At 36.9% G+C, this 144,179-nt stretch overlaps 4 protein-coding genes, 2 long non-coding RNA genes and 1 pseudogene across 6 annotated transcripts in view; 4 read left to right on the forward strand and 3 right to left on the reverse strand.

Annotated features, from left to right (window-relative positions):
- The window catches only part of LOC138306980 (uncharacterized), a 10,197-nt gene extending 3,975 nt beyond the window's left edge, over positions 1-6,222 (reverse strand). The window contains 2 exon segments of the mRNA XM_069247588.1: positions 782-886; positions 5,396-6,222. Of these exon segments, the coding sequence (XP_069103689.1) occupies positions 782-886; positions 5,396-5,828 (538 nt within the window). The 5' untranslated portion in view covers positions 5,829-6,222.
- Positions 6,223-9,574: 3,352 nt separating this feature from the next.
- LOC138308061 (uncharacterized) lies at positions 9,575-10,459 on the forward strand. The gene has a single exon (XM_069249012.1). It carries the CDS (start codon positions 9,575-9,577, stop codon positions 10,457-10,459), a length of 885 nt encoding a protein of 294 aa, XP_069105113.1.
- Positions 10,460-41,488: 31,029 nt separating this feature from the next.
- On the reverse strand, positions 41,489-50,696 carry LOC138307881 (piggyBac transposable element-derived protein 4-like). Its single transcript, XM_069248799.1, has 3 exons — positions 50,508-50,696; positions 42,584-43,479; positions 41,489-42,315 (listed from the first exon to the last, which is right to left on the reverse strand). The coding sequence occupies exons 1-3, from the start codon at positions 50,681-50,683 to the stop codon at positions 42,128-42,130; spliced, it is 1,260 nt and encodes a 419-aa protein (XP_069104900.1). The 5' UTR covers positions 50,684-50,696; the 3' UTR covers positions 41,489-42,127.
- Positions 45,931-50,112, forward strand: LOC138307880 (uncharacterized). Its single transcript, XM_069248798.1, has 2 exons — positions 45,931-47,922; positions 48,208-50,112. Exons 1-2 carry the CDS (start codon positions 46,055-46,057, stop codon positions 48,827-48,829), a joined length of 2,490 nt encoding a protein of 829 aa, XP_069104899.1. The 5' UTR covers positions 45,931-46,054; the 3' UTR covers positions 48,830-50,112.
- A 139-nt stretch (positions 50,697-50,835) lies between the features above and the next one.
- On the forward strand, positions 50,836-87,334 carry LOC138307831 (uncharacterized). Its single transcript, XR_011206046.1, has 7 exons — positions 50,836-51,261; positions 78,195-78,421; positions 79,205-79,346; positions 81,575-81,816; positions 85,089-85,230; positions 86,104-86,345; positions 86,916-87,334. It is a non-coding gene; the product is annotated as an uncharacterized lncRNA (long non-coding RNA).
- Positions 87,335-90,158: 2,824 nt separating this feature from the next.
- LOC138308062 (run domain Beclin-1-interacting and cysteine-rich domain-containing protein-like) lies at positions 90,159-115,252 on the forward strand (annotated as a pseudogene).
- Positions 115,253-134,280: 19,028 nt separating this feature from the next.
- LOC138307588 (uncharacterized) lies at positions 134,281-134,989 on the reverse strand. The gene is made up of 2 exons (XR_011206009.1): positions 134,757-134,989; positions 134,281-134,446 (listed from the first exon to the last, which is right to left on the reverse strand). It is a non-coding gene; the product is annotated as an uncharacterized lncRNA (long non-coding RNA).
- Between the last annotated feature and the right edge of the window lie 9,190 nt (positions 134,990-144,179).

The following is a 144,179-nucleotide window of genomic DNA, read 5'->3' on the forward strand; positions in this document are numbered from 1 at the left end:
ATGCATTAAAACAGCGAGCATGTCCTCGCCGTTTTTTGCGTACCTGTCTGACACTCTCTCCATGTTTCAGTTTGTTGTCGTCTGCCCCCAGTGAAGCGGAATGGATGATAAGGTAAAGGTTGTTATCGCCTCGGAAATATACGTAGTCGCTGAAGAAAAGCCGAAATGTGTTCCGAACGTCTCTGCGTGCATTCGATTAGCGCGTTATCCATATTGGCTCAGTTTTCTCGTATTGGCTCAGTTTTTCAATATTGGCTCACTTTTGCCGATATTGGCTCAGTTTTGCAGTGATATTGATCGGACCGTTTTTTCATATTTTTACCAATACGCAAGTAGTTAATTAATAATACTTAGCACAAAGCACACATATAACATAATTTTCATATCTAATATAAAATTAAGGACCTTTCATTCAGTCAATATGGTGTTATATGGCTACGCCTGGATTGCGATTTAATTTTACCAGGGCATTGTAACACCATATGGACCTCAGGTCCATGATTGATGTATATGATACATATATTGTTAGTAAATAAGTAATCAGTAAGGGGAAACTATTTCAGTTACATGTTATTGTAACTGATTACAGTGAAAATTTAATGATTTTGTAATAATTGTTATGATATTCTGAATATTGTTTAACTAAAATCTGTGCCAATGTGTGGTTAAATATATGTACACATCTTGAATACAGATCCAGTTCTAAGTTATATTAAATTTTGCATTTTTGGACACAGTTTTGAAAATTGATGGACATATAGTATGCCTTGTTTTTTCTTACCTGAAACCTGGGTAGATAGATTTCTTTGCTGTTCATTTCCAAATAACGACCGGGTGGACGCAGGCTTTGTTGTATTGTTGCAATTGGTACTTTTTGTAAAAGAACCTAAGAAATAAAAGTCAATAATGATTATTTACCGAATAGATCTTAATTGATAATCTTTTGATATCTGTTCTATATATAAGATTTATTAGTTTAATATCCTATTAAATGCCAGGATCATATAAGGACATGCCAGATTTTTAGGTGGTGGAAAGCCGGAGTGCCCAGAGAAAAAACACCGACCGCAACTGCCCCACATATGATTCCAACCTGCATCCAAGAGGTGGAGGGGTGGTGGTAATGTGTTGGGACATCTTAACCACTCGGCCACCACGGCCCCCTATCATATATAAGTTTATACAAGTTCTGTTCCCCTTCCTCCAAGGATGTTTGTGGCCAAATTTGGTTACAATCCATGCAAAACTCTATGACTAGTAGCGATTTAAAGGATTTACCTCTATTTCCCCTATTGGGCCCCGCCCCTCCTGCCCCCGCGTGACCAGAGCCAAAATTTATACAAGTTCTGTCCCCCTTCCTACAAGGATGTATCTGGCCAAATTTGGTTACATTCCATTCAGAACTCTATGACTAGTAGCGATTTAAAGATTTACCTCTATTTCCCTATTGGCCCCCCTCCTGCCCCGGGGACAGAGCCAAAATTTATACAAGTTCTGTCCCTCCCCTAGGATGTATCTGGCCAAATTTGGTTACATTCCATTCAGAACTCTATGACTAGTAGCGATTTAAATGATTTACCTCTATTTCCCCTATTGGGCCCCGCCCCTCCTGCCCACGGGAGACCAGAGCCAAAATTTATACAAGTTCTGTTCCCCCTCCCCCTAGGATATTTGTGGCCAAATTTGGTTACAATCCATGCAGAACTCTATGACAAGTAGCGATTTAAAGGATTTACCTCTATTTCCCCTATTGGGCCCCGCCCCTCCTGCCCCCGGGAGACCAGAGCCAAAATTTATACAAGTTCTGTTCCCCCTCCCCCAAGGATGTTTGTGGCCAAATTTGGTTACAATCCATGCAGAACTCTATGACTAGTAGCGATTTAAAGGATTTACCTCTATTTCCCCTATTGGGCCCCGCCCCTCCTGCCCCCGGAGGACCAGAGCTAAAATTTATACAAGTTCTGTTCCCCTTCCCCCAAGGATGTTTGTGGCCAAATTTGGTTACAATCCATGCAGAAACTCTAGGACAAGTAGCGATTTAAAGGATTTACCTCTATTTCCCCTATTAGGGCCCCGCCCCTCCTGCCCACGGGAGACAAGAGCCAAAATTTATACAAGTTCTGTTCCCCTTCCCCCAAGGATGTTTGTGGCCAAATTTGGTTACAATCCATGCAGAACTCTATGACTAGTAGCGATTTAAAGGATTTACCTCTATTTCCCCTATTGGGCCCCGCCCCTCCTGCCCCCGGGAGACCAGAGCCAAAATTTATACAAGTTCTGTTCCCCCTCCCCCAATTAAGGATGTTTGTAGCCAAATTTGGTTACAATCCATGCAGAACTCTATGACTAGTAGCGATTTAAAGGATTTACCTCTATTTCCCCTATTGGGCCCCGCCCCTCCTGCCCCCGGAGGACCAGAGCTAAAATTTATACAAGTTCTGTTCCCCTTCCCCCAAGGATGTTTGTGGCCAAATTTGGTTACAATCCATGCAAAACTCTAGGACAAGTAGCGATTTAAAGGATTTACCTCTATTTCCCCTATTGGGCCCCGCCCCTCCTGCCCCCGGAGGGACCAGAGCCAAAATTTATACAAGTTCTGTTCCCCTTCCCCCAAGGATGTTTGTGGCCAAATTTGGTTACAATCCATGCAGAACTCTATGACTAGTAGCGATTTAAAGGATTTACCTCTATTTCCCCTATTGGGCCCCGCCCCTCCTGCCCCCGCGTGACCAGAGCCAAAATTTATACAAGTTCTGTCCCCCTTCCTAAAAGGATGTATCTGGCCAAATTTGGTTACATTCCATTCAGAACTCTATGACTAGTAGCGATTTAAATGATTTACCTCTATTTCCCCTATTGGGCCCCGCCCCTCCTGCCCACGGGAGACCAGAGCCAAAATTTATACAAGTTCTGTTCCCCCTCCCCCTAGGATATTTGTGGCCAAATTTGGTTACAATCCATGCAGAACTCTATGACAAGTAGCGATTTAAAGGATTTACCTCTATTTCCCCTATTGGGCCCCGCCCCTCCTGCCCCCGGGAGACCAGAGCCAAAATTTATACAAGTTCTGTTCCCCCTCCCCCAAGGATGTTTGTGGCCAAATTTGGTTACAATCCATGCAGAACTCTATGACTAGTAGCGATTTAAAGGATTTACCTCTATTTCCCCTATTGGGCCCCGCCCCTCCTGCCCCCGGAGGACCAGAGCTAAAATTTATACAAGTTCTGTTCCCCTTCCCCCAAGGATGTTTGTGGCCAAATTTGGTTACAATCCATGCAAAACTCTAGGACAAGTAGCGATTTAAAGGATTTACCTCTATTTCCCCTATTAGGGCCCCGCCCCTCCTGCCCACGGGAGACCAGAGCCAAAATTTATACAAGTTCTGTTCCCCCTCCCCCAAGGATGTTTGTGGCCAAATTTGGTTACAATCCATGCAGAACTCTATGACTAGTAGCGATTTAAAGGATTTACCTCTATTTCCCCTATTGGGCCCCGCCCCTCCTGCCCCCGGGAGACCAGAGCCAAAATTTATACAAGTTCTGTTCCCCCTCCCCCAAGGATGTTTGTAGCCAAATTTGGTTACAATCCATGCAGAACTCTATGACTAGTAGCGATTTAAAGGATTTACCTCTATTTCCCCTATTGGGCCCCGCCCCTCCTGCCCCCGGAGGACCAGAGCTAAAATTTATACAAGTTCTGTTCCTCTTCCCCCAAGGATGTTTGTGGCCTAATTTGGTTACAATCCATGCAAAACTCTAGGACAAGTAGCGATTTAAAGGATTTACCTCTATTTCCCCTATTAGGGCCCCGCCCCTCCTGCCCACGGGAGACCAGAGCCAAAATTTATACAAGTTCTGTTCCCCCTCCCCCAAGGATGTTTGTGGCCAAATTTGGTTACAATCCATGCAGAACTCTATGACTAGTAGCGATTTAAAGGATTTACCTCTATTTCCCCTATTGGGCCCCGCCCCTCCTGCCCCCGGGAGACCAGAGCCAAAATTTATACAAGTTCTGTTCCCCTTCCCCCAAGGATGTTTGTGGCCAAATTTGGTTACAATCCATGCAGAACTCTATGACTAGTAGCGATTTAAAGGATTTACCTCTATTTCCCCTATTGGGCCCCGCCCCTCCTGCCCCCGGAGGACCAGAGCTAAAATTTATACAAGTTCTGTTCCCCTTCCCCCAAGGATGTTTGTGGCCTAATTTGGTTACAATCCATGCAAAACTCTAGGACAAGTAGCGATTTAAAGGATTTACCTCTATTTCCCCTATTGGGCCCCGCCCCTCCTGCCCCCGGGGGGTCAGAGCCAAAATTTATACAAGTTCTGTTCCCCCTCCCCCAAGGATGTTTGTGGCCTAATTTGGTTACAATCCATGCAGAACTCTATGACTAGTAGCGATTTAAAGGATTTACCTCTATTTCCCCTATTGGGCCCCGCCCCTCCTGCCCCCGGGGGACCAGAGCTAAAATTTATACAAGTTCTGTTCCCCTTCCCCCAAGGATGTTTGTGGCCTAATTTGGTTACAATCCATGCAAAACTCTAGGACAAGTAGCGATTTAAAGGATTTACCTCTATTTCCCCTATTGGGCCCCGCCCCTCCTGCCCCCGGGGGGTCAGAGCCAAAATTTATACAAGTTCTGTTACTCTAGTTTCCCCCTTCCCCCAAGGATGTTTGTGGCCAAATTTGGTTACAATCCATGCAGAACTCTATGACTAGTAGCGATTTAAAGGATTTACCTCTATTTCCCCTATTGGGCCCCGCCCCTCCTGCCCCCGGGGGACCAGAGCTAAAATTTATACAAGTTCTGTTCCCCTTCCCCCAAGGATGTTTGTGGCCTAATTTGGTTACAATCCATGCAAAACTCTAGGACAAGTAGCGATTTATAGGATTTACCTCTATTTCCCCTATTGGGCCCCGCCCCTCCTGCCCCCGGGGGGTCAGAGCCAAAATTTATACAAGTTCTGTTCCCCCTCCCCCAAGGATGTTTGTGGCCAAATTTGGTTACAATCCATGCAGAACTCTATGACTAGTAGCGATTTAAAGGAAATGTTGACGGACAGACGGACGGATGGACGGACGACGGACGCCGCGCCATGACATAAGCTCACCGGCCCTTCGGGCCAGGTGAGCTAAAAATTATGAGCATTTAGTACATATTTTGTTTTATGTAAAACATTTGACAAATACTGTCTTAAACAATGTTTAAACTGATTTTCTTAATTAAGATTTAATATATGAAACAATATTTCATGGCTAACTGTGATCTAGCTATATGTAGCTATAGGTGGTGGTAATAAACAAGTGTTATATTGCACGGGCAAAATATTATATTACCAACTCTAAATGCATGATATTTGTCACATTATCGTTTCAAAATAAGTCATTACCGTACCTTCAATAGTATCTATTGATCGCTCTTCAGTGGATATTGTCATATCTGGATGCCTGTGGTGTGGAGTAGATCGAGAGTCAGAAAGCTTGGATACTCTAGGAGTCCTAGGTGTTTGCGAACCGCGTTTTTTCACAGAAATCACTTTAAATTGTTGGGATGACATCATAACTTTGTTATATAGTTCCGCACGTCGAATGTCCATGTCCTTAATTCGATTTAACAGTTTGAAACAATGTGAGCACACATAGGTACCAACGTTTTCTTGTATTGAAAGACTTTTCTGAAAACAGTAGCTGATAACATCAAAAGCAGGCCCTTTGTTCATATCTGTTCTGATAATATAATATCTCTGTTTATTTGTCAACGAACACGAAACACATAAATCAGTCTCTGGAAACCAAATCCTTTCGTGTTTTTTGATAGGAGTAGCCATGCTGTTGGTAAATCCCTCCGTTCCTGTACTATTAATGAAGGAGCAGTACTTGTTTACGTGTGCACCGACCAGGTGTACTGGCGAGCTCGAGTGTAAGCTAAGAATGCGTTCATCAAGTTTATATCACAATAACATGTACAGTATACGTATGTATCCATTGTGGTATGGAATTACAACCACACTTGTCAGTATAACAACTAATCACAGAATAAACATAGTAAAACCACTGACAGCTGGCTGACAGCTGTATGAGCGAAACAGCTGTTCGGTGATAATATGCAATCTGCAGCTGATCCATGCCTATATGTGCATTTCACATGGTAATTTAAATAAACAATGGCATATCCAGAACTTACTACAGAAATCAGGTAGAATATATGACTCTTTCATATGTACATATGTAGGATAGAACTATTCCACCCGAGGGTACAGAATTTTGGGTCAGAACCGAGGCTTGCCGAGGTTTCTGACCCAAAATTCTGTACCCGAGGGTGGAATAGTTCTATCCTACATAATTTACATATGAAAGAGTTATTTTCTCACATTGCTTGTCGAATTACTTGCACGAAAGGTGAGGCAGCCATTTTGTGATAAAATCTTAACTTCTTAAATAATCGATCGATTTCAAAAATAAGAACGCCATTCGAAAGAGCTCATCAAAGTTTGGTTTATATTGAAAATATAAACAAGAAATCTTAGGTAAAACGATTTGAAATGCAAATTAAACAAATGAAATGGTAAATAAATCCGACAAATCAATCGAAATAGAAGAAAAATGACGTCAACTTTGGCTGACATGACGTCATCTCATTGTTTTTTCAATTGTGACGTCACAGCTATGTAAGATAGATTTATCTTACATAGCTGTCTTTCATGGGACAACTCTATCTTACATGGCTAGCTATGTGAGAAAATATCGTCATTGGTTAATTCCCATACATGTCCCAGAAATCCTGCGACAGGAAATAGCTGATTGTTCGCCCATGTTTGTTTACGTTTCAGAGCGCCCTCTAGCGGTTGCAATATTCAAATTCGAACCGGACCAGACTCTCGACGGACCAGACTCCGGTTCTTGTTTCAATTTTGTGATTTGAAATCGAGGCTTACCGAAAAATCGGTAAAGCTTTTGATTGGCTGATTTAAACACACCCACAAATATGGCGGAAATATTTGGGAAAGCATTGTCGGCTGCTCTCCAACAGAGGAATATACCTTTCAAGTTAAAAAACTTTCAGGAAAAGATTCTTGAGGATATTGTTGTGAAAAAGGAAGATGTGTTAGCTGTGTTACCAACAGGATACGGCAAGACGTTGATATACTCACTGATACCAACTTTGAATGATTTATATGAGAATCAAGCTGACAGCATCGCTATTGTTATTTCTCGTTCGGCTGGTCTCGTTCAGCGGCGAGAGTCTGGGGAATGCGAGACGGTGGGGGCTAAACCATGTAGCCCGCCCCGAGCCCGAGCTTTTGAACCCGAGCCCGAGCTTTGGTTATATTCGTTTTTCTCCTCCAAAATAGCACGTATTAAAACAATTTTTGACACAAAGAATCTTTGAGTTATTTGTTATCGATACATATAATTCACATTTCATGAAATTAATGTGAATTTCATAAATCGACATTTATCAATTTTCTGGGGGCTAAACCATGTAGCCCGCAATGGAGCGTGACATTTTACGATTTTTCCAAATTATTAAAATAATATGCTTTTTTGACAAGAATTGTTTTAATCCAAACAACAAGTAAACCTAGCTGATCATAAAGATATAACTTTCAACATAAATATCCAATTATTTCATAACGAATTCTGCTTTTTTGTAACCTCGTTGACAAGTACCTGTCTCGCCGATCTCTCTGTTTACCCGAGCCGAGCCCGAGCTAAGGGCAGACAACTCCCCGATCCCGAGCTTAATAACTGTACATGTAAAATGCACACGTTATTATTACAATAGTGATTAATGTAATTAATATAATAGAAGTTAATATGTTATATTAATATTTGAATTTTTAGGTCATCTGACCCGTCGTCGTGCGCCGTGCGCCGTCCGCCGTGCGCCGTGCGCCGTCCGCCGTGCGCCGTCCGCCGTGCGCCGTGCGCCGTGCGCCGTGCGTAAACTTTTTATTCAAACGACTTCTTCTCAAGAACCAGAAGGCCCAGGGTACTCATATTTGGCGTGTAGGTTTGCTGGGATGGAGGGCTACCAAGTTTGTTCAAATGAATGACCTTGACCTTCATTCAAGGTCACAGGGGTCAAAAAGGCTAAAATTTTTAAACAACTTCTTCTCAAGAACCAGAAGGCCCAGGGTACTGATATTTGCCCTGTAGGATGCTAGGATGAAGGGCTACCAAGTTTGTTCGAATAAATGACCTTGACCCTTCATTCAAGGTCACGAGGGTCGACTTCTTGTGAATAACTAAGAGGCCTAGGGTGATATTAAATAGTTTGCTAAAATGACCTTCCTAAAATCTTTAAACAACTTCTTCTTGTAATGAAGGGCTACCAAGTTTGTTCAAATAAATGACCTTGACCTTCATTCAAGGTCACAGGGGTCAAATAGGCTAAAATCCTTTAAATAACTTCTTGTGAATAACTAAGAGGCCTAGAGACCTGATATTAGGCCTGTGGCATGCTGGGATGAGGGGATGAATAGGGGCCTGTGACATGCTTGGATGAAGGCTACCAAGTTTGTTCAAATAGGGCTACCAAATGACCTTGACCTTCATTCAAGGTCACGACTGGTCAAATAGGCTAAAATCTTTAAACAACTTCTTCTCAATAACCAGAAGGCCCTAGAGTACTGATATTTGCCCTGTAGGCATGCTGGGATGAAGGGCTACCAAGTTTGTTCAAATAAATGACCTTGACCTTCATTCAAGGTCACAACACTGGTATAGGTACATTAAAAAAACTTTTTCCAAGAAAAGAAAGGCCCAGAGATGCTCCACCGCCGTACATGCATGAATGATATTTATTATTTGTTCAAACAATAAATTGACCTTCATTCAAGGTCACGAGGGTTTAATCGTGATATATATGTGTCTAATTAACACAAAAAAATAATATAAATATATTTAATTTCGCCCTTTGGGGACTGTGACATGCTTTGGATGAAAGGCAAGTTGTTCAACATGAATGGATCCCTTAACCTTCATTCAAGGTCACGGGGTACAAAAATAAGGCCAAAAAATCATTAAACGGGACTTCTTCTCAAGAACCAGAAGGCCCAGGTACTGATATTTGGCCTATAGGGATGCTGGGATGAAGGCTACCAAGTTAGGATAAATTTTTTCAAGGGTCACAGGGGGATGCAATTTAACCAAATTCTTGTGAATTTTGAGGCCGAGACCTGATATTAGGCCTTTTGAAGGGTACAAGTTTGTCCAAATGAATGACCTTGAGTCACTTCAAGGTCACCATTGTCAACATAGGCTAAAATCTTTAAAGCTTCATAAAGAACCAGAAACTGATTGGGCATTCAATGCTGGGTGGGTAACTGAAGAAAAATACTCAATCGTCTGCTCCTGTTTTTGATAGTGACAAAAATACCATTTGATCAGCGGTGGAGCATCTTTAACGAAATACAAATGAAAATTAATTAGATAATTAATCCGGAAGATTGCAGACACTCACCCCCGGCTTAGCTACATACCCCACCCATCATTCGCCAGACATCAGGACCAGGATATTCTCCTCAGTCGAGACGGGCTCCACCTGAGTTTTAAGGGGACAGATAGGGTGATGAACGACATTCTCACAACTGTATCCTCTCTACGTTCGACTACGCCACCACCACCACCGACCACCACACCAGCCCCACCACCGACCACCACGCCAGCCCCACTACAGACCACCACGCCAGCCCCACTACCGACCACCACGCCAGCCCCACTACCGACCACCACGCCAGCCCCACTACCGACTACCACGACAGCCCCACCACAGACCACCACACCAGCACCACTGACTTACGTTGAGGTACTTATCTCAACCCCGGAGACCGATTTACCACCTACTACTAGTGTAACATCGTTCCTTCCTACCGACGATCCCGACTCATGGCCAGAGTTACCGACTACCACGCCACCACCGAAGACCACAACGCCAGCACCACCAACTACCACGGCCCCACCACCGCAGACCACAACGCCAGCACCACCAACTACCTCTACGAGACCACCAACTACCACGGCCCCACCACCGAAGACCACAACGCCAGCACCACCAACTACCACGGCCCCACCACCGCAGACCACAACGCCAGCACCACCAACTACCTCTACGAGACCACCAACTACCACGGCCCCACCACCGCAGACCACAACGCCAGCACCACCAACTACCTCTACGAGACCACCAACTACCACGGCCCCACCACCGCAGACCACAACGCCAGCACCACCAACTACCTCTACGAGACCACCAACTACCACGGCCCCACCACCGAAGACCACAACGCCAGCACCACCAACTACCACGGCCCCACCACCGCAGACCACAACGCCAGCACCACCAACTACCTCTACGAGACCACCAACTACCACGGCCCCACCACCGAAGACCACAACGCCAGCACCACCAACTACCTCTACGAGACCACCAACTACCACGGCCCCACCCAAATAGAAAGAGACTATCGCTACCCAAAAGACACAAACTAAAGGTAAGTGATATTTTAGATGATCTCTCATATGATAGGCCGTCAAATTGTAAACCAGCGGAAACAAAACGTATTTGGATGGATAATGGTAAAAGTACAATTAGTTTTAAGGAAAAGAATGATATTTAATGGATAAGAAACTTTGTGGAAATACAATGTGTTATGTTCAGGACATTTTAAAGAAGCAATTTCCTAATATTAATGGTATGCAGGATACAGGTTATGCTCCAGTTTTAAAAAAAATGGTAAGTGGGATTATGCCTTAAGGATGAAACCGACTTCAGCAGCAGCAGCACAGATCCATCATACAGGTGAGGACCATTGGGTAGTGTCAGTTCAAGAGGAGGATGGTAATAAGGTATATATACTTGATAGCTTGATAGGTATAACTAGGCAGAAAGATCATTTGTCAGCATCGTTAGAAATACAGTTATCATCTACTTATGGGAAAAATAGGAAAATGTTACAGGCAATTTTACCAAGTGTACAACAACAGACAAACGGGGTCGACTGTGGGGTTTTTGCAATAGCTAATTTAGTAGAATTTTGTTTCAATGGTTTTAAAGGTAATGAAGAGTTAAAATTCGACATAGATTGTATGAGACAGCATCTAGTTTCTTGCATTTCGAATGGGGTTTTTACTAAATTTCCTAAGATGAAGTTGACTAGGCATAGGAAAAAGAAAGTTGTTAAGGCCCTTACATATGATATCTTTATCGATTGTGAGTCAGATCAGTGTCACATTTCTAATGTTTTTGATGATATGGTAACCTGCGACGCTGGCTGTAACCGATGGTTTCATAATAGATGTGTTTGTGATAAGTCCAATTTCAATTTTTCAGGGGATAGTTTCATTTGGAATTGTGATAAGTGTTCATAAGTTTTAGCATTAACCAAAAACAAACCAAAATAAAATAAATAAATAAATAAATAAATAAATAAATAAATAAATAAATAAATAAATAAATAAATAAATAAATAAATAAACAAATAAAATACATGTTAGCCAAATAAAATACCTTATTTATTTATTTAATAATAAATTAATATTTGGGTCAGTAAAATGGGAAATTAATATTTATAATATCATCAATTAGAATTATAATATTAATTAATAGTTAAAAAATAATTGCATATAGTTACATATATATTAATTCATAAATAAATAAGTCTAAAATAATGTCTTAAATAAACACCAAAAACACTTTAATATATGGGCTCTTTGTAGAACTGCGTCCCCGTCGCAGAGCCCGGAAACATTCTTATTTGAAGAATGGCTAAATGTTCTACATGTACTAGAAAAAGCTCGGGAACGGAGAGTTGTCTGCCCTTAGCTCGGGCTCGGCTCGGGTAAACAATGAGATCGGCGAGACAGGTACTTGTCAACGAGGTTACAAAAAAAGCAGAATTCGTTATGAAATAATTGGATATTGATGTTGAAATTTATACTTATCACACCATCTATATTTACCTGTTGTTTGGATGAAAACAATTCTTGTCAAAAAAGCATGTTATTTTAATAATTTGGAAAAATCGTAAAATGTCACGCTCCATTGCGGGCTACATGGTTTAGCCCCCAGAAAATTGATAAATGTCGATTTATGAAATTCACATTAATTTTATGAAATGTGAATTATATGTATCGATAACAAATAACTCAAAGATTCTTTGTGTCAAAAATTGTTTTAATACGTGCTATTTTAGAGGAGAAAAACGAATATAACCAAAGCTCGGGCTCGGGTTTAAAAGCTCGGGCTCGGGGCGGGCTACATGGTTTAGCCACCACCATGCGAGACTCCCGCAATAGCAGCCCGCAATAAGGTTATCGTTTAGTTTAGCCTTTCTAAACCTTACCGGAAGTTAATGTCACCGCGAAGATTTGAGGTTTTAGTACTTTGACAGTCCTCTTTATAGTTGTTTAAAGAACTCGGATAATTCGAATTCGGTTCGTTGAAGCCGCCTTGCTGTTCAAAACAAAACAGGCAATATAAGGTAAGTTTATATGCATTTTACATTTTATAGACATTGATACCACTATCGTTGGTTATTAGTATTATTCTGAGTGTAATGTTTGATGTTAGAGGTTGTTGTCTGATTTGATTGTTTTTGTAAGCCTCCTGTCAGTGCTGAGTCTGACTGTTTATGATCGCGACTGACTGATCATGACATCAGAATCAAGCGTTCTAAACTAGTAGTGGCTTAAAAACTAAGAGTTGTACTGTATCTGAGATAGATGCCGTTTGTATATATACGTTACTGTTAATATCTTGCTTGATTGTATAATGAAATTGCTACATAAGCCATAGGTTATCGTCTGTTTAGATTGTTTTGTTGACTGCAGCTAAAAATAGCACCGAGCTTCACATTTTGTGTAGTCCACGCGATAGAGCTAAATATCATGACGAGTCGGGTTAGTGATGAGATTTATAATTTGAAGACTGCAATTATTAATCTAATAGAATTAAAACGTATGGATTGAATTTGAATGGATTTCATTGACAATATCAAGACATTTTGATTTCCTTGACAATTTTTTTGTAAATATTGACAAAAAATAATTATGTTACTGGAGAAGTATCTAGCCTATGTGGGAAACAACAGACATGCCTACATGGCTTTGACAATTTGGCCTTAACGTAGGTATGTGAGATGGGGCTTCAAACATGTCTTTTGCCCCCGCCCCTCCCATTTTATACAACTGAAATGTTCTACATGTAAAAAGAAGACCCGCAAAACACCAAAATCTCGCGCCTTCGGCACTCGCACACCTATTTTGCGAATTTGCTTATACATTAATTTCCTGTCAGTGACGCCACTGTGTACAGATGTCTACAAGGATTATAATGATGTAGTAAAAAATCAGTGAAAAAAAGTATATAAAGTTTATTTGGTTGTGTTGAATTAATCTCCTGTGTAAGGACACTTAATGATATGTATTATTTAGAATTTTTGAATGAAAAAAAAAATATTTGAACCTAAAAAAAAACCTAGTTTACAAATCAAATATGTCAAGATTGAAGAGGGGGGGGGGGGGAGGGTTGTAGAAAATCTTGAGGACCTGCACCGGTCCCCATTACATTTCATCTTCCTACACCACTGTATTCTAAACGCTAGTTTAATCCGACAAATTTGATATCAATGGTTCAATATTGGTTAATGAAGCCAGAATGTTTCCGATGAGGCATCATAAATTAAATGACATAATTATTATAATAAAGTGTTTTTGTTACATAATATATTACTGTTTTTATAATACACAATATGACCTACCAGGTATATTTTTGCATTAACCTATGTTTTTTTTTCGATACTGCAACATATACAAATGTAGCAATGATGTTGTACAGCTGTAAATGTATTGCGTTTAAAAAAAGAGGGCTGTGGTTGCCGAATGGTTGCGATGTCCAGACATACAAGTATTACCACAAGCCTCATGATTTCAGGGTCAGATAGCGAGTTTGAATACAAGATCTTAAAATGGGAACAGTTACTGATTTCGGTGGTGACTTTCCCCTGGTGCTCCAGCTTTTCTCCGCCTTCTAACCCTGGCACATACAAAATGTATGCGTCATGATTTTTAAAATGACAAACATACATGTACGGTACTGGAGAGATAGATGTTCATTTACTTGACTTTTTTTTAAAACTTTGAATAAAACATCAACAAAGATAAGTTAAGATATTTTTGTAGATCGTCATTTTAATGCATGGCAAACAGTTACTAAGTTAAACAAAAGCTTTCAAGCTTCAAGCTAAGAGTGAAGTATACAGACCCCCTCCCTCCCCCCACCCATGAAAGAAAAACAAACACTAAACACAAAGTCCATTGATTTATGATCAATTAACACAATTAACTACTGAAGGAAGTTTGCAATTGATTTTTCTTTGAGAGTATTTCATTGACTGCCTTGTATTTAGCTGTACTATAGCTTCATATCATTTATTACAAATGTAATACTTGAACCACATGTCATTGAAAAGTTTTCACTTGGAATTGGTAAAGGGAGGTAATCTGCTGTTTTGTTAGTTACAAAATTACTTAACAGGATAATGATAAAATAATTAAGAGATATTAGCTATGGAAACAGCTTATTTTTGATAAAATGGGGTTAAGGGAATGAGCAAATCTATGTGTACACCTCCAGGGCTCCAGTGTATATAATGTGTGTATTGTGCACCATATTGTATATATGTATACTGGCACGCATGTACAATACTACATACATCATGTAGGTACAATGTACATAAATGTACACCCTATCATGTATGTGTTAGGGGGGGGGGAGGAGGGGGGTCTTATTTTTCAAAATTGAAATCAACATGTCTCTTTTTATACCATGTTTATAATGCCCCACTAAAAGGTATGCTTCATCAGAAGACCAATGGTCTGGACATACCTGGTACTCAGTACTCACTACATCCATCCTTTTCTGTTCATTGTGTTTTTTGAATTTCTAGTTTAAGGAAACAGTAAATCTTATTTAATGCACAACAACTTACATACCAAAATACTTAACACCAAGTTTGTATTGCTAAGTTTATGTGATGGCTGACCAGTGCTCAAAATTTCCTGCAATATGGAGTTATCTCCCCTTACTGACAAATTCCATAGAAAATACAAACAAGATACATATATTCCTTCATAGACTGAACATTTTTTAAGGATTCTTTGAAATGTATTATGTACAATTTTCTGCAATTTTGGATCAATGGAGAAATCCTATCTGAATATCATAATGCAATTGCATATGTTGTGCAGATTAATTATATATACTTTTCTACAGGTATGTGTCACAGTTGAATGAATAGATTTATATTTCTAAGTCGTGGCCTTTAATATTTTTATAAATTATTGAAATCTTGTCAAAACGAAGATTTTAACCTGGGATACCATGGGTAAGGGGAGGTAATTGGCTTATTTGCTCATTTTCATGGTGCAATTGTATATGTAATCAAGCTAATGGTAATTGATTCGGTTTTCTTTATGTTTTTTTTTGAAAACTAACACAATATATGACAACTTATTGAGTGTCATACAATCCATATCCATGGAAACTATTGTGTTATTTTGTTCTGTAAAAACACTATTTTTAACTTTTCATGTTCTCTAAAATGTATGTATTTGTAAGAGATTGAGTGTTTGGCCTGAGGCCGATATTGTTGACTATTACCATTATTTCTTACTTATATAAATATGAGGAAAAACAGTTTCATTTTAATAAAATCGGGTAAGCAGAGACTTTTACATAATTATTCATGGAAATGCAAAACTTTTCCAAATAATATTTCAAAATCTTTCATATCATGTGATTTTTTCATATCAGATTGAGAATAATTAGGTCACCTGAGACGAAGTCTCAAGTGACCTATTCTAATCGCCTTTTGTCCGTCATCATGCGGTGTGCGTCGTGCGTCGTGTGTCGTGTGTTCGTAAACAATTTACATTTTCGACTTCTTCTCAAAAACCGCTGAAGCAATTTCAATGATATTTTGCACAAACCTTCTAAGGCATAAGGCCAATCAAAATTGTGAATTATATGACCCCCACCCCCCAGGGGGCTGTGGGAGGGGCCAAAAGGGGTAAAATTGACTAAAATTTCAAAAATCTTCTCCTCCACTCACAGATGTGGTAGAATCAAATACTCTTCATAGATAGAAAGGTCTCAAGGCCCTCTACAAAAATTGTGAATTATATAACCCTGGGGTCTCAGGTTTCCCCCTGGGGAGGGGGTTAAGTTTACTATAGTTTATATAGTGAGAACACATTTTGGAGTATTACTTGGTCATTTATAATAGAAAATTAGTCAAATGTTGTCAGAATTATCCCTATGAAATGGCCATTGAATTCTATTAACATGACTGACTCCCAGGCGCCTTAGGGGTGTGACCAAAAGGGGTCAAATAGGCTAAAACTTCAAAATATTTTTTCTGAAATTCTGGAACTGGTAGAATCAAATACTCTTCTTAGATGGAAAGGTCTTAAGGTCCTTTACAAAAATTGTGAATTATATGACCCTGGGGTCTCATGTTTCCCCCTGGGGAGGGGGGTGAAGTTAACTATAGTTTCTAGAGGAAAAACACATAAATGAATGTTTTTTGCTTATTTTTCATAGGAAATTAGTCAAACTGGGTTAGAATGTTTAGCCTGAGATAGCATTTTATCGTCATAACCATATTGGTCCTGGCTGACCTCCAGGGGCCTTAGGGGCGGGGCCAAAAAAGGGTCAAATAGGCTAAAACTTCAAAAATCTTCTTTGATTGTGTTTTAATGTACATGTAGGGACGCCATAAAAATGTCATGAGCATGCGCACGACAACCACTAACTACTAACACTTAGGCCGTCTGATGGGACTGAAAGGCGGTGTCCCATGTGAGGATGCCCAGCCTTGCACGATAAAAACCCCTCTGCGGTCTTTCGATGAAGAGTAGGTGTGATAACGCCGGCCCAGAGGATAGGTACAGGTCATAGTTTAGATATTTTTACATAGATAAATTAGAAGGGCTTCAAAATCATAGAATCTATATACCAAATTGATAGGCTAGGTTACTTCCTTTCCCTCTGCTCTTGATGGGTAGGGCTAGTTACTGTAGGACATTTTAGGATCTAAGAGTCGTCTTCCAAATTAATAGATATATAGGTATAGCAGACGACTCCTCACGCTATGCTTTCTCTATATACTTTGCTCTTCCTACTCCATTTCCTATCTTTTCTCGTGCCCTGAAACGTTATATATAGCATCACGGTACGTAAAACTCTTCATTCGTTCAAAAATCTTCTTTTGAATTCACAAATTTGATGGAACCTGATACTCTTAATAGATTGGAAGGTCTTAAGGCCCTTTACAAAAATTGTGAATTTCATCACCCTGGGATCTCAGATTTTCCCCTGGGTAGGGCGTTGAATTTACTATAGTTTATATAGGAAAAACACATTTATGAACATTATTTGCTTTGTTTTCATATGAAATTAGTCAAACTGGGTTAGAATCATTAGCCTGAAATAGAATTTAACATCATATCCATATTTGTCCAGGCCTGGCCGACCCTCAGGGGCCAGAGGGGCGGAGCCAAAAGGGGTCAAATAGGCTAAAACTTCAAAAATCTTATTCTGAATTCACAGATTTGATGGAACCAAATAATCTTCATAGATTAAAAAGTGAAATATATGAAATCACTGACAGTGACTGACTTCTTGTTTGGTTTTGTTGTTTAATGTTGGCAAAGCCAATTGGAATTTTAAGCATAAGGTTTGGCAACATAATACACTATCAAAATGAAAAACAAAAAATCAAAATTCTATAAGGTTCAACTTTAAAGTTTATTCTAATTCGTAAATACTTTTTACAGTTTTGAACCAACTTTGCAATGCTTTTCTGTAGCAGCACACAGGTGACCGCCAAGGCCTCTTGGGCCTCTTGTTTTATCTATTGCAGCTAGAACAACAGTGTCAGTAGGATATGTGCTGATATTGGTGATTTCATTGAGTATTTATGGTTTTGGTTTTATTAGTTTAACGTGTTATTAACCGCTAGGGTCATGTAAGGATGTGCCAGATTTGTTGGTGGAGTACCCGGAGAAAAACCACCGATAGCCTAATAGAATACTTTGTTTTTTTTTTAATTACCTCCCCTTGTTGGGTCATCTGATCTGAAGGGTCAGGATGACCCGCATACTTGCCAACTTTCCCGATTCTGTCGGGAAATTCCCGATTTCAGACTCCCTATCCCGTTTCCCGATCGTATTGTTCAAAAAGACAGTAATCTCCCGATTTTGAAAGCCCATCTATCAAAACCCCGTATGGAGCCCCTTTCACCCTGGCAGAGCCAGAGATAACACTTGTCCGGTAAGCACATGTACAGATAGGTGCCCGCTAATGACCTGTTCACTGGACCCTAACGATACCTGACACTTCATTGACTGTAGGTATGACACTACCCCGGCTAATAAACACATTAATTTTAATCCAACCGATAGTTATCACATTCCATCTATCGCCGTGCACCGTCTGCCGTGCATAGCTTTTCATTCAAACGACTGATATTTGTAGCATGCTGGGAAAAATGGCTACCAAATTGTTAAAATAAAAGACCTTGACCTTCATTCAAGGTCACAAGTGTTAAATAGGCTAAAAGAGGTTTTAAAGTGTACATGGAATAATTTGGTATATAAGGCTTGATAAATGTGTCAATGTATAAAATTTAGAATGGAGAAAGTACGAGTTTCATAGCGAATACGGTATTAGAGATAATGCGACTTTTCTCTAGAACACACCTGAAGCCCCAAGCCATTGACCCCGATTCGGGACCCCTGACCTGTGATGTCACGAGGACAACAGGACCTACTCTACTTGCATAAGATAGAGTGGCAATTTTCTGTGTCTGCCATCTAATATAAACTATCTGTTTGTAAATATCGATTTTTACAGACACAAGTACCTGTGTACATGTCCGATACCTATTTAATATTATCCTCAATCACAGATATATAAACTATCTGTTTGTAAATATCGATTTTTACAGACACAAGTACCTGTGTACATGTCCGATACCTATTTAATATTATCCTCAATCACAGATATATAAACTATCTGTTTGTAAATATCGATTTTTACAGACACAAGTACCTGTGTACATGTCCGATACCTATTTATATATTATCCTCAATCACAGATACAAGTTTGGAATACGCTTGAAAATAGTGATTTATACCATGCATATATTGATGTACCTGTCGTAGATAAATGAACATTTCTGCGCAATTTCTGCACAATTATACCAAGGACGTATATGAGACACATATAAATCCTTGATTATACACAATATAATGTGTATAATAATCCACGTACGTTGCAAATCTACGGTATTTGGAACCACATAAACATGAATATTATGTAAAGGATTCTTGACTATGTTATCCAAAACCCGACTCGATCGGGTCGTTGTACTGGTCAAACCCGCTTTACAAATTTCTGACTTTTTCATATAACCTACCCATACGAATTAAGTTATGATTCTAAACAGAATTTTTTGCATATATGTAAATGCATCTACTTATTGCGTTTTATCTGAAATCGATCAATTTTTTTGACGAAATACATTCAGCTTTCAGATACAATACATCCGACGACTTGTTGATATTTTGCTCAAGTTCATTTATTAGTGTCTTTAATTGAAAAAATAAATCATGCATGAGTCAGACGAAAAAAGACTAAAGATGTCTAAGTCTAATTCAAGGTGCAGATATCAAGTACAGAACAAAATCAGAACTTCCGAATAGCCATGCAATGTCGTGCTGCGTTTATCTCTTTACCTGTATACTGCAGTAACTAAAACGCGTGGTCAACCGAGACTAATGAGGGGGCTAATAACCAGATTACGTAAGAAAAGTGTTTAGTGACCTGTCACGCTTCATTGATTAGCTCACGTCAGGTGTCAAAAGTAAGATCAAAGGTAAGTTAGTGATGGACCATCATTTAATTGTTGTATTATGTCATATTTGTTTACACTTATAAATCCTTGGTTTACAGTAAAATATACTGTTCGAACATAACATTTAACAAGTGTGTAAACAGTGTTTTTCCTGCCTATATATTTGGGGCCGAAATAAGGCCCCATTCCCAATTGTATTTCTTGTTATTTTTTCCAAAATCTATGTCTAAATTTCCCAAATCAGTGAGTTGATGCCTATTTTGTGTGACGAAACATAAAATTCCGGAAATCCCAAGTCTGAACGCCGTATTTTAGTATACATTCTTACACTTGATTTTTAGAGAAGGATAATTGTTTATTTCTACCTTTTCCAAAATTTCCATAAACACCGTTAAAATTTTTCATTTCATACTTTTATCGCACAAAATTTCCCAATTTTCAACAGGTGGCAATTTCCCAAAATGCCCAGGAAAAACACTGGTAAATCACTAGATGCATACATAATTGTATATTTCAGAATGACCAATGTATATATTTGTCTCTTATATATATTTCTAGTTATATGTAAATGTATTTTTATAACAGAAACTACAAAATTATTTACAAATGGCATGTCGAGAAAGAACAATGCAAATATGATGCACAATGTCAGAATTTTGATATTTCTGGTAGTTGCTAGATTTTGGATATCCAATTCTTTGTGAATTTCGGTCAATATCGATCATTATATAATACTAATAATGATAATCTATATGACCAATAAATGTACTGTTGAATATTGTTAAAATAACACATGTTCTCATACATGTACATCATGTACATGTAGCTATAAAAGGAAGATAGACTCGTTACAGCTATAAATGAATTATGTGTTTTAAATTCAATTTCTCAAGTGGTTTATTTTTTTTTATTTACTTTATTTACTTATTTACTTATTTAAAACCTAAAAATAGCAAGATACGTCCGAGCCTCAATCATCATCGCGAGTGACTGTCTGGCAACAGATCTAGAACCATGCATGCCTTCTAAATCGTGGCTTAACAGCACGTAAACTGACATTTGTACTGCCTTTAAGGCAGATGCCGTTTGAATATATGTATCTCTTAATATATTGTTTAATCATATGATTAAATTGCTAGTACTTAAACCATAAAGTAATGCACATGTCGTTTCGTTAGTGCGTAGGCTCACATGTAACGTAGCTTCGTTACATGTCATTTCGGTACATGCGGAAGTCTTTTCGGCTTAAGTTACTGTACAGACTGGATGGGTGAGGTCAATAATGTTAACAATGAAAATTCATTTCACAATTTTGCTGTGTTGTGTATAGTGATACAGATAGTCAACTACTGCGTAATAATTATGATGCCGACAGGAATCTTCAGATTGACCCGCTTTGTGAAAATTAGCGTACCCCGGTACATGTATAATATCACACTGACCCATTTAGCAATGTTATATACGGTCATGTCATAAATTTTGTAAGAAGAGCACTATTGTGGCGTCGTAGATATTAATGACGTCTGTGATGTTGTATGACTATCTCGGTTGAATTCAAGCCTGATTCTGCCACTCTTACATAAAACGGAATTGAAAGTAATCCAAATTTTGACCCAGAGCTTAAGCCCAGCTGGCTATTCTCTCAAGGATTCAATAGTCTAGGTCTAGAATTTTAAATCAACAATGTTCAAGAAAATTTGTAAGATTCAACAAGATGTGGCCGCCAGGCAGCCATCTTGGATTTTGATACTTAAAGTTTGTTATCGCTATTTCTCAGAAAGTACTGAAGGGATCTGTCTCAAATTTCATATGTAGGTTCCCCTAGGGCCCTAGTTGTGCATATTGCATTTTGGGACCAATCGGTCAACAAGATGGCCGCCAGGCAGCCATCTTGGATTTTGATAGTTAAAGTTTGTTATCGCTATTTCTCAGAAAGTACTGACGGGATCTGTCTCAAATTTCATATATAGGTTCCCCTAGGGTCCTAGTTGTGCATGTTGTGTTTTGGGACCGATCGGTCAACAAGATGGCCGCCAGGCAGCCATCTTGGATTTGATAGTTAAAATTTGTTGTCGCTATTTCTCAGAAAGTACTGAAGGGATCTGTCTCAAATTTTATATATAGGTTCCCCTAGGGTCCTAGTTGTGCATGTTGCGTTTTGGGACCGATCGGTCAACAAGATGGCCGCCAGGCAGCCATCTTGGATTTTGATAGTTAAAGATTGTTATCGCTATATCTCACAAAGTACTGAAGGGATCTTTCTCAAATTTCATATGTAGGTGCCCCTAGGGCTCTATTTGTACATAATGCGTTTTTGGATCGATCGGTCAACAAAATGGCCGCCAGGCTGCCATCTTGGATTTTGATAGTTAAGATTGTTATCGCTATTTCTCAGAAAGTATTGAATGAATCTGTCTCAAATTTCATATATAGGTTCCCCTAGGGCCCTAGTTGTGCATATTTTGATTTGGGACCGATCAATCAACAAGATGGCCGCCAAGGAGCCATCTTGGATTTTGATAGTTGAAGTTTGTTACTGCTGTTTCTCAGGAAGTACTGAAGCGATCTGTGACCTGTCTCAAATTTTATATATAGTATGTTTGCAAAAGTTTGAAAAGCAGAGAAAAGATCCCTCTTTCCATTGTCAGACATAGATCATTCTTTGGTGGGCGCCAAGATCCCTCTGGGATCTCTTGTTCCTTGTTGTAAAGGAAGTTGTTGATATCTTCTTGGTGCCCCTGTACTCTGATCTGGTGGTCATTTAATACATTTATTGAGGTCAAGGTGCGCTTTAAACTAAGCACCATGGATGCCTTTTTCTCCTCTCAGAATTACTTAAGTTTTGACTGTGTTTTGATTAATACTAGTTATGTGATAAAAAGAATCTTACACTCATGGCTACATCATTTGAAATTTAAACTTAAATTGATAAAATTTGATATACCACGAGCCTTTAAGGATATTTTGACATTTTATTTCCAAGATAACAACAGTTTTTCCGGGTTTTTTTTTAATATCATACAGTATCGAGGTAAGAGGAGACCTAGTTATAAAACTCACTATACAGTAGTGAATGTCAAACTTGTAACAGCCTCATCAGTTTTAAGCATTTTAGAAACCAGATAAATTTTGAATTTGAGAAATGTTTTCAAATTTTTTCTAAATCAAAAAAAAAATTTAAAAAAAATTGATAAATTGAAAGCTATTTCGGTTAAGGTATAGACTTTTAAATACTAAATTAACTGGATTCACGTTTCCCCCTGGGGAGGGGGTTAAGTTTACTATAATTTATAGGTAAAACACATTTTTGAGCATTATTTGGTCATTTGTAATAGAAAATGAGTCAAATGTTGTCAGAATTATCAGTATGAGATGGCGATTGAATCCTATTAACAGATTTTCCATGACTGACCCACAGGGGCTGAGGAGTGGGTCCAAAAGTGGTTTCTTTTAATTCATAAATGCTATTTAAAGACTTGAATCAACTTTGCAATGTTCTGTATCAGCACTCAGGTGACAGTCAAGGCCTCTTAGGCCTCTTGATTTCTTTTGAACTGCCTCCAATTTTAATATGAGATATTAGTCCATGGGTGGATATTACGTCAGTGATAGTAACCCCTGGAGTATTTAGGATGCAGCCAAAAATTCCTCGCTTTTTGTCCGTGGTCCGTCGTCTGTCCGTCCATCCGTCATTCCGTCCGTTCGTCCTTCCGTCCATTAACAATTCTTGTTACCGCTATTTTTCAGAAAGTACTGAAGGGATGTTTCTCAAATTTCATATGTAGGTTTCCCTAGGGCCCTAATTGTATATATATATATACGCATATTGTATTTTGGGACCAATCGGTCTACAAAATGGCCGCCAGGCAGCCATCTTGGATTTTGATAGTTAAAGTTTGTTACCGCTATTTCTCAGAATGTACTGAAGGATCATCTTTCTCGAATTTCACAAGTAAGTTTCCCTAGGGGCCTAGTTATGCATATTGCATTTTGCGACCAATCGGTTAACAAGATGGCCGACAGGCCGCCATCTTGGATTTTGACAATTGAAATTTGTTACCGCTATTTCTCAGAAAGTACTCGAGGGATCTGTCTCAAATTGCATGTACAGGTTCCCCTAGGGGCCTAGTTGTGCATATTGCATTTTGGGACCCATCGATGAACAAGATGGCCGACAGGCCGTCATCTTGGATTTTGACAATTGAAGTTTAGTACAGCTATTTCTCAGAAAAGTACTCAAGGGATCTGTCTCAAATTGCATGTGCAGGTTCCCCTAGGGGCCTAGTTGTGCAAATTGCATTTTGGGACCGATCGATGAACAAGATGGCAGACAAGCCGTCATCTTGGATTTTGACAATTGAAGTTTATTGCAGCTATTTCTCAGAAAGTACTCAAGGGATCTGTCTCAAATTGCATGTGCAGGTTCCCCTAGGGGCCTAGTTGTGCATATTGCATTTTGGGACCGATCGATGAACAAGATGGCCGACAGGCCGCCATCTTGGATTTTGATAGTTAAAGCTTGTTACAACTATTTCTCAGAAAGTACAGAAGGGATCTGTCTCAAATTGCATGTGCAGGTTCCACTAGGGGCCTAGTTGTGCAATTATTGCATTTTTTGGACGATTGATGAACAAAATGGCCGACAGGACGCCATCTTGGATTTTGACAATTGAAGTTTTTTTCCGCTATGTCTAAGAATGTACTGAAGGGATCTGTCTCAAATTGTATGTGCAGGTTCTTCTAGGGGTCTAGTTGTGCATATTGCATTTTAGGACCGATCAGTGAACAAGATGACAGGTAGCCATCTAGGATTTTGATAATTGAAGTTTGTTACTCTTATATACATGTATCTCAGAAAGCAGTCAAAGGATCTTTCTGAAATTTCATGTGTAGTAATACGTAGTAAAAGCTTGAAAAGCAGAGAAAAGATCCCTCTTTCCTTTGTCAGACAAAGATCGTTCTTAGGTGGGCGCCAAGATCCCTCTGGGATCTCTTGTTTTCTTCTGAAGTGGTTCCAATTTTACTATGAGATAGTTAAGGGGTGGATATTACGTCAGTGATAGTAACCCCTGGAGTATTTAGGATGCAGCCAAAAATGATTTCTGCAAGCCTGTGATTGGTCAGTTTTTTCTTCTGAAGTGGTTCCAATTTTACTACAGTACCTGAACCGTTTAACGTTCCCAAATTTGCGTTTCGTTTGCGTTTGCGTTATTTCCGTTAGCAATCGTTTGCGTTAGCAATCGTTTGCGTTAGCAATCGTTAATCGTTAGTTGCGTTTACAATCGTTTGCGTTAGAAATCGTTTGCGTTAATCGTTAGCAGGACCGACTTCCGCTAACGTTAACCACTAAAAATAGAACCAAATGCCGGTGATATGCTTTGACGATCCGGATATAATGTTCATTTTTATCTACTAAGATATTACGTTTACCGCTTCGTGTATCCACGACGACTGATAGATTACACAAGAAAATAACTAAAACAGATAATAAAAATATAAAAATGTTATTACATACACGCTGCATAATATTGTTCTTGTTATGAAAATGGAATAAAATAATGTAAATGTTTGCAATCGTACAACTACATGTAGAACACATGTAGATTATTCGAACTGTGCATGGGTACGTTACATTTTAAGCTTTCACACATACTGTACGCGTGTCAAATCAGCTCATATCAATACAAACTGGACGGTCACGGGCACCTTCTCACACTTGTTCGTTGTTATTTGTAACTGGAATCTATTCAATTCCCAGCGTGACGCGCACAGGTATTTTACCTGTACAGGTATATTGGTCACGACTGGTGTTACCTTGTGTCGACCCCCTGTAGCTGGCCACGGGCGGAGTTCACCTGTAATTAATACCTTCTTGGGAGGGAGATTAACTTTATACCCAACTTACCTGTGCCCCGTACACTGTGACAGTACATTTTACGCCCATATATGTACTGTCGTATTTCAAAGTTGTGATGTGTGCAATATGCTTTCCTATAGTATAGATTACGTTGGAAAGAATTAACTTACACTTATACATTGTATGAATAATTAATTTGTTTAAACTGTAAATTGAAGAGTTGCTTGATGTGATCAAATAACTCACATAAATCATATAATTCAAATGTTCAATCTTTATTACAGTAGCTGTGGCGTATGTACGTGCATTTGTAAATGTACATGTACGACCCTAAAATCGATGCCTAGTCAATTGTAAGCAACGAGCTTTTATGAATGCACACCCTAATAATATACAGAGTGTAATCCGTTATGAAACAAATATTCCGAGAATACAATTTTCCATGGTAAGCGGAAGAGCCTTTCGACAATCTACAAAAACCCTGAAACTTGTGATTGATGCGGGAAACACTATAAGATGTTAATTATTACAATTGTTGAGTTATGAAACATTGATAATAGATATCAAACATATAGATGGAAATTTGATTTACTGCATTTTAAATGTGTTTGTGTGAAAATGTTTTATTCGTCATTTCAATACCATGATACTATTTAAAGTACCAGCATGTGACGGTAATATTATCAATAAAATGTTGTTGTAACAATTTGTTTATTATTTCTTAAAATGTCGGACAAATATGACACTTAGAATAATACAATTCTCTCTTAATACATACGGCTGTACACGTAATTTGTAAACGTACGTGTACGTGTGAAGTGGAAACTTCGTATCGAGTACAGTCGTGTTTGACTTCATTGTGTTATTATCAGTAAAGAGATGTTGTAATAATTTGTTATTTCTTAAAATATCGGGTAAAATGACACTTTAGAATAATACCATTCTTTCTCCATACACACAGTTGCACATGTAATTCATTTTGTAAACGTACATTTTGTACATGTAAAGTGGAAACTTTGCATTGAGTACTGTCGTCTTTGACTTCATCGTGTCCATATAGTTTTCATAGGCAAATGTTTATATGATATACAGAAACTTTAATCCCGAACATACTCCAGTTTTTCTTGTACTTTCGTTGGTATTTCAGAACGTCAAGATCCGTAATTTATTTACCGTCAAGCCGTGTCCGTGATTATAACAATGGTATTTCCGGTTTATCATAGCCGATCGTTTTGCGTTTTGCGTTAATCGTTAATCATAAGCCGGTATTGCGTTAATCGTTTATCGTTAATCGTTAATCGTTAGCGTTAGCAATCGTTAGCATTAGCTAACGGACAATTTTTTCTGATGATGGTGGGCTATTCAAATCGCCTTTCGTCCGTGGTCCGTCGTCCGTCCGTCCGTCCTTCCGTCCGTCCGTCCGTCCGTCCTTCCGTCCGTCCGTCCGTTAACAATTCTTGTTACCGCTATTTCTCAGAAAGTGCTGAAGGGATCTTTTTTTTAATTTCACATGTAGGTTCCCCTAGGGCCCTAGTTGTGCATATTGCATTTTGGGATCAATCGGTCAACAAGATGGCCGACTGGCGGCCATCTTGGATGTTGATAGTCAAAGTTTGTTACTGCTATTTCTCAGAAAGTACTGAAGGGATCTTTCTCAAATTTCATATGCATGTTCCCCTAGGACCCTCGTTGTGCATATTGCATTTTGGGACCGATCGGTCAACAAGATGGCAGCCGGTCGGCCATCTTGGATTTTGATAGTCAAAGTTTGTTACCGCTATTTCTCAGAAAGTACTGAAGGGATCTTTCTCAAATTTCATATGTAGGTTCCCTTAGGACTCTTGTTGTGCATATCGCATATTGGGACCGATCGGTCAACAAGATGGCCGACTGGCAGCCATCTTGGATTTTGATAGTCAAAGTTTGTTACCGCTATTTCTCAGAAAGTACTGAAGGAATCTTTCTCAAATTTCATATGTAGGTTCCCCTAGGGCCCTAGTTGTGCATATTGCATTTTGGGACCGATCGGTCAACAAGATGGCCGACCGGCGGCCATCTTGGATTTTGATAGTTCAAGTTTGTTACCACTATTTCTCAGAAAGTACTGAAGGGATCTTTCTCAAATTTCATGTGCAGGTTTCCCAAGGGGTCTAGTGCATTTTCGGACTTAACGGTCAGCAAGATGATTGACAGGTAGCCATCTTGGATTTTGATAATTGAAGTTTGTTACTGCTACATATCTCAGAAAGTACTGAAAGGATCTTTCTCAAGTTTCATATATAGTATGTAGTAAAAGTTTGAAAAGCAGGGAAAAGATCCCTCTTTCTGTTGTCAGACATAGATCATTCTTTGGTGGGCGCCAAGATCCCTCTGGGATCTCTTGTTTGCGTTGCGTTTGCGTTAGGCTGGGAACGTTAAACGGTTCAGGTACTGTATGAGATAGTCAAGGGTGGATATTGCGTCAGTGATAGTAACCCATGGAGTATTGTGGGTGCTGTGATATACACATGTAACACTAAATAAAGTTTCATGAATCTTGTACAATTGATTTGATTCAATTCAATTTATTTTTCACTTACGCGTGCCTTCAAACATCAAAGTTAATTCTTCTTTATAATAGAGCAAAACGCGTACATGCCTGTGAAAGTTAATTCTACATCTTTATAATGTACATGGTATTTCTGTGAGAAACATAGATAAAGTAGACAGTTGGGGACACTCTTGTATATATTATATAGTCCTGTATTTGAGGGATAACTTTGTTCAAATTTTTGATTTCTGTGAAATGAAAATGGTTAAAGTCGTTTAAAACATCAATTTGTATATAACATATCGCAATCTCTAAGGAAACGAATTGTACAACCTTTTAAACGTGCTTTTGATCCAAACATCAAAAAATATCATCTTTATTTCTAATTCATCTTTATAAATGTACAAACTGACAATAAGATAGAGAAACATTTAGAGTTTTAGAAAGGTTTATTACATAATTAAACGTATATATATGGGGATAGTCCTTGTATTTGATACTGACCGGATAACTTTGTTACAAAAATGCATGATTCTGTGAAATGAAAATGGATAAAGTTTTTAAAAAATTGTATTTGTATATAGACATAATATCATAGCAAACCAAAAAACAAATGACTTTGTTTTTAAAATGTACGTACGTTTCTACTGTTAAGTCCCGTAATGTCAAATGTTAAGCCATGCATAGACATATTTACTCCCGTCCATCACATATGTAGCCACCATACTAGGTACTCCCGTCCATCACACACATATGTAGCCACCACCTTAGATACTCTGGTACTCCCGTCCATCCACATATGTATAGCCACCATAGACTCTGGTACTCCCGTCCATCCACATAATATGCCACCATAGACTCTGTACTCCCGTCCATCCACATATGTAGCCACCATAGACTCTGGTACTCCCGTGTATCCACATATGTAGCCACCATAGACTCTGGTACTCCCGTCCATCCACATATGTAGCCACCATAGACTCTGGTACTCCCGTCCATCCACATATGTAGCCACCATAGACTCTGGTACTCCCGTCCATCCACATATGTAGCCACCATAGACTCTGGTACTCCCGTCCATCCACATATTATATAGCCACCATAGACTCTGGTACTCCCGTCCATCCACATATGTAGCCACCATAGACTCTGGTACTCCCGTCCATCCACATATGTAGCCACCATAGACTCTGGTACTCCCGTCCATCCACATATGTAGCCACCATAGACTCTGGTACTCCCGTCCATCCACATATGTAGCCACCATAGACTCTGGTAATCTCGTCCATCCACATATGTATGTAGCCACCATAGACCTCTAGGTATCTCCCGTCCATCCACCATATGTAGCCACCATAGACTCTAGAGTACTCCTGTCCATCCTCATATGTATAGCCACCATAGACTCTGGTACTCCCGTCCATCCACTATATGTAGCCACCATAGACTTCTGGTACTCCCGTCCATCCACATATGTAGCCACCATAGACTCTGGTACTCTCCTTCGTCCATCCACATATGTAGCCACCATTGACTCTGGTACTCCCGTTCCATCTCCATCATATGTGTAGCCACCATAGACTCTGGTTACTCCCGTCCATCCCAGCCACCATAGACTCTGGTACTCCCGTATCATATGTAGCCACCATAGAATCTGGTACTCCGAACAATCCACATATGTAGATATGTCCCGTGAACATATGTAGCCACCATAGACTCTGGTACCACCGCGTCATAGCCACCATAACACTCTGGTACTGGGCGTACATATGTAGCCACCATAGACTCTGGTACTCCCGTCCACCACATATGTAGCCACCATAGACTCTGGTACCCCGTCCACCACACATTTACTATGTAGCCACCATACCGTACTAGTATCCAAATAATATGTAATAGACATGGTTTACCCAATATATTTTTATTTTACCCCATAGTACCACCCAGATCGTTTTTCCACATAAAAACTAATGAAAATGGTAGCAGCCACCATAGACTCTGGTACTCCCGTCCATCCACATATACTTAAAATATTAAACCATAATATTGATCATCTCTTGGGTTACTAACTATGTATGTTACTCCCTGTACAAAGCTATATGTAACACATATTATCGAGGATGGAGGGCATCCATATGTATATATTCATATGGTATTAAAGACGGATATAACTGTTACTCAAATTTACCATAATGTAGCCACCATAGACTCTGGTACTCCCGTCCATCCACATATGTAGCCACCATAGACTCTGGTACTCCCGTCCATCCACATATGTAGCCACCATAGACTCTGGTACTCCCGTCCATCCACATATGTAGCCACCATAGACTCTGGTACTCCCGTGTATCCACATATGTAGCCACCATAGACTCTGGTACTCCCGTCCATCCACATATGTAGCCACCATAGACTCTGGTACTCCCGTCCATCCACAAATGTAGCCACCATAGACTCTGGTACTCCCGTCCATCCACATATGTAGCCACCATAGACTCTGGTACTCCCGTCCATCCACAAATGTAGCCACCATAGACTCTGGTACTCCCGTCCATCCACATATGTAGCCACCATAGACTCTGGTACTCCCGTCCATCCACAAATGTAGCCACCATAGACTCTGGTACTCCCGTCCATCCACATATGTAGCCACCATAGACTCTGGTACTCCCGTCCATCCACAAATGTAGCCACCATAGACTCTGGTACTCCCGTCCATCCACAAATGTAGCCACCATAGACTCTAGTACTCCCGTCCATCCACATATGTAGCCACCATAGACTCTGGTACTCCCGTGTATCCACATATATAGCCACCATAGACTCTGGTACTCCCGTGTATCCACATATTATATAGCCACCATAGACTCTGGTACTCCCGTCCATCCACAAATGTAGCCACCATAGACTCTGGTACTCCCGTCCATCCACATATGTAGCCACCATAGACTCTGGTACTCCCGTCCATCCACATATGTAGCCACCATAGACTCTGGTACTCCCGTCCATCCACATATGTAGCCACCATAGACTCTGGTACTCCCGTCCATCCACATATGTAGCCACCATAGACTCTGGTACTCCCTTCCATCCACATATGTAGCCACCATAGACTCTGGTACTCCCGTCCATCCACATATGTAGCCACCATAGACTCTGGTACTCTCGTGTATCCACATCATTTTCATGCTCATTTTAGAATTAATACTGATTATGTAGCCACCAATATCGTAACTCCGTGTCATACAGCATATCTGTATATATATCCATATAACCCAGAATGAAGTATGTGTAACATTGTACATTTATGGATATCAAACGAGTGATCAATATGCCTAACGACTTGACTCTACCAACAAATTAAATGTACATAAATATGTAAAGAATAATATCTCCAAAACCACATACCTGTGTGCATAAACATCTGATCCCAGCCACCACTTTTTTTACCAAATGAAGCTACATGTAACAATCTATTATCGTATGTATACAGCGTAGCTCCTTTTGTTTGATTGGAATTTTTACTGAAGAAATTACACATTACAACGCACGACGAGCACGCGTTACTAAACTGTTTGGAGCGCGTGCGCGAGTCCGTGCATATAGCTATATGATATAGCACATGACCGAGACCACAGGGGCTTGTTACATCCAAAGTAGAAGCGGGAGTTAATGTATTGAAGACTATTTAAAAATCTCATGAATATTTAAATGTCTCAAGAAGGTTGACGCCTTTATGCAATAGTATAGACACGACACCACAATATTCTCAACATATATGTTAATGCCCGTGATATTAATGCTAAAAAGGGGAAGAAAACAATGGTTTTAAAAAGTTTCTGTCTAACATTATGATGCATCTATGAAAAGGCAAAAACTAGAAGCGATTCATTATTTTCGTTTTCATCCATATTAAAACAAATCTTTGAATCTACAGCAGCTGTACCACTAGGCTTAGAACATTAAGCCACACACACACACACACACACATTAACACACACACACACACACACACACACACACACACACACACACACACACACACACACACCACACACACACACACACACACACACACACCACACACACACACACACACACACACACACACACACACACACACACACACACACACACACACACACACACACACACACACACACACACACACACACACACACACACACCTTTTCGCCGAGTGAAATGTTTCTAAAAATGCACATTTGAGAGAAAAAAAGGTTCCTCCTGCCATTTTTGTACTCTTCATTTTAGAAAATTTTCCACTGCGCGGCGGGTTTCCTAAAACGTTCAAGCACGTATATGTTCAAACCTTTATTAATGAAAAGTCAATATTTATATTATTTTGAGTTACACAACAATGTGCCGATGGTGGGAATCCGGTATGTTCAGATCGAGCTGGGTTGCATAATGGTATGACGACACTCACAATTATCATTTCTAAATGCAGGTAACTTTAAATCGAAAAATTACCGTGTTAAGAACGCTTTAAAATAAACAAAATACACTGTAAAACTCATCTCAGTCATTCCAAAACGTTACATTTTTTCTCGGGGGGGGGGGGGGGGGGGAGACCCCCGGACCCCCCAAACAACAAAATCTCGCACCTTCGGCGCTCGCAAATTCACCAAAATACATCGTAAAACTCATCTCAGCCATTCTAAATTGTAGATTTTTTTCCCGAGGGAGAACCCAGAACCCACAAAACACCAAAATCTCGCGCCTTGGGCGCTCTCAACATCATCAAAATTCATCGTAAAACTCATCTCTGGCATTCTAAATCGTACAATTTTCCCCGGGCTCCTGTGAGTCAAATACGCTTTATAGATAGAGGGTCATTAGGCCCTTTAACAAATTGTGAATTTCCTAGCTCTGCAGTCTCAGATTTTCCTCTGGGGAGTAGGTCATATTTTTTTTAGCATAACTTGCTCAATTTCCATAGAAAATGATTCAAACTTGTTTGGAAACTATATACTGAGATTTTTTTTTATTATAACGGTAATGCCCGAATTGGTCCTGGCTGAGCCCATGGGGCCAGACGGGGTTAAAATGACTGAAATTTTGAAAACCTTCTTTTGCATTATTTCATAGATGTGAAAAAATGCTCACAAAAGTCCTAAACAACTTCAAGAGCCGGATGGATGCAAGGGGCCAATATAGTGTTACACTTTCTTATATTCTGTAACCGAACACAGGTGACCGTTAAGGCCCCTGGGACTCTTTTTAAAAATATTTTGAGAATGACAGGGTTCCTAGTTGATTCTAATTTGAAGTAGGAGAGCCTGCTAATGTTCCCTTTCAGTCATAAACATGAAATTAGATCTACTGATTTGATGTAAGGCAAACAACTATATCAACTAAATAATACTCCATACTCATTCTTGAATGATTAATTGCCCCTATTCACAACGTCCATCCCGTATTAACTAATTATGGGGTCAGCTTTTGTCTACACATGTTGCTATCTGCAATTGCTAGAAGTTCAGATAGTGTCCAGTTTTGCCGAATATTTGTATGTGCGTCATTTTATTTCTCCAAGTTATGCATGTGTTTTAAAAATTTTGGTTGTAATAGTTGCTTTTGATTGTTGGAGTTCTAAAATTATCCTATTTTTGATAACAATTTAATGTAGGGGTATTTGAATATCCAAATTAATATCATGCATTTTGAAAGGATATCGGTAATTGGCAAGGTAGAAGAGTGCTAACCTCTGATTAGCAAAGTCTTAAAAAATGGTTTGATACATATTGACATATAGGACATTTTTGGGTCTTATTGTTATTATGCCTTTATCTGTATCAATTAATCTAAGGATTCCAATAAGGTTCAAATTTAGATATCAGTTAAATTTGGCAATAGACTTCAGAGCTTTTGCTGCAATAAAAATGCATTTGAGGTTTTTTTTCGTTTTCTTTTTGTCAAAATCTAGGTTGTCAAAAAGATGATTGTTTGAACAGTACATAGCTCTTGTTGGTGATTCAGTCTCTTTTCAGTTTCTCTCTCAATAAAAAGTGAGAGTTTAGCCAAAATTAAATAGCATTATATTTTTCATTTTGTTTTCATTAATTTGTTATCTTCCTCTGAGAGTTATATAATAGATGTCAATAAGTTAGCCTTTGCAATAATTTTTCATGAATATTTAAAGGTATTTGTCTCAGAATTTGACAGAATCATGACAATATATCCCAGGTACATATATTGGAGCTTAATAATGGACTCGTGAACGGCACAAAATACTTTTTTGTTGGCAACATTCTGTAACATGTTTAGAGAAAACATCAAAATGTCGAGTTTGTAGTCATGTTACTGGTAAAGGGCCTGAACTGCTTTACAACAACTCACCTTTATCAGGCATTATTTACAGGCAAAGTGCTTCAAGAGTCCTGACATGGGCGCAGTATTGTATAATTGATCAAGATACATTTTATGATTGTGTTCAAGTTGACTCTACAGTAATATACAATTGTATGTGGTAGGACAGTTTTTCACAAGTTGGGAACAAGCTAGCTTCTGATGCCAAATGGTAGCTCCATCTGTATGCTACCCCAGTGAGTTGAGATAATTTGGTTGGGTGTTGATTCTGTCGAACCCCCACAAACAATCATACATAAACATTTGTAAATCAATTATTCACCGTTATATTTTATACAGAACCTTATTTTTCAAATTGCGTTTTACCGCATTGGACCATTGGTCCAGTTAAAGTTCAGAGCATATCACGTGTTGATGTCCTTATTTCTTGGAATGGATTTTCATTTGGGGTCTAAGAAAGACAATATGTATTTTATTTGGGTAAACAATTCTTATTCTTGTACATATTGGTCGTGTTTGAGATTAACTTTTCTTGTGCAATTTCTAGGTCTAGGTGCAAGTTTCTTCAGTGGTGTACTGTTCAGATCATGTTATTGTCCTTATAAGGCACTTTAAATACAAAACAAAGAATCATTGGATATGGTCAGAGAGGCGTATAATGAGTCTGTTTACAGTGCTCTTGTTTGCTTTTGCTGTCCCAACTCCAAAATATTGTCTTTCAGGTAGTTCTACCCAATGAAGACAATGGAGGAAAATAATACTGTTTCTTGTAGCCTTTTATCCAAAGAGGTGATTGTAATTTAAGAAACTCAAGTCAGTGAAATTAAGAGTTATTCACATGTTTTAACCTTTAGACTGCCGAATGTATCTCTCTATGACGTCGTCAATATTATGACGTCATAATGCATCGGATATCTTAAGACATATGCCAAATCAACGTTTCATGGAAGCTGTGAACTTTTGACTTAAAATGGAGTCTAGTGAATGCTGTTAGCTGTACATGTATTTATTATATTCTCAGTATATTGTGTCAGCAAAATCTTACCAGTCTTATCATCAGCTGTTCGGTGGCATGCAAACAAGTTCATCACATGAAATTCAAATCTATAATTTGTATGATTACGTGGATGTGGCGCAGTGGTAGAAGGCGCAGGTCTGTTTGGCTAGGCGATTGGGTGCCGTAGATCGTGAGTTCGAGGCCCGGATAGGGCACGAGTCAATAATTTGTCATGCTTTGTTAAATTGTGTTTCTTTGATATTTATTTTGTATGTTTTATATACAAATTTATCATTGTTTCAGTGCTTCTGCTTCAAATCATAAAGTACTTTCTACAACAGCTATAGATACATGTATAGTATATTAAAATGAAATATATAATAATTTTGCTTAGCAGCATTTCCTTATTTACAATATACGTGTATGTTGGAATAACTATTCATTTATCTAACTACTTTGTTATGTAAAATATACGCAACTTGTACTTCAAAAGAGTACTTTAACATAGAAAAATATATATCACAGTTAGTTTCAGAACACTAAACAAGTTCGATCTTAATATTATAATCGGGAGGGAGGGTAAAGAAGGCACGAAAGTATTATTTCTACCCTAGGGTTACAATGTATGAGCATAAAGTTCTGTTTTGGCAGTGACTCGACGGCGAGGATTGCCAGGTTTCTTCGTCCCTTCCAAGGCCTCGATCACCGTTCTAATGTACTCTACACGACTCTTCAATTTCTGTCTACTAGTGTTCTCTATGTACAGGATATGAGGTGCATTAACATTTTCTTCCAAACCTTCCTACACTTCCTCTGTTTTCCATAGGAGTGAAGTAACCCGTCATTCAAGTCTACTGCTCCCATGTTTCTGTTGTAAGAGGAAATGGCGCGGGGTTTTCCGGATGACAGATCCTGTGCCGGTAGGATGGTAGATAGCATCCTTATTGGTTTCGTGTCTTCCTCTCCAAAGTGAGACATGCACAGATAATCTCCATGTCGCGTGTAGACTGTCCCTTGGTGATCTGCATTTTTCACCGTGTTTGGCATAGGGCGATCCTTCCGCAGTGTACCTGACAGATAGTATTTTCCTCAATCAAAAATAGAAGGCGACAAATAAGTATTTTTCTTCAGTTACGAAAGTTACTTCATTAGAAAGTTTGAGCTTATTATTTAATTAATTGCGTTCCGAAAAAAGTTTTGAGTTTATTTATATTATTAGTTGTTTTTTTTTAGTTTTTTATTGTTTTTTTTTTTTACCTAATATATATTAGGCAAAAAAAAAAAAATTAAAAAAGCCTAATAATATAGGCAGGTTTAGCGGACTACTAGTAAACGTACCCGTCAAATATGTGGAGCGTTGAAGAAGTTTGTGTCCGAGATGAATGGAAGTGAAAAAACTGTCACAATAAACATGGTACCCTTTATCTAGAAGTTCTGTCTCTCCGGGGAGCCCCATGACTACATTTGTTCCTTTAACTACTCCATTCGGAGTGGGGTCGACTCGCGTCCTATGTATACGTGCATCTGGAGTACATATCCCGTTGATGATTCGAAAAGAATCCAGAATTCCACACCGTACTTTGCCACTTTCGAATGTATTGCCTAAGGACGCTGTGGCCTTTTGTTGGTACCAGCGACTCGTCAACGCATAGTCAGTAGTTCTCTTGTTGGGACTCTATGGCGCATGAACTGTCTGTTTACAAAGTTCAGTAAAGGTCGAAATCTTGCCGATGGATTTAAGGGTTCAGACGTTTTTTTCATTGAGTTTATATTTCGGTTTTTCATATGTTTTTTTATATAAATATATATATACAAGTACATCGTATTGTATATATTATAGAACATAAAGTTCACCATTGCAGTCTCGTACTTCGAGACATAAGAATAAATCAGTCGTTTTATCTCAACCTGTATATTGTACTACAATGGTAGTCAATGTTGTAAAATCTATGACATATGAAAAGCTAAACAGTACAACATTTTTATTCACAAATTGTCAGTCAAAAAACTCTATCTGCAACGTGTCTGAAATCTTTTATGTGTAAGAATTTCAGGACGCTCTGAAACCTATTCCTTCCCATTGTTTTTCCAAACCAGTCTGATCTTTGGCTTATCATGGATGTGCCCCAATAACCCTCTATGCATGGTTTTTTGATAATGCTCATGTTGAACATTATTGCAAGAAAGGCATTGAATTTTGGCAAAGTCAGCCTTTTCAATTCTCTCGTTCTCGATCTGGGTTGTAGGTTACGATCTGAGAGCTGATTCTTGGCATATCTACATGTACAAATGTATATAGATCTATTACATCTAATCGATTTAAGTATAGACTACATATTATTTGTTTTTAATTTGTGATGAAACCTGTCGGCAGTAATCGAAGGGAGGTATAGCTGTTTTGTATTTAGATAAATCGAAATGTTTTAGAGTTAAGGCAACCCGTTTAAAGTAGAGTGCATGTATGTATACTATATAATCTATATCTTTGCGTATTGATAATCATTGCATACTAATCGATTGCACAAGAAATCTACTGTACAGAAGTAAGAAAGTATACACATTCTTTATGTTAGATTAGGAGACATGAAATGCTCAACGAGCGCATTGATATCCAGTTGAGGTTAAACCAATCGTCTTAGCTGTTGATAGATTTTATAGGATGTGCATTATTAAAAAAAAATAGATCTAAAAGTTGAATTTCTAATATGAAAGTGGTCATTAAACGTAAAAAAAATGATTGCCATACCACAGTTATATGTGCCATTGTATGTGTTCCTTGAACTCTAAGGCATGATAGCATGTATTGTGAATATTTTTAATTGTTTTTGCCTAAAACGTATACAGATATTTTTAGTTTACTTAGACTTTTAATGCAATTTACATCTTTTTAAATTTCAAGAATCCAATTCAGGTGGTCTAGTGTAGGAAGATTATCTGGCATAGCGGTACTTTATGCTTTATATTCTTTATTCTAGGCGATATTCTTTATTTAACAAGTGGTTACTGCACTGTATCTGTAACTTCAAACAAACATTTTACGTATTTGTATGGCGAATTATTTCCCTTGAAAGACTGTCAGGGAAAAGTTCACTCGTTCTGCGTCCCTGGCAGGCATATGTCACATACACGGAACAGACAAAAACGGTTTTGTTTTCTCCGGTTTCTGTCATGATCATTTTATCCGTATATGACGTAAAATGACGTCATATGTATATAGGTTACGTCACGTTCTTCAGCTATTACGTAAGGTGACATAAAATATGTATACTAATAAAATATGTGTACTAAGTGATAACCACACTTAAAAACTGATTTATGTATTTTGTGTTTACTTCAAAGTAGTGCGTACACCATATCGGCCCCCAATCGGCCCCCCGGCAGTTAACGGGACACGTAAATCGGCCCCATCGGCCCCCCGGCAGTTAACGGGACACGTAAATCGGCCCCATCGGCCCCCCGGCAGTTAACGGGACGATAGATCGGCCCCCATCGGCCCCTCGGCAGTTAAAAGGTTAAAACAATGCCTGATCATTGAAAGCTTCAATAAAAAATAAGTAAAAATCCAATGTGTTTATGTTTGTTTTATTTTCTCTAACTGTCGTGATGAAAGGAAATACTTTGGTGTCCTTAGTATTTCTTTCTCTCTGTCCTTACCCTCAGCACTAAAACATGTGTGCAATAAAATCTTTATAAAGATTATTGTGAGGATAATGCACAAGGTTTTCAAAATGTGGATTTGTATGGACACAATTGGTAACTTGGAGAGCAAAACCAGGTGTTCCAGAAGAGTAAGTGTCTTCTGTTCTGTTGGTTACATCTGCCATGTAAATTTAGGTCTAATCCGGGAAATGCCAAAATATTTCCACAGAACATAAGCTGACTGCATATTAACGAGCATACAAGACAGACATACTATAACCTCGTGGGAATGTGGACATACACGATAGTCTCTCTAATATAAAACAATTTTGCGGGACATAGACTATATCATGTTGGTGGGGACATACAAAATATCAAATACACTGCCCTGCAGGTAGGGTGTTAGAATTGTACCTGCTGCCCCTATTGCATGATCGTAAAAGGCGACTAAATTTAGGATCTTATCTTTTCTCTTCTACATAACTGACTTTATCTTTCCTAATGCCTCCCTTGGCACTGCCTCACTTTTGGCCTTAAGTTGAGCGTTCGCCCCTGTGAGGAAGGCTCTGGGTTCTGTCCCCTGGCCGAGACACACCAAAGTCTATAAAAGTGGTAGTTTCTGCTCCTGCTTAGGGCTCAGAATACAGGGAGTGGGACGACTGGTTCGCCCGTTGTCAGTATAATGTGACCGGGTGGGGTGTGTTGACTTGTATGTGATATATAACAGTTAATTATACATTTAATATCAGAACACAGGCTTTTGTAATACTGGATTATCTGACACACATATTGAGGTGTCTGTATTACTACAGAACCAAAAGCCTGTGTACAATTACCTTAGAGAATGTTAGGGTCTTTGACAATTTGAACTCATTCTTTCTTCACTTGACATTTCAAATCAAACTAGTAAATGGGATTCATGCCCAAACAAATTATTGTTGGTGCTATACATGTATGGTATTTTTGTATTTTAAATTGCCTCACACATGGTATACATGTAGTTCACGCACTCTCTTGAACATATTTGACCTTGTGAGCATAATAACTTGCAAACGGCAAAATTTCAAAGGTGCCAACGTTGCGGAGATTATGACGTCGTTAATTGACGTCATGTAAAGATTGGGGTCGCGCTGGATTGTTTTGACGTTGTGAATACTGTACGCAACGTGACGTTTTACATTTTCATTTTTGTCAAGGTTTCGTCGACGTTCTAAGTCATATTTCATCATATACAACATGTATCTACAATATATATATTCTCACCAATTCGAATCAGTTTCGTAAACTCGTTCTGATACCATTAGTAACATTCCTTTCTGTTAGGTAGATATAAAACGAAATGTTTCCATTGCTTACGTCTTCTTAGTATATATATACTCATTTGAAGGAATATAATTTCTTCGTGAAAATCAGCAAAGGCAAGTCTGAAATATGTGTTCTTCATTTCATTTGAGTACATGTACATGTTCGTGGAGTGTAACGTAATCAGAAGCCTTGGCTAGCGAAAATGATGTGTAATAAAACCGCCAACTAAGGACATATACATGTGTGTGTAAATGTGTTATCTTGTATAATAATGATAGTGTTACACAACAAGTATGTATTATTAGCAAATTAACTAGAACACTGACACGTCAGAAAGGGCCCCGCTATGTGTCTGACGTGCTTAAGTGGAAAAGTAGTATTTTGACAACGAATTCTTCCGTGTTAGCTATATGTTGCTAATAAATAATTAATGTCAACATTAATTGGGAAACCGATGATGGTACATTATTATAATTCTTTGGAAAAAGTCTTCCAAGTATTTAACTTGAATCCTGATTCCAAGCTAACATTACATTAAGAGCATACAATTAACTCAAATACCCCTTTTAAACAAGGTAAACCTCATAGTTTGCTGCATCCTCGATACTCCAGGGCTTCCGATCACTTACGATCTCTACACCCCTGGATTATCTCATAGTAAAACTGGAGGCAACAGAATAGAACAGGTAACTTAGTTATTTGATATACATCAAAAGGCGTATAACGGTGCACTGTGGTTGACTCTGTGGCTTTGATGTTAGGCGTCGCTCTCTCTGTAGTCTTCAAATGAAATATTTGCTAGGCTGTGATTGGTCAAATGTTTTCCGCTGAGCTGCCTTCAATTTCATTATGAGATAGTCCAGGGGTGTAGAGATCGTAAGTGATCGGAAGCCCTGGAGTATCGAGGATGAGTTTGCTGAGAAAACACATAACAAATGTGAAAGGAAGGGAATAAAGGTCTTGCTCATGTAAAAGTTTTTTTTCCATAAGAGTTGTATCTGTTACTTTGGTGGGTTGACTTCTTGTTTAATTCTGAACAACTCTGCTTCATTATAAATGTTGTAGCAAAATGTTCATGAGAAAATAATTTTTTTAAATTTGACCTTGACCTTTGACTTAGTAACCTTGGCCCATGACCTTACCTTTGGACAGTCAACTCCTTGTTTAATTCTGAACAACTTTGCATCATAATGTTATAACAAAATGTTTATCAGTTAAGAGCAACAACATTGTGATTTTTTTAAATGTTAAAATCCAAGATGGCCGATTTTTTAATTTAATTTCAGCCTGAAAAATTACCAAGCAGATCTAGGATGGATGGGGAATCATCATGTAAAATATGAGGAAAATAGTCCACTCCCTTCCATCATTAATGTGCAAAAGAAAAAAAACGGACAGACGGACGGACGGACAGACAGACGGACAACCTGATTACTATAGGGCACCCGCATCTCGATGCGGGGCCCTAATAACAAATATAGATGTAGACGGGGGATTCTTTTACTCTATTTTGCAATTTTTTAACACTGGTTCTATAGAGTCAGTAATTAGAACATAACTTGAAACACATATGATGTTTTCCTAAGCTTGTCTGTATCCTCTATAATGGTACATACATGACGCGCAACACATAGTTTGTGAACACCTGCTTTGCATCGGGTACATCTTGTTTTACAACGGCGACGGACACTGTGTTGTCGATCTGAGCACACGGAACAGTCACGCTCCTTCCTCCCTTCAAAATATATGTAAATTTTAACAATTGATTTTTTACAGACACAACGAATTGATAGTGATTACTCAACGTGTACATATATATGTGCAAACATAATGCACATGTATATGGTTTTCAGAAATGCAGTATCTACCAAATAGATTTGTTTATATATGTATATCATTGCGGATTACATTGATTTGATCTTTATATAACTTAACACTTTTAAGATAAGATAATCCCCTATTCTTACTAGGTGGACAATTTCCGAGTGTTGATACATGCTTACCAGGTAGCTTCTCCAGTAGGATAGGCTGTCTATGTACTTCCTCCCGGGGCCTGGGTATCCCTGTCCGTCTTGCTGCAATATGATCGTTGGCTAGGCCTTCCACCACTTCCTGGCAGAACCTCAGACGTGATTTGACAGGTCTCTCAGTAGTAGAATTGTGGTACAGCACATATGAATTTAGCAATACCCGGCTGATGATGTGAATTACCATTTTTTTCCAAACTCTTACAGATTTTCTATTATTGCTATAAAAGCTCATTAGCATGTCCGCCTCATCCACCCCGCCCATGTTCTTATTATACGATTTTACAATATCGGGCATCCCATGTCTGCGATCGGCAGTAGCCAAAGTAGAGAGGAGACGGACTGCTTTCTTACCATTTCTTTGATTTTTATAGGCAGCAGTTAGAACATTGCCTTGCCGCATGTAAACAGTCTCACCGGGACCTACGGGAGCATCCTTTATAAGTACGGGCATTTTCCTATTAGAACGCAGTGTTCCTGTAAGATATGTCCCTTGTTCAAGCAATCTCTTTGCTAGATCCACACAGCAGAAAAAGCTATCACATACTACATGATACCCCTTTTCCAGTAAGTTGCTACGGTGTAGGAGATCTAATACAACTCTAGTTCCCTGATTCTCTCCAACAGGAGAAGGCTGGAAAACCTTTCCAAGATAACAACACATGTCAACCACATAGCCACTACAACTTTCGGCCAGAACCCAAAATTTCACTCCAAATTTGTGAGACTTTGTCGGTATATATTGCAACATAGCAGTTCTACCACGTGTCCCGACCAGTGTCTCGTCAACAGACACTTCCCTTTGAGGTACATAGTACTTTTTGAACATTCTATTAACGAAATCCAGCAGAGGTTTAAAGTGTCCGTCGGGTCTGAAAAAAAAATCCAAATCATGCATGTACATGTTAATGTATTCTGTTTACATATAAGAAACAATTTATCGAAAATACGCCAGGAAACGACATAGCGGACATACACCATTTAGATATATTACACCCTTGGTTGGTATAAAACTCCGAGTCAACATGTTTTAATTATCATACGTAAATAATCTCCTAATAATGTACATGTATGATAAATATTTCCATAAGATAATGTCTTTTATATAGTGTCATTTTTATCGTAATTGTATTCTACAATGTACAATCACTTCACCAATAATCTGTATCAAAAGTAGCGTCGAACCCAGTACCTCCGAACGCTAGCCGGATGCGCTGATTGAGCTATTAGAAGCTTATGATATATCTTAATGTGTGTTAAGCATATATATAGAGAATACATGGTTAGTATCTTACAATACAAGGTTTATTTTGGTGCGAGACTTAGGAAAGCCGAGATGACGAGGCTTTGCCGAGTCATCTCGGCTTTCCGTGTCGAGCACCAAAATAAAACTTGTATTGTAAGATACTAACCGTGTATTCTGTTTATCCTGCAACCATTATGGCATTCAAACCGAAAGCAAATTGACAGTTATTTACTTGGTTTTGCCCGAAGCGAGAAGCTTCCAGTAGATCTTTGATGCGGAGGTAAAGATTCATTCACTATGTACCGAATGAGAGTGTACTCCTGTTTACTGCCGTGGGAAATAAATAAGCGCATTCACAAATAGTATCCGTAATTTTATTCAGTATGATACATCGCTCAAACAAAATAAAAACACTCAAAAAACCCAATAAATACCTATTAAAGAATTATTTTGCAATACATACCTTTGCCATGAGCCAAGAAAAAGACGACACCGCCATACGAGATTTTCGATAGCGTAAAAATGACGTCATTCCGGTGAATGTGACGTCACGTTTTAGCGGGACTGAATGACGTTCCATTCACCGGAAGGTTCTAGTTCTGGGTCAAGTTAGAAAAAGTTCCGTCAGATATGGAACAAATTCACGTGATCGTATTGACGGATAAAGCATTCGTATTGACGGATAAAGCACAAGTTTATCCGGCAGTAGTTATCGGTCAGTATGTGGGACAGTTGCAGGATAAATATATATATGTCCTTGGTTAAACGTATTAGGTATCCATGTATCTCAAGTTATCCACTTATCCGAATATCTTTTAATGTATGATACACATACATTCGCATTCAACGTTTATATATCAATTATGGATATTTGTTGAGGTTCGCATGGTGTTATTTATAACTGCCCTTGTAATAATGACCTTGTAATAATGACCGCAGGTGGTATAACACCATATGAACCGAATCAAATGTCCTTGATTTTATGTAGTTTCTTACGGCTTTCCGGAAGTGCATGGACGTAACGCGCGATGTTGGTGATACCGTTCCAAAACACAAACCCCCCTTATTTAAAGCGTTGTGGGTTTCTTCTCTTTTTATGGTCTCACGTCACATTATATATCAATGGAATTGTTTTTTGATGTACATTAATTCTATGTGAAATATAGGAGGTACTGTAAAGCGAAATACAAATACGTTTTAATTGCGTTCAAAATCCCCAAAATACAACGAAAACGTATGTAACGCGTAACATTTACCGTCGTGGTTGTTTGTAAAACTGCTCCAAAAACGCGCCAAACATACGTACAAACAAATGAACATAATGCAAGGAATCGGATATGACGTGACAAATGACGTCAATGACGTATCGATGATTTCGGAAGGCGTACATTATGCTAATATCTTGATTATTAACCATTGTCAACATGTAACGGTGGATCCAGAAGAACGCACATACAGATTTCTAGCAATATTGAGAGAAAATGGTAAGCTATTTCAGGATTTTGAAATCATAAATGAAATGTGTCTTTATTGAATATATCATGACCGTAATATTGCCCATTTTAAAGAGCGTTTTCATTGCAAACGAAGAAAATGAAAAATTCCGTAATTTGTCCACCAAGTGATTTTAATCTACTTTTTGCAAATATAAAGATTTTGATAACATTTATCAGCATATCATGAAATATTGAATATAAATTTAAAACCATATTAGAAATGTGCCTGAACTGAACATTAAAAAACACTCTTTATTTCGAGTGTACGATCAATAATAAAGAAATAACACGCCATTTAAAAATTCCGTGAAATGTCCACTTTTAATACAACGTAAAAAAAACGTCGTTACGTTATACGTTCAAAGCGTAACGTTATCACGCAACGTTTTGAATCTGATGCTGATAAATATGCATTTAAATCGAGAACTATTCTATTTAACAAAATTACAGAGTCATGTCGATAAGCAATATGTGAAATATTATATTATCTTTTAATTGCAGGACATTGATTTAAACTCGCGCATTTTAACTGCAACGCAGCGTATCAACATATACAAACAGGAACGCCAAGAAGCACGGAAGAGGAAACGAAGAGAATATTATGAAAACGAGAAGAAATTTGTTCCAAAAACTCAAAAACCCGTATCAACTTCAGCATTACAAAAACGCAAGCAACGCGCTAATTGCAAAGAACAAATAGAAAAAATGAATAAACAAAGGTTAAAAACTAGAGAGCGGGTTAGAAAATACAGAGAAAAAAATAAAACAAAAGTTATGAATGGCGATCAAAACGCGACAGGTACTCTAGTAACACCATTTAAAAACAGAATGAGTAAATGTCGATCATTACTCAGACTAAAGGAGAATTTACCTAAAACGCCCGTAAAGAGAAGCGCCGTTATCTCTGCATATTTAGAGTCGAACTCACCGACGGCAAAATCTCTCCGAACAGAGAAATACACTTCCCCTGGGGACGTTGAAAACATCGAACTTGCTAACTGTATACTTGGTGACATGAAACAGGCAATTGAGAGCACAAAATCCAAACGTTCCGACGATGCCAGGTCATCTATTAATGTTTTATGTGCAGCTATTAACGGGCCCAATTCAGCAGAAAAGAAAATCCAAAAGAAAGTAGCTCGCAAACTTGGTTTGCCAGTGCGACGCATATCTAGCGGCAAACGTATACGTCATAAAATAATGACTTCGGAAAAATCGTCATGGACGCACACTTGCCGGAAAACACGTTCTGATAAAATAACGGACTCGGACAGAGAAAAGGCTTATAATTTCTGGACATCTTCGCAAAACTCTCGACCAACCGGAAATAAATGCGATATCAAACGAATTAGAGTAGGTCCAAAGTTGTACTCAAGTCACATGGTACACGTTTTAGAAAAAACACAAACTGAAGTTTTTCTTAGTTTCAGAGAAACACATCCTGAAATCAAAATGTGCCAAAGAACATTTGAAAGATGTAAGCCGTATTATGTTGTGCCGACGCGCCCAAAGGACCGGAATACTTGCTGTTGTAGATATCACGTCGAAACAAGAACTGTGTTCAAAGATTGCATGAGTTTTAGAAAAAAGATAATTGAAAATAAATCAGAAGCCCAACAGAGAGAATATCCTATATACAATCATCTAAACGAAATAATACCTACAACATTTTGCCAAGAAACGGACACGGACATTGATTGTATAAACAGAGAATGCAACAACTGCGGCGTACATTTACTTAAACTACTTCCGGAAGAATGCGATACATCTGAGACTGCTCTACAAGTGACTTGGTCAAAATATGAATATGTCAATGTCAATGTAAAGAAAAACAAAGAAATTAAAAAGCTTTGTTTGGTTAAAAAAACAACTGCGCCAGGAGAGATGTTTTCTTACTTAAAGCACCTTTTAGTTTCATTTCCGGCTCACCAGTTCCGTGCAAATTGGCAGACAAATCAAATGAAAACTTTAATTGAAAATTTGCCAATGAACGACTGTATTTGTATTCACGATTTTTCTGAAAATTTTTCGTGTATCGAAAAACATGAACTACAGTCAAGTTATTTTCAAAAGAATGAAGTTTCAATTCATGTTACTGTTATTCACCGCCATGCAATTCTTGAATATGATGGGGCTGAAAGTACTGAGGAATCACCAAACATCGTCACAGAACACTTCTTTGTTATCAGTCCGGACTTAACACATGACCAATATTTCACCCATGCTGTTCAAAACTTGGTATCGGAACACCTGAAATCGATTCGTTATCAAACCCGAACAATGCATGAATTTACGGACGGATGTCAAGCCCAGTATAAAAGTCGTCATTGTATGGGCTCTGTAGCTCATGCTTGTTACGACTTTGGTTACGAATGCTTCATAAGAAATTACTTTGAAACATCACATGGAAAAGGACCCCAAGACGCCGCTGGAGGGTGCTTTAAGCGACAGGCCGAAATGGCCATTATCAGAGGTACCGAAACGATCCAGTCAGCAGAGCACCTTTATAACTTTGGAAAAAACAAGTTTGAACAGCCAAGTGGGTCTGCTAATTGCAAGAGAAGGCATTTCAGGTATGACATTAGCTTGGTTTTATTTTTATGTCCATCATTTACAGAGTCCTTATCTTTAACTGATTATAAATATTTATCTGTGTAGCAGCAAGGATGAGCACAATCACATGCGCTTTCTAATTTCTTTAGTAGTTCATAGATGTATACAAAACAATACATGTACATGATAATATTGTCTATATATTCAATTGTATATATGTGTGCGCTTATATAAATGCACATTATACCATGACATGATCAATGATATTAAATAAGCCTTAACAAAAACTTTCATTTTCATTTCAGGTACATTGAACAGGTTACGCGTGAAACGCAAATGCGTTACAAACCAATCCCAAGAAATAGACAAATACATCAGATTATAGCAACTGGAAATCCGTCCCTCCTTTTTGTTAGGAATATCTCATGTTATACATGTGACCAGTGTATCACCGGAAATTATGGAGCGTGTACAAATCGTATCGGGAAGACAAGGACGGCTGAGATTAGCAGGGAAGGTGGTGACGATCAAGCCAGTGTAGACGATAATCTACAAGACAATTCACATGTAAATGATTTGCATGATCTATGTCAACCTACCAGTATACTCGCGGTCTTTACAGACGATCCAAGTGAGGATTTTTATCTATTTAAAGCGAAGAGTAAACCGGAAAAACTAAAAAGGAAACTGAAAGACAGTTGGGGTGCAACTTTTGAAAAGGGGTGTGAAGTTATTCGGGGGTTTTACTTTGAGACTGTGAATAACGTTTTCACCTACCGTCTTTTGAAAGACCGACTGGCTGTGGTGCCGGCATGTTCTGTGCGCCACGTTCTGGTAAACGCCAGTGAAAGTAACAACACGCTCACTATTAGTGAAGATGATCATGTGGAAATACTGGCATCCCTCGATTCACTGTTGTATGTGTAGTCTAAGAAGTTATTAATATAGAAAGCAATTCTGGACAATGTAGTAGTTACATATGTACAATACATTGACGAGTAACTTTGGAGACATTATATATATACATGTACATTTTTTTGTATATGTATTCATGGAACCGGTGTTACAATGTATGTAAAACATGCTGCGGTAATATCTTTACATTGATAAAATTTCCATTACTTGTGTATACACCTTTAATTAACTTATCATTCTTTACTCACTTGAATATGTGTATTGGATAACGTTGTAGTGACGCGTCGCGAAAGCGGTCTAAAAACGACGTCATTCTGTGTTACGTAAAGTGTCACCAACATCGCGCGTTACGTCATGTTAATTACAAAGAAGTCGTTAGTCACAGGACGCCACCTTGAAGAACTAACGTGTGGGCAATGAAGTTATAACAAAGTTATATACAGGTGCTTCTAAAAATGGAAACACCGTGTTGATATGCTACCATGTATTAGCCAATGTTAATATGTGAACTTAACCAATATCTAGTAAAGAGTTAGACTTTCGCAAAATCATGATATCGTAAAACGTCTCCCGCCTTTATATGTATAATGCCATGAAGAGGAATGAGTTCTCGTTTACGTTTTATGATAAGTGCAACATGTTGAAATGTGCAATACATGTATTTAGGACTGTTCCGTTTGGGAAGTTTCTCACTATTTGTGATACGGAAGCATTTCAATATCAACTGGAATCGGTTCCTCGGAAACATCTTTTGAAACCACTTGGTGGATTGACTGTCAAGTTTCTGATTCCAATATTCACTAATAGTGGATTTCCTTATCAAACCCATGTTAATCACGACTGCTAGGAAGCCCTTGAACTCGCTAATGGTCATCGGTTTCCATTTGTTAAGTCTTGCATGGAGTGATAATCCAGGTTGTCTCAGACATTTCCTTGCATATCTGAGAATACAGGAGAGCATATTATTTGTGCTCATTTTATAATGTTTTTAATCAGTTTTTATCCTATTGATTTTATAATTCAGGAAAACAAAAATTACATGCATGTTACACGTTACATGATTGAAAAGTAAGGTAGGTCGGGATTTAAAAAAGACAATATGGGGGAATTCAGTTGCTTTATTGCTTACTACATTACGAAGTAATTTGTCTTTCAGGCTTTAGGCTTGCTAGAAGTCTTTTATTTCTCATTGCTGTAATTTAACTTTATCTGAATGTATACTTAAAGCAAGTGTAAAAATCTAAGCTGAAAAATCCACCCACTACATTTTTGTTTTGAAAAAGTGTGATAAAATAGCTAGGGTCAGAGGTAAAAACTAGGGTAGGTAAGGGTACCTCAGACATACATTTTTTTGCCTTCAGATTCATTATCACGTGGTAAAAAAAATTGACATTAACTCTTATTCGGAAATATAAGGACAATTTCCCCAACAAGTTCCATTTCTCTACTGGAACAATCGTTCGGATAAAAGTGCCGGTTCTAAAATGGTAATGTACAATTAACATGTATAAAATAACGTTTGAGGACACCTGGCTACATTAGCAAGAAGAAGAGGTTTTAAAAGTGAGTGATACTTTAATAATAATAATAACGAATAAATACATGTCTCAGACATAGAATAAAAATATGTTTTGTAAGAATCAGGTAAAAACGGCAAAAATGGAACCTGCTCTATCTACTAAAGACTTACGTATTAGTCTGCCTTACTATCTCCCGGATCAAAGTCATATTGAAAATGAGACTGAAGTAGGCATACGGAGATGTTGTTTGAGCAGGAATGTTTCTTGGGCCAGCATTGTCATCGAAACCAAAAGGATGTTGCCTCTGCGGTTCTGGAGGGAACACACGAAACCACGGAATCGCCATGTTCGATATGACGTTCTATGTACAGTAGGTATATATAGTGACGTCGTTTTTGCTCGTGATGACGTCATTTGTTGGGGTATGACGTCAAAATTTGTTTCAATAGAAAGGCAGAATATCACACAGATAAGATATAAAAGACAAAGTCCCAAATTTGAATGTTTATTTTTGACGCACCTGCGTCGGTCCAAAATCGGCCCGCTGGCACTCAACGTAGTACTACAATCGGCCCAAAATCGGCCCTGTGGCACAGAACTCGTTAAGTTTCTGTTTAAGTCAACTCCAAAATTTCAATAAAAATGCTGACGAATAGAAACTATCATTAGAAAAAAACAGAGGTATTTCTGAATAAAATGGTTTCTTCAAATCTTTGATATGTGCCACAAAACCCCAATGCGATGGTCTCGAAGTTGGGTATATTTTTGACGTTGTCAGGGATTTCCACAGGAATGTTCTAGAATGTTCTAGAAGGTTCCAGAAGCGTCTATACATATGACGTCATTTCCGGAAATCCCAATATTGTGTATTGAGCCGGTTCGTTGAAGCCGCCTTGCTGTTCAAAATAAAACAGGCAATATAAGGTAAGTTTATATGCATTTTACGTTTTATAGACATTGATACCACTATCGTTGGTTATTAGTATTATTCTGAGTGTAATGTTTGATGTTAGAGGTTGTTGTTGTCTGATTTGATTGTTTTTGTAAGGCTCCTGTCAGTGCTGAGTCTGACTGTTTATCATCGCGACTGACTGATCATGACATCAGAATCAAGCGTTCTAAACTAGACTATGGCTTCAAGAGTCAAGAGTCAAGAAGTTTTATTTAGAGTCGCATACAAGGGGAACATAATAACATTAGCACTGTAGTGCTATTCTTGCGACAAACATATGTAAAAATATCACAGTACAAACAGGTAAAATATATATAGACAGGCAACAATTTAACTAGGCCTATAGCAAACATACAATAGATACATGATATTTAGTTGGAAACAGCTATCACAGTTTAGCAGAAATAAGAAAATTTAATTTAAAGGTAATAACTTAATAATTACACTTGTATATATGACACAAATGTTACACAAAATAGGTTAAGACACTGAAGTGTAATGTACATAAATGCTAATATAGCAAAGTGTAAAAATTTACAGGATATACACTACCATAGTGTGAATTAAAAATAGATATTGAAGTCATAGGTAGAAAACAAATAAGCTAAATAAGATTTATAAAAGTAATGATCTTTGAAAAGGTTTGAAATATCACAGGTTGTATGGTATAATTACAAGCAGGTAGATTCCAAAGGGGAACAACTCATCCTATATGGTGTGTACAGATGGTACAGGAGCAGATCTGTGTATCCCAGGTGTGAAGCAGTCTGCGAAACGAATTGTAGTTTTCAGCTAGCCGACATTCATTTGGCAGACTGTTCCACACCTGAGAAGCAGCGAAACGAAAAGATCTCTTACCATAAGTGGAGGTGTTTACTAGGGCTGTCACGGGTACTAAATTTTGTCCCTGGGTACCCGAATTTTAGTACCCGACCCGTACCCGGGTACTCGACACAGATCTACTGCTTTTGTAACAAATTGGGTTACGTTGTGTTTGTTGTTTGGAAAGATTGGTTGATCGACGGAGATTCGATGAAATCATATGTGAGTTCAGTAAAGATAGCTTCAGTCGGTAAGTGTCTACTTTATTTCTATTTGACATTCATAATTGCTAATGAGCTGCCGTAAAGTGTCAGTCTAGCCAGCGTGTCTGTAGCTATACCAGTCCCAGAGGAAATGTTTTTGCACATGCGCAACAGGAAGTACTACATTTGGACGGTCTCTTGTGTTATCGGATATGACTATAGTGTGACCTATTTAAGTGCACATGTCCGTCAAGTAGATTGTTCTCGCATCAAAAGACGGTCATGAGAATTAAAAAATGCATTGAAAAGATAAGGTTTCATCCTTGGTGAGTGAAAACAAAAAACAAATGAGTTGGATTTTGTAATACTTTTAATATAAGTTCTAGACTTGTTTACGTACATCCAGACGAATTGTCCTATTTTGACGGGTACCCGGGTACACATTTTTTGACCCGGTTACATCCCCAACCCGACCCGTAACCGGGTACTCGGGTACTCGTAACAGCCCTAGTGTTTACCCTTTGAATCTTTACCAGGTTGTCCTGTCTAAGATTATAAAAAAAAAAAAAAAACCTTCTTTCTTCTCAACAAGATTTTGTAAAATATGAGGAGAAATATCATTTAAAATTTTAAAAACCTCAGAGGCCATATCTTTCATACGCTTAACATGTAAAAAATCAAGTTTGTGCCTCCTTAAAATATCGAAGACTGGGGAAACATAGTCATTGTCAATAAAACGAAGTGCTCTCTCCTGGACTTTTTCCATTTTCCTAGTATTAGTCAATGTACAAAAGTGCCAGGCAAGTGGACAATACTAATGGTAGTTAAAATTTGAAAGTATAAAAGACTTAAAGATGGTAATTTTCTCCTTCTTTGTAAGATTATTTCCCAGTCTTTTTAAAACAGCAAGTTGTTTGGCAGCATTTCTACAGAGTCAAGATATATCATGAATGCATTCATAAATCTAATAGAATTAAAACGTATGCATTGAATTTGAATGAATTTCATTGACAGTATCAAGACATTTTGATTTCCTTGACAAAATTTTTGTACATATTGACAAAAAATAATTATGTTACTGGAGAAGTATGTGGGAAACAACAGACATGCCTACATGGCTTTGACAATTAGGCCTTAACGTACATGTAGGTATCTGAGATGGGGCTTCAAACATGTCTTTTTGCCCCCCCCCCCATTTTATACAACTGAAATGTTCTACATGTAAAAAGAAGACCTACAAAACACCAAAATCTCGCGCCTTCGGCACTCGCACACCTATTTTGCGAATTTGCTTATACATTAATTTCCTGTCAGTGACGCCACTGTGTACAGATGTCTACAAGGATTATAATGATGTAGTAAAAAATCAGTGAAAAAAAGTACAGTCGAAACTCGTTATCTCAAAATCGCTTGAGTCGAAATTCCGGTTGAGTCGAATTAATTTTCAAGTCCCGTTTTTTGTCCTTCTTTGTGTATGTATTTTAAGATCGGATGACTCGAATTTCGATGACTCGAAACTCCGGTTGTGTCAAAGTCAATTTCTGGTCCTTAGAACGGATATTCAGCGAAAAAATAGTCGCTATCTCGAATTTAATTTTAGTCAAAATTTTAAATAAAAAAAATCCCCACGTAAATATAACATGGATACAAACAATTGAAATTCACCTGTGGTTTGTCGTAACACGTCATTGGTTTACATGTACCTGCACATATCGCGATCGGTATATGCAGATTCAGGCCTATGGGAACATACTACAACAATGACTGCTAATTAATAATTGTTTAATAATCCTCTCAAGTCTGGCTTCCTAATTAGTGTCACTTTACAATTGTGACTTACCTGTACATAAACACAACGCGTGTTTACACAATCACACTCAGCATGGCTCGATCAGCATGGCTGATCATGACCGGAAGTGTGTTTGTTTAGGAATCATTAGAAACGAAAGTGTTTTCTAAGGTTTGTATGGAATGTTTATACTGCAAAATAATTTAACAAACCCACAATATTAAATGTTTAACTAGTCGTTGCAGATGTACTAGTATCTTAGTCATGCAATGTATTTCTGCGTTGGTATAGAAATCTACTTTCGTTTCATTTACCGTAAATTATATTAACCAGTAGAAACGGAGAGTGTAGTCTGCTCACGGTAGGTGAAAACTATTGTTTATTTTACTATTTTGAAATAACATTAAATTCTGAAATAAGAAAGATGCTTGTTTTTATTTGTTCAGGTTCTATATTCCGTATAAGTTTGATGTATGAACCATTGAAGTCAGTATACGTATACCACCGGGAAATCAGGGTGCATGCCTATTATCATGACGATCGTATCGTAATTCTATTTTTTTTTTACAAAATGTATTTAAAAAAATCCAAAAACATCTGAAAACATATAACTAAAAAGATTTAATACAAACCTTATAAGGGTTATATGTTGGAAAATCACGATAATATGCTGATCACGGTAATAGGCATGTATCCGGCTGTCATAAGATATAAGGACCGTTGAAAACCACGTTCTGATCAAACCTTATGGCATTACGTTTGAGTCGCATTCCGGATGAGTCGAATTATTTTCGTTGGTCCGTTGAATTTCGAGATAACGAGTTTCGACTGTATATAAAGTTTATTTGGTTGTGTTGAATTAATCTCCTGTGTAAGGACACTTAATGATATGTATTATTTAGAATTTCTGAATGAAAAAAAAAATATTTGAACCTAAAAAAAACCCTAGTTTACAAATCAAATATGTCAAGATTGAAGAGGGGGGGGAGGGTTGTAGAAAATCTTGAGGACCTGCACCGGTCCCCATTACGTTTCATCTTCCTACACCACTGTATTCTAAACGCTAGTTTAATCCGACAAATTTGATATCAATGGTTCAATATTGGTTAATGAAGCCAGAATGTTTCCGATGAGGCATCATAAATTAAATGACATAATTATTATAATAGAGTGTTTTTGTTACATAATGTATTACTGTTTTTATAATACACAATATGACCTACCAGGTATATTTTTGCATTATCTTATGTTTTTTTTTCTATACTGCAACATATACAAATGTAGCAATGATGTTGTACAGCTGTAAATGTATTGCGTTTAAAAAAAGAGGGCTGTGGTTGCCGAATGGTTGCGATGTGCAGACATACATGTATTACCACAAGCCTCATGATTTCAGGGTCAGATAGCGAGTTTGAATACAAGATCTTAAAATGGGAACAGTTACTGATTTTCGGTGGTGTTTCTCCTGGTACTCCAGCTTTTCTCCGCCTTCTAACCCTGGCACATACAAAATGTATGCGTCGTGATTTTTAAAATGACAAACATACATGTACGGTACTGGAGAGATAGATGTTCATTTACTTGACTTTTTTTTAAAACTTTGAATAAAACATCAACAAAGATAAGTTAAGATATTATTGTAGATCGTCATTTTAATGCATGGCAAACAGTTACTAAGTTAAACAAAAGCTTTCAAGCTAAGAGTGAAGTATACAGACCCCCTCCCTCCCCCCACCCATGAAAGAAAAACAAACACTAAACACAAAGTCCATTGATTTATGATCAATTAACACAATTAACTACTGAAGGAAGTTTGCAATTGATTTTTCTTTGAGAGTATTTCATTGACTGCCTTGTATTTAGCTGTACTATAGCTTCACATCATTTATTACAAATGTAATACTTGAACCACATGTCATTGAAAAGTTTTCACTTGGAATTGGTAAAGGGAAGTAATCTGCTGTTTTTTTAGTTTCAAAATTACTTAAGGTAGGTCCATACTTTTGAAAATCGCGCCAATTCATATGACGCTATATCGGAAGTTGCGGAGGTTGTTTTGAATTCCAGAATGGTTTCCGATACGCCATGACATCACACTTGGATATTTTTTCAATAGGTGAAAATTGTCTACATATAATATTGAATGTTTAAAATCATTACATAAATGAAATAAAAGCAGTGAAGTGAAAATTATATGCTATCTCTGAGGTTTTTGCGGTCCCTGTCGTAAATGGGAATGGATTTTAAACACCGGAAGTGCCGTTCGTCGCTATAAATCATAAGGGGGACCCGGCCTGTCCGAAATTCCGGAATTCTAAAAAAATCGCATACGGATTTCCTTTAAACACACAATTTGGGGAAAATCATAAAAACAAACAGACATAAACCAGATATAATATCACTAAAACGTATGAACTGATGTGGAATGTTTTTTTGCGGTATGATTTTCAAAAAATAGTCAAATTCTAAAATTTGTGAATATTTACTTGATTTCAACTACCGATTCAGTATTTTTATCATTTTCATTCGTTGTCATAAGATGCGTATTTTCTAAATTTGTATTTCCGGTTGTGAACTTCCTGTTTATGTACTTCCGGTTAAAACACTTAACACCAAGTTTGTATTGCTAAGTTTATGTGATGGCTGACCAGTGCTCAAAATTTCCTGCAATATGGAGTTATCTCCCCTTACTGACAAATTCCATAGAAAATACCAACAAGATACATATATTCCTTCATAGACTGAACATTTTTTAAGGATTCTTTGAAATGTATTATGTACAATTTTCTGCAATTTTGGGTCAATGGAGAAATCCTATCTGAATATCATAATGCAATTGCATATGTTGTGCAGATTAATTATATATACTTTTCTACAGGTATGTGTCACAGTTGAATGAATAGATTTATATTTCTAAGTCGTGGCCTTTAATATTTTTATAGATTGTTCAAATCTTGTCAAAACGAAGATTTTAACCTGGGATACCATGGGTAAGGGGAGGTAATTGGCTTATTTGCTCATTTTCATGGTATGTGTAATCAAGCTAATGTTAAATGATTCGGTTTTCTTTATTTTTTTTTTTGAAAAAATAACTCAATATATGATAACTTATTGAGTGGCATACAATCCATATCCATGGAAACTATTGTATTATTTTGTTCTGTAAAAACACTATTTTTAACTTTTCATGTTCTCTAAAATGTATGTATTTGTAAGAGATTGAGTGTTTGGCCTGAGGCCGATATTGTTGACTATTACCATTATTTCTTACTTATATAAATATGAGAAAAAACAGTTTCATTTTGATAATATCGGGTAAGCAGAGACTTTTACATAATTATTCATGGAAATACAAATATTTTCCAAATAATATTTCAAAATCTTTCATATCATGTGATTTTTTCATATCAGATTGAGAATAATTTTATCTATTGCAGCTAGAACAACAGTGTCAGTAGGATATGTGCTGATATTGGTGATTTCATTGAGTATTTATGGTTTTGGTTTTATTAGTTTAATGTGTTATTAACCGCTAGGGTCATGTAAGGATGTGCCAGATTTGTTGGTGGAGTACCCGGAGAAAAACCACCGATAGCCTAATAGAATACTTTGGTTTTTTTGAATTACCTCCCCTTGTTGGGTCATCTGATCTGAAGGGTCAGGATGACCGATAGTTATCACATTCCATCTATCGCCGTGCGCCGTCTGCCGTGCATAGCTTTTCATTCAAACGACTGATATTTGTAGCATGCTGGGAAAAATGGCTACCAAATTGTTAAAATAAAAGACCTTGACCTTCATTCAAGGTCACAAGTGTTAAATAGGCTAAAAGAGGTTTTAAAGTGTACACGGAATGGTTTGGTATATAAGACTTGATAAATGTGTCAATGTATAAAATTTAGAATGGAGAAAGTACGAGTTTCATAGCGAATACGGTATTAGAGATAATGCGACTTTTCTCTAGAACACACCTGAAGCCCCAAGCAATTGACCCCGATTCGGGACCCCTGACCTGTGATGTCACGAGGACAACGGGACCTAATCTACTCGCATAAGATAGAGTGGCGATTTACTGTGTCTGCCATCTAATATAAACTATCTGTTTGTAAATATCGATTTTTACAGACACAAGTACCTGTGTACATGTCCGATACCTATTTAATATTATCCTCAATCACATGTGCAGTTATGAGTTTGGAATACGCTTGAAAATAGTGATTTATACCATGCATATATTGATGTACCTGTCGTAGATAAATGAACATTTCTGCGCGATTTCTGCACAATTATACCAAGGACGTATATGAGACACTTATAAATCCTTGATTATACACAAAATAATGTGTATAATAATCCACGTACGTTGCAAATCTACGGTATTTGGAACCACATAAACATGAATATTATGTAAAGGATTCTTGACTATGTTATCCAAAACCCGACTCGGGTCGTTGTACTGGTCAAACCCGCTTTACAAATTTCTGACTTTTTCATATAACCTACCCATACGAATTTAGTTATGATTCTAAACAGAATTTTTTGCATATATGTAAATGCATCTACTTATTGCGTTTTATCTGAAATCGATCCATTTTTTTGACGAAATACATTCAGCTTTCATATAATACAATACATCCGACGACTTGTTGATATTTCGCTCAAGTTCATTTATTAGTGTCTTTAATTGAAAAAATAAATCATCCACGAGTCAGACGAAAAAAAGACTGAAGATGTCTAAGTCTAATTCAAGTTGCAGATATCAAGTACAGAACAAAATCAGAACTTCCGAATAGCCAATGTCGTGCTGCGTTTATCTCTTTACCTGTATACTGCAGTAACTAAAACGCGTGGTCAACCGAGACTAATGAGGGGGCTAATAACCAGATTACGTAAGAAAAGTGTTTAGTGACCTGTCACGCTTCATTGATTAGCTCACGTCAGGTGTCAAAAGTAAGATCACAGGTAAGTTAGTGATGGACCATCATTTAATTGTTGTATTATGTCATATTTGTTTACACTTATAAATCCTTGGTTTACAGTAAAATATACCGTTCGAACATAACATATAACAAGTGTATAAATCACTAGATGTATACATAATTGTATATTTCAGAATGACCAATGTATACATTTGTCTCGTATATATATTTCTAGTTATATGTAAATGTATTTTTATAACAGAAACTACAAAATTATTTACAAATGGCATGTCGAGAAAGAGCAATGCAAATATGATGCACAATGTCAGAATTTTGATATTTCTGATAGTTGCTAGATTTTGGATATCCAATTCTTTGTGAATTTCGGTCAATATTGATCATTATATAATACTAATAATGATAATCTATATGACCAATAAATGTACTGTTGAATATTGTTAAAATAACATATGTAATCATACATGCATGTACATGTACATGTAGCTATAAAAGGAAGATAGACTCGTTACAGCTATAAATGAATTATGTATTTTAAATTCAATTTCTCAAGTGGTTTATTTTTTTTTTATTTACTCCCCTACCAATTTATGTCTATGATATTTACGTGTATTGAACTATTGAACATTTAACACCTTTTCTTTTCGTTATGCTGATTCTTGAAATCCATAGGCCAAGTGAATTTTTATTTATACAGAAACATATTCAAATGGATAATTATATGACCATCATTTTTCGAATTCGTCTCTTTTTATATGACATTATGAAAATTGAATATTCCCCAGGTTTGATAATTTAGTAAGCTGTTAAAACAGAGATAAGATCTCTACTTAAAAGTTTTTACACAAGGTACACCTGGCTTATACCAGAAACATAAATAACTTATAATTTCCTCTAATCTACTTATGTATTTAGCATGATTTCAGTTGCAATATTTCCTATTTTATATATAATTAAATCGTCACCATAACTGTATACTGTATATATATCTGTAAAATTCTCGTAACCCCATTTTAGGAATACATATATGTCCACCTTTGTGCTATAACCCCACTACCAAACACCTCACTGCCGTTGTCCTCGTGACGTCACATCCGGTTATTCCCCAAATCAGCGTGAGTGGCCGATTCCCTGATTAGCAGTTGATATACAGGTAAAATTCGAGCACTTCGGAGGGCGGTATCTCGGTACTGAAGCGGCCAACTTTGATGCGGTTTTCAACATTCTTGTCAGGAGATCAAACAGAATAACATATCTAAATATCATTTTCCTTTCCGTGTACACTTTAAACAACTTCTTGTCAATAACTAAGAGGCCTAGAGATCTCATATTGGGCCTGCAGAATGCTCAGCTGGGATGACGGATTACCAAATTCATTAAAATGAATGAACATGATCGCTGCTCAAAGTCACAGTCAATTAAGCTAAAATCTTGGAAACAACTTCTTGTGAGTATAGAGCCTTGGAGACCTTACATTGGCCTGTAGAATGCTGGAATAAAGATTACCAAATTTGTCCAAATAAATGACCTTGACCACCTTCAAGGTCACAGGGGTCAAATTGGCAAAAACCTTTAAACGACATCTTGGGAATAACAAAAAAAGTCTTGAGATCTCATGTCTGGCCTCTAGAATGCTCGAATGAAGTGCTATCAAGTTTGTTCAAATCCATGGGCCTCTTGTTGTTTTTTATTCCCGGCGAAACACGTTTGCAGGGGATATTAAATTGGGCTTCGTCCGTGTGTACGTCCGAGACTCTTTTCTGGGCGAAAACTCAAAACCGTTCAACGTAGCTCCTTGAAACTTACTGAATATACATCAGACTAGTGCTGTAGTTGTGCCTTAAATTGCTATTGTGGACCTTCCATTTTGGGGATTTTTTCCGTTACCATGGGAACGTTAGTAAAAAATACCAAATTACTGTTTTCTTAGGTTCCGGACTATAACTCCAAAACTGTTAAACGCAGCTCCATGAAACTTTCTGTATACATCAAACAAGTGCCCTAGTTGTGCCATTTGTTATTGCGGGCTTTCCATGTTATGTGTTTTTTTCTGTTACCATGGAAACTTAATCAAAAGTACCAAATTACAGTTTCTTTTTGTTACCTGCTGTTTTTTTCAGTTTTACAATGCTCGCATACATTTAAAGTTATACTTGAATAATTGTTACTTTGACATTGATGTATTTGGGTTTTTATACCAACTGCGGGGCGCGGGGGATAATGCCACGCTTTGTGGCTCCTTGTTTTTTTTACAGAAAAAGCAATCAAAATTTATCTGTCAGGTAAATTTCCAGTAATAATGGGATAAATGACTACCAAGGCTGTTCAAAGGAAGGACCTTGACCTTCATTCAAGGTCTCAGAGGTTAAATAGATTAAACTCATTAATTTACTTCAAACTCAGGTATTACATATTATTTCCTAACCCAATGAAATTTGTCTGTGTTAGAGTTACCTCCCCTTCATAATTCTCTTCATTTCATCCGCGACATTCCTTCAGGTGTCGCCCACTAGTATAAACCAAGATTAATGAAACTTTGTATGAAATGAAGAGATAGAACGACAATTCTGTTACAACAGAGTTTTCGTTCTAGAACGAAATGTTAACACGGCTAAATAAACCTATCAACCCGCTTATTTTCGCGATTTGGGTAATAAGGAAACTAACCGATATATTTTACTGAAATTTTGAATGTAAGTTAATCTCAGAGTGATCTATTGATTGAATTAATCGTGTCAGCAACGAAAATTCATTAAAGGTGATTATTTTTAGGTCAAACAGGCAAAAATCGCATTTTGACCACAGGTTTCTGTTTAAGTCGTCCTAGTGAAATAATTAAAAAAACTTAACAATCTGAGACTCTACATATAAATAGTCCTTGTAATTCTTAACAAAACGGTATATCTGATTTTTGGAAATGTTACATACAACGACCCCAATACAGTCTTGAATAATGGTGGTGTTTCGCAGGTTCTCGGTAAATTTCCACAACAGACGAGATATTTCGGGGTCCCAGGCGCCTTCCTTCGGAGCTATTCTGAACGATTGGACCGGCAAATGTACCATTTAAAAATTAGTGATATTTATGAAATTTTCTGTAGAACTAACTTAAAATCATAAAATGCGTAACTAAGTTATGCACTAATCATCACATTTATGTTACAAAATGCAACCCAAAAGTGCTACAGTGAAATGGAGCTGTTTGCACTGTCTCGAATTCACAAAATCATGGCGCAGACTATCGCGCCCCCGGTGAGGAATGTGTATTGTTTGTATCCGGTTGAGTAAAAACGTTGAAGCCGCCTTGATGTTCAAGTTAAATCCGGCATTATCAGGTAAGTAATTGTTAATTTTACTTGTTATAAACATCAATATCGTTATCGGTGGATATTAGTATTATCAGATATATTTGATTGTTTTTGTAGGCCTGCAAATATAACGTTAGGTAGCCTACTGTTTACAATCTGTTTATGATCATCAATCATCATCGCGAGTGACTGTCTGGCAACAAATCTAGAACCATGCATGCATTCTAAATCGTGGCTTAACAGCACGTAAACTGACATTTGTACTGCCTTTGAGGCAGATGCCGTTTGAATATATGTATCTCTAAATATATTGTTTAATCATATGATTAAATTGCTAGTACTTAAACCATAAAGTAATGCACATGTCGTTTCGTTAGTGCGTAGGCTCACATGTAACGTAGCTTCGTTACATGTCATTTCGGTACATGCGGAAGTCTTTTCGGTATCATATAAAGTGAACATGGCGAAATGACTTTGAGAAGGTACTGAAACGACTTTAAGTAATCTGAATATTAGACAACTAAAGAAAACAAACCAGAAAAAAATGGTAACAATGTAGTTTGACAATGGATATGATCAACATTATTGCATGTAGATACATGTACATTTGTATGCACTGCAGTTTTACATGACACATAATAATTGCTTAGGCTTAAGTTACTGTACAGACTGGGTGGGTGAGGTCAATAATGTTAACAATGAAAATTCATTTCACAATTTTGCTGTGTTTTGTATAGTGATAGACAACTACTGCGTAATAATTAGGATGCCGACAGGAATCTTCAGATTGACCCGCGTTGTGAAAATTAGCATACCCCGGTATATGTATAATATCACACTGACCCATTTAGCAATGTTATATACGGTCATGTCATAAATTTTGTAAGACGAGCACTATTGTGGCGTCGTAGATATTAATGACGTCTGTGATGTTGTATGACTATCTCGGTTGAATTCAAGCCTGATTCCGTCACTCTTACATAAAACGGAATTGAAAGTAATCCAAATTTTGACCCAGAGCTTAAGCCCAGCTGGCTATTCTCTCAAGGATTCAATAGGTCTAGAATTAAATCAACAATGTTCAAGAAAATTTGTAAGATTTTTCCTTGTAAAGGAAGTTGTTGATATCTTCTTGGTGCCCCTGTACTCTGATCTGGTGGTCATTTAATACATTTATTGAGGTCAAGGTGCGCTTTAAACTAAGCACCATGGATGCCTTTTTCTCCTGTCAGAATTACTGAAGTTTTGACTATGTTTTGATTAATACTAGTTATGTGATAAAAAGAATCTTACACTCATGGCTACATCATTTGAAATTTAAACTTAAATTGATAAAATTTGATATACCACGAGCCTTTAAGGATATTTTGACATTTTATTTCCAAGATAACAACAGTTTTTCTGGGTTTTTTTTTAATATCATACAGTATCTAGGTAAAAGGAGACCTAGTTATAAAACTCACTATACAGTAGTGAATGTCAAACTTGTAACAGCCTCATCAGTTTTAAGCATTTAGAAACCAGATAAATTTTGAATTTGAGAAATGTTTTCAAATTTTTTCTAAATCAAAAACAAAATTTAAAATTTTTTTGATAAATTGAAAGCTATTTCGGTTAAGGTATAGACTTTTAAATACATGTATATGATTTGCTTGCTCTTGACATTTTTTTTCATCTGTAATGAATAACACTTGGAAACAGTTACTATTTTCAATACTAGTACCTACATGTATATACAAATGTGTACATAAAAAGAAAACACAACTATAAAACAGTTTTTTCCTCCCTAGCGCTTTCTCGGCTCATGCCTTCATGTCTTCGGTCTTCAGGGGTTTGAAAATATACAAATGTGTATATATATATATAAGTAATCTTCCTCAATATAAAAAATAAATATGCTGTGTTATCTATTCATGTAAATGATTAATAAAACAAAAGAGAAGCATGAAAGGTATAGGAGATTTCAGAAAAGATGGCGATGACGTCACACAAAGGTACATCCGGGCGCTCAAAGGTACAACTCCGTATATCTGTACACATAAACATGGTGGGAACACAGCCGCTTGGGATGTTTGTTTTCATTTTATTGTAATAAATAGTACGGCATTCCGAGAACTATTGCGTTATTTTGATTTTTAAAAGTGTAAATAATAATACTTAACAATAATATATAGATAAAAACATCTGGTATTCATATATTTTACTCTGTTTATACTCCATTTTTGACCGCCACGAGAAAAAAACAAGGTCGCCATTAGACCTACGTATAAACATTTACAGAATATTAAAAATATCAGCTTGAAATTATAAATTTAATTCCAAGTTTCCTGAAATACCATACTGACATTTTAATAAGCGATTACTGTTTTCTAAGTCTTACTTGGTAAACACCTTACAATGTGTGATTATGACCAAACTAAAATTTACCCCAAGCGCACGGCAGCCATTACGTACAGTACTGGCGAGATCCCGAATTTCGTCATTTTTCAGAGTCACAAAATTACGTATTTTGGATAACTTTTTCGTCAGAAATTTTGGGATTTAGTTAATGACATACAAATGAGTCAGTTTATAGTTACTTTTTATCATATTTTAAAACAAAACTTTAATTAAAGTAATTTAGGGTTCTCGAAGCCGTGCGCAATGTGTCCTGGTCGGCATTTACAGTACTACGATCTAGCTATACTGTAGTCTATCTAACATGTATTCAAATTATTTAAAAGTAACATCAATTCAATGTAGGACTTTACATAGAAGCCCATGGAATAAAAGTGACTAAAAATTAAAAAAAAAAAAAAAAACAGAAAAAAACAACACTCTACAGCATTTAATTGAACAATTTCACCATTTTATTTTTTCGAGATATTGGCAGCCATACTGTACGTGCACGTATATAGATCTGCATTTACGTGTAACACAGTGGCTTATACCATTCCTTTAAAACAAGATATACATGGAAAATAACGAAATATATATATTTTACAAGTACTTATTGAGGTATGTGTTGGTAATTACGTATTAATATTATTAATTTCCCAACTATGGACTGTGGCCTGTGGTGATCTACCAGCGAAGCCATGCACGAGCGGCCGTGGTCTGGCCAGGTGGTTCACATTCGTTATATTTATATTAAATAGTATTGTGAACAGCTTTTTCATGTATAACAGAAACAAAATACATTGAAATCAGTTATCTATTCATAACTTTTTTCACTACATGGATTTCTACGTGTGAACAAAAAAACGGGTACTTGTGACGGCCCGGCACCGCTTCACAAGCTGGCTTCAACACTAAATCTACAGATATATTTAGCAATAAACAATTGTAAATATAAAAATATAAATGTCTGTAACCTCTGAAACAATAAGAAAACTATTTTAAATCAGAATTTGCAAGTATGAAAGTGTATACTTTTGTCAACGTATCGATTGTGTAGCAGGGATGTACGTATCTGTTATTGTTTTTATTAGTCGCCATACTGTGTTTGTACCTTTGAGGACCCGGATGTAAACTTTCTGTGACGTCACGCCATCTTTTCTGAAATCTCCTATACCAGGTAATTCATTTCTGCGTATGTATAAAAGCTACAAATAGATCCTTAATGTGATGATTTATTTAACTGATTTTCATATCCTTCAACAGTATCAAGGATTTAAAATAATTTAATTACCTGGTACCAATATGTGTTCCAATTCGGATGTAGAACAGAGTTATCTTTTTTTATTAGTTTAACGTCCTATTAACAGCCAGGGTCATTTAAGGATGTGCCAGGTTTGATGGTGGAGGAAATCCGGAGAACGCGGAGAAAAAACCAACGACCAGCTGTCAGTACCTGGCAAATTCTCCACATCAGATGCGAACTTGCGACCCAGAGGTGGACGGCTTGTGGTAATATGTCAGGACATCTTTACCACTCGGCCACCGTGGCCCCACGAATACCATCAAGGTTTGAAAATGACAACTGATTTAAAAGGGTACGTGGGTTTTTAATTAAAAACTTTATATTCTTTAAATATTCACATGAACAGTTTTCATTGGGATTGGATAAAGGGAGGTAATTGGCTTATTTGCTTATTTCTTGAGGTATATTTTCTAGCAAAATGCTCAATATCACTAAAAGAATTTGCGAAAACAGAGAAATGTATGTTTTGTTATGGATTGAGTATTCGGTCAGACCAATATTGTATATACATGTATTATGACAATTTTTTTTATCTACATGAGGAAAAACAGTTTCTTATTGATAAAATGGAGGTAGCAGAGACTTTTACATGATTATTCGTTATATACATGTATAAGTACATGATATTTTTCAAATCTTTGATGCCATGTCATTATGAAATGATATAGTTCATATTAAATGAATTCTGGTTATTTTAACTTGATTATAGCAGTTTTATTTTGTTTTTTTTTCTCTGTAAAAAACTGTTTAACTTTTCTTTTTCTCTAAAATGTATGTATTTGTAAGAGATTGAGTGTCCAGCTAGGCGATATTGTCTATTATTACCAATTTTTAGCTCACCTGGCCCGAAGGGCCGGTGAGCTTATGTCATGGCGCGGCGTCCGTCGTCCGTCCGTCCGTCCGTCGTCCGTCCGTCCGTCCGTCCGTCAACATTTCCTTTAAATCGCTACTAGTCATAGAGTTCTGCATGGATTGTAACCAAATTTGGCCACAAACATCCTTGGGGGAGGGGGAACAGAACTTGTATAAATTTTGGCTCTGTCTCCCCCGGGGCAGGAGGGGCGGGGCCCAATAGGGGAAATAGAGGTAAATCCTATAAATCGCTACTTGTCCTAGAGTTCTGCATGGATTGTAACCAAAATTAGCCACAAACATCCTTGGGGGAAGGGGAACAGAACTTGTATAAATTTTGGCTCTGACCCCCAGGGGCAGGAGGGGCGGGGGCCCAATAGGGGTAATAGAGGTAAATCCTTTAAATCGCTACTTGTCATAGAGCTCTTAATGGAATGTAACCAAATTTGGCCACAAATATCCTTTGGGGAAGGGGGAACAGAACTTGTATAAATTTTGGCTCTTGTCCCTCGGGGGCAGGATGGGCGGGGCCCAATAGGGGAAATAGAGGTAAATCCTTTAAATCGCTACTAGTCATAGAGTTCTGAATGGAATGTAACCAAATTTGGCCACAAACATCCTTGAGGTAAGGAGAACAGAACTTGTATAAACTTTGGCTCTGGTCCCCCGGGGGCAGGAGGGGCGGGGCCCAATAGGGGAAATAGAGGTAAATCCTTTAAATCGCTACTAGTCATAGAGTTCTGAATGGAATGTAACTAAATTTGGCCACAAACATCCTTGGGGGAAGGGGAACAGAACTTGTATAAATTTTGGCTCTGATCCCCCGGGTCAGGATGGGCGGGGCCCAATAGGGGAAATAGAGGTAAATCCTTTAAATCTCTACTTGTCCTAGAGCTCTACATGAATTGTAACCAAATTTGACCACAAACATCCTTTGGGGAAGGGGAACAGAACTTGTATAAATTTTGGCTCTGGTCCCCCGGGGGCAGGAGGGGCGGGGCCCAATAGGGGAAATAGAGGTAAATCCTTTAAATTGCTACTAGTCATAGAGTTCTACATGAATTGTAACCAAATTTGGCCACAAACATCCTTGGGGGAAGGGGAACAGAACTTGTATAAATTTTGACTCTGGTCCCCTGGGGCAGGATGGGCGGGGCCCAATAGGGGAAATAGAGGTAAATCCTTTAAATCGCTACTAGTCATAGAGTTCTGAATGGAATGTAACCAAATTTGGCCACAAACATCCTTGGGGTAAGGGGAACAGAACTTGTATAAATTTTGGCTCTGGTTCCCCGGGGGCAGGAGGGGCGGGGCCCAATAGGGGAAATAGAGGTAAATCCTTTAAATCGCTACTTGTCAAAGAGTTCTGAATGGAATGTAACCGAATTTGGCCATTCAAGCATCCTTTGGGGAAGGGGAAACAGAACTTGTATAAATTTTGACTCTGGCCCCCTGAGGACAGGACGGGTGGGGCCCAATAGGGGAAATAGAGGTAAATCCTATAAATCACTTCTTGTCCTAGAGTTTTGCTTGGATTGTGACCAAATTTGGCCATAAACATCCTTGGGGGAAGGGGAAACAGAACTTGTATAAATTTTGGCTCTGACCCCCTGGGGCGGGAGGGGGTGGGGCCCAATAGGGGATTTAGAGGTTAATATTAAAATTCCTTCAGAAAAGAAACAACGAACCTGTATTCAGAACATTACTTGGCAATACAAACCAGGTGAGCGATACAGGCCCTCTGGGCCTCTTGTTTTTACTTTTACATGATTATTCATGAAAATGCATATTCCAGGCAGCAATAGCAATTATGATGAACTCCTTGCTTAATTGAATGTCATAGGGGTTACTATCACTGACATAATATCTATCCCTGCACTATTTCATAATTAACTGATCGCCAGATGTCAATCAAACCGCATTGTTTGTTCCGACATTGAATAGAAACACAAGTGTTTGCAGGTAGAAGCGTGGCTATATAACACATGGCAAATCGGTCAATGAAACTGCAGGCAACAGAAGACACAGGTAATTAGATCATTTAACGTACATCAAAGGAATTGTATAATGTGGTTCACTGTACATATGTGTTGGTTTGAAGTTGGGTGCCACTTTCTCTGTAATCTTGAAAGGAAGTCTATGCAGGACTCAGTTTTGAGGTCACCTGAGATGAAGTCTCCAGTGACCTAATTTAATTTTGCAGAGACCTTTCATTGCCAAAGGTCAATCAAATTTTGAATTATATGGTCTCCTAGGGACCTGAGGGTTGGGGCCAAAAGGGGTCAATTAGGCTAAAACTTCAACAATCTTCTAAAATTCCGGAAATAGTGGAATCACTGAAATACTCTTCACAGATGGATTCACGTTTCTCCCTGGAAGGGGTTAAGTTTACTATAATTTATAGGTAAAACACATTTTTGAGCATTATTTGGTCATTTGTGATAGAAAATGAGTCAAATGTTGTCAGAATTATCAGTATGAGATGGCCATTGAATCCTATTAACAAATTTTCCATGACTGACCCACAGGGGCTGAGGAGTGGGTCCAAAAGAGGTTTCTTTTAATTCATAAATGCTATTTAAAGACTTGAATCAACTTTGCAATGTTCTGTATCAGCACTCAGTAACCGTCAAGGCCTCTTGGGCCTCTTGATTTCTTTTGAACTGCCTCCATTTTTAATATGAGATATTAGTCCATGGGTGGATATTACGTCAGTGATAGTAACCCCTGGAGTATTTAGGATGCAGCCAAATATGATTTCTGCAGGCCTGTGATTGGTCAGTTTTTTAGCCCACCATCTGTTGATGGTGGGCTATTCAAATCGCTTTTTGTCCGTGGTCCGTCGTCTGTCCGTCCATCCGTCCATCATTCCGTCCGTTCGTCCTTCCGTCCGTTAACAATTCTTGTTACCGCTATTTTTCAGAAAGTACTGAAGGGATGTTTCTCAAATTTCATATGTAGGTTCCCCTAGGGCCCTAGTTGTGCATATTGTATTTTGGGACCTGGATCGGTCTACAAAATGGCCGCCAGGCAGCCATCTTGGATTTTGATAGTTAAAGTTTGTTACCGCTATTTCTCAGAATGTACTGAAGGGATCTTTCTCAAATTTCACATGTAAGTTTCCCTAGGGGCCTAGTTGTGCATATTGCATTTTGCGACCAATCGGTTAACAATATGGCCGACAGGCCGCCATCTTGGATTTTGACAATTGAAATTTGTTATTATCGCTATTTCTCAGAAAGTACTCAAGGGATCTGTCTCAAATTGCATGTGCAGGTTCCCCTAGGGGCCTAGTTGTGCATATTGCATTTTGGGACCGATCGATGAACAAGATGGCCGACAGGCCGCCATCTTGGATTTTGACAATTGAAGTTTGTTACAGCTATTTCTCAGAAAGTACTCAAGGGATCTGTCTCAAATTGCATGTGCAGGTTCCCCTAGGGGCCTAGTTGTGCATATTGCATTTTGGGACCGATCGATGAACAAGATGGCCGACAGGCCGCCATCTTGGATTTTGACAATTGAAGTTTGTTACAGCTATTTCTCAGAAAGTACAGAAGAATCTGTCTCAAATTGCATGTGCAGGTTCCACTAGGGGCCTAGTTGTGCATATTGCATTTTTTTTACCGATTGATGAACAAAACGGCCGACAGGCCGCCATCTTGGATTTTGATACAGTAAAACCCCTATAACTCGAACAGCAGGGGACCACATCAATAATTCGAGGAATACAGGGTATTCGACTCATCCGAGGTTGGTCATGATCGACCGTTGACAGTCAAAATGTCCGGTCTCCCTATGACAAACAATACATTGTAATGACATTTTAATTACCGTAATTTCAGCATTTTGGATTTTTAATACAACGCGACTAGCGTTTGTATTAATGCTATCCGGTTTACTATAGATGTGTAGGACTGAGTAGGACTTGCCCTACAATGACATCTAGTGGTGACCTCTTGAACCATTTCATTCATAATCTTCCATTCATAAATTCCCTATTCATTGAATAATATTCCTTAGGACCAATCAGTAGTCATGGGAAGACTGCCTTCTGATTAGTAGAATACACAGAGTGTGTATAGAATACACAGAGTGTTATATAATACACAGCCCATCTAGGTCAACTGTTGCCTGCTGGTGACTCCTCTGTCCAACTTACATAATCTCATTCAAATTGGGCTTGCTATCTAAGGCTTATAGACATAAGAGTTTTAAAGTAAACTAATCATATGCCCTTTTGTGTACTTTAAAATAATGTTTTTAAATGAATGTTAAACACAGATCTGAGGTAAAGGCAAAATAACTTATAAGGCTGCCCTCATATGTGCATGGTTTTACCAAAATAAGTGTATGTGCAACATAAGAAACAAGAGTATATATTAAGGATAAAAACTCATTTTAATGAAGACTTTTGTTTTCTTTGTAATTTTCATGTAGGAACTTTAATTAAGAAAAATGTCAAACAAAACATATGTATTTTCTGTGATCAGTTGCATGTTCTTGAAATAATTGATATTAAAGTCTTTATAATATGGTTCATATATTTTGATTTTGGAAATTCATTTGATTTCATTCTATTTTTCTGTTTCTGCTGCGTTGTATTTGCAGTACTTTGAGTACTTTGATTTATGAAAGTGTTTTTTGATAGCAATATCAAGTTGAAAAAAATATGTATTACATAAAATGAGGGTTTGAAAATACTGACGACACAAAGTAAATCTAATGTAAACTATCGTCAAACGTGGTACAAAATACCATATTGGTTAAAACAGACAATGGGTACAATTTCGATGATTTAATTAAAAAAATCATTTAACACATTTACAAAATAAATACACTATAAAGTTATTAACCAGCATAGTTTACGAACAAACAACGATACCTATGTCTACCTTGTAAAAGCGTTAGGTTACACGTGTTCACGAGGAAAGTTACGAAAATACAATATGCGGGAAAAGATACGGAACGCACTGATAAAAACGAACATGGATCAATGTGATTTGTACGTAGCAATATCAAATTTTGGTATCGTTTATGTCTTTTGAAAAAAACCACAAAAACTAAAAAAAAATATTGAACTTATATAGGAAGTCGGACGTCAGCGATTTCTTCCGAATCTTTTGTCATTTCACAATGCGTACTTTCTATTTTCGTATTTAAGCGAAGATTATTACAAGAGAGACATCGATTATTTAATGCCTTTTCTGAAATATTCAAATAAAATTTGCATCAAACAACGACTGGCGATCGTGAAGGTAGGTAATACTGACACCGTTAATCCCTTAATTACCGAAAGGCTTGATACGACACCTGTATAAAACACAGGTCGTGAGCTATTATCCGTGACGGTCGGTGCAGTCAGGTGTGACACAGGTAAACAATTACCAAGGGCCGAACACCTGTTCGACGAATGCATGGGTACATACTATGCATTTGCTCAAACGGGGATATATTTCTGTTCGAGGAATAAGGGGTATTCGACGAATAGCTGTTCGAGCTATCCGGGGTTTTGTTACATAGATTATATAGGGAGACGGTCGGGACCGTACGACCAGTTCGACGAATAGGGGGTATTCGAGGAATCCGGGTTCGAGTTAGAGGGGTTTTACTGTAGTTGAAGCTTGTTACCACTATTTCTTAGAAAGTACTGAAGGGATCTGTCTCAAATTTCATGTGCAGGCTAACGTTCCCCTAGGTCCCTGGTTATGCATATTGCATTTTGGTACCGATCGGTGAACAAGATGGCCGACAGGACGCCATCTTGGATTTTGACAATTGAAGTTTTTTTCCGCTATGTCTAAAAATGTACTGAAGGGATCTGTCTCAAATTGTATGTGCAGGTTCTTCTAGGGGTCTAGTTGTGCATATTGCATTTTAGGACCAATCGGTGAACAAGATGGCCGACAGGTTAGCCATCTAGGATTTTGATAATTGAAGTTTGTTACTCTTATATACATGTATCTCAGAAAGCAGTCAAAGGATCTTTCTGAAATTTCATGTGTAGTAATACGTAGTAAAAGCTTGAAAAGCAGAGAAAAGATCCCTCTTTCCTTTGTCAGACAAAGATCGTTCTTAGGTGGGCGCCAAGATCCCTCTGGGATCTCTTGTTTTCTTCTGAAGTGGTTCCAATTTTACTATGAGATAGTCAAGGGGTGGATATTACGTCAGTGATAGTAACCCCTGGAGTATTTAGGATGCAGCCAAAAATGATTTCTGCAAGCCTGTGATTGGTCAGTTTTTTCTTCTGAAGTGGTTCCAATTTTACTATGAGATAGTCAAGGGGTGGATATTACATCAGTGATAGTAACCCATGGAGTGTTGAGGGTGTAGCTGAAAAGAATTTTTCATTTTTTTTTATTACTTTCCTTTGTTGGTGTTTTTATAGAAAATCAATTAAAATGTATCTTTCATACTGCTAGTATATATTATATAATGAACTACCAAGGTTTTTAAAAAAAAAAAAAAAAAACCTTGACCTTTATTCAAGGTCACACGGGTGAAAATAGACTAAAATTCTGATATGACTTCAAACTCTGGTATATTTTCCATAACCTAATGAAATTGGTCCCTTTTAAGAATAACAACAAGAGTTATCTCCCATTTCTCTTCTCTTCATTTCATCCGCGACACTCCTTCAGGTGTCGCCCAACTAGTACAAGTGTACGTAGAATAAATTTGGAAAGATCTCGGATGAGTTATTCGACTGTAACTTACAGTTATTGCCCTTTGCACTTATCTTTCTTTTTGTTCCGTTTCATCCATTTTCTGTTTCCTTTCCTTATTATCACCAATCTATATAAAGTGCATGTATAAATGTCATAATGACTTTGTCATATTCTAGTTAAGATAATCAAACATCGTCATAGATAATAATTTGGGGCAGCTGAGGGATATTCTACACGGGATTCTTTGTTATTAATTGTCATGATGGAGTACAGAATTCTGCTAACATAGAACATTTTTAGTTTGAAAAGTGAATCCTGTTTTATGAGATTTAAAATTGTAAAACATCAAATAAGTGTGAATATGTTCTAAATTTCCCCCTGCTGTTGGTCAGATCTACATCATTCAAAAATGCCCATACACATAGGATATTTTTAGCCAAGCACGTTTATGAGGTATAATATTATATATTTTTTATAAAGGAGGTGTTGCATATAGGGTGAAAATCCGCCCACGATAAATTTTTGATTTTTGAATTTAAATTAGTTAATTGCATTAATACACATATGTCTATAATACTTAAAACCCGATTGGACTATTATTATGACTACAGCGCCCCCTACATTAACACTGGTAAATTTAAAGCCTATTGGGCCTTTTACCTGGCATAAGTCATAGTAAAAACACTTAAATCGCGTTTTCAATTGTGATTGAAAATACCACATAAAAATGCCTTTTTTAACGACATATCACACTTGGTTGTATCCAATATCATTCTATCACAAATCGAACGTAAATATCAAATATGACAGAAAATACGACTTTTTGAAGTTTTTTATTTTTCGTTTGAGCGACAGAATAAGTAAGGCACTACTCGAGTACCCTAAAATTTTGATGTTTAAAATTATATTCAGATTATCATCGTTTCACCACAAACAGCTCAAGTTGATGAATCACTGGATATGCCACGTTTTTTTAGATGAATTTCCCCTACCCCCTGTTTTTTCATAATATCAAAGTACTGAGAGTACACTGTCATATATTATCGACTTTACTGTAAGAGTAGAACGTGATGATGAGGTGTGTGTTTTCGACCAAACCTTGAAATTATCATCATAAACTCATGTTTATAATATTTTTCGGAAATTCTACTTATCCGTTTTGAAAGAGTGGGACACATAATACTGACAGTTGTGATTTAACATATACACAATGACATGTTGCATTCCAGAAACTGTATAAGCATTAAGGTAATAAAGATCAAATACGACAGTATGTGTTCTTTGCCCACGGTTAAATTAAAGGGAACCATCAATGTTGCCATCGTCTCATGAAGGGCGTTAGAATTGCACCTGCTATACCAATTGCATGATCGTAAAAGGCGACAAAATTTGGTACCTTTTTTGCTGGCGTCAATCAGACATCAGACGAGGCTCTATGTCTCAGTTTACCTTTAGTAGCCTATAGGTATCGCGAAATAATACTAACAAAAAGTTTACCAGGTACTGATTACATAAGTATAAGCTTTTTCTCATCCAACATCCTTCATGAAAGTGCATCCTTCAATGGCCATTGCTTTCTAGCAGCTTCATTTTGCTAGAGATTTTCGTCTAACTTCTTAGAACAAAAGGAGACCGTAATACGCATATCAATTAGTTTAAATCATAATATGTCGGTCAATGTTGATATTACTATTTAAAAAAAAATACTATTGTTACTAAATTAATTCTGGGGAAAAATCTCTTGGTTCTGTCCTTTGGTGGGGCAACACCGTAGAATATATCAAATGACATACACCGGATGCCGTCCTTAAATGACTATAGCTGTAGTAGTACGTCAGTAAAAATCAGCGAATCAACCAGTTTGCTTTCGCGGTAGACCGATTCCTGCGTTCTTGACTCTATAAAATCGTTTTTAATGTTTGTTTGATTAAATCAACATCCTATTAACAGCCAGGGTCATGTAAGGACGGCATCCATGTATGCAGTGTCTCGCAGGTTTGTCATTGTTATCTAAGGAATTAATTAAAAACTAATGAAATGAAATTGCTCTATTTTCAAGAAAAAATAAGAGCAAAACAGGAAATTGCAAGAAAACCCCAACAGATATGATGAAGCATTGTATATCGTTAAAGAGATAATACAAAATGCTATGTTATTACACCAAAATAATTTATCTTTGGCTTTTGTATGCTTTGATATGATACATTAAAGGCGCACAAGTAGGAATCGGACGTAAAACTTATAAAAGGTGGCGCTGTATTCGCAAGATTAATCTATTCATGGAATAAGTACTGTTCCGATATGTATTATGTGCCGATTGATGTATTTGCACCAAAAAAATTAAAAATCGATCGTGGGCGGCCATGCAACACCTCCTTTGTATTTTTGTGAAACTTTGAACTAAGTGAAGATAAATCATATATTGATGTTCTGTTTGCAGAACCATCGTTTATGAAAACAAAGTACACAAAATCTGGTATAAGAGGGTTACCTCCCTTTGTTATATAGTCACTTAGTCAGTCACCAGGACCTAGTTGTTCAAAAGGTGATTAAGCTAATCACAGTTTAACAACAATTTTCAAATCAGGATGAAATAATTTTCTCGTAAACAAATTATATAAAATTTTATAAGAAACTTTTAGAACTCCATTCTTTATTTACATCATGAGTTTAGTGAAGATATAATCACAACTTTTGCGGTAAATAAGAAATAAAAATTTCACTAATCATGTGATTAATCTAATCACGGTTTGAACAACCGGGCCCTGAAGTGATAAAAAGGAAACAAGTTTTAGTATTAAACACCTTGTTGACCTTTTCTACAGGTTTGACTGTAAATTACATTGTTAATGTCTAAAGTCCTGTTTATTATGAAGGAAATTGTATTATATAAATGTACTATTTTACTTAGATCTGTATTATCATGTATTCTGGGTTACATTTTCTGTATTCTCATGTACCTGGTATGTAATAAAGAGCTATCTTTAGGTCACCTGGTGACCTATTCTAATCGCCAGGGGGCTGTGGGAGGGGCCAAAAGGGTTAAAATACTAAAATTTCAAAAATCTTCTTCTCCACTCACAGATGTGGTAGAATCGAATACTCTTCATGGATAGAATGGTCTCAAGGCCCTCTACTATAAATGTGATTTATATGACCCTGGGGTCTCTAGTTTTCCCCTGGGGAGGGGGTTAAGTTTACTATAGTTTTATATACGGAAAACACATTTTTGAGCATTGTTTGGTCATTTGTTATAGGAAATAACTTTTTTTTATAAGCCAAATTTTGTCAGAATTATCTGTATGAGATGGTCATTGAATCCTATTAACAAATTTTCCATGACTGACCCCCAGGGGCCTTAGGAGTGGGGTCAAAAGTGATCAAATAGGCTAAAATTTCAAAAATCTCTTTCTGAACTTCCGGAAATGGTAGAATCATATACTTTTCATAGATGGAAAGATCTTAAGTTCCTTTATAAAAGTTGTGAATTATATGACCCTGGGGTCTCAAGTTTCTACCTGGGGAGGGGTCAATTTTACTATAGTTTATATAGGGAAAACACCTTTTTGAGCATTTTTTGCTCAATTTTCTTAGGAAATGAGTCAAACTTTGTTATAATTATTAGCCTGAGATAGCATTTTAATATCATATCCATATTGGTCCTGGCCGACCCCCTGGGGGCAGAGGGGATGGGACCAAAAGGGGCAAGTAGGCTAAAACTTCAAAAAACTTCCTCTTAAATTCTGAAAATGGTAGAATCAAATACGCTTTATAGATGGAAAGGTCTTAAGGTGTTTTATGAAAATTGTGAATTATATGACCTTGGGGTTTCATGTTTCCCCCTGGGGAGGGGGTCAAGTTAACTTCAGTTTATATATGAAAAATACATATAGGGACCGCAGAATCAAACCAAAAATAGATTCCTGGAAATCCCCTTTTGGGCACAAGATTTCATAGAGAGGTAAATGTTTGGGAGCCTGCTGATTGGGTATTCAGGGCGCATCAGTTTCAAATGTTTAATGTGTGGCTTGGGCAATACATGTAGATGTAAAATATGTAAAGAAATTTTAAAATTCTGTCAAGTGTGTGTCTGACAGGGGGGAGGTAATCAATATTGGAATTTCATGAATATTTTGGTCAATTTTTGGTGCGGAAGATGGAACCCCCCACATACATCTACATCTACATCTACATCTATATTATATTGACCACCTTCATCAAGCTGAAGTTGATGTCAAATTGGAGTGAGTGGTAAAAAAAAAAAAGTTTAATAGGCAGAAAGGATTGCTGATTTGAATGCTGTAGTTGAAGGGTTTGAGAGAATTTGTGGTTGTAAGGAATTCCAGTCTGTTATGGTTCTAGGAAAAAATGAATATTTACGTGTTTGTGTTCTGCATGAGGGAGTCTGATATGTGTACGGATGTGCATGTCTTGTGTTGCGTACTGGAGGAGCGAGTAAGTCTTTTCTGATGTTTATTTTATTATGTGTTATTTTATGAAGCATGGTTAGTCGCATGTCTTTCCTACAGTGTTCTAGAGAGCGCCAGTTTAGATGTTGAATCATGTCATCAACACTGGAGGTGTTTCTTGCATCAACATAAAAGTTTAGCAAGATGGTAGATCTTTATTTCTTTTTATTCACAGGTATGCCAGATGCCATTTTTCAAAATTAGTGACAGGTGACCAGACTTGAAAACTCCATTTAACCTGGACAGTGGCAAACGTTAATATATCGTATATAGCGAAATCATTTGGTTCTGCGGTCTCTATAGGATGACAACCGGATATGACATTTTCATCATTCAGCGTCCCTGGACACCATTTGACTGAACCCAATCTGCATGTTTTTGACTGGAAATCGAATGTTGAAGGTATTTTGCTTGTACTTTATACATATTTGGTAGTTATTTTTAATACGGAGGCCTACCTGTCTTGATAACAACACTGTAAATTGGAGGATTTTGTTAAAAAAATCACATTACACATATGTTGTTAATATAGCTTAGCACTGGAACCAATATCTTAGAAAGTGATTATACAGAAGATGTTTATGTCACAATTATGACACAGGGGTTTGGGGCAGTATGACACAGGGGCTAGGGTCCTGGCCGGGGGGGGGGGGGGGGGGGGGGGGTTACATGTAAGAAGTCAGCTGACTTAGAATATGATGTGTATTTCAATGATATTTAGTAAACTTCTATGAATCGGCGTGATACACTGTGATTAGGAGTTATTCAAGCATAATATTAGGCTTTAGGCATTATCTCTTTCCCTGTATTTATCTATTTATCATAATCACTAATCTATTTATCTGTACATGTAACTCAAATATTTTATGTATTTATTCATCATATGGATATAGTGTTGTTTGGTTCTGTAAAATATACAGTATAGTCTTCTTTTTCAATATTAAGTGTTTAAGACTGGTCAGGAATAGGTAATATATTCAGGCTGTAGGTGGGTGGTTTTTATTTGGGTACTCTGGGTTCCTCCAAGTACAATTGACTCATCCTTAAATGGCCATGAAACCTAATCGATCTATATAAAACACTTTCTGTTTTTGTGTTCATTAATCAGCTACTTTCACTCATTCATTTTAGTTATTTAATCATTTATTTATTCATTTATTCATTTATTCATTTCTTCTGTTTCAGCCGAGCTTTGAACATGGTACCTTTTGGGCCGACAAGTTTAACAGCTTATTCCTGACTTGAAGACAGCGCCAAGGCGAGTTAACTCATTTCACGAAAATACTAGACAGAGTTACCTTTCCATAAATGACCTGAGTATTTATTTGTGAGTATAATTTGTCTTTTTTCTCTATATATTTCTCTTATATACCTCTTTGGTTTAATTATCAGTGTTATTAATTTCTTCGAGATGGATAGTCGAGTGAAATTCGAGTTATCTCCCTTCCATTGTCTGTAGGTCTCTGGTAAACGGAGTTATTAGGTCATCTGACCCGAAGGGTCAGGATGACCTATTGTCATCATGCACCGTCCGTCGTCGTGCGCCGTGCGCCGTGCGCCGTGCGCCGTGCGCCGTCCGCCGTCCGCCGTCAGCCGTGCGCCGTGCGTAAACTTTTCATTCAAACGACTTCTTCTCAATAACCGGAAGGCCCAGGGTACTCATATTTGGCATGTAGGTTGCTGGGATGGAGGGCTACCAAGTTTGTTCAAATCAATGACCTTGACCTTCATTCAAGGTCACAGAGGTCAAAAAGGGTAAAATCTTTAAACAACTTCTTCTCAAGAACCAGAAGGCCCAGGGTACTGATATTTGCCCTGTAGGATGCTGGGATGAAGGGCTACCAAGTTTGTTCAAATAAATGACCTTGACCTTCATTCAAGGTCACAGGGGTCAAATAGGCTAAAATCCTTTTAACAACTTCTTGTGAATAACTAAGAGGCCTAGAGACGTGATATTAGGCCTGTGGCATGCTGGGATGAAGAGCTACCAAGTTTGTTCAAATAAATGACCTTGACCTTCATTCAAGGTCACGAGGGTCAAATACGCTAAAATCTTTAAACGACTTCTTCTCAAGAACCAGAAGGCCCAGGGTACTGATATTGGGCCTGTGACATGCTTGGATGAAGGGCTACCAAGTTTGTTCAAATGAATCACCTTGACCTTCATTCAAGGTCACGGGGGTCAAAAAGGCTAAAATCTTTAAACGACTTCTTCTCATGAACCAGAAGGCCCAGGGTACTGATATTTGCCCTGTAGGATGCTGGGATGAAGGGCTACCAAGTTTGTTCAAATAAATGACCTTGACCTTCATTCAAGGTCACAGGGGTCAAATAGGCTAAATTATTTAAACAAATACTTGTGAATAACTAAGAGGCCTAGAGACCTGATATTAGGCCTGTGGCATGCTGGGATGAAGGGCTACCAAGTTTGTTCAAATTAATAACCTTGACCTTCATTCAAGGTCACGGGGGTCAAATAGGCTAAAATCTTTAAATGACTTCTTCTCAAGAACTAGAAGGCGAAGGGTACTGATATTGGGCATGTAGCATGCTGGGATGAAGGGCTACCAAGTTTGTTCAAATGAATAACCTTGACCTTCATGCAAGGTCACGGGGTCAAATAGGCTAAAATCTTTAAATGACTTCTTCTCAAGAACTAGAAGGCCAAGGGTACTGATATTGGGCATGTAGCATGCTGGGATGAAGGGCTACCAAGTTTGTTCAAATGAATCACCTTGACCTTCAATCAAGGTCACAGAGGTCAAATAGGCGAAAATCTTTAAACGACTATGTTGTATTGTACTAATAGTCAGATGACCGTTAAGGCCCATGGGCCTCTTGTTTAACAGTGAGATGGTGCAATTTTAGAGGTGAATTGTGTAATTCTTTCACTTCCAGATCTTGTAACTGACTAGTTTACATCAAGATGTGAGTGAAGGATAAGCTTTATTCTATTTTTTAAAATTAGTTTCTTTCTAATAGCCACGATTCTTAAGTTCTGACCAGTTTTTTCGGGTTCAAACATTGCTCTAGATTTGATTTTATCTGTCCTTGGAATCTTTCAGAGGTTGATAATTCCCTTTTTCACTTCAATTGGTATACATTTGTAATTTTAGAATCATCTCATTAAAAAAATCAGGGCAAATTTGAAATTTTTGGGGCTGTTTTGTATCCATATTTTATAAGCTGCACCATACTTTCTCTGTGTTATATCAGATGTATTATGACATAATATGTTATAATCATTTCTTTATGATATTGTTTTGATTACTAAGTTATATATCTATAGTATTGGGCCAGTTCTGGAACTTTGCTTTGCTTAAATTTTCAGTTCTGGATATTTTTTGCTAGATATTGCAAAAATGGGGGGTGGGGGTAAAGAATATGAGTTATCTCCCCCTGATCTTCAAGTTTAATTCAGTTGTTCATATTATCCTGTAGTACACTAACTATACTATAGTTATAAGTAAAAGTCAAAAGTCTAGGTTCAAATTTCATTGAAATATTTAAATTTTTATTTCTAAACTGTTTCAATTCTCATAATTTTTCTTACAGGAATCCCCATCGTCGATAAGAGTACATAGCTTGCACTACCAGACCAACCCATGCAGAGAGCAAACTCCCATTTTGGAATCAGACCTTATGGACATGTAGCTTTCCAAAAATGGTAATTTTGAAAAATATGTAAAATGCTATAGGATGACAACCGGATATGACGTTTTCATCATTCAGCGTCCCTGGACACCATTTGACTGAACCCAATCTGCATGTTTTTGACTGGAAATCGAATGTTGAAGGTATTTTGCTTGTACTTTATACATATTTGGTAGTTATTTTTAGCTCACCTGGTCCGAAGGACCGAGGTGAGCTTATGGGATACCGCAGTGTCCGGCGTCCGGCGTCCGTCGTCCGTCAACAATCGACTTCTTCTCCATAACCGCTGGTCGGATTTCAACAAAATTTGACTGGTAGCATCCTTATGGGCTACTAACTAAAATTGTACAAATGATGGGGCTGACCCCCCAGGGGGCTGAGGGGCGGGGCCAAAAGGGGTCAATTTGACTATTTCCATATAAAGGACTTCTTCTCTGAAACCAAGCATGGGATAGCACCCATAAAGCAATGGTAGCATCCTTATAGGGTGGGGATTCAAAATTGTGCAAATGATGGGGCTGACCCCCCGGGGGCCTGAGGGGCGGGGTCAAAAGGGGTCAATTTGGCTATTTCCATATAAACGACTTCTTCTCTGAAACCAAGCATGGGATAGCACCCATAATGCAATGGTAGCATCCTTATAGGGTGGGGATTCAAAATTGTACAAATGATGGGGCTGACCCCCCGGGGGCCTGAGGGGCGGGGTCAAAAGGGGTCAATTTGGCTATTTCCATATAAACAACTTCTTCTCTGAAACCAAGCATGGGATAGCACCCATAATGCAATGGTAGCATCCTTATAGGGTGGGGATTCAAAATTGTAAAAAAAAAGGGGCTGACCCCCCGGGGGCCTGAGGGGCGGGGTCAAAAGGGGTCAATTTGGCTATTTCCATATAAACGACTTCTTCTCTGAAACCAAACATGGGATAGCACCCATAATGCAATGGTAGCATCCTTATAGGGTGGGGATTCAAAATTGTACAAATGATGGGGCTGACCCCCCGGGGGCCTGAAGGGTGGGGTCAAAAGGGGTCGATTTGGCTGTTTCCATATAAACGACTTCTTCTCTGAAACCAAGCATGGGATAGCACCCATAATGCAATGGTAGCATCCTTATAGGGTGGGGATTCAAAATTATAAAAAAAAGGGGCTGACCCCCCGGGGGCCTGAGGGGCGGGGTCAAAAGGGGTCAATTTGGCTATTTCCATATAAACGACTTCTTCTCTGAAACCAAGCATGGGATAGCACCCATAATGCAATGGTAGCATCCTTATAGGGTGGGGATTCAAAATTGTACAAATGATGGGGCTGACCCCCCGGGGGCCTGAGGGGCGGGGTCAAAAGGGGTCAATTTGGCTATTTCCATATAAACGACTTCTTCTCTGAAACCAAGCATGAGATAGCACTCATAATGCAATGGTAGTATCGTTATAGGGTGGGGATTAAAAATTGTACAAATGATAGGGCTGACCCCCGGGGGGCCTGAGGGGCGGGGTCAAAAGGGGTCAATTTGGCTATTTCCATATAAACAACTTCTTCTCTGAAACCAAACATGGGATAGCACCCATAATGCAATGGTAGCATCCTTATAGGGTGGGGATTCAAAATTGTACAAATGATGGGGCTGACCCCCCGGGGGCCTGAGGGGCGGGGTCAAAAGGGGTCAATTTGGCTATTTCCATATAAACGACTTCTTCTCTGAAACCAAGCATGAGATAGCACTCATAATGCAATGGTAGTATCGTTATAGGGTGGGGATTAAAAATTGTACAAATGATAGGGCTGACCCCCGGGGGGCCTGAGGGGCGGGGTCAAAAGGGGTCAATTTGGCTATTTCCATATAAACGACTTCTTCTCTGAAACCAAGCATGAGACAGCACTCATAATGCAATGGTAGAATCGTTATAGGGTGGGGATTCAAAATTGTACAAATGATGGGGCTGACCCCCCGGGGGCCTGAAGGGTGGGGTCAAAAGGGGTCGATTTGGCTATTTCCATATAAATGACTTCTTGTCTGCAACTAAGCATGGGATAGCACCCATAATGCAATGGTAGCATCCTTATAGGGTGGGTATTCCAAATTGTACAAATGATAGGACTGACCCCCCGGGGGGCCTGAGGGGCGTGGTCAAAAGTGGTCAATTTCCATATAAATGACTTCTTCTCTGCAACTTAACATGGGATTACGCTCATAATGCAATGGTTACATCCTTAAAGGGTTTGGATTCAAAATTTTGCAAATGAAGGGGCTGACCTCCCGGGGGCCTGAAGGGTGGGATCAAAAGGGGTCAATTTAGCTATTTCCATATAAACGACTTCTTCTCTGCACCTAAGCATGGAAGAGAACTCATAATGCAATGGTAGCATCCTTACAGGGTTGGAATATGAAATTGTACAAATGATAGGGCTGATCCCCGGGGCATTAGACGGCAATAGATGCGGGGTCAAAAGGTCAATTAGGCTACTATTTTCATATAAATTACTTTGTCTCTGAACCTATGTATTGGATAGCATATTTGTATGGTATCAATAGCATCATTTTATGGTTGTGATTCAAAATTAAACTTTGGGAGTCAATTTTGCTAATTTTTCTAATGATTGTCAGTCTTTGTGATAATTACTAAAAAAAAACCAGGTGAGCGATACAGGCCCTCTGGGCCTCTTGTTAATACGGAGGCCTACCTGTCTTGATAACAACACTGTAAATTGGAGGATTTTGTTAAAAAAATCACATTACACATATGTTGTTAATATAGCTTAGCACTTGAACCAATATCTTAGAAAGTGATTATACAGAAGATGTTTATGTCACAATTATGACACAGGGGTTTGGGGCAGTATGACACAGGGGCTAGGGTCCTGGCCGGGGGGGGGGGGGGGGGGGGGGGTACATGTAAGAAGTCAGCTGACTTAGAATATGATGTGTATTTCAATGATATTTAGTAAACTTCTATGAATCGGCGTGATACACTGTGATTAGGAGTTATTCAAGCATAATATTAGGCTTTAGGCATTATCTCTTTCCCTGTATTTATCTATTTATCATAATCACTAATCTATTTATCTGTACATGTAACTCAAATATTTTATGTATTTATTCATCATATGGATATAGTGTTGTTTGGTTCTGAAAATATACAGTATAGTCTTCTTTTTCAATATTAAGTGTTTAAGACTGGTCAGGAATAGGTAATATATTCAGGCTGTAGGTGGGTGGTTTTTATTTGGGTACTCTGGGTTCCTCCAAGTACAATTGACTCATCCTTAAATGGCCATGAAACCTAATCGATCTATATAAAACACTTTCTGTTTTTGTGTTCATTAATCAGCAGTACTTTCACTCATTCATTTTAGTTATTTAATCATTTATTTATACAATTATTCATTTATTCATTTATTCATTTCTTCTGTTTCAGCCGAGCTTTGAACATGGTACCTTTTGGGCCGACAAGTTTAACAGCTTATTCCTGACTTGAAGACAGCGCCAAGGCGAGTTAACTCATTTCACGAAAATACTAGACAGAGTTACCTTTCCATAAATGACCTGAGTATTTATTTGTGAGTATAATTTGTCTTTTTTCTCTATATATTTCTCTTATATACCTCTTTGGTTCAATTATCAGTGTTATTAATTTCTTCGAGATGGATAGTCGAGTGAAATTCGAGTTATCTCCCTTCCATTGTCTGTAGGTCTCTGGTAAACGGAGTTATTTAACAGTGAGATGGTGCAATTTTAGAGGTCAATTGTGTAATTCTTTCACTTCCAGATCTTGTAACTGACTAGTTTACATCAAGATGTGAGTGAAGGATAAGCTTTATTCTATTTTTCAAAATTATTTTCTTTCTAATAGCCACGATTCTTAAGTTCTGACCAGTTTTTCGGGTTCAAACGTTGCTCTAGATTTGATTTTATCTGTCCTTGGAATCTTTCAGAGGTTGATAATTCCCTTTTTCACTTCAATTGGTATACATTTGTAATTTTAGAATCATCTCATTTAGAAAATCAGGGCAAATTTGAAATTTTTGGGGCTGTTTTGTATCCATATTTTATAAGCTGCACCATACTTTCTCTGTGTTATATCAGATATATTATGACATAATATGTTATAATCATTTCTTTATGATATTGTTTTGATTACTAAGTTACATATCTATAGTATTGGGCCAGTTCTGGAACTTTGCTTTGCTTAAATTTTCAGCCCTGGATATTTTTTGCTAGATATTCCAAAAATGGGGGGTGTGGGGGTGGGGGTAAAGAATATGAGTTATCTCCCCCTGATCTTCAAGTTTAATTCAGTTGTTCATATTATCCTGTAGTACACTAACTATACTATAGTTATAAGTAAAAGTCAAAAGTCTAGGTTCAAATTTCATTGAAATATTTAAATTTTTATTTCTAAACTGTTTCAATTCTCATAATTTTTCTTACAGGAATCCCCATCGTCGATACGAGTACATAGCTTGCCATACCAGACCAACCCATGCAGAGAGCAAACTCCCATTTTGGAATCAGACCTTATGGACATGTAGCTTTCCAAAAATGGTAATTTTGAAAAATATGTAAAATGCTATAGGATGACAACCGGATATGACGTTTTCATCATTCAGCGTCCCTGGACACCATTTGACTGAACCCAATCTGCATGTTTTTGACTGGAAATCGAATGTTGAAGGTATTTTGCTTGTACTTTATACATATTTGGTAGTTATTTTTAATACGGAAGCCTACCTGTCACAATTATGACACAGGGGTTTGGGGCAGTATGACACAGGGGCTAGGGTCCTGGCCGGGGGGGGGTTACATGTAAGAAGTCAGCTGACTTAGAATATGATGTGTATTTCAATGATATTTAGTAAACTTCTATGAATCGGCGTGATACACTGTGATTAGGAGTTATTCAAGCATAATATTAGGCTTTAGGCATTATCTCTTTCCCTGTATTTATCTATTTATCATAATCACTAATCTATTTATCTGTACATGTAACTCAAATATTTTATGTATTTATTCATCATATGGATATAGTGTTGTTTGGTTCTGTAAAATATACAGTATAGTCTTCTTTTTTAATATGAAGTGTTTAAGACTGGTCAGGAATAGGTAATATATTCAGGCTGTAGGTGGGTGGTTTTCATTTTGGTACTCTGGGTTCCTCCAAGTACAATTGACTCATCCTTAAATGGCCATGAAACCTAATCGATCTATATAAAACACACTCTCTGTTTTTGTGTTCATTAATCAGCTACTTTCCAGAGGGACGATGGTCCCAAACCACGGATGACCATATTTGTAAAAGTATTTAAATGAGTATTTGAGAGACTGTATCTCATTGGTGGACCAATCAAAAAACTACAGTACCCGCTTCCGGTTTTGAATAACATCGATCGCCGCCATATTGCCTACGCTTCGTAGTATGCCTAGACTGAGGATAGCATCATAACGTCTTACGTTATGCCAGAAGCCATGCCTGTATCAACAGCTAGCCAAGCGTTAAGTCGTTGAACAGAGGTAAGCGAATGAAACAGTATTTCGAAATCCCTGCGATGTACTGTACAGTTAAGGGACAAGTACAAATGTACCTGTTTCTATACTGTTGTTTTCCTCAAAAAAATAAAATGGACGAAAATTTACCTATGAAAGATGTTGAATATCAATGTTTAATGACACTGCTACATACCAAGTAGGTCTTATGTCTATGTAAGCCTTAAAACTGACAATGCAAGTTAAAAACCAAGCATTTGAAATTAAAAAAATATATAATGATTCATGAAATACTTTTCGAAAATTATATCTGAGACAGTGTCCTATCCAAGGTAGTGGCAGCCATTTTTCTTTTTGCTCTGCTTAAATTATTTCCTTCACTGGCCAACCCACTATATAAAGCACGGGACTTGACACACGTGCGTCTAGCCCGAGAGACTCTGGCCCCGACACCAGACTTTGACATTAAATTATGGCAGATAGATGTCTGGCGTAGGGCCAAAGCGCAGTAGTACTCGAAAACCTGGAATAAGCCGACACCATTTGGTATCGGGTCTGGTCATCTCCGATTCAGACAGTTTTGTAAACATTACCGCCGAGAAGCGTCCCTTACTTTGGTCTTTTCAACAAATGAATATTTTTTCTACCCATACCAATCCATTTTACCACGCATGCACCTCATATTATCTCAATACAGTAGCTTCTTTTCCGCAGTTTGAAATTTCCCTCCTCGCCGTCGCCATTTTCTCATATTATGCAAAGCTACTGTATTGAGATGATATGAGGTGCATGCATGGTAAAATGGATTTATATGGATAGAAAAAATATTCATTTGTTGAAAAGACGAAGGGAAATGGACGCTTCTCGGCGGTAATGTTTTGTAAGCAGTCTGAATCGGAGATGGGCTTATTCCAGGTTTTCGAGTACTACTGCGCTCTGGCCCTACGCCAGACATCTATCTGTCATAATGTCTATAAGTCTGGTGTCAGGGCCAGAGTATCTCGGGCTAACGTGCGTCATTCTAAACATATCTTGTCTCAGGTACACATGCCCCTATATTGCAAATAACAATGTCAAACTGAAAATAAACATTGCACTCACCTGACAAGGTTTAATCATATATATAAGTGAAGTAATACATGAATGTGTTGTCAGCTAGATCCCAAATGGGCCATATTCACGTACCACGTGATACCTGATAACGCACGTGATACCCGATAACCCATGTGTTACCCGATAACGTTTGTGCGGGACTAGCATTTCCAGTGGTGATGGAATGTCACTCTTTGTAATCTTCCTGCTGAAATGACGTTTAGCACAGGATTTCATCTTTTGACGTCATTCCATCACCAATAGAAACAATAGTACTGCACAAAAGTTATCGGGGCCCGGCACCATAAAACTTTCTCAATAAATTTTGTTTGCAAACATTTGTGAGAATCCGCCAGTTTGCAAAACACAATTTCTTTCATACCCTGATGAAATTAAAAGATAGTGACTTCAATGCTTAAATATAACACTTCAATATACACTATTTATAGGTTTTACGCGTACATTGACACGTGTGTGGTAATTGGTAGCTAAGTTGTCACTCGTTCGGGACAAGTAGTCACTCGTGCACATGGCCAGTTGAGTGCATATGTGGACGGATTATTATTTGGATTTCTATTCACTTGACAACGTGTGAAATTTTGATTTTGACAAAACATCTAAATAAAAGCTTAGAGGAGTTGACATGTTTTTTTGCTAAAACAAGCCCTATACAAAATTATAGATATCCTTGGCCTTGTATGTATAGTTTATCCACGAGGATGAATAAAAGTAAATTGATGAAATTTCACCTTAAGAGTAAAATGTATTGATTAGAAAGTAGTGATAAAAGATATCAGGTCTACCAGTATCATACGTTTTGAAGCCAAAATATGACTATTTTAATGTACTGGCTTTAGGTGAGGAGTGGTTTTCTGGATGTACATGTACTAAAGATTCTCACCTTCAAAACTAGACAGTTCATAAATCATTTGCTTTTAAAAGTCTGCTTTACAAATAGAATGAATGAAACATTGTAACGATACAATTATTATTTATCAATTCACATATCATAAATTATATTATTCAAGGATAGTAAATCAATAAAAGAACATTAATTCTACTGCTATAGCTCTCCCAAAACCTTAAAACCCAATGATTTATGTATATTAAACCCCTCTTTTTTCTTACCAAACATTCATATTTGTTATAAATTAAAAGAAATGATACTTTAGCCAATTTTTGCAACTCCAACAGTGTGATGTGATGATTTGGCCAGCTCTATCATGAGGTCTAAGGATTTCTGTATAAGATTTAGTTATAAAGACAAAGAGGAATGATTTTGAAAGGTGCATTACAAAATTAATCCGAGAATTTATTCAACATTAATTAAGCCATCCCAATGAAAAGTGATTAGATGTCAGCTACATGTATGTCAAGGTGAGCTGGGGTGATAAGCGCTCACCTGTGATTACTGACAAACCTCCAGGGTTCACTCAAAGGTCAAGCTATAAGTAATTAGATCCTTGAAACATTACTTTAATTAAAACATATTGTTATACCTTATATGTCACATATTGTTTCATAGGACAAATTCCGTAGTAAAACCCGAATGTTGTGTCCCATGCATAGAAACATGTACCATTCATTCAGAATCAACCAATCACAATTTGGTCCCAGCTGTAGTAGGATTTTTTATTCACCTACTCTTTCCTATATAGAAATTTTGACAGGCAGAGTCACAGTACATGTATTCAGATTTTTCTTGGAGAAATAGAGTTTAGAAACATTGTTCTTCCTGAGTGGTAATACATTCGTCTTTTAGACTTCTACTTATAATTATTTCTCCTTTTTATAGTTTTTCCATTTTTATGTTTTCGAAACTAATCTGAGTAATACTCAACTGATACCGAGAAGTAAATGCTAATTAAACATGTTATAGTTAAACCAATGGCAGAACATCAAGCGCTCCGTGATGATGAGCAGTTCAGCACCTGTTTCACATGGACACCCCGACCAGGAGAAGTTCGTACCACCAGGGGGCACTGGCACTAGCCCCCACCTTTTACTTCACCCACGAAAGAGAGTATCCTGTGTAAATCAGATGAATATGCTTTACCTTCAAGTATAGGTTGTTATTTTCCTGTAAAATACAGATGTAGATTTTATTGATGTAAAATGTAGAGGTATAGAATTAGGCTTAACACAATTTTTATAATATATTTTTTATAAGAGATTTTAAGATTGGTAGCCAAGGGATCAAAGCCTATATTGGCTATATATTGAAACGGCATCAGATTTCTACTGTATATAATTATACCCCTAAATGACATTGATAAACAATTACAATACGTTTAACTCTACAATACTTTGATGTCTGTATTGTGTTTTTTTACAGCATCTACAGAAGTCCCCAGGAAACTGTACAGCTTAGCCAAGGAAGCACTCCGAACAGTCCGTACCGGAAATCAGGCTCCGAATCACCGACCCCCATGACATGCAAGTTTCGTAGCCGACAGTAACCGAGAATTTTAGTTTCTATAATAGCCTAAACAGTGATCCTTTACGGAAACTGGACTTTAGTCAGGACCAATCAGATCCATTTGATACAAATAAACAGCGCCTAAAAGATAATACGCCAGCACACAAAATAAGGTTTTTAATAAATTCGAAGCCGATCAGAAATGGTAATGGGTGTGACCAAGCTGGTGTTTCTGAGGCAGGGATAGACTTGTACAATGATCTGAGAAAAAGGTGCGGACGAAATGTAAGCCAGAAGTATTTTTTCTCAGACTCAGAAAGTCGACCTAAACAGAAAGCATCAGAGGTGCAGAGCAAAATCCTCACCAAGTAAAAAACTGGGTCATAAAAGGTCAAGGTCAGATTTTTGCCGTTAAAGATGTTCAAGCTGATTCTGTAGACGGGAGATTCTGGATTCTGACAAGGCCCAGACCCTGGGAAGCAGAGGTCACAGTAAGTTCTTATGATTGGTATCTGTACTATGATAGTCTGTATATAAGCTTCATTTTAATTAAAGTCCATTAGTTCAATTATGATATATGGCTTATGGGTATTGTTGCTTATATTAAATCCGTAGTTAAATGGATTATATGTAAAAATTAATTTTGTATATGTTTATTTTAAATAAATTGTAAAACACTTGGAAACCAATGTCCTTAGGAACCACTGAGAGCAGTGTCATAAGCAGTATATGGAAAAATAGATGGCCCTGTGTATGAGACACGGTACAAACTTTGTTGTATTCACTTCTAATCTGTATGAAAACTTAAATTGATTGTTTATAACCAAATAAGAAGAAATGAAAAATCGTCGGAGATCTGCAGCACCTTAGAAGGCTATTTCCCCCAGCCACAACAGGGTCAGTCTCTCATCAATTATTGTCATCTCAAGACTTCCATACCTATTGCCAATCTAGACAAGGTCAGTATATATCTCTCCACTTTACTTTCACCTTGGTCCCCTATGGCATTGCCACCACTCTTTCTGGAGAATGCCCAATAAAAATAGTTACTTAACTTTTCAGGCGAGGAACGCCCTATAAAAATAGTTACTTAACTTTTCAGGAGAACGCACAATATAAAAATGGTTATTTAATCTTTTCAGGAGAACACCCAATAAGAATGTTTTCTTACCAGTTCAGTTATATCTCCTACCTGACCTAGACCCTTTATACATTGCCAATTTGTTAACACAAATTTTTTCAGGAGAATGCCCACTTCAGTATTGTCGATATAGGCCCCATTTACAATAATTAACTTTTCAGGAGATATACCCACTTCAATATCTCAGAGGCCTCTATACATGATTTTGCTTACTTTTAAACTTTTCATGGAGACTTGCCCACTTCAGTAATCTGCACAGAGGTCCCGTTACATGATTTGCTACTTTTACTTTTCAGGGAGAATGCCCACTTCACAGTATCTTAGAGGCCTCTATACATGATTTGCTACTTTTTCATCGAGAATGCCACTTCAGTATTTCAGAGGCCCATTTACATGATTTGCTACTTTTAACTTATTCAGGAGAATGCCCACTCTTCAATATGTTCAGAGGCCTCTATACACGATTTGTACTTTTAACTTTTCAGGAGAATGCCACACCTTCAGTATCTCAGGAGGTCCCTTTACATGATTTGCTACTTATTTAACTTTTCAGGGAGAATGCCATACAACGATTTTGCTACTTTTAACTTTTCAGGAGAATGCCCACTTCAGTATCTCAGAGGTCCCTTTTACATGATTTGCTACTTTTAACTTTTTCAGGAGAATGCCCACTTCAGTATTTCTGAGGCCCTTATTGCTGCTATAGAACAGATGAAGTGGAACCATATTATTAGGGCCCCACACGCATGAGGAGGACGAAGGGGACTCTGACGAGGAAATCCAGGAACTTAAACAACGAATACGAATTAACGCAAACGAGTAAAGGGGTTAAAGGATGTTAGAGAAGTATAACCTTTAAGTTAAAAATAACGACTCAGTATGTTAAATGGAATGTTAATATATAAAAATGGGATTGGAGAATGCCATTTTGATTAAATTCTAGACATGATATTCTTTCAGATATAAAATGTTAAAAATAGTGCCAACATGAATACAAAAATGGGAAACTTGTAATTTTAGACAGGCAAGTATAGAAAGTTACAATCTTTAATTAACTACAAATTCTTAAGATATTAGACCCAGGAAAGAGCTTCAGCGTTTAAGTTTTTCAAAATATCATAAATCCAACCTCACTAATATTACTCCAGCACAAAAACAAGCAATAGCTGACAGTTTATTTGTCCATTTTGTGACTCTATGCGATAATTGATTCTGTTACTAAATAGAACATTAGTAAGAAAATGCAATGAACCCATCTGAAAACGCTTCTGGTTTCTGATTTTAATAATTTCTTATCCTGTGTTCATGATTAAGGCGAATTTAATATATACAATTTACATTCATTATTATCAAAATTTTTACTGCTGTACATGATGTTTTCATGTATAATAGTAATCGTCACTGTACAAAGGGGATTAGGGGAGTAATGGGAGACAGTATAGTACAATATATATTAAAGGCATAAAGAGGTGATTACTTCAATTGTTGACTATTTATTATTACAATGCCAATTTGTGTGTGCCGCGACTAAATTACAGAAAGGACGAGGAGGTTTCCCTGCCTTTAGTGATGGGAGGACAGAATAGTAAGTTTGGATTGTATACATTTGTCATACCTGTAGTTCTGTAAATCTGTAAACCTGCGTATCACAGAGGATTTGTTGGTGCACAATTTATTTCTTTATTCTTATTTTCACTTACTTTTACTGAAGTATACATATTGCAACAGTTTTTTTTTGTCACATAGATTTTTTCAATTAATTTTTACTGACTTTGATTGTGCTATTGGAATGTTTGTAAAATATGCAAATGTTATTTGCTTTTGGTAACATATTTGATATCTTATTGATATCATTACTTTTTATATGCTGTCAAAGGTTGTTCAGATGTCTGGTATTGTAAACAGAAATAAAATTTATTTGACTTATCAGAGTTTTGTTGAGAAATAAAAATGAGTAATGAGCAATGTAAAAGGATGCAAAGTTACTGTGATAGAAATCGGAAAAAAAAACTTATATTATGTCACGAGTGAAATTAAAATATCAGTTTATCACAAGTTTTTAATATCAAGATATTGAACAACATGACAGTACTGCTTCAAATGATTGCTTTTAATTAATACCAAACTACGAGGCAACTATTTTCATCTTGAATTTATCATCTACATTTGATCCAGGAGAGCATCGGGTAATAATTCTAAATTTTCAATTCATGGACTTCTTAGTAAAGAGATAAAGGAAATAATATGTCAATATTGAGATAGGCCCAAAAATGTGGTTGGCAAGTACAATTTTTACTGTTGAATAGTCCCACCTTCTGGTGATGATGATGTCATATGTTTGATGTAAATTAATTATATACAGCACGTCTATGTGCTTGTATTATTGCTACAATGGGTATCTGGTATACTAATATATGTTAGGACTTGGGCCCGACAATGACACATCTAGTGGTGACCAAGTTGTTTTTTGTGTTGTCCCAAATGACCACGTGGTGGAAACTAATTCAACAGTACGACTATAATGTACTCAAGTTGATTTGGTATCATAAAGCCTGTATATTCATCTACATAAATAAATTCATCTCAGACAGGTATATTTTATTAATGTACCCTTTTTCTTTTATATTGAGGGCCTAGGAATTAACAAAACATATGAGGGGAAGGCTATTCTTGTATAAAGTTACAAAAAAACGGGCTTAATTTTTGAAGTAAAAAGCATGATTTAGTTTGAAGATATTGTTGATACATGATGCGATCAATGTATCATGAATAGTTGTGTTAAAATGTTGTTTGCCGTGTTTCTCTTTGTGTAGCCACTACCCAGTCAGAGCACATCTTCTCCTCTCATGTTCCTCTGTTCGACTTCGCCAGAATATCCAGGTTGGTGACGTCTCATTCTCACAGAGAGTGATCTAAAATAATTCCTCCAACTATACAATATACAATTGATCACATACGGTTTGTCATTGCACTTACGGTGAAGCATAAAAAGGGGACTTCTTACGCTCTTTTAACAGCGTATTAAAGTAAAATCAGAACTCGCGACTCTTGAACGACTGAAGTTAAATTAGCACAACTGACACAAAGCTAAACTAAAATTAGAACTCTGACTTAAACAATATCTCTCTGTTTTCATTCATGACAATCCTTACCGATCACTGACCATACACTATTCTGTAACATGAAAAACTATATCATATGCCTCCGACGGTGCCATAACCAACAAGATGCTTTCTCAGCAGCTTCACACACCAATTCTCCATCAGCCTTGACATTGTTTTTCACTGACATATATTGGATCTGAAAATTCGATGTTTTTACATATGAAATTCTATTTTGACAAATATTTGTGTTTCTTTGTGGATGGGGCCAAAAATTATAAAACTTATCGCTCCAGGGTTAATATTAGTACACGTGCTGAAATAAAAAAATGCAAAAATATTACTTTGGGCGCAGTCACTGGCTATCCACAGGCCAGAATAACATGATACAATGATCTTTTTACTGACATATACTGTCGTATCTGATAAAATGTTCCCACACAGTGTCAGTGAGGTTTCCTGATAATACTATGAAAAAGTAAAAATTGAAACTGATTCTGTTTTACAGTAGCAAGTATTGTTATAAAGTAATAATTGTTTTGATGTTACCACCAATAACCCTATTATCAATATAGTTTTTATGGTTAATCAGTAACAAAGACAAAAAATTAATTGTATTTTTGAATGTGTAGAAATTATTCATGTTAAGAAAGAAGAATACAACTTGAATCCTAGATTTTTTTCAACTCAATTTAAAACAACTTTCAGAGACATAACACATTGACAAATTTTGATTTTGATTTTATTATTTTCTTTTATTAAATTTTCAGACAGCTCAGAATCGAGTGATTTGGATGAAGGAAGAATAGAATTATCAAGTAAGTTAGATTTATAATTAGTTAATAGATGAAGAAATTGATAAACTGATTGGATTTTTCTTACAGATTAAGAATTCATCTCTGTAAATAATGGAAGTATTTTCATTAGATAAAAGTTTTATATTTTAAAGTCATAGCTAATTATGATAATTATATTTCCAGTGACAGATCAGGATGTTAGTCAAAACCAGTCCAACCTGTCGCTGTTATCATCTCAAGGCTTGTCTTTATCTCTGGCCTCGCTCTACTTTCAGGTAAGTAAGTTATCATCTCAAGGCTCATGGTTGTCTCTATCTCTGTTATCATCATCAAGGTTGTCTATCTTTCTTTCTGCTCCTCGCTCTCGCTCTACTCAGGGTAGAGTTATCATCTCAAGGCTTGTCTACTCAGGTAAGTTATTTCTGGCCCCTCGCTCTCGCATTACTCATAGTTTTAAGTAAGTTATCTCTCTCAAGAAGCTTGTCTCTATCTCTGGCCTCACTCTACTCAGGTAAGTTATTCACTTTCAAGTTATCACCTCTACAAGGCTTGTCTTTATCTACATTTATCTGGCCTCGTCTCTTTCTCTCTACTCAGTAAGTAAGTTCTCATCTCTTAGGTAAGTTATCATCTCAAGGCTTGTCTTTATCTGGCCCTCAGACACTCTACTCTAGGTATTGTTGCTCTGATCGGCTTCATCTCTGCCTCAGTAAGTAAGTTATCACCTCAAGCTCTATTTCAGGCTTAGTTGTCTCTTATGGCATGTCTATCTCGGGCCTCGCTCTACTCATGGCTTGTAAGTTATCATTCATCTCAAGGCTATGTCTCACTTTATCAGGTACAGTTATCTTCTGGCCTTTATCTCTGCCTCCGCTCTACTCAAGGTAAGTATCATCTCAAAGGCTTGTCATCTCAAGGCTCAAGGCTTGTCTTTATCTCTGGCCTCGCTCTACTCTGGTAAGGTAAGTCTTTATCTCTGGCCTCGCTCTATCAGGTAAGTTATCATCTCAAGGCTGGCCTCGCTCTAACTCTAAGTTATCATTTCTCTTTATATCTGGCCTGGCTTTATAGTAAGCTCTTGTCTCTATCTCTGGCCTTGCTCTACTCAGGTAAGTTATCATCTCAAGGCTTGGCTCTTTATCTATGGCCTCGCTCTACATCAGGTAAGTTATATCCATCTCAAGGCTTGTCTCTATATCTCTGGCCTACGCGTTTACTCAGGTAAGTTAATCTTCTCAAGGCTTGTCTCTATCTCTGGCCTCGCTCTACTCAGGTAAGTTTCGTCTCATCTCTAGTCCTCTCGCATTACTCAGGTATGTTTTCTCTGGTTCTCCTCGCTGGCTACTCAGGTAAGTTATTCATCTCAAGGCTTGTCCTCTATCTCTGGCCTCACTCTACTCAGGTAAGTTATCATCTCAAGGCTTGTCTATCTATTCTCTGGCCTCGCTATACTCAGGTAATTTAATCGTCAGCAAGGCTGCACTTTCTCTATCTCTGGCCTCGCTCTACTCAGGTAAGTATTATCATCTCAAGGCTTGTCTCTATTTCTGGCCTCGCTTTACTCAGGTAAGTTATTATCTCAAGGCTTGTCTCTATTTCTGGCCTCGCTCTACTCAGGTAAGTAACTCATCTCAAGGCTTGTCTTTATCTCTGGCTTCGCTCTATCTCAGGTATAGTTATAACCTCAAGGCTTGTCTCTATTTTCGGGGCCTCGACATACTCTACTGGCCTCGCTCTACTCTGGTTAAGTTATCCCTCATGGACTTGTCTTATCTCTGCCTGGGGGTAAGTTATCATCTCAAGGCTTGTCTTTATCCTCTGGCCTCTGGCTCTATCCAGGTAAGTTTTCATCTCAAGTGCTTGTCTTTATCTCTGGCCTCGCTCTACTACAGGTAAGTTATCATCTCAAGGCTTGTCCTTTATCTCTGGCCTCGCTCTACTCAGGTAAGTTTTCACCTCAAGGCTTGTCTTTTATCTCTGGCCCTCCGCTCTACTCAGGTAAGTTATCATCTCAAGGCTTGTCTTTATCTCTGGGCCTCGCTCTACTCAGGTAAGTTATCATCTCAAGGTATGTCTCTATCTCTGGCCTCAGCATCTAAACTCAGGTAAGTTTCATCTCAAAGGCTTGTCCTTTTATCTCTGGCCTCTCCGCTTTACTCAGGTAAGTTATCATCTCAAGGCTTGTCTCTTTCTCTGGCCTCGCTCTAGCTCAGGTAAGTTATCATCTCAAGGCTTGTCTTTATCTCTGGCCTCGCTCGAACGTCAGGTAAGCTTATCATCTCAAGGCTTTGTCTTTATCTCTGGCCTTGCTCTAAACTCAGGTAAGTTATCATCTCAAGGGCTTGTCTTCTATCTCTGGCCTCGCTCTACTCAGGTAAATTATCTTCTCAAGGTTGTCGCTCTGGCTTGCTCTCAGGTAAGTTTATCATCTCAGGCTTGTCTCTATCTCTGGCCTCGCTCTACTCAGGTAAGTTATCCTCTCAAGGCCTTTCTCTATTCTCTGGCCTCGCTCTTACTCAGGTAAGTTATCATCTCAAGGCTTGTCTCTATCTCTGGCCTCGCTCTACTCATGGTAAGTTTAATTCATCTCAAGGCTTGTTTTTTCTCTGTGGCTTTACTCTATCTCTGGATGCCTCTGGACTCGCTCTACTCAGGTAAGTTTTCATCTCAAGGCTTGTCTTTATCTCTGGCTACACCTCAGCTTTACATCTCAGGGTTAGTTATCATCGTCTCAAGGGCTTGTCTCTATCTTCTCGCCTACACTTTACTCAAGGTAAGTAAATCATCTCAAGGGTGGTCTCTATTGATGGCCTAGCTTTACTTAGGTATGTTATCATAGCAAGCATGTCTCGGTATTTCTTGCCTCGACTCTAACTAAGTGTAAGTTATCATTTCTTAAGGCTTGTCTTTATCTCTGGCCTCGCTCCTACTCTCAGTAAGTTTTTATCTCTAATGTTTGTCTTTATCTATGGCCTCACTGCAACTAAGGTAAGTAATAATCACAAGGCTTGACTTTATCTCTGGCTCTCGGGTCACTACTCAGAGTAAGTTTTCACCTCGAAAGGCTTGTCTTTATCGACTGGCCTTGCTCTACTCAGGTTAATTATATCATCTCATAGGCTTGGTCTTTATCCTCTGGCCCTGGTTACTCATGTTTTCTCCTCAAGGCTCTTTATCTCTGGCTCGCTCTACTCAGGAAAAGTTATCATACTCTCAGGCTTGTCTTTTATCTCTGGCCGTCGCTCTACGTCAAGGTAAGTAATCATCACAAGGCTTAGTCTTTACTCTCTGGGCCTCGCTCTACTCAGGTATGTTATCATCTTCAAGGCTTGTCTTTATCTCTGGCCTCGCTCTACTCATGTAAGTTATCATCTCTAAGCTTGTCTCTTTATCTATGGCTCGCAATCTTCATCATGTAAGTTTTCTCTCAAGGCTTGTCTCTAACTCTGGCTCGCACAACACATGGAAGTAATACGATCTCATGGCTTGTCTCTTTTTCTGGCCTCGGTCTATACTCTGGTTAGTTATCATCGCAAGGCCTTGTCTCTATTTCTGGCCTCGCTCTTCTCAGGTAAGTTATCATCTCAAGGCGTGCTCTCTATCTATGGACTCGCCGAATCTACTCTGGTAAGTTATTCGTCTCAAGGATTGTCTCTATCTCTGACATCGCATTACTCAGGTAAGTTAGCATCTCAAGCTTGCTATTTTATTGTCAGGTAAGTTATGTTTATCTCTTGTTCCTCGCATACTCAGGTAAGTTTTCATATCAAGGACTTGTCTACTATCTCTGCCTGGCTTCTACTCAGGTTAGTATCCTTCTCTCGGTTTCTGTCTCTATCTATGGCCTCTTTTCCTCAGTAAGTTATCTCAAGGCTTGTCTTTATCTTGAGGCTCGCTATATCTCTGGTAAGTTATCATTCTCAAGGCTTGTCTCTTTATTCTCTGGACCTCGCATCTACCTCCAGGTATAGTTATCATCTCATGGCTTGTCTTTATCGCCCTCACTGCCTCGCTCTACTCAGGTAAGTTATCCTTCTCAGGTCTTGTCTTTATCTCTCTGGCCTCGCTCTACTCTGTGTATAGTTATCATCACACCTCAGGGCTTGTCTCTTTATATCTGGCCCTAATCTACTCAGGTGTAAGTATGTCATCTCAAGGGCTTGTCTTTTATTCTCTGGCCCTCGCTCTACTCTAGGTAAGTAATCATCTCAAAGGCTTGTCTTTATCTCTCGGCCCTGCTCTACTCAGGTATAGTTATCATACTCAAGGCTTGTCTCTTATCTGACGCCTCTCTCTACTCAGGTAAGTTATCATCTCAAGGCTTTGTCTTTATCTCTGGCCTCGCTCTACTCAGGTAAGTTATCATCTCAAGGCTTGTCTCTATCTCTGGCCTCGCTCTACTCAGGTAGTAAGGTTATCATTTCAAGGCTTGTCTTTATCTATGGCCTCACTTTTCTCAGGTAAATTATCATCTCAAGCTTTGTCTTTATCTCTGGCCTACGCTTCTCTCGCCTCACTTTACTCAGTAGGTAATCATCTCAAGGCTTGTCTCTATTTCTGGCCTCGCTTTACTTAGGTAAGTTATCATCCTCAAGGCTTGTAACTCTATTTCCTGGCCTCGCTCTACTCAGGTAAGTTATTATCTCAATGCTTCGTCTTTTAGTCTCTGGCCCTCGCTCTACTCAGGTATATTAATCATCTCAAGGCTTTGTCTTTATCTATGGCCTAACACTTTCTCAGGTAAATTAATCATCTCAAGGCTTGTTCTCTAATTTCTCGCCTCTGCTTTACTCAGGTTAAGTAATCATCTCAAGGCTTGTCTCTATTTCTGGCCTTGCTTACTCAGGTAAGTTATCATCTCAAGGCATGTCCTTTATCTCTGGCCTCTCGCTCTACTCACGTATAGTTATTATCTCAATTGCTTGTCTTTATCTCTGGCCTCCGCTCTACTCAGGTAATTAATTCATCTCAAGGCTTGTCTTTATCTCTGGCCTCGCTCTACTCAGGTAAGTTATCACACTCAAGGGCTTGTCTTTATCTCTGCCTCGCTCTTACTCATGGTAAGTAATCATCTCAAGGCTTGTCTTTATCTCTCTGCTCTACTCAGGTAAGTTATTATTCAACGCTCTCTGGCCTATTCTACTCAGGTAAGTTATCACAGGATAAGTGTATTCTCAAGGCTTGTCTTTATCTCTGGCCTCGCTCTACTCAGGTAAGTAATCATCTCAAGGCTTGTCTTTATCTCTGGCCTCGCTCTACTCAGGTAAGTTATCACCTCAAGGTTTGTCTTTATCTCTGGCCTCGCTCTACTCAGGTAAGTTATCATCTCAAGGCTTGCATCAGGTTCTTTATCTCTTGTCTTTCATCTCTGGCTCGCTTACTCAGGTAAGTAATCATCTCAAGGCTTGTCTTTATCTCTGGCCTCGCTCTACTCAGGTAAGTTATCATTTCAAGGCTTGTCTTTATCTCTGGCCTCACTTTACTCAGGTAAATTATTCATCTCAAGGCTTGTCTCTATCTCTCGCCTCGACTACTTTATCAACTCAGGTAAGTAATTATCATCTCAAGGGTTGTCTCTTATTTCTGGCCTCGCTTTATCTTAGGTTAGTTATCATCTCAAGGCTTGTCTCTATTTCTGGCCTCGCTCTACTCAGGTAAGTTGTCATCTCAAGGCTTGTCTTTATCTCTGGCCTGGCTTTACTCAGGTAAGTTATCATTACAAGGCTTGTCTCTATTTCTGGCCTCGCTCTACTCAGGTAAGTTATCATCTCAAGGCTTGTCTTCTATCTCTGGCCTCGCTTCTCTACTCAGGTAAGAGTTATCATTTCAAGGCTTGTCTTTATCTATGGCCTCACTTTTCTCAGGTAAATTATCATCTCAAGGCTTGTCTCTATCTCTCGCCCCTCACTTTACTACAGGTAAGTAATCATCTCAAGGGTTGTCTCTATTTCTGGCCTTGCTTTACTTAGGTAAGTTATCATCTCAAGGCTTGTCTCTATTTCTGGCCTCGCCGCCTACTCATCAGGTAAGGTTATTATCTCAATGCTTTGTCACTTTATCTCTGGCCTCGCAAAATCTACTGCAGGTAAGTTATCATCTCAAGTCCTTGTCTCTTTATCTGATGGCCTCCACTGTTTCTCAGGTAACTTATCATCTCAAGGCTTTGTCCCTCTATCTCTCGCCTCACTTTACCTCAGGTAAGTAATCATCATCAAAGGGTTGTCTCTATTTCTGGCCTTGCATCTTACTCAGGTAAGTTATCATCTCAAGGCATGTCTTTATCTCTGGCCTCTGCTCTACTCCCAGGTAACGTTATTATCTCAATGCTTGTCTTTATCTCTGGCCTCGCTCTACTCAGGTAAGTAATCATCTCAAGGCTTGTCTTTATCTCTGGCCTCGCTCTACTCAGGTAAAGTTATCACCTCAAGGCTTGTCTTTATCTCTGGCCTCGCTATTACTCAGGTAAGTAATCATCTCAAGGCTTGTCTTTATCTCTGGCCTCGCTCTACTCAGGTAAGTTATCACCTCAAGGCTTGTCTTTATCTCTGGCCTCGAATTATTTTACTCAGGTAAGTTAATCATCTCAAGGTTTGTCTTTATCTCTGACCTCGCTCTACTCAGGTAAGTTATCATCTCAAGGCTTGTCTTTATCTCTGGCCTTGCTCTACTCAGGTAAGTAATCATCTCAAGGCTTGTCTCTATCTCTGCCTCGCTCTACTCAGGTAAGTTATCATTTCAAGGCTTGTCTTTATCTATGGCCTCACTTTACTCAGGTAAATTATCATTTCAAGGCTTGTCTCTATCTCTCGCCTCACTTTACTCAGGTAAGTAATCATCTCAAGGGTTGTCTCAATTTCTGGCCTCGCTTTACTTAGGTAAGTTATCATCTCAAGGCTTGTCTCTATTTCTGGCCTCGCTCTACTCAGGTAAGTTGTCATCTCAAGGCTTGTCTTTATCTCTGGCCTGGCTTTACTCAGGTAAGTTATCATTACAAGGCTTGTCTCTATTTCTGGCCTCGCTCTACTCAGGTAAGTTATCATCTCAAGGCTTGTCTCTATCTCTGGCCTCGCTTTACTCAGGTAAGTTGTCATCTCAAGGCTTGTCTTTATCTCTGGCCTTGCTTTACTCAGGTAAGTTATCATCACAAGGCTTGTCTTTATCTCTGGCCTCACTTTACTCAGGTAAGTTTTCATCTCAAGGTTTGTCTTTATCTCTGGCCTTGCTTTACTTAGGTAAGTTATCATTACAAGGCTTGTCTCTAACTCTGGCCTCGATCTACTCAGGTAAAAATGTTTTGTTTTTTTTAGTGTTTTTTAAGTTGATCAAAATTTGATGTGATCGGTTTCCAATATATTAATGTGCAAAAATTACATTCTTTTTTTAAAAAATTTCCACAAATCTTCTTGGAAGTTGATAATAAAAAAATCAATTATTTTCCTTTTTTATAATTTCAGATGCAGATATACAAAAGAGCAACCCTAGTTTAGAAAAGCAGAGGTAAATTTTGCCTTAGTTGCTTTCTATGTATTAATGTCATTTATCATTAAAAGAAATGTCAGTTATTTTCTTTCCGATACATGTATATAGCAGTTAAGGATTTTTAACTATTTACTTAGACATTTTAATGTCAGTTTATATCTTTCCGATACATGTATATAGCAGTTAAGGATTTTACTATTTACTTAGACATTTTAATGTCAGTTATATCTTTCCGATACATGTATATAGCAGTTAAGGATTTTACTATTTACTTAGACATTTTACTATCCCACTGCTCTATGTAATAAAGCTCATTGTCTAGCAGAGTTTTTTTACACATTTTCCTCTACTTATCCTCTATGAAGCTCATTGGATTGTAGGGTTTTTACTCATTTTTCTATTTTTCCTGATTCAGCTCGTTGGATAGTGGTGTGGTTTCTCACTCGGCTGAGTCTGTGGCTATTTCCCTGCTGAAGAAGTTTACAGAGAAACAGTTGCCGAAGGCATCAGACTTACAATGGCTGGTTACCGGAATGTGATGCTCCGCAAAAGGTACAAAAGTTCAAGTTTTATTAAATCATAAAGCTTTAAATACATAATATTTAATGGACGTAATTCAATAATATGGAATATTGTGCCCCCATAATCTGCCAATTTTTAAAACTGATTTATGGATTGATTTATTAAATTTTTGAATTGCAAAAATTGAGTACGTCTCTTGATACAATTTTCAGCATAATTTTGTGTATTGTTGTACCTGCAGTTGCCATGGAAAATAATGTCTTATTGTTATATATGCAGAGGTGATGCAGCTTTATCTACTCTGTCCAGCAGTCACTTGTTATTATGCTGCTATACTGATATATACCTAGCAGTCAATACCACCAAACTTTTAAAGACCAGAAAAAGTCTGTTAATGTAGAGTCTGTAGGGAAGATGTTTACCATGTGATAATGTAGAGTCTGTAGGGAAGATGTTTACCATGTGATAATGTAGAGTCTGTAGGGAAGATGTTTACCATGTGATAATGTAGAGTCTGTAGGGAAGATGTTTACCATGTGATAATGTAGAGTCTGTAGGGAAGATGTTTACCATGTGATAATGTAGAGTCTGTAGGGGAGATGTTTACCATGTGATAATGTAGAGTCTGTAGGGAAGATGTTTACCATGTGATAATGTAGAGTCTGTATAGGGAAGATGTTTACCATGTGATAATGTAGAGTCTGTATAGAAGATGTTTTATAGGTAGAGTCTGTAGGGAAGATGTTTACCCTGTGATAATGTAGAGTCTGTAGGGAAGATGTTTACCATGTGATAATGTAGAGTCTGTAGGGAAGATGTTTACCATGTGATAATGTAGAGTCTGTAGGGAAGATGTTTACCATGTGATAATGTAGAGTCTGTAGGGAAGATGTTTACCATGTGATAATGTAGAGTCTGTAGGGGAGATGTTTACCATGTGATAATGTAGAGTCTGTAGGGAAGATGTTTACCATGTGATAATGTAGAGTCTGTAGGGGAGATGTTTACCATGTGATAATGTACAGTCTGTAGGGACGATGTTTACCATGTGATAATGTAGAGTCTAGGGAAGATGTTTACCCTGTGATAATGTAGAGTCTGTAGGGGAGATGTTTACCATGTGATAATGTAGAGTCTGTAGGGAAGATGTTTACCATGTGATAATGTAGAGTCTGTAGGGAGATGTTTACCATATGATAATGTAGAGTCTGTAGGGAAGATGTTTACCATGTGATATGTGAGTAATTACCGTGATATGTAGAGTCTAGGGAAGATGTTTACCCTGTGATAATGTAGAGTCTGTAGGGAAGATGTTTACCATGTGATAATGTAGAGTCTGTAGGGAAGATGTTTACCATGTGATAATGTAGAGTCTGTAGGGAAGATGTTTACCATGTGATAATGTAGAGTCTGTAGGGAAGATGTTTACCATGTGATAATGTAGAGTCTGTAGGGGAGATGTTTACCATGTGATAATGTAGAGTCTGTAGGGAAGATGTTTACCATGTGATAATGTAGAGTCTGTAGGGAAGATGTTTACCATGTGATAATGTAGAGTCTGTAGGGGAGATGTTTACCATGTGATAATGTAGAGTCTGTAGGGAAGATGTTTACCATGTGATAATGTAGAGTCTGTAGGGAAGATGTTTACCATGTGATAATGTAGAGTCTGTAGGGGAAGATGTTTACCATGTGATAATGTAGAGTCTGTAGGGAGATGTTTACCATGTGATAATGTAGAGTCTGTAGGGGAGATGTTTACCATGTGATAATGTAGAGTCTGTAGGGGAGATGTTTACCATGTGATAATGTAGAGTCTGTAGGGGAGATGTTTACCATGTGATAATGTAGTAGAGTCTGTAGGGGAGTCTGAGATGTTTACCATGTGATAATGTAGAGTCTGTAGGGAGATGTTTACCATGTGATAATGTAGAGTCTGTAGGGAAGATGTTTACCATGTGATAATGTAGAGTCTGTAGGGGAGATGATGTGTAATGTACCGATGTGTGATAATGTAGAGTCTGTAGGGGAGATGTTTACCATGTGATAATGTAGAGTCTGTAGGGAAGATGTTTACCATGTGATAATAATGTAGAGTCTGTAGGGAGATGTTTACCATGTGATAATGTAGAGTCTGTAGGGAAGATGTTTACCATGTGATAATGTAGAGTCTGTAGGGAAGATGTTTACCATGTGATAATGTAGAGTCTGTAGGGGAGATGTTTACCATGTGATAATGTAGAGTCTGTAGGGGGAGATGTTTACCATGTGATAATGTAGAGTCTGTAGGGAAGATGTTTACCATGTGATAATGTAGAGTCTGTAGGGAGATGTTTACCATGTGATAATGTAGAGTCTGTAGGGAAGATGTTTACCAGTGATAATGTGAGTCTGTAGGAAGAGATGTGAATGTAGATGTAGGGGAGATGTTTACCATGTGATAATGTAGAGTCTGTAGGGAGATGTTTACCATGTGATAATGTAGAGTCTGTAGGGGAGATGTTTACCATGTGATAATGTAGAGTCGGTAGGGGAGATATTTACATGTGATAATGTAGAGTCTGTAGGGAAGATGTTTACCATGTGAATAATGTAGAGTCTGTAGGGAAGATGTTTACCATGTGATAATGTAGAGTCTGTAGGGGAGATGTTTACCATGTGATAATGTAGAGTCTGTAGGGGAGATGTTTACCATGTGATAATGTAGAGTCGGTAGGGGAGATATTTACCATGTGATAATGTAGAGTCTGTAGGGAAGATGTTTACCATGTGATAATGTAGAGTCTGTAGGGGAGATGTTTACCATGTGATAATGTAGAGTCTGTAGGGAAGATGTTTACCATGTGAATAATGTAGAGTCTGTATGGAAGATGTTTACCGTGTGATAATGTAAAGTCACACATTGTGTTTGTAATGTTGTAGCTACTTCCACTGCCAAATTCCTACCCCATATCACCAGATGACGGGGAGAATGCTGAACTTCTCAAGTCTAATTCTTTAAAGGTAACATAATTTTGTATATGGTAAAACTTATCAAGTCTGGTTCTTTAAAGGTAATACAATCATGTATATGGTAAAACTTATCAAGTTATGGTAAAACTTGTCAAGCCTGGTTTGATATTTAAAGGTAATACAATCATGTATATGGTATAACTTCTGAAGTCTGGTTATTTAAAGGTAATAAATGTATATAGTAGAACTGAAAATTCATGCATGTTATTTAGCAGAATTAGTACTGAAATAGACTGTCAAGAATCTGTAAATGCTTGGTGTTTTCTGAAAAGGCTGTTATTTCGACATTAGATAAAAGTCTATAAGTTATGTTATTACCTTACAACAATTCAGATTAGAAAGGAAAGACTTGTTAGAACATTTAATTATAAACTTAACACCTTTAAAATGATGTTGTATAGAACTAATGGATGTTTGGGTGTGACTTTGTTGTAATACTATATTCGACCCAGTAAGCGCCCAGGGCATTTGAAAATTTGAAAAAGAATCATAAACAAAAGATGCCAATAAGACAAAATTATTACAAATCTATACAGTTTTATGTAGTTTTGGTCTTTATCTATGCTTAGGCAATTGAAATTAAGGCCTCAAAATGGGTGAGAAGCGCCTTTAGGGACATGGGCGCTTATTGGGTCAAATACGGTACCTACATTATTGTTGTGTTGTGATTCAGATGAGGCTTCGGGGTAACTTGGAGTGGGCCCCTCCCCGGCCACAGATTATATTTAATATCCATCCTGCTCCAAAGTAAGTAACTGAACAAGAAACCTGTTAGAATTAATCAGGAAAATTAATTGACTGAAAGCCTCTATATCCATATCAACATATGATACATACATGGAATAAAATTATCATTATGAGCCAATGCACTATAACATACAATAGCTATGCAGCTACTACAAATTATTAACTTCAAACAATTTACATTTGTAATAAATAGTATTTCCAAGTATTCTTTGAGCAAAATCACATGTTGTGGTAAATGATACCACTGCTGATAGTCATTCTAATTCTTACCACTAAGTCATCATATTTATCATCTTTCTTTGCATTCTCGTTTACATGTAATTTTTTTCTATATACATGTATATTATTAACACCACATAGGCTGCTGTCTCCCTATATATAGCTATATATATATAGCTAGTAGATACAATATCATGTTTTAGTTTTTGTAATTGAATGATAAATCATTTTTATGTTTCAATGCAATGGAAATACTGGGTATGTTTGGTATTAATCAACAAAAGTTTATTTGTTTCAAAACAAAGTCTGTGTTTGAATAAATGTGAATTTGAGTGAAAAAAAATTGACTGAAAGTTTACAATATAGTAATGTTTATTCCTGTCAATATGAATGTATTACATGTTTGTTCTTGTTTTTCGTCGTATTGTTGTGAGGGCCATATGTAAGATATGACTTTACTAAATATGTAACCCTTGTGAAATAAAGTTTTTATTATTATTTTTATTATGTTACTGGTTTGTCTATCAAAGTGGCATAAAGTCAAATATTCGTTAGAACATGGTCAGAACCCTGATTGTGATATCACTTATAATTTTGATGTCAAAATCAATATGTGACATAACATGATTTCCTTGTTCTGTAAAAAACTAAAATTGTAGAAACTATGATTTTGATGTCAAAATCAATGTGTGACATAACATGATTTCCATGTTCTGTAAAAAATTAAAATTGTAGAAACTATGGATTTGTCCTCTGTATACTCCTTATACAGAGAAATGATTGTAGTGTTCCTTTTCTGTTTACAGAAGAAGTACCATCATGGCCAAACAGAATTATATGTGTGCTGGGTGTGGTACGCGGGTCGAACAAGGTGAGAACTACACAGTTTGTATAGGATTTGGATACGTTATCAGGTCTCTTCATTGTAATTGAAGTCAACAATTCCTTGGAATAGTCAAAGTCAAACCTCATTGGGTTCCAGTTCTCTGGCTGATTAAGTTTCACATGTTACTTGTCCTAAATGTGAATTCCTCAGAAAGTCATACTCACATATCATTTGTTTTATATTATTATGGACTGTCAATCAGATTTTTTTATCGAAATTTAAATTGTAGTTTTTGAATTCCGGTAGCATGCCATTTGTCTCGTGTGATAATTAAAAGTAATAAGATATTATATATCAATAGAAGTCATTACGTATGTTCACACAAACAAATAATTGGAAATAATATTGGAAATTTGCCAAACCTTGATCCGATATATAAAATTAAAGTGTTATATGTTGTGTTTTTGTCATTTCAGGTTATATAAGACGATTCCGTTATTGTGAATATCTTGGGAAGTACTTTTGTCAGTGTTGTCATAGTAACAGTTTATCATACATTCCTGGACGGATATTAAGACGTTGGGATTTCAAAAAGTATTATGTGTCAAACTTTTCACGTGATTTGATATCAAGAATCATTGGTGATCCGTTATTCAATCTGACGGATATCAATTCTAATTTGTATCGGCGAGTCCGAGCGTTGGACAATATTAAGGATCTGCGGACACAGTTGATACATCTGAAAAACTTCCTCAGGATTTGTAAAAGGGCTTCCAGGTAAGTCTACAGGGTGTATAGAGTGATTACAGAATGTGTTATGGTGCTGATCCTGATGCTGGGGACCATTTCACATATCATGTGATACCTGGTAACATTTGTGCATAACTTTTGTTTCCATTAGTGATTGAATTACACTAAAAGATCATATCCGGTGATGAAGTTATATTTTGTTTGTATTCTTTTTCATTGTAAAAGATTGATTTGTCAGTATAATAGGGAAATACAATCAAATTTTGTCGTTAGCACAAAAACATGATTATGGTAAATTCTGATAAGGGGAGATAATCGCTACAACTTATCTTAATGTTTCAGTGTGCTTAGTGATGTGGAACAACTCCAAGGTCATTGGACAGATGATATACACCTGTACTCGTTATCCGACCTTGTGCAGGTATTTTAATTGATACATTCTTCCCATTTGTCTGCCTGTTTTACTCGAATTTTACTTGAAAACCAATACACCAATGATTGCCAATAAGTTATTGTATGTAGATGTATATACATGTAGTGGAGTCCTATAGGAATCATAGTATCCATTTGTCTGACTGTACATCCTAAATTGCTTTAAGTTTTACTCGGAACAGACACACATATTTATTGCCAATAACTTATTATATGGAGATGTGCAAATGGAATTAAACTTTTCCTGAGAAACTAAAGAGGGTTGTCTTGACCCCTATCTTAATACAGTGGAACCTCCCGAAACCGATCATGGTCGATGCATATAATTTTCGGCCGGTTTAGAGAGGGTTCGGTTTGGAGAAGTGAACCGAATACCGATCATCACGATCCGGATTTAATCGATCGGATGTCGTTTTTTACATTAGTGCACCGCATGTATGCCTAGTGTTCGTTAAAATCGACCGATATTGATTGTTAATGTGAATGTTATCACAAAAGAGAGAATCATGCGTTTAAAAGGAATGGATTACAGCAAACTTGACTTTGTTACCGCTTATAAATGTAGTTTAGTTAGTTAGTTGTGTGAATGTTCTTTGGGATGTTCTCGTCTGCAACCTACATACGACCTATCGCTTCCGGTTACGTCAAGAATCAAATTATATGGTCTAATTACATGATGATCAGTCGATGCCGGTCATTATATGACATAGTCATTTTCTAAATCAATACATGGCTTCGGCTTCTTCAATCCGATAATTTACGTTATCCGACAACTACATATGTAAATAAAAAGAAAAAACGTGTGATTTGAATACGAAACTTTCTCTTTATTACTAGCTCTGCTTGTTTTCCTACAGTAAACAAACCGCGTGCACATGGTAGACCTTTGTTAGATATCTAAACAATAGGCATGATTAAATAATTACACCACCATCTCGGGTATAATTACTGTGTACCTATAGCCTTCCCATCGGTATACATGCCCAAGGACATGGCATGCAACAACTATGGTACAGGTATGTGTGGTATTGGGAAGTTTTATATACTATTAATAAAGAGGATTTCACTCCGTACATGACATTCATGTTCGGTTTCTAGAGGTGATCGGTTTTGAGAAGGTTCGGTTTTGGGAGGTTCCACTGTAATTGTAAAATTTGTCATATAAACTGGTAGGAAAATACTGATCAGAATAATGTTTATAGAGAAATTAGTTTTACTTCGTTTGACTGTGACAGGTGAAATCTGGTGAGATGCTGACACAGCTGAGAAACATTGTAAATATTTCCATGGTTCACGTCCAGGACTGTGCTGTAAGTATACTTAAACATCATATAAATAGCTTAAAGTGTTTAGTTAGCTACAAATCCTTCAGAGTAAAACAGTATTGTCACAGATTCTGAGGCTGTAACAGAAAAATCTAAGCTTAAGGAACTCTCTTTACCTTTTGTGCTGATTACGTTTGGATAATTTCAATTCAAGTTCAGGTGATGAGCTGGGCCTCATCCTGGTCCATAGTTTGAGTTTGTCTTTTGGTTACCTCTCAACAAGGCTGGGATTTATATATGTGTATAGATATTTAACTGGTCAGGAATAGCCTGTAGGTTCTCGTTTAATTTACTGTTAAAGACTAATTAACAAACTGAAGTATATGATTTCTTTTCCATTATTTTGTACCTTACAGTTGCAAAATATATTGGGTTTGAATATTATGCCCCATTTCCATTAAATGGATCGGATGGAGACGAGGACCCATCTTATCTTGTCCTAGTTTGTCCTACTTTGATGTATCGAGGTGGGGATATTTATTTGTAAGGTCAGCTTTGATTACTCGCTAGTAATGATATGTATTTAGTCAAATTAGCAGACCCATCATTTCTAAAGGTCTGATTTCTAGTATTAGATTATCACACTTAATTTTTTTTTCTTCCCTTTGATAGTTTTGCCAGGGTCTTGGCTTTTTCTGTGAGATGTGCCATGATAAAGAAGTAATTTTTCCGTTTGAGCTACAGAAAGTCACAGTTTGTTCAGGTAAGCTACAGAAAGACACAGTTAGTCCAGGTGAAACTTGAAGGAAAAGTTGTCAAGTTACAGAACTTCATTATATATACATCATATATTATCAAAGTCATCATGTCATGTCATCAAATATTTAAATGTTCATCGCTATTTTGAACAAAAAATAGGTCGCTGTTACTATAAATAGAAATTGACAGTTATGGGTCCATCAATTCTATACCAGCTGAGTTAAATGACAAAGCTTTAACATACATGACGATGTGGAAGGGGAGAGCATTCTGCAATACCTTTGTTAAGGATGTATTCTTCTGAGGTTTCAGTCCCGTTTAAGTCTCGTTTCAACATAGATCAAAGAAATTATGAGATTTTCAAATATAATTTATCAGTATCTGTAGCAAGTTGCCTGATGCAAATTTTGTCAATAAAATACATTTCTATTTTTAGTAGATTTTTTATACAGGGAATTTAAGAAATGGTCCATTTGGCGGCCATTTTGAAATTGTGTCTTTTTTCGCTTCAAGAAGAGCCACACTTTTACCATTTTTTACTGAAATTGTTTTTACTTAAATCATCACTGCGCCAGCATTTTTAGCTGTATTCAGCTAATTTTTGCTGCAAATCGTTACTAGGTCCGTAGTTATTAAAATATTGAGCATTAATATGTGAAACAATACACTTTTGCGACTTTATTTTTACATTTAATAGTAATTTGGGCACTTTTACTTTTTACTCTAAAATACTGAAAAATAACAAAAATTCAAATGGGGCAAAAAAGTAAGCACACACGGACCCCCAATTTTTCTTCCTGATTTAGAAAGAACAACCGTTTCCCTATTGATATGCAAAATAATAACAAAAGTTTAATACCAGAACTTTTTCTATAAAAGATTAAATTTGACAAAAATGGCTGAAAATGGTGCATTTTGTAGCACAAAATTAAGGGGTTGGGGTAGCATATGTTGTTATTCTGAGAAAAAATATTAGTCTAATTGATCAAAACTGGTATATTTTTAAAGAAGACAACTAGAAAATGAATTCTACAAACATTCATACATATCAAACACCTAATTAGGAAATTATGGCTTTAATCTCTATCTTATATGGTCAAAACGGCAAAGTCTACATAAAATACAATATTTTGTCAACTAGGTGTCTTTGAGTGACACAAGCTCAAAAACGAGCACACGGACATATGTTTTTCTTTCATTTTCTTTTATGGTATGAACTCCTTTTTCCAAAAATCTATATGAGAAAAAAAGTTTAATACAAGAAAATTTTGACTTCTCAGAGGTGTACATCCTTAAGTAAATCTTGAAACAAACAGTTTCTATTACCTTACTGTTCTTTGATATTATATAATATTACTTTGCTGTTTTCCAGGTTGTCGTGCTTGCTACCATAAGTCTTGTTTTATCCCTGACAAATGTCCAAAATGTGCAAGAATTGAAGCAAGGTAAGACTGCATACAGATCTTGACTTAGTGCAAATATATATATATAGTGTTATTAGTTAGTGTTTTCTCGACATATAATGGTTTTCTTTAATTTCATTTGTATACTTTTAAAAAAGTGGTTCTGTTACTGCTAAAAATGTATTGAAATCACACACTCCAATGTGAAACATAACAATGATTTTCATGTCTGAGTAGTTTTCTCATCTTTAAGAAGTTCTGATGGAGGTTACATTTGTGATATAGTTATTTGACCTTTTTTGAAAGATAAATAGTTTGAAACAAAAATTTAGAATTTTGTTAAAGTTATCTGTTGCGTACCAATAGTTTGTCAATTTTACATTTAGGCGTTTGAGGTTAGCTAAAGAGGCTTCCACAGATGTAGAGGAACTGGATGAGCAGAATGAAATCGACGATGGATGACATATGGAGTTAAATGATGTGTTCTTTGTTTTTATAAAATCGGTGATGTTGACTGTGATATTATAATACAGGGGTTATGAGGTCCCAACAGGTAATGGGTTAAGTACGATTTACAGTTGATAGGTCCCACTTTCCAGTGATGGTGACATCATCTGTTGGCGTGAATTTTGTGACGTCGTAATCACCGGAAGGTTACACTACTGTAAACCAACTTTCCTTCGTGTGTGATTTATTTTCGCAAATTTAGTGATCAAGGTAAATTCGCAAATGTAAATCTCCGCGAAATAATATCTTAGACCATTCTAGCACAATTATATTCAAAGATGACTCAGTTAAATTTTAAATCCGCAAAACATTTTCTCTGCAAAAATGTTTTAAAACCAAATTAGCGAAATTTAGTAGCCGTGAAAAAGTAAGTTTACAGTAATCAACAGGTTAGACTAATTGACGGTAAATTGTACTTAACTCATGTCAATTGGGATCTCAAAATCCCCATACTGTTGGTCATGATAAGTTTAATATGGGTAATCATGTGCGTATAGAGGGATATCAAAAATATTGCTTTTAGTAGGGTTTTCCATCTTCTTGAATTTATTTACTCCCTTTATGCGTTAAATTTCATACTGTGTAACTAGTGAGAACATGCTTTAGGAAAATTTTACCAGTAACAAATATGGTAATTACGTAAAGAAAAAGTTTTTCATTCATATCAAGGTTTGAAAATGTTGACTTTATTTTGTCAATGCCAGTAATTCTACTTGGTATATCAGCATGCTTTTACTGATTTTTACTCCAATACTTTATTATATATCAGTTACCAGGTAGTTTGTTATTAAAATGATATGCTACGGTATAAATTGAGGTCAATATCATATGTCTTCCATGTATACTATTAGACTATTCAGCTCATGATCGTAATTATTTAATTATCCTCACTTTTGCCAGCTTTTAAAGTGCTATCCGGGTATATTGTTTATTTATTATTTGATAACTTAGAATATTTAATTTATTCTGGTATAGGTAAAAGTTAATCTGAAAGTAAAAAGTGTTATTACCATATTTATTATTTAAGGCACCAAACTATGAAATCCTTTTCTACATGTTTTTGTGTCCATACAAAATTCTTGGTTTACATGAGGCTTTGAAACTCCATTCCGCACCTTTGATATACACATGTAACTTTTTCAGAAATTACTGAAATCCTAATTCTTTTATCTCATTCCCCATGAAGACAAATTTAGGCTCTTCTACATTTGTAAATCAACGACTAGACCAGTCTATTATGAAAATTTAGAGGTGTATAAGTTAGAAATTTTGCTTTTCTGAACCCAGCTTAAATGAAACTAAAAACTTCTTTCTTTTTTGTTTATTTCCAATCCTCTGTGTTCAGCTTGCCATCCTTCTGTATTTTGTCAGTTCTAGTCTCATTAAACTGATGTCAAATTATATTGAGTTGTGCTTTAACTAATCGTTTGTGTCCTTATAACAAATGAAGTCTTTTACTTCCTAAGCAGATTATTTATATACCCAATCCTCCCCATAATCAGATTTTAGGCAGGTGCAATTTCTATAATACCTTTGTTCATTGAGTGTTTTTGCTTGATCAATAAATTGTTAATGATTTCACATATTATTTATTTATTAAACAACCATGCATTACGTTAAATGAAAACATTTTGTTGTTTTAATTTGAAGATGGTAATGAATGAGTCATTCATTTAGTTTGAATTGATCTGAGGTAACACATACACTATAACCGCCCATTGCTGAAATGAGTACAGAATTCACCGTAATAAGCGCCTAGGGTACTTAAATTATAAAAAAATATACACTAAAACCGCCCATTGCTGAAATGAGTACAGTATTCACCGTAATAAGCGCCTAGGGTGCTTAGATTATAAAAAATGGGACACGTTTTAGGAAACCAAATGTAAGTTCTGGACCAAATAACTTGAGATTAATCGTATGTACACAGAGGGTTACATGGGTACATGGACTTAACTTTTAGGTGCGACTTATTAACCTGTGCGACTTATGTGTGTACGAAAATTGAAAAAAAATCGTAAAAAGGCTTTTGCGACTTATACACAGGTGCGACTTAATGTCCGGAAAATACGGTATCTATCACAGCAAACATTGACATGGCTTCTTTCCTTTGAGACGACTTATTACGTCATGAATCACATGACTGTGAAACACTCATGCAAGTTTATACACATGCCCTATGAAGAATGTAATTTTGGATACAATTCCTATGTTACAAGCATCATATAAAATATTGTTTAATCTATGGGATGGGGTGTTTATACAATGTTCAGCTCCTTATAGGAGAATAGGAAAGGGGCGCTAATTACGGCAATTACGGTGATACGATAGTGTCTCAGCTGATGGTTCCATTAAGTGCCATTCTGATCAATCAGAATTACTTCGTTTCACTCTCCCAGTATTTACTGAAGAGAAGGGAAATAACTCTGATATATCATATAGATTTGATGTATGAATTGCAGGCCTGAGTAAACAATCTGAAATAAAGTCTATAGTTTTATTTTGCTAAACATTATATAGCATACTAATATTTTGTTGTGAAGATACATGTATATGTCTCACGATTAAAAAAAGACAAAACGTAGATTTATGATTAGTGAATGACATCTACCCAAATCGGCAACCTTGGGATGGAATAGTGACAGAACATTTGATCATTTAATCAACAAATAAATATATATTGCCCATTAGAGCATCATGTATAAGCGCAAATCGCTCAGAGATCCAAAGAGATGACAATAAATGTACACTAGCTAAATGGATGCTCAGCAGATATAGGATACCTTCTTTGCCTCCGTTTCTTTGCTTAATCTTCAAGGGAAAAGTGAAATGGAAAGCAAGACTACGTATACTTTTATGTCATAGAAAGAAGAAACTGGAGGAAGCTTTAAAGTTTACCAACTGGAATGTATATACTTGTCGGACCTCAGTTGTATATCAGTACCACCGCCAAGACTAGCTTTGAGCATCAAAAAGACATTCTGGCGTTTTGTCTAATGACAAGTCTGGAGTAGCACCGTTGAAAAGATTAGGGCACAACTTCAATAACGGGAAAGATAAAGCACGAAATTGCTGTTAAGAGGAAAATTGGAGGACGGCAACCACCTGCTTTATAAAGTGTTCAAACACTTCGAGAAACCCAGCACCAATGAGATCAAACCAACCCGCACTCTCTGTCGTCCCTGCGTCTGGCAGCCCGACATACCAAATCAAGGAACGATTTGATTCGTAGCCACAGAACACCGTGCAGATGGGCGGCTCATTTATTTTTTTCAAAAGTATTATCCCAAACTGTTCCATGTGATCAAAATACAAAAAGTCCCGTAAAATGTCGACGGTTTGTTTGGAAGGTCGGTTTAGATATAAACAATTAACGGGGTTAGAACTCTGTGTAAATATTGAAACCAATGCCCACAGTAATGGATACGATGACATGAAACCCGATAGTACATTTGTATCATTACTTATTTGTTTAAAATCAGTTCCGGATCGACTCAGAACGGTCTGTGGGGACAAGAGCAAACCAGTCAGAGTATGCTTTGATCCTACATAAACTATGTGCACTGTGATGAGCAAATAGTGAGTTTATATTGTAACCCTTTAGGTAGGGCAGTAGAATTGTACCTGCTACTATCATTTCATGTTATCGTTTCTCTTATTCTGGTTTCCTTTTCACAATGTCTCCCATGACTTTGCCCCACTTTAAACCTTGAGGGTTCGCGGCATGAACCATCAAGGTTCTCGTTCTTTCGGCCTAAAACTCTAATGCCTATAACATTGGGAATGCATGCTCCTGTTCATCGTAAAGTGAATGGGACGACTAGTTTCTAACCTGATCAGTATAATGTTACTAGAGAAGGTGGGTGTGTTGTTAGGGTCTTTGAAAGTATGATGCATTGGGATACCACTATAGAATGGCCTGAGTTCACGCTGCTAAAGGTATGTTGGGTACACGCATAGATAATACAGGCTTCAAAAATCACACCCAAAGATAATTATATTTAGGGGACCTTACTGATATTATATTGATAGTGGGCGTTAGGAAACAAGAAAACTACCCCGAATCACACCGTATCATGCTTTCTAAATAATTCAAACAAAAATAAGTAGCAGTTAATGGTACAGGTAAACAATTCAATATAACAATAAATGTCAATATACTACAACAAAAAGTGAATGTCAGCAAGGATAATCATCATATCGATCTGGATCTATATACCGCCAGGTGAAAAGAAGCGTGAATCCCATGGCATTCAGAATGGCCTTCAACTACTGCAAGGCTTAATAAGCTAGCGTTGTAACTAGACCAGGTATGTTGTTTTACATACCTTTATGTGGTAGATTCAGCCTAATGATATGTAATCTAAGGTTCTTACGACAAAACGCAAAGTTCGGTAATTATTATCTCACTGTTCCTACTCACAAAACTAACGAACTATCTTAACCGAGATAATGATTGACAATTTGTTGTTTTATCGATCGATTGCCATTGTTAATATTTAAACCCCCGATTCTCTGTATATAATATCTATCTTATACGAATGGTTCCAAACCCGGTAGTAAAATTCCAGTTGTTTGTTGTGTAATGAAATGCATGGAGGAATCATTACCTGTGGTATACATAGTTGTGGCGCACCCCGGACAGTTGTTGGACTCGGAGTGGTATTAGATTGTGGGTATCGGATTATTTATTGGCAGTTGTTAATAGAACTCGGTAAAACAGAGAGGTTCCATTAGCATACGAGATTTGAGATATACGCAAGGTTCTGTTGCAATATAAAGGAATTTACCAAGAGTAAAAGTAAAATCACCCAGTGAGCTGTGAACATCCATTGGGTGTTGTAGGTACCTGTGGGGAGAGCCATTGGTCTAAAACGCAACTTTGCAGTGCAACACTTGATGGTTCTTAGCTGACCATGGCCGATAGTCATTATCTCCGCCACACCTACCACCCGAACACCGATAATGTGCCTACGGACGATAGACAGAATACCAATTTGGGACGATCTCTTGGACCACGTGCTTTCGAAGGATATGATGGACCAACGGATACACAGAATTCTCCTTTGAGGCGATCTCTTGGACCACTTTCGTTCAAAGAATTCAATAGTCCGAATAAAAATGCAGAACAGAAGGCCGAAGAGGATGCAGCAATGATGCTGAGGCGGTCTGTTGTCTATACAGGATATCGTAACACGACAGTCGATGGAATAGCAAATCAAGAAAATGATAGACTCCCCGATACCTTCTTATCTGGTGCAGGTAATCTGCCAAATAATCAGAACCTTAACAGACATAATCAACTCAGGGCAACTATGCCCGCCGGCAGACTTACCGGGGAACCGAATCCGTCATTTAAGTTAGGGTTGTCAGAAAAGCCGAGACTTACAAGAATGTACGAATCTGATGATATGGCCAGCAACAGGCAAAGTGACAACGAAAGTTATCTTCACAGAGAAGTAGAATCGGACAACAATGCCAGGAAAACAAGTCAGTTCAACAAAACAGATAAGAAGAAAGTGAAAAATAAAAAGAAAGGAAAAACGAAAAAGCAGGGGGAGGAACAGCACGACGATGAGAGTGTTTTCAGTCGACAGGTAAGATCATTAATATCTATTAATTATTACATTTGCTTTATTCTCTCTTGAAAATCCCTCACTTCATGCTCTAGTGATTCTTCATATAAACCTTGCATGACACTTTTCCCGTGAGATTTTGGTCTATTGTCTTTTTTGCTGGCTGCATACTTTGTATACTGTGTGATAATAATTTTCTCATTTCTGTAGAGAATAAAATACAATGTCGATAATTTCATTCAGGTATCTCACACCAATAACACTAATACTGAGGTTCTTACATCAAAATAGCGACTTGCAATAAAAAAATGTTTCACAACTTCTTAAGAAATTAATCAGTTGATTGACAAGAAAACCTATTTAACAAAACACTTAGATACAGTTTGTTACATTGTGTTTTCAGTAGATATTGACAGTGTTGTCAGAACGATATTTGTGTAATTTTTAATTACATTAGGATATAAATAATTGTTTGCTCTTTCTATGACATATTTATTACATATTGTATTTTCATTGTGGAATGTGTCAATAATACAAGTGTACCAGAATTGATATGTATCATTCATTCAATGGTTAGATAAGTAATTTAAAGATGCTCCACCGCTGACAAATGGTATTTTTTCCTCTACCAAAAACAGGAACAGACGAATTAGTATTTTTCTTTAGTTACAAAAGTTACTTACTTTACACAATTGACACCATTGAAAAGTTTGAGTTTCTGATTTTATTTAAGATAAAAATATTAAAAATAATCAATTGTGTCCAGAAAAAAATCCATGGCACTATATCCTGTAAGGCATGACGTACTGATTGCGCATGCATAAAAAATAAAATAAATTATTTTATATTTCTTTTTGTGAATTAGGCACATATAAACACAATTATACATCAGTTATTGTACAAATATTGAGTATCGTTTATGCTCTGACGGCGGTGGGGCATCTTCAAGTTTTTTAAGAATAAAATTAACCAATAAACTGAAAAACTTAATTACGTTGATGTCATAAATTAAATAATGTTTTTAGATTTGTAATTTAAGAATAGAATTAACCTGAATAGCTTTTTATGTTATGGAGGTATATTAAGTGCTTCTAATAATACACAAACCATGGTCAAATTTCAACAACACTCATTAAATGTAAAGAATTCCTTAACTTAAAATTCTCCATAGGAAAGCATTACAGAAGTTAAGAAAAGCTCCGTAACTCAAGACGTTCCCTTATCTCTCTTATACTTTCCTGGTGGTATTTTTTTTTAAGTTTCGGAATTCCTTAAAGTTAAGGAATTTTCATGAAGCTGGGTCCTGAGAAATAAACCACGTATAGGTTTATGATGAGAGTACACTAAGTTTGGGTTACATCTCTATAACGCAAAGAACAGAAGATTACTCGTGTTTTCATGGGAGTACACTCAGAGATTTTGTTTATCTCTATCGCATAAACATCTATTCAAGTTTGAAACGATGACGTCATGTTTTACGCCATGAGATGTTACCATAATTTTTAATCCAATGATATAGCTCGTTACAATAAGATTGAATTATATATTGGACAATTTAACAGAACACAGTCTTCAGCACCAGGGAAATGTGTTTGGTTAAAACAAATGTAATAATTGTTACGTTTTATAACTAAAATACGTTTTTACGTTTTGCACAAAAGCAGATGTACCAGTAATTGTTATATTTATAGATATACGGTGTGTATTTGTGTATCAATAAATCAATTACTATTCATATATATGGAATTTACATAAAATAACTAGGCAAAAAATTGACATTTTAATATTTTTCCAGTAATCTATTGAAAATCATCAGGTTTGATGAATGAAGCTCTGGAAATCATTTAAATGGACAAACAAATATTCATGATGTCTTATAAACAACATAAGTTACAACACACAATCTATGCACAGTAAAATCCGGTTTTATGCCTTATGTATCTTATGGAAACATACCTGCTGAAATCATTTTTTACCTTTTGAATTAAATCCTATGTAAGTATTGTAATTATCAAAATGTTGGTATATTTGGTGGTGAATAAAATATTAATGCTCTTCCCGATTCATGGGTGTAAAAATTGCGAAATAAACTGAAACTGAAATAAATATTATAAACGTCTATAAACCTTCAGATCCTGTTCAGATGGTAAAATGTCGTACTTTAACACAGGTCAAAATAAATTATTGTTTGCCTGAGGGTGACATATCTTCTAAACGTTTAGATTTTCAAATTAAATTTACAAAAAAGTACGAATGTTAGAACATAGCTGTGTTTTTGGGATGATAGTATACTGTATTGGGCAAATGATTCTGTTCAAGTACAGCTGTATATCACACTATACATGTAAAAGTGTTCTTTGATAATAATCAAGATATTTATCGTAAATGCTTTGAAAAAGACGATAAATATAGTAAGTGATTAATTTATATTCAAATAAATATCACAACTACAGTCTGACGAAATAATAAATCTATATATCTTTTATTACATGAATAGGTATAATATCTATATACCATAGAAAACGTCAATATTCAACCCCTTGAGAAAAACCAGGCATAGACTAGGCGGTATTCTATGTCTGTACTTGCTATTCGATTGCACTGAGAACAAAACCATTGAGAGAATTCACACAATGCACAATATTGTATAGATCTAGTGTTGTACGATAGTTCTAGTCAGGATTAGACAATAGATGGCGCTATGTAAATGTCACTAGATCCAGTGTGGTACTATATAATAGGTACATTTCGATTCAGTATTAGACAATGGAGTCAGTCATGGTACTATGATAATGTCACTACATGTATGTTTGAGTTAAGACCCGGAAGTTAAAACAGTTCTACGTATTTAGGTAGTCTGACTACATGCTACATGTATTGCAATTAGCAATTCGAATACCCAGGTGTTTCAGCCACATGGCCTTTTATCATGGTGATAGTAATCAACGGTATTGATGTCTGATCACTTCCTTGATATCGTAGTCTATGACAGAGTACGAATTAAATCTAAATACCCTGGTCATTGTAACGTATATCTCTAATAGACTTTTAACTGTTTATGATAATTTCGCCGCACAAGTTCGTACAGATGAAAAATGAATAGTATTTATTAATGTTAAAAGATTTAAATTCTAAGTCCATTGATTTGATGTATAAACGATTCGAATATTACGGTTTAAAATCTAAAATTTACTGACAGTACTTGTTACTAGATTATTTTATTACCCGAATAAATCTATTTCAACCTTTATTTAGTGATGTTTGAAAAAATCTAGAATTGGCAGTATATACATTTATATATAGGATATGTTTGGTGACTCCAATTATGGGTTTGAACCAGTTCTATATGTTGTTATACTATGCCGGTCAATCCCCACTCCTGAGATCTTTATAACTGACTTATCGAGAAATGGCTCCATTCATTATGTAATACGCAATTCGAAATGGCAATTATTCAAGAATTCATAACAATACAATGATACCAACCTCTATAATGGTTATATCTACTACATACATATGCATGGCTTATTACCTCAATATAAATACTTTATTGAGTTTTTAACATACCTGATATATCATTAACAAAATATTGTATTGAAATGAAGCAATAGTTTACCTGATGAATGGTGATTGTGCCACATTAAACAATTATAGAAAGGCTATTTACATGGTATCTTACCCATATATCATAAATACAGTCTTTTTTCCAAAAGATATGTTATTTATATATCTAAGTTAAAGTTTACTTGAAATATTAGCACTTATTAAAAGACACATGTAAACTAGACCCAGGTGCTCCAAAAGAGTTAGCGCTTACAATGGCAACATATCTAATAGACAGATCGGCAGTAGATGTCACGCAAATTTAATTGAAAATTATGACTTTACGATGCTAAGAAGAAACCTTTTCACAATAATAGGTCGCACATACATGTATAACTAAACTGCTCCGTAGAAATTACCAACCATCAAATAACTATATTCTGAATTTGAATTTCGTTTGATGACGGAGCGATCAGAATCCAAGTTGTTAGTGTTTCAGGTTGATAGTTATTTAACTATTGTTCTAGTCTGTTTCGGCACTTATCAGTACTAGTGCCTTTAATATCAGTATTTAATTGTTTATTTATTAAAGCTTCATCACATCAATTTGGTATGCCTTTAAAGATCTGGTGAGGTTTTAGTCTCGTTGCAACATTAATCAAAGATTTGTAGATTTTTTATTCACGATTTTTAAGATTTGGTTGCCATTTTCAAAGATGCATTTCTTACACTTTGTAGAGAGATGAAATTTCACATTTTTTTTATATAACTCGCTGGTGCAACATTTTCAGGTATATCAAGTTATATTAATTGTTGTTGTTTATCGTTTTAAAAATTGGTCTTTGAGATGAAAATGATAAGCATTTAAGTATGGAATTAAAACTTATTGATTTTTAATTTTTACATTTAGGTGAGCATAAAGTGATTTGAATTTATAGCAACGATTTTTGTAACGAGACCAAAAATCAAGCACACTGACCCACTATTTTTATTATAGTTTTAGAACCAGCAACTTGTTTTCTTTTGAACTGCAAAATTTTAGAGAAATCTTTGATTTTGTCAATTTTGCAAATATTCATTATCATCAGACAACTAATTTGCTAAATATTGCTTTAGTTTGTCTTAAATCAGTGATATTCCGGTAAAATCACAATTTACGTTAAATAGCTATCTTTGATCAATACTAGCTCAAAATCAAGCACACCACACCATTATCTTTATTATATTTTAAACTTTGGTATGGATTCTTAGTTCCAAATAAATATATTAGAAAAATGTATTTTCACCAGAGCAGATCCTTTAATTATACAGTTTAAGAAGACTGTCCTAGCTGACAAACTTTGAATAGACATAATTATTATGTCGGTATAATCATGATTAACATTTTACTCAGCACGCCTTATTTTGTCTTCCTGATTTCCTACCTGAACGGTCTGCCTACCTGGCATCGTTTATACACAATAGACACTACACCATTATCGATATGTTAGCCTTACAACCAGGAAGGTTCCATCCATATCTAGCGTAACTGTACACCATTAGGTAAAGGGTAAAGTAGCCATTACATTAAAATTAAGACATAGATCGAGACAAATCATAATATACAATACTTATTATGACAACGTAAAATAATTACCATAAGAAAGTAAAATGCTTTGAACTTGGTGTATAATACATATTCATACACATTGCTGGGATGTTTAAAAACACATACAACGTAATTGAATGAACTTGTATTTTATCGGCGGAAGACAGTTATGCATTACCAACAAACTTAAACATTAATAAATAAAACATACCTTTGTAATACCAATAAGTAAGAAATTCTCGTATTGGTATTGAGTAAAGTGAGATCACTCGAGTTTAAATATGGATAATTCTTTGTAATATACCTAGTGTCGTTTAACAAAGCTATTCTTTAAAAACTATTGTCCGCATTTAAACTCTGCACCATAGTGTAATCTGGTGAATATTATATTTTTACCAGCTTTTGTTGCAAAGCTGCGTTTTGTTTTTTCGTTCTTTGTCATATCAGCTAACATAATATGATTATAATAAAAATCACACTGTCAGGAATCTCTTTGTTACCATAAAAAAAATATTTTGTCTACGTCATTTTGGCTTTAATTGGCACGTGTTTAAATTCAACCAAATACTAAGACATTGAATACTAGTATACTAAACTATTAATGGTGTTTCTACGTAATACAAATTCTATCTATACAATCACAATCTATCTCGAATGATGTTTCGAATTTAGCATTGATTTCAAAACTACTACTAAAATAATTGAAATTAAAACAACGATATTACTCATTGATACGTAAATATATAATATACTCCTTTCGCTGTGTACAGATAAAGTATCGCTTTATTTTCTTTCGCTTTAACAATATTTTTTTATTCAATAAGGGTACAGTACAACATGTATCACATAAAGGTTGGATTGAAAAACAAGTGCAATGTTCTTATATTAATTCGTCTCCATAACATCTTTCGTTTCAGTCTTGCTTGATTTAATGTTTTTAATTATCTACTTAAGGTACTTCCCGGTTATTGTCTGTTTTCCTTTGACTTTGACCGACCCAAGCCAAATTGGCATGTCCTGAAATGGCCATAACTCTAATGTTATGACGTAAAAACTATCTGACAACGACAACGATTGAAATATACTGTACTTTAAACACAACAAAGTACATAACACGTATTTACATTTGTCTCCGTCATTCGGCTATATATTTATATCAAACGTTCACTCGGTCGCTTTATATGATAGCAGAAATTACAACACCAGTAAATAATAGCCAAGAAGTACTGATGGTACAGATTCAAGTGTGATGAATAAGGCGTTCTACAGCACTTTTATAATTCGTTACATGTCAATGATAGGCACGCATGGTCAGCACAACACGTATACACAATAGCCTGGCAATGTCATGTATATTAGTTTGCAAAAAGTAAACATCTTTTCCAGCATACAGTGCGCATTTGATTCATCTGAATTATGTATGCTCCTTTATTGGCCCATTTATTGCAATCAATTCCATTTAATTTCATTCAATGAAAATGTTATATGCATGACCAGTGTATAAAACAAGAGGCCCAGAGGGCCCGTATTTCTCACTTGGTTTGTAAGGCCAAGTAATGTTCTGAATACAGGTTCATCGTGCCTTTACTGAAGGAATTTAGATATTTACCTCTAATTTGTCTTTTATGCCCCACGCATTATGCTCAAGGAGGTCAACGCCAAAAGTTATAAAATTCTCTACAACCGCTCTTCAGCCCCGCCACTACTGCCTGCAGGGGCCTGAGCCAAAGTATATACAAATTCTGTCCCCCTTCCCCAGAGGAAGTTTCTGGCAAATTGGGTTGTAATCCATGCAGAACTCTATGACTAGTAGCAATTAAAAAAATTCTCCTCTATTTCCCCAATTGGGCCCCACCCTCCTATCCCCGGTGGTCAGAGCTAAAATTTATACAAACTCTGTTCCCCTTCCCCTAAGAATGTTTCTGGCCAAATTTGGTTTCCGTCCATCCATACATGACTAGTAGCGATTAAAATGGATTTACCTCTATTTCCCTATTGGGCCCCGCCCATCGTGTCTCCAGTGGATCTGAGCTAAAATTTAAGGTTACAATCTTGTTATGTATGACACTAAATACATGTAGTTATGAGATAAGGGAGATAACTCCTATAGCTTTTTTTATCAATACATCCTATGAAGGTCATATCATTGATTTAGGTTATAGAACTTTCTAGAATATAATCATGTATAAACAAATATGTTTGTAAACATGTTGATTTTAAGTAGAGATCTAGAATGATCTATTTCCAGAAAGTTATGTGTGTTTACTTGTTTACTGTTTTTAGTTAGATATTTCTAGAAGTAGAAGGTTCTCCAATATTCTTGAATTATGGTTTAGATATATATTCTCCAGCTGTCCAAGGCTAATCAGAACTGTAATGAGACCTGTAATAAGACATATCAAGAATTGTACAGCGCCATATAAGATTCTATTGGGAGAGCTATTGTGACTTTATCTGTGGATTATTACAACACTTTGTGTGGATTTATTCATATTGCCTGGAACTTTACAAATCATCGGTGGACATTCAATTTCCTTGTGGATTTGTGATTATTGTTAATTTGAAACCTGGAAGGATCAAGTATTATACCAGGACATTCGCATACAGATAAGTAACACTTTAAATCATCGTACTAGTCTTGTACCACCACCAATTACTTTAGATATTGTAAACCATCACTGTATAATATTGTATATATAATTAAATTGTGTTTTGAATTTAGCTGCTGGTTTCTCCTTTCTGTTATTCGTTAATGTAACAGAATTGGGGGCTCGTGTCCGGGATCGATATTCAATTTGTGAAATCTAACTTTGAAAAATTAATTAAGAAATTTTCAAAATTTGTGTACAAACTTTGAGTTTACATTTGAAACCAACAGCTAGATAAATATGACTACTATGCAGGTAGAACAGTTTGTTAAAGCGCCATCCCTGGAAGTTCTTCTGCAAGTTAGTAAGAAGGATTTACTGTTATTGGGTAAACATTTAGGCCTTACTATCAAAACTAATTTGAGGAAAGCTGAAATTAGGAATGTAATTATAAGATATTTTGTTGACAATGGCAAATTTGACTGTAGTGCATTAGATAGTATAGAGGAAACAGTCTCTTCAGAAATCCAAATTAGACAATTGGAACTTGAACATGAAATGAAAATGAAACAAATAGAGAAAGAAATGAGAGAAAGAGAAATAGAAAAGGAGTTAAGAGAAAAAGAAATTGAGAAAGAATTAAAAGAAAAAGAGAGAGATCAGATGTTAGAGCTAGAGAAGCAAAAAATTCAAGCTGAAACAGAACTTAGAATTAAAGAATTAGAACTAGCTTCTCAAGACATTTCAAGTAATCCAACTTTTAGGGGTTTACAAGGAAACAGAGGTTTTGATGTCAGTAGAAACATTAGGTTAGTTCCTCCTTTTCAAGAGAAAGAAGTTGACAAGTATTTTCTGCATTTTGAGAAAATAGCTGACAGTATGAAATGGCCTGAAGATAAGCTTACAATGCTTCTTCAGAGTGTCTTGATTGGTAAAGCTAGAGACATTTATTCTTCTTTATCTGTAGATGAGATTTCAAATTACCAAGTAGTCAAGAAAGCTATTTTGAAAGCTTATGAGTTAGTTCCTGAGGCTTACCGCCAGAAATTTCGAAACTCGAGAAAGAGAGATGAACAAACTCATGTAGAATTTGCCAGAGAAAAGGAACAATTATTTAATAGGTGGTGTGATTCTAAAAAAATTGATGAGGATTTCGGTAAATTGAGGCAATTATTGTTGATAGAGGAGTTTAAACGTTGTGTCCACACAAACATAAAAACTCATTTAGATGAGAGAAAAGTTGAAACACTTAGTGAAGCAGCTACAATGGCTGATGATTACGCACAAAGGCTCATTTGTTAAAAACAGTTCTCAAGACAAAAACAGTACCACAGGTACTAGTAAGTTTGGTCAGCCTAGGAACCCAACCTTTAGTGGCCCTTCCAACGACAAACCTAAATTAGGTGATAAAACTAAGTCTGATTCTAAAACAGATCATAGGGCAGGTGTGGGGTCTCCTTCTGGTCCTGTTTGTAATTACTGCAAGAAAGTAGGGCATACTATGTCTGAATGTTATTCTCTCCAGCGTAAGGAGCAAAAGCGTAAACAGTCAGTTCCTTCTGTGTTAGCTATGTCAAAGCCTAGTCAGAAACTTAGTGATATTGTGGAAGATTCTTAAGTGTCTGTTGAGATTAAGAGCTCAGAGTCTGATAGTGTCTTGGAGAAGTACTCTCCCTTCATTTCTGAAGGTTTTGTTTCACTTACTAGTGATATTACCAACTTGAAACCTGTGAAGATTTTGCGAGATACTGGGGCTTCTCATTCTTTGATATTAGATGGCGTAGTGCCTTTGTCTGAGGAGACCTCATGTGGTAGTAGTGTTTTGCTTCAAGGTGTAGAGTTAGGTTTTGTTAATGTGCCTCTCCATTCTGTTTATTTAAAGTCAGACTTGGTTACTGGGCCTGTCACCATTGGTGTTAGACCGGAACTTCCCATAGAGGGCGTGTCGCTCATTTTAGGCAATGACTTGGCTGGAGAGAAAGTTAGGGTAGATCCCTTAGTGTCCAGTATTCCAGATAAAACAGATGATGCTGAGACTATTCAACAGGAATTTCCTGGTATTTTCCCTTCTTGTGCTGTAACTCGTTCAATGAGTAAGAAGGTTTCTGATGTTGCAGTAGTTGAGGATCATTATAGTCCAGGGTTAGGTGACACTTTCTTGGCTCATGATATAGAGGATGTCGGGAGCAAGTGTGATCTTTTGAGCAATCCTGTAGACTTTGATAGTGATGGAGTTGTTCCTAACAAGGGTACTTCTTTGTCTGACATGATGAGTAAATCATCTTTGTCTAGAGAGGAGCTTATAGTAGAACAGGAGAAAGATCCTGAAATCTCCTTATTGTGTAATCGGGCTTTGAGTGAGGAAGAGGCTGAGAAAGTCCCGGTTTGTTACTTCCGTCAGTCAGATGTGTTGATGCGCCCCCCTGATGTGTCTCCCGAGGAAGACTGGAAGGTTGTCAATCAAATAGTTGTCCCACCGAGGTATAGGCAAGATATTCTAAGTTTGTCTCATGACGTACCTATGGCAGGGCATCTAGGTGTGACCAAGACTTATAACAGGATCTTAGATCACTTCTTTTGGCCCAAGTTGAAACGGGATGTGGCTGATTTTTGTAGGTCTTGTCATACTTGTCAGGTGGTAGGGAAACCTAATCAGAAAATCCCTGTTGCACCTTTGCACCCCATTCCAGCATTTGAGGAACCATTTAGTAGAGTCATTATAGACTGTGTAGGTCCTCTACCCAAAACTAAGTCTGGGAATGAGTATCTTTTAACTATTATGTGTGCTTCCACACGCTTTCCTGAAGCCATTCCAAAAGCTGTCCAATCGGACCAAGGTTCAAATTTCATGTCTGGTATTTTTCAACAAGTCATGTACCAGCTCCAGATCAAGCAGTATAAGTCTAGTGCTTATCATCCAGAGTCTCAGGGTGCTTTAGAACGTTTTCATCAGACATTGAAGAATATGATGAGATCTTATTGTTTTGAAAACAAAAGAGATTGGGACGAAGGTATACACATGTTGTTGTTTGGCGTTAGAGAATCTGTACAAGAATCTCTTGGCTTTAGTCCCTTTGAACTTGTGTTTGGACATACTGTACGTGGTCCTTTGAAAATTTTGAAAGACAAAATTTTGGACGAAGATTCTAAAGTGAATCTCTTGGAGTATGTGTCTAACTTTAAGCAAAGGTTGACAAGGGCATGTGAACTGGCAAAAGAAAATTTGGCCGTTACTCAAACCAAAATGAAAACATGGTATGATAAAGATGCCCGTGCAAGAAGTTTTGATCCAGGTGACAAAATTTTGGCCCTATTACCAATACCGGGTCAGCCTTTGCAAGCTAGATATTTTGGACCTTATGTTGTTGAGAAAAAGGTCGATGATGTTAACTACATTGTACAAACTCCAGGGAGGCGCAAGAAAACTCAATTATGTCATGTTAATATGCTTAAGGAATATGTAGATAGAGAAGAGAGCAAGACCTCTCAACCTATTGCTACTTTGGCCTCTGTACCATCACAAAGTGAAAGTACAGCTGATATTTGTAAATTAGACTTAGATGGTGGTGTACAAGATGTAGGTTTAGACTGTGGTGTTAAGTTACGGAATTCAGATGTGCTCGCGAACTTGGACAAGAAACTGTGTCATCTATCAGAAAAGGAACGCAATGAACTGAAAGATTTGATACTTGAGTTTAAACATTTGTTTCCGGATACACCAGGCAAAACAGATGCTATCTATCATGACGTGGATGTAGGCGATGCGCCACCTGTCAAGCAACATCCTTATCGTGTCAATCCTTTGAAAGAAGAACATTTAAAGAAAGAAATTCAATACATGTTGGACAATGATATTATTGAACCAAGCAAAAGTGAATGGAGCTCTCCATGTGTTCTGGTGCCAAAGCCAAACAAGACATACCGATTCTGTACTGACTTCAGAAAAGTAAACTCTGTCAGTAAAACAGACTCTTATCCAATTCCAAGGATTGACTCGTGTATTGACAAAGTTGGCAAAGCCAAGTATGTTAGCAAGTTTGACCTGTTGAAAGGTTATTGGCAGGTGCCATTAACAGAAAGAGCTAAAGAAGTGTCGGCATTTGTAACCTCGCAAGGTTTGTACCAGTACAAAGTTATGCCATTTGGTATGAAGAATGCCCCGGCAACATTTCAACGTCTTCTTAACAGCGTGATATCAGACCTGGAAGGCTGTGATGGATACATTGATGACGTCATCAACTACCACGACACGTGGGAAGACCATCTACGCGGGATTCGTGAATTCTTCGAAAGACTCACTACCATGAAATTGACTGTAAACTTATTGAAATGTGAATTTTGTCATGCAACTGTTGAATTTTTAGGCCATGTTGTAGGACAGGGGCAGGTTAAACCTGTTCAGGCCAAAGTAGAATCAATTATAGATTTTCCAGCTCCTGGAGGCAAGAGAGAGCTGATGAGGTTTTTTGGTAATGTATGGCTGGATACTACAGAAAATTTTGTCAAAATTTCTCTGTTATAGCAGCTCCACTTACTGCTTTGTTAAATTTAAAGAATTTACCTTTATTTCCCCTATTGTCCCGGGGGTCAGCGCCAAAATTTATACAAACTCTGTTCCCCTTCCCCCAAGGATGTTTCTGGCCAAATTTTCATTTGGTTACAATCCATGTGGAGGTCTATGACTAGTAGCGATTTAAAGTAAATGTTGACAGACGGACGGACGACGGACGCTGCGCCATGATATAAGCTCACTGGCTCCTCGGGCCAGGTGAGAGCCAACAAGCCTCACGTTGGTTAGATTGGAAAAAACCGATTCATTAACACTTAAACTACTACTTTTTTCACAAAAATTTAAATGCAAATTTGTTTCATCTGAATGATATCTGTTCTCATTTTGGCCCATTTATTGCAATTATCTTTCATCTTATTTCATTCAATGGTACAAGTTGATCTGCACAGTGTACTAAAACCATACACTAATGCAGTCAGTGTTTTATAGAGTCTGGTGAGCGAGACATAAAATGAGTGGGACTTGGTTAAATCTTCATAGTGTATTATTTCCCCTTCTCATCCAGGCACTATGTTTTATCAGAACAAATTACATATCTTAATTTCATTCTAAAATCAAGATGAAAGAAATATGCAGGACCACACACTTAAACATGCGAACAACAAAAAAGGTCTTCAGTTTACACACTCGTGAATATATTCATCCACACTTCATCCACACAATAAAGAAAAAAATAACACAATTGTGTGTTTTTGGTTTTACCTTCCGTAGTTGATATTGATCGATACTTAGTTTTTAAGGATTAACTTGAATATATTTTTCTTGTTATGGAGATATAACACAAAAATCTGAGTGCACTCTAAATAAACCGCGAAGCGGTTTATGATGAGAGTACATTCAGATTTTTGTGTTGTACCTCTCATCATAAACCGCTTCAGCGGTTTATTTAGATGTGCACTCAGATTTTTAGTGTTATATCTCCATAACAAGAAATAATATTTTCAAGTTAAATCCTTAAAAAACAACTAATATTATCCGATCAATATCAACAACGGAAGGTAAAAACCAAAAACACACAATTTTGTTATTTTTCTTTTGTGTGGATGAATGTGGAAGATATATTCACGAGTGTGTAAACGAAGACCTTTTTTGTTGTTCGCATGTTTAAGTGTCTGGTTACCGCATATTTCGTATTCATCTTGATTTTAGAATGAAATTAAGATATTAATTTGTTCTGATAAACATATGCTGGATGGAAAGGGAAATAATACAACTATGAAGTTTTAACCAAGTCCCACCACTCATTTTATAAGTCTCGCTCACCAGACACGCGTTTATACATATTATATAGAAAAGTTCTATATCAATGATATGACCTGCATTAGTGTAATGGTTTTAGTACCTGTGCAGAAGACAACTCTTTGTAACCATTGAATGAAATAAGATGAAAGATAATTGCAAATAAAGGGCCAAAATGATAACAGATATCATTCAGATGAAACAAATTTGCATTTAAATTTTTGTGAAAAAAGTAGTAGTTTAAGTGTTAATGAAATCGGTCTTTTTTCCAATCAAACCAACGTGAGGCTTGTTGGAAAATTTTCTCTCACCTGGCCCGAGGAGCCAGTGTAGCTTATAACATGGCGCAGCGTCCGTCGTCCGTCCGTCTGTCAACATTTACTTTAAATCGCTACTAGTCATAGACCTCCACATGGATGTAACCAAATGAAACCTTTGGCCAGAAAACATCTTGGGGGAAAAGGGGAACAGTTTAGTTTGTATAAATTTTGGCGCTGACCCCCCGGGACAATAGGGGAAAATAAAGGTAAATTCTTTAAATTTAACAAAGCAGTAAGTGGAGCTGCTATAACAGAGAAATTTTTTTGACAAAATTTTCTGTAGTATCCAGCCCATACCAAAAAACCTCATCAGCTCTCTCTTGCCTCCAGGAGTATGGAAAATCTATAATTGATTCTACTTTGGCCTGAACAGGTTTAACCTGCCCCTGTCCCTACAACATGGCCTAAAAATTCAACAGTTGCATGACAAAATTCACATTTCAATAAGTTTACAGTCAATTTCATGGTAGTGAGTCTTTCGAAGAATTCACGAATCCCGCGCGTAGATGGTCTTCCCACGTGTCGTGGTAGTTGATGACGTCATCAATGTATCCATCACAGCCTTCCAGGTCTGATATCACGCTGTTAAGAAGACGTTGAAATGTTGCCGGGGCATTCTTCATACCAAATGGCATAACTTTGTACTGGTACAAACCTTGCGAGGTTACAAATGCCGACACTTCTTTAGCTCTTTCTGTTAATGGCACCTGCCAATAACCTTTCAACAGGTCAAACTTGCTAACATACTTGGCTTTGCCAACTTTGTCAATACACGAGTCAATCCTTGGAATTGGTATAAGAGTCTGTTTTACTGACAGAGTTTACTTTTCTGAAGTCAGTACAGAACCGGTATGTCTTGTTTGGCTTTGGCACCAGAACACATGGAGAGCTCCATTCACTTTTGCTTGGTTCAATAATATCATTGTCCCAACATGTATTGAATTTCTTTCTTTAAAGTGTTCTTCTTTCAAAGGATTGACACGATAAGGATGTTGCTTGACAGGTGGCGCATCGCCTACATCCACGTCATGATAGATAGCATCTGTTTTTGCCTGTGTATCCGGAAACAAATGTTTAAACTCAAGTATCAAATCTTTCAGTTCATTGCGTTCCTTTTCTGATAGATGACACAGTTTCTTGTCCAAGTTCGCGAGCACATCTGAATTCCGTAACTTAACACCACAGTCTAAACCTACATCTTGTACACCACCATCTAAGTCTAATTTACAAATATCAGCTGTACTTTCACTTTGTGATGGTACAGAGGCCAAAGTAGCAATAGGTTGAGAGGTCTTGCTCTCTTCTCTATCTACATATTCCTTAAGCATATTAACATGACATAATTGAGTTTTCTTGCGCCTCCCTGGAGTTTGTACAATGTAGTTAACATCATCGACCTTTTTTCCTCAACAACATAAGGTCCAAAATATCTAGCTTGCAAAGGCTGACCCGGTATTGGTAATAGGGCCAAAATTTTGTCACCTGGATCAAAACTTCTTGCACGGGCATCTTTATCATACCATGTTTTCATTTTGGTTTGAGTAACGGCCAAATTTTCTTTTGCCAGTTCACATGCCCTTGTCAACCTTTGCTTAAAGTTAGACACATACTCCAAGAGATTCACTTTAGAATCTTCGTCCAAAATTTTGTCTTTCAAAATTTTCAAAGGACCACGTACAGTATGTCCAAACACAAGTTCAAAGGGACTAAAGCCAAGAGATTCTTGTACAGATTCTCTAACGCCAAACAACAACATGTGTATACCTTCGTCCCAATCTCTTTTGTTTTCAAAACAATAAGATCTCATCATATTCTTCAATGTCTGATGAAAACGTTCTAAAGCACCCTGAGACTCTGGATGATAAGCACTAGACTTATACTGCTTGATCTGGAGCTGGTACATGACTTGTTGAAAAATACCAGACATGAAATTTGAACCTTGGTCCTTTTGGAAGACCAATTGGACAGCTTTGAGTGGAATGGCTTCAGGAAAGCGTGTGGAAGCACACATAATAGTTAAAAGATACTCATTCCCAGACTTAGTTTTGGGTAGAGGACCTACACAGTCTATAATGACTCTACTAAATGGTTCCTCAAATGCTGGAATGGGGTGCAAAGGTGCAACAGGGATTTTCTGATTAGGTTTCCCTACCACCTGACAAGTATGACAAGACCTACAAAAATCAGCCACATCCCGTTTCAACTTGGGCCAAAAGAAGTGATCTAAGATCCTGTTATAAGTCTTGGTCACACCTAGATGCCCTGCCATAGGTACGTCATGAGACAAACTTAGAATATCTTGCCTATACCTCGGTGGGACAACTATTTGATTGACAACCTTCCAGTCTTCCTCGGGAGACACATCAGGGGGGCGCATCAACACATCTGACTGACGGAAGTAACAAACCGGGACTTTCTCAGCCTCTTCCTCACTCAAAGCCCGATTACACAATAAGGAGATTTCAGGATCTTTCTCCTGTTCTACTATAAGCTCCTCTCTAGACAAAGATGATTTACTCATCATGTCAGACAAAGAAGTACCCTTGTTAGGAACAACTCCATCACTATCAAAGTCTACAGGATTGCTCAAAAGATCACACTTGCTCCCGACATCCTCTATATCATGAGCCAAGAAAGTGTCACCTAACCCTGGACTATAATGATCCTCAACTACTGCAACATCAGAAACCTTCTTACTCATTGAACGAGTTACAGCACAAGAAGGGAAAATACCAGGAAATTCCTGTTGAATAGTCTCAGCATCATCTGTTTTATCTGGAATACTGGACACTAAGGGATCTACCCTAACTTTCTCTCCAGCCAAGTCATTGCCTAAAATGAGCGACACGCCCTCTATGGGAAGTTCCGGTCTAACACCAATGGTGACAGGCCCAGTAACCAAGTCTGACTTTAAATAAACAGAATGGAGAGGCACATTAACAAAACCTAACTCTACACCTTGAAGCAAAACACTACTACCACATGAGGTCTCCTCAGACAAAGGCACTACGCCATCTAATATCAAAGAATGAGAAGCCCCAGTATCTCGCAAAATCTTCACAGGTTTCAAGTTGGTAATATCACTAGTAAGTGAAACAAAACCTTCAGAAAATGAAAGGGAGAGTACTTCTCCAAGACACTATCAGACTCTGAGCTCTTAATCTCAACAGACACTTAAGAATCCGCAACAATATCACTAAGTTTCTGACTAGGCTTTTGGACATAGCTAACTACAGAAGGAACTGACTGTTACGCTTATGCTCCTTACGCTGGAGAGAATAACATTCAGACAAAGTATGCCCTACTTTCTTGCGTAATTACAAACAGGAAACCAGAAGGAGACCCCACCCCTGCCCTATGAATTTAATATTCTGTTTTTAGAATCCAGACTTTTAAGTTTTATCACCTAATTTAGGTTTGTCGTTGGAAGGGCCACTAAAGGTTGGGTTCCTAGGACTGACCAAAACTTACTAGTACCTGTGGTACTGTTTTTGTCTTGAGAACTGTTTTTAACAAAATGAGCCTTTGTGCGTAATCATCATCAGCCATTGTAGCTGCTTCACTAAGTGTTTCAGACTTTGTTCTCTCATCTAAATGAGTTTTAAATATGTTTGTGTGGACACAACGTTTAAAAAAAACTCCTCTATCAATCAATAATTGCCTCAATTTACCGAAATCCCTCATCAATTTTTTTAGAATCACACCACCTAGTTAAATAATTGTTCCTTTTTCTCTGGCAAATTCGCTACATGAGTTTTGTTCATCTCTCTTTCTCGAGTTTCGAAATTTCTGGCGGTAAGCCTCAGGAACTAACTCCATCATAAGCTTTCAAAATAGCTTTCTTGACTACTTGGTAAATTTGAAATCTCATCTACAGATAAAGAAGAATGGAAAATGTCTCTAGCTTTACCAATCAAGACACTCTGAAGAAGCATTGTAAGCTTATCTTCAGGCCATTTCATACTGTCAGCTATTTTCACTCAAAAATGCAGAAAATTAACTTGTCACTTCTTTCTCTTGAAAAGGAGGAACTAACCTATGTTGTTTCTACTGACAACAAAACCTCTGTTTCCTTGTAAACCCCTAAAAGTTGGATTACTTGAAATGTCTTGAGAAGCTAGTTCTACATTCTTTAATTCCTAATTTCTGTTTCAGCTTGAATTTTTATGCTTCTCTAGCTTCTAACATCTGATATTCCTCTCTTTTTCTTTTAATTTCTTTCTCAAATTCTTTTTCTGCTTAACTCCTTTTCTATTTCTCTTTCTCTCAAATTTCTTTCTCTAATTTGTTTCATTTTCATTTCAAGTTCAAGTTCCAATTGGTCTAAATTTTGGATTTTTTCTGATGAGACTGTTTTCCTGCTATACTATCTAATGCACATACAGTCAAATTTGCCGATTGTCAACATAAGTATCTTAATAATATACATTCCTAATTATCAGCTTTCCTCAGAATTAGTTTTTGAATAGAAAGAGCCTAAATGTTTACCCAATAACCAGTAAAACCCTTCTTACAAACTTGCAGAAGAACTTCCAGGATGGCGCCTTTAGAACAATCTGTTCAACCTGCAAAGTAAGATCATATTTAACTAGCTGATGGTTTCAAAAGTAAACACAAAGTTTGTACATCACAAAATTTGAAAATTTCTTAATTAAAGAGTTTCAAAGTTGTTAGATTTCACAAATAGAATAACCGAACCCGGACACGAGCCCCCAATTCTGTTACTTTAAAGAATAACAGAAAGGATAATCCAGCAGCTAAAATTCAAAACTCAATTTTAATAGTATAATCTACAATTATTATTACAGTGATGGTTTACAATATCAAAAGTAATTGTTGGTGGTACAAGACAAGTACGATGATTTAATGTGTTACTTATCTGTTATGCTAAATACCTAGGTAAAATATCTTGATCCATCCCAGGTATTCAAATATAACAAAAATCCCAAATCCACAAGGAAATTGAATGTACCACCCGATGATTTATAAAGTTCCAGTCAATAAGAATAAATCCACACAAAGAGTAGTAAATACTCCACAGATAAAAGTCACAAAAGCACTCCCAATAGAAACTATATAAGGCGCTGGAACAATTCTTGAATATGTACTTATTACAGGTCTCATAACAGTTCTGATTAGACCATAGGACAGCTGGATAATACTATCTCAAAACCATAATTCCAGAATATTGAAGAACCTCCTACTTCAAGAAAAAACTAACTAAAAACAGAAAACAAAGTACACACACATTTAAAAACCCCTTTCCTCAGGGAAATAGATCATTCTAGATCTCTACTTAAAAATCAAACATGTTTTTACAAACATATTTGAGTATATACAAGATTATCTTCCAATAAAGTTACAATAACCTAAAATCCAATGAAATAGACCTTTGGATGAGGATGTATAGATAAAAAAAGCTCAGGGAATTTATATCACCTGAACTCATAACTACAAGTCTTTAGTGGTCATACAAAACAAGAATTTAACCATAAATAATTACTCAGAACCACAGGAGACACGATGGGCGGGGCCCAATAAGGGAAATAGATGTAAATCCATTTAAATATCGCAACTTATCATATTATGGATGGACTGAAACCAAATTATGGGTGGGTATTGAGTGGTAGGTGGTCCAGAAACATTCTTAATTGAAGGGGAACAGAGTTTAGTATAAATATTTAGCCCTGACGCACCGGTAAAAGGAGGGTGTGGCCCAATTGTGGAAGCTAAGAAAGAGAATATTTTTAATCGCCTACTAGTCAAACGTAGTACTTGCATGGATTACAACCCCAATTTGCCCTAACCAACCTCTGGGGAAGGGGTACAGAATTATGTAAATACTTTGGCTCATGCCCCTGCAAGGCAGTTAAGTGGGTGGCGGTGCTGAAATAGCGGTTTGTAGATAATTTTTAAAACCATTTGGTGCGATTGAACCTACCCTGAGCCTAAAAGCGTGGGGGCATAAAAAGAAAAAAAAACAAAATAGAGGTGAATAACAAAATTCCTTCAGTAAATGCACGAAGAATCCCAGAATTGCATAGCATTACTTGGCCTAAGTTACAAACCAAGTTAGAAATAACGGTCCCTTCCTGGCCCTTCTTGGTTTTTATAACACCTGTCATTCTAAAAACATTTTTCATTGAAATGAAATTAAATGGAATTGATTGCAATAAATAGGGCCAATAAAGGAGCAGTATAAAATTCAGGAAGTGAATCAAATGACGCACTGTAAGCTGGAAAAGAAGTTTACATTTTGCAAAACTAATATTAGCATGACATTGCCATGGTCTATTGTGAATACTGTTATGTGCTGACCATAGCGTGGCCATATCAATTGACCATGTAACGCTTTATAAAAGTGCTGTAGAAACGCCTTATTCATCACACTTGAATCTGTAGACCATCAGTACTTCTTGGCTAGATATTTACTGGTGTTTTGTAATTTTCTTGCTATCAATATAAAGCGAACCGAGATGAACTTTTTGAATAAAATATATATAGCCGAATGACGGAGACAAATGTAAATACGTGTGATGAACATTTGTTGTGTTTAAAGTACAGTATATTTCAATCGTTGTACGTTGTCCCAGATTAGTTTATTACGACATAACATAAGTAAGTTATATCCATTTCAGGAACAATGGCCAATATATGGCTTGGGTCGGACAAAGATCCAAAGTAACACAGACAATATCCGTAAGTACCTTATAAGTAAGAATAATTAAAACACAATAAAATCAATCACGCCTGAAACTGAAATATTTTAGGGAGACGAATAAAAATAAGATCATATGCAACTGTGTTGATTCCTATCCAACCTTTATGTGAATACTATGTTAGTGAGCTGTAACCTATATTGAATAAAAAAATATGTGTTTAAAGCGAAGAGAAAAAAAAGCGTAAACTTTATCAGTAACACAGCGAAAGTAGTTAATATTATAATTACGTATCAATGAGTAATAATCGTTTGTTTTAATTTCAATAAAATTGTAGTAGTATTTGAAAACAAAGCTAAACTTCGAAAACCGATCATTCGAGAAAGAGTAGTAGATTGAATAGATAGTAATTATGATATTGAACGTTAAAACACAATTAATATTTAAGAATACTAGTAATTCAATGTCTTTAGTATTATGGTTTAATTTTAAACACGTGCCAGATTAAAGCCAAAATGACGTTATGACACAATATTTTTTGTTATGGTATCAAAAGAGAATTCCAGACAGTGTAGAATTAGTTTTTAAAATCATATCATATTAATTTAGCAGATATTGAAAAAGAACGAAAAATCAAAACGCAGCAATTGCAACAAAAGCAGTGTAAAAATATAATATTCAACCAGATATTAACACTATGGTGCCAGAGTTTAAATGCTGACTAATAGTTTTCTTAAAGAATATCTAAGTTAAACGAACACTAGGTATAATACAAAAGAATTATCACATATTTACACTCGAGTGATCTCACTTTACACAATACCATGACGAAGAATTTCTTACTTATTGGGTAATACCGAAAAGGTTATGTTTTATTTATTAATGTTAAAGTTTGTTTGTAAAGCATAACAGTCATCCGCCGATAAAAAACAAGTTCATTCAATTAACTTTTGTATGTGTTATTAAACATCCCATCAATGTGTAATGAATATGAATTATACACCAAGTTCAAAGACTTTTACTTTTCTTATTGGAAATATTTTTACGTTGTCATAATAAGTTATTTGTATATAATGATTTGACCCACTGATCTAATGTCCATAATTGTTAATGTAAAGGCTACTTTACCCTTTAACCAAATGGTGTACAGTTTACGCTAGATAAGGATGGAAACACTTCCTGGTTTTAAGGCGGAACATATCGATTAATGGAGGTAAGTGTCTATTGTTGAATAAACGAAGCCATGTTGGCAGTACCCGTTCAGTTAGGAAAACAGGAAGAGCAAAAATAATGCTTGTCCTGAGTAAAAATGTATAATCATGATTAATACCTGACATAATCAATTTAAGTCTATTCAAAGTTTGTCAGCTATGACAGTCTTCATTAAACTTATATAATTAAAAGTATCTGACTCTGTGAAAATACATTTTTCTACATATATTATTACTTTAGAACAAATGAATCCATACCAAATTTTTAAAATATAATAAAGATAATGTGTGTGTGTTGGCTTGATTTTAGAGGCTAGTAATTGGATCAAAGATAGCTATTTTAACGTAAAAATTGATGATTTTAACGCCGAATATCACTGATTTAAGACAAACTAAAGCAATATTTAGCAAATTAGTTGTCTGATGATTAATGAATATTTGCAAAATTGACAAAAATCAAAGATTTCTCTAAAATTATTGCAGTTCAAAAGGGAAAACAAGTTGCTGGCTACTAAAACTATAATAAAAAAAAGTGGGTCAGTGGTGCTTGATTTTATGGTCTCGTTCCCAAAAAATCGTTGCATATACAATTTCCAAATCACTTTTATGCTCCACCAAAATGTAAAAATTAAAAATCAATAAGTTTTAATTTCCAATACTTAAATGCTTATCTTTTTCATCTCAAAGACCAATTTTTAAAACGATAAAACAACAACAATTTAATATAACTATATATACCTGAAAATGGTCGCCACCAGCGAGTTATATAACAAAAATATGCGTGAAATTTCATCATCTCTACAAAGTGTAAGGAAATGCATCTTTGAAAATGGCAACCAAATCTTAAAAAATCGTGAATAAAAAATCTACAAATCTTGTGATTAATGTTTGCAAACGAGACTAAAACCTCACCAGATCCTTTAAAGGCAATTACCAAAAATTGATGAGATGAAGCTTTAATAAATAAACAATTAAAAAATGATATAAAAGGCACTAGTAGCTGGATAAGTATCCGATACAGACAAGAACAATAGTTAAATAACTATCCAACCTGAAACACAAACCACTTGGATTCTGATCGCTCCGTCATCAAACGAAATTCAAATTCAGAAGTATATGTTAATTTGTATGGATTGGAAATTTTATCAACGGAGCAGTTTTAGTTCTACATGTAAGTGCGACCTATTATTGTGAAAAGGTTTACTTTCTTCTAGCATCGTAAAGCCATAATTTTCAATTAAATTTGCGTGACATCTACTGCCGATCTGTCTATTAGATATGTTTCCCATTGTAAGCCACTGCTAAACTCTTTTTGGAGCACCTGGGTCCTAGTTTACATGTTGTCTTTTAATAAGTGCTAAAATTTCAGAGTAAACATTAACTTAAATATATAAACTAACATAACTAATTTTGAGGAAAAAAGACTGAATTTATGATATATGGGTAAGAGAACATGTAAATCACCATTCTATAATTGTTTAATGTTGGCAACAATCTACCGATTCAACAGTTAAACTATTGCATCATTTCCATACAATAATTATGTTAATGATATATCAGGTGATGTTAAAAACTCCAATAAAGTATTTATATTGAGGTAATAATCCCATGCCATATAACATGTATTAGAAAAAACCCATTATAGAGGTTGTTATCAATTGTCTTGTTATGTAATCTTGAATAATTTGGCCATTTCGACTATGCGTATAACATAATGAAATGGATCCATATCTCTATGATTCAGTTTTATAAGATCTCAGGAGGTGTGGGATTGACCGGCAATAGTATAACAAACATAAAGAAACTGGTTTCAAACCCCATAATTCGGAGTCACCAAACAAAATTCCTATATATAAATGTATATACGTGCCAAATTCTAGATTTTTTCAAACATCAATCTAAATAAATGGTTGAAAATGGAGATTTATTCGAGGTAATAAAATTAATTAGAAACAAGTACAATTCAGTAAATTTTAGATTTAAAACCGTAATATTCGAATCGTTAATACATCAAATCAATGGACTTAGAATTTAAAACTTTTTAACATTAAATAAATACTATTCATTTTTCATCTGTACGAACTTGTGCGGCGAAATTAATCATAAACAGTTAAAAGTCTAATAGAGATTAATACGTTACAATGACCCAGGTATTTAGATTTAATTCGTACTCTGTCATAGACTACGATATCAAGGTGAAGTGATCAGACATCAATACCGTTGATTACTATCACCATGATAAAAGGCCATGTGGCTGAAACACCTGGGTATTCGAATTGCTAATTGCAATACATGTAGCATGTAGTCAGACTACCTAAATACGTAGAACTGTTTTAACTTCCGGGTCTTAACTCAAACATACATGTAGTGACATTATCATAGTACCATGACTGACTCCATTGTCTAATACTGAATCGAAATGTACCTATTATATAGTACCACACTGGATCTAGTGACATTTACATAGCGCCATCTATTGTCTAATCCTGACTAGAACTATCGTACAACACTAGATCTATACAATATTGTGCATTGTGTGCATTCTCTCAATGGTTTTGTTCTCAGTGCAATCGAATAGCAAGTACAGACATAGAATACCGCCTAGTCTATGCCTGGTTTTTCTCAAGGGGTTGAATATTGACGTTTTCTATGGTATATAGATATTATACCTATTCATGTAATAAAAGATATATAGATTTATTATTTCGTCAGACTGTAGTTGTGATATTTATTTGAATATAAATTAATCACTTACTATATTTATCGTCTTTTTCAAAGCATTTAAGATAAATATCTTGATTATTATCAAAGAACACTTTTACATGTATAGTGTGATATACAGCTGTACTTGAACAGAATCATTTGCCCAATACAGTATACTATCATCCCAAAAACACAACTATGTTCTAACATTCGTACTTTTTTGTAAATTTAATTTGAAAATCTAAACGTTTAGAAGATATGTCACCCTCAGGCAAACAATAATTTATTTTGACCTGTGTTAAAGTACGACATTTTACCATCTGAACAGGATCTGAAGGTTTATAGACGTTTATAATATTTATTTCAGTTTCAGTTTATTTCGCAATTTTTACACCCATGAATCGGGAAGAGCATTAATATTTTATTCACCACCAAATATACCAACATTTTGATAATTACAATACTTACATAGGATTTAATTCAAAAGGTAAAAAATGATTTCAGCAGGTATGTTTCCATAAGATACATAAGGCATAAAACCGGATTTTACTGTGCAT

The sequence above is a fragment of the Argopecten irradians genome, chromosome 14, assembly GCF_041381155.1.
Source record: "Argopecten irradians isolate NY chromosome 14, Ai_NY, whole genome shotgun sequence".
NCBI lineage: Eukaryota > Metazoa > Mollusca > Bivalvia > Pectinida > Pectinidae > Argopecten > Argopecten irradians.

Excerpts from the sequence above, each read along its gene's own strand:
- LOC138308061 (XM_069249012.1), top strand. The coding sequence starts at position 9,575 with ATGAACGACATTCTCACAACTGTATCCTCTCTACGTTCGACTACGCCA.
- LOC138307880 (XM_069248798.1), top strand. The coding sequence starts at position 46,055 with ATGAATAAACAAAGGTTAAAAACTAGAGAGCGGGTTAGAAAATACAGA. Across the intron at positions 47,923-48,207 it reads TGCAAGAGAAGGCATTTCAG|GTACATTGAACAGGTTACGC; the intron begins GTATGACATTAG and ends TTTTCATTTCAG.
- LOC138307881 (XM_069248799.1), bottom strand. The coding sequence starts at position 50,683 with ATGGCGATTCCGTGGTTTCGTGTGTTCCCTCCAGAACCGCAGAGGCAA. Across the intron at positions 43,480-50,507 it reads ATAGTAAGGCAGACTAATAC|ACCCGACGGACACTTTAAAC; the intron begins GTAAGTCTTTAG and ends TTTTTTTTTCAG. Across the intron at positions 42,316-42,583 it reads CCTACTGGAGAAGCTACCTG|GGAGGAAGGAGCGTGACTGT; the intron begins GTAAGCATGTAT and ends TATATTTTGAAG.